General features: G+C 38.1%; 2 protein-coding genes and 1 long non-coding RNA gene across 3 annotated transcripts; 1 reads left to right on the top strand and 2 right to left on the bottom strand.

The window, feature by feature from the left end:
* Positions 1–17,665: 17,665 nt before the first annotated feature.
* On the bottom strand, positions 17,666–19,035 carry LOC129456600 (uncharacterized). The gene is made up of 3 exons (XR_008648861.1): positions 18,847–19,035; positions 17,823–17,882; positions 17,666–17,744 (listed from the first exon to the last, which is right to left on the bottom strand). It is a non-coding gene; the product is annotated as an uncharacterized LOC129456600 (long non-coding RNA).
* A 42,726-nt stretch (positions 19,036–61,761) lies between these two features.
* On the top strand, positions 61,762–94,636 carry neil3 (nei-like DNA glycosylase 3). The gene is made up of 10 exons (XM_055224599.1): positions 61,762–61,995; positions 64,211–64,317; positions 65,550–65,690; positions 68,818–69,031; positions 73,499–73,573; positions 80,016–80,182; positions 85,698–85,861; positions 89,244–89,625; positions 90,977–91,166; positions 93,848–94,636. Exons 1-10 carry the CDS (start codon positions 61,891–61,893, stop codon positions 94,010–94,012), a joined length of 1,710 nt encoding a protein of 569 aa, XP_055080574.1. The 5' UTR covers positions 61,762–61,890; the 3' UTR covers positions 94,013–94,636.
* Positions 94,637–94,670: 34 nt separating this feature from the next.
* aga (aspartylglucosaminidase) lies at positions 94,671–122,637 on the bottom strand. The gene is made up of 9 exons (XM_033974648.2): positions 122,380–122,637; positions 116,942–117,095; positions 112,489–112,601; positions 110,266–110,378; positions 101,496–101,604; positions 100,494–100,569; positions 98,409–98,516; positions 95,715–95,848; positions 94,671–94,783 (listed from the first exon to the last, which is right to left on the bottom strand). The coding sequence occupies exons 1-9, from the start codon at positions 122,504–122,506 to the stop codon at positions 94,683–94,685; spliced, it is 1,035 nt and encodes a 344-aa protein (XP_033830539.1). The 5' UTR covers positions 122,507–122,637; the 3' UTR covers positions 94,671–94,682.
* Positions 122,638–144,179: the final 21,542 nt, after the last annotated feature.

Raw genomic sequence — 144,179 nt, 5'->3', positions numbered from 1 at the left:
AGCATGCTAGTTGTTGTTAGCTTTACCATGACGCCAAAATTCCGCTCTGGTGTTGGAAAATCAGGAAAAGCGGTTATATCCTCATGATCAGCATGCTCTTATAAAGTAAGTGAAGAATAATTGGGAACAGTGCAAAACTGTTTAAAATGAACTAGCTCTGTTTTTCACATGCAGGTACAGTATGTAGAATTGTTAAGAATTGAGGACTCCTAAATATATTTTCAAAGTATTCACCCCAATATAACAAACAAGATTGTAAACCTTCTCACCAAAATAGCTAATATTGGAATAATGGAGATCCTTTTCTGAATGCGGGGCAATCTTTTCTCTAACGTCTGATCATTTAATCACACAACAAAACGGGGTGACATTACTTCAGTTGGTAGAGTGTTTGTCCACTGATCTAAAGGCTGGTGGCATCATTTGAGCAGTTAAATACACTGGGCTACAGGTTGGCAGTGTGATTCCAGCTCCACAGGTGAATACTGTAATTGTGTTCTTGGGCAAAACACTTAACCCACCTCGCCCTCAGTATCTGTGTACACTGGTGTATGAATGTATGTGTGAATGGGTAAGTGGTTCTTTGATGTAAAGTGCTTGGAGTTCAGCGCTGTATAAAAATGACCATTTACCATTTAGAAATAAATGCATTACGATTTGAAAAATTGAGCCATCTAAACAGCATTTCACCTTGGTCCCTGACAAATCTAGAAACGGGCCTGTCCCCAACTATAGCTAAGTTTATTATAAAAACATCAGCTTTGCACACTTTCCCATTCACATTCTACCAAGCAAACCACAACAGATTACCCACATCCTAGTTCATTTAACTCGGCCAAACTTAGCAAGTGCGAACACACCCTTAAGCTCTTGTGTTGGTCTCAATCAGGACTCAAACCACTGCATTTCTTTTGAGAATATCTGGACCATAATCGAAACCAGTCTTTACTTTGAAGACATCCCAAACGCAACAGCAGATGTCAAATGTTTCCCTTAGCTGGCCTGATTCACAAACCACCATTGCTTTTTTAACTTTTTTGTCAGTTCTTCTTGTTTACAGTAATCCCTCTTCAGATCATGTTTTCAGGAGCAGGTTTATCCACAAAAGGGACCAGAAGGAGAAACTCGTCTTTGATCGTGTGTAAGGAGCCATCTGGGGACTCTGACACGGGCTGCAGGTGTTCTGAGGCTAAGCCAGTGGTAATATTTAGGATCTGAGGTTGTAGCAGGCAATCCCCTTAATTTGTCAGAATGATTAGGAAAAAATTCACTTTGAAATTTGGTGTGTAGTGTGCCACAGATACTTAGAGCAGTTCCTCTTTGACGGTTGTGTTTTTGTTTCAGTATTCTGACTATATACAGTTGAAACCAGAAGTTTACATACACGATATAAAAAGACACATATGCTTTTTTTTTCTCACTGTCTGACAAAAAATCAGACTAAACTTTTCCTGTTTTATGTCAATTAGGATTACCAAAATTATTTCTATTTGCTAAATGCCAGATAAATGAGAGAAGAATCTTTTTTAGACAATTTTTTTCTTCAAGGTCAGAAGTTTACACACAGTAAGATCACTGTGCCTTTGAACAATTTGAGAAAACGATGATAAGGTCATGTCTCTGGAAGCTTCTGATAGATTTATTGACAACATTTGAGTTAATTAGAGACATATCTGTGGCATTATTTGAAGGCACACCTGAAACACACTGCTTCTTTGTGTAACATAATGGGAGAGTCAAAAGAAATCAACCAAGATATCAGGAAGAGAATTGGGGACTTGCACAAGTCTTGTTCATCCTTGGATGCAATTTCCATATGCATGAAGGTGCCACGTTCATCTGTTCAAACTATTATATGCAAGTATAAACACCCTGGGAATGTCCAGCCATCATACCATTCAGGAAGGAGGCAGGTTCTGTGTCTCGAAGATGAATGTGCTTCAGTCCAAAAGGTATCAACCTTAGAACAAAAGCAAAAGGCCTTGTGAAGATGCTGGCTGAAGCCCTAAAGAGTATGTCATTATCCACAATGAAACGAGTACTTTACCAACATGGGCTGAAAGGCCACTGCAGGAAGAAGCCATTACTCCAAAAGAAACATAAAAAGCCAGATTACAGTTTGCAAATGCACACAGGGGCAAAGACTTACATTTTTGGACACATGTCCTGTGGTCTGATGAAACTAAAATTCAACTGCTTGGCCATAATGAGAATTGCTATGTTTGGGGGGAAAAGGGGAAGCTTGCAAGTCTGACGACACCAACCCGACTGTGAAATATGGGCGTGGAAGCATCATGTTTTGGGGTTGTTTTGATGAAGGAGGGACTAGTGCACTTCACAAAATAGATGACATCATGAGGAAAAAACATTATGTGGAAATACTGAAGTAACATCTTAAGACATCAGCCAGGAAGTTAAAGCTTGGGGACAAATGGATCTTCCATAAGGGACAATGACCCGAAGGATACTGTTAAACTAGTTACAAAGTGGCTTAAGGATAACAAAGACAATGTCTTGGACTGGCCATCACACAGCCCTGATCTCAATCCTATTAACAATGTATGAAAAGGCAAGTGTGAGTGAGGAGGCCTACAAACTTGGCTCAGTTACACCAGTTCTGTCAGGAGGATTGGGCCAAAATTCCTGCCAACTATTGCGAGAAGCTTGTGGACGGATATCCAAAATGTTTGAACCAAGTCATACAATTTAAAGTCAATGTGACCAAACACTTATAAAATGTATGTAAACTTCTGAGTTTGAATTTAAAAAATCCTTCTCTCATTATTCTGGCATAATTTTTGGAATCCAAATTTACCTAAAACAGGAAAAGTTTAGTCTGATTTCATGTCAGACAGTGAGGAAAAAAAACAAATGTGTCTTTTTATATAGTGTATGTAAACTTCTGGTTTCAACTGTTTACATTAATTGCTAAAACCTCACATATTTAGATCACCTTTGTTTTTAAAATGCTATATTTGCAGAAAATATTGCATTAACGTGTTGTTTTTGTTCTGCCCTCTCTCCCCCCACCCCACTTTGTTCTCCTTGCCCTTCGCCCCCCTTAAGAGCACTATCATAACACAATTGGCATGCTTTTCACTAGTGAAACTACTGCATATGGCATTAGATTTGTAAAGTTGTAGTGTATTGTTAAATATCGTGCTTTTGTATATTTACAGAAAATTGTTGTGCGGTCGAATGAGGATGTTGTGAGGATGAATGATGTAGGCTTATGGGCTCAAATTGTGCCCAGGAGAGATGTTATGACACAGAAAGCTTTAAAAAGTCGATTTTGTATATTTAAGCAAAATTTTTAGTCCATTTCAACTTTTTTAGCTGTTAAACTAACCCATGTTTATTTCTGGTTCTGTCATAATAATGCAATAGGCTTATATATTATCACGCCACCTCGTGTCAATAAAGAGTTATTTTACTGATGGCTGGATGAATCTTTAATTAATACAAGTGCAAACATGATTGTAGATGCCAACAATGCCATCAAACCACCAAACCACCGTCAAACTAAATCATTTACATAAATTACAATTAGAAATATAATAATTAAAGACATAAAATAACAAATTAAACTACAATACACATACCTCGCTGGCTGACCCAAATTTAGGAGGTAGAATGAGCTTTACTTTGATTAACTTTGTGTAACTTTAATATACCTTGCAAACACGCCACACTTTTCAGGTAAAAACCAGGCGTGCGTCCCCTTTCAGCGGTCGAGCGGAACCAAACAAAAAAACAACAGTTCCTACCTCACTACCAAAATAAAACACTAAAATACCATATAACATATTATTAACATTAACATTATTTAAATAAAATATAAATCAAAATTATGGCAGTAAAAGATATAACTATGGCTCTGCAATATGGTAATAAAAATCAAGTAGTGTTCGCATTCCTGTGATGATATGCTATTTTGTTCTATTGGGTATTTGGTTTAACTTACATTGATTTTCCCTTGAATGCAGCTCTATAATCACAAACAGACACCTTCCGCCACCCGCTACTCCTACTGGCCCTAAGTCTAACCCAACTCTTACCCTAACTCTGAGACCAGAAGTAGAAGCTTATCTTTGATTGCATATAAAGAGCCATCTGGGGACTCCAACATGGGCTGCAGGGGTTCTGAGTCTAAGCCAGTGGTAATATTTAGGATCTGAGGTTGTAGCAGGCAATCCCCTTCCTCTGAATGAACAAGAAAATAAACACCACTTGCGTAGCACGGATACTTAGAGCAGTTCCTGTTTGACTCTTCTTGTTTGACTATTTTGTAAGTTTGTATTAGCATTTACCGTCTCTGTTTGCAACTTTTCTATCTATTAACTAGGGCTGAAAGATTATTTGGAACTGAATCAATAGTGAAGTTTGAAAGGATGCAGTTAGCAAATCATAAAGGCTGCAATTTACCATAGTACCATAATTTTCTCCACAAACATCACATTCTCCTGTGTTATTCTGTATAAAAACTGTCAACCCTGTAGCTTAGATCTGTGCAAACATGTTGCACAGAGTCAAGGTTGACTCTTGTAATAGTTAGTAAGTTTATATTTAAAGACCCTATATTATGCATTTTTTTAAAAACTCTATATTATAATGTTGTTTCCTCATCCAAACATAGCTAGAGTCGTGTTTTGTTTCATTCACACGTTTAACGCACAAACCCTAAAACTTTAGGCTGTGTTCTTCTCTCAAACAGAAAACACTCTGTTACACCTTGTGATGTCATGGTAATACAGGAAGTGATCAACAGTGTTTTAAAACTCCATACACCTTCACTAAAATCATTTAGATGATTCTGGCCCTGGAACTGCCCATCTCTACTGAACGAAAGGTAAAAGATAGCTGTTAACTTGAAAACTAAAGCTACACGGCATCACAAGATGGAGCAAAGCATTTTGGGCTTTGGAGATGTAGACAGACTAATAATAAAGGGTTACTCAAAGGTGTGAATGAAACAAAACACAACTCCAGGTATATTTTTGATGAGGTAACAAAGTTCTAACATGGCCTACAGTCAATTTTGTGTAATATGTAATCTTTAAGTTATTTTGTCAATTCAACATGCTTAAAAACCTAACTTTGAATAGAATTTTTGCATTGAAACATAAATCACAAATCTAATCGCAAAAATTGAAATGAGATGTTTTTCACAAATTGTTATATATATATATTGTTCATTGTTCTATATTAAACTAACTCATGTTTATTTCTGGTTCTATGATAATAAAATGATTTAGGCTTATATAATGCTAATCCATACAACCAAATACACATTAATATTATTACAAGTATTCATTGTCCATTGACAAAACAACAGAATGCAGCGGTTTGAGCTTGCGCAATAACTTTTGTACCACTGCTGTATAGACTCATGGAGCGAGAGTAAATTCAGACAGCCAAATGTAACTCATTCAATAAAGTCTACTAGTATGTTTCTGTCACAGTTCTGCCTGTTTTCATGTTTATTCCCAGTCCAGTTCCGTTTCCGAGCCTGCTCCGGTCCTTCTTTTGCTAGCTTCCTGTTTTCCCTGCAGCTGCCATTCATTTACTAATCAGTCTTGGGTAGTCTATATACTCCCTCTGTTCAGTCAGTCCTAGCTAGATTGTTGATCAGTCAAGAGAGATACTCAAGCTCTGTATTTGAACAAATCTGTTGTCTGAATTCTGAATTTGTATTAATCCCTGTCTGAGGGAGCTGTTCCTGAGATTATTTTCCCAGCCTGTTTCCCATGTTAATTCCCCAAAGTGGAAGAGAAGTAGTTGATTGTAGATAAGACATTCATTCCTAAGTTGTCATATTAAAAATTACCTATTTGGAGGACACTTTCTCTTGTATTTACTAAGACTTAATGTTTTGCCTGGTAAAATAAAGGTTAAATAAATAAATAAATAAAAGTTTGACTGTATCCTTTGTGTTGCATGCATTGATTCCATTCGTGTCTTTCCAGATTAAAATATAGTTCAAACCTATAGATCACTTGTTCTTCACTTTTCCTATTTTTAACCATAATTATTCTGAGTTTACAAGCACACTTCAGTTTTACAGTGGAGAAATAGGCTGTGTCTCAATTAGCCAAATGCACTGTTCAAAGGTACCCTTCGAAGTAGTCCTCGAAGTACCCGGTCGAAAATGGGTAGTCCTTAGTATAGCCATCTTGCCGAAATGGGACAGGTCTACACCACGAACTGTACTTCCACCGCTGTCTTTGCGTTATTTTTAGATTGAAAGAAGTAAGTCATTGTTTCCTGTGTAATATCAAATCTAAAGTTCCACATAATTGTTTTCCCAATTGTAGCTACAGTGTTCCCTCGCTATATAGCGGTTCACTTTTCATGGTCTCGCGGATTTTAGTTTTTTTTTTACAGTGTATTAACATGTTGTGTGTCCTGCTTAATGGTCGTGTCATGTCTCCTGTACAGTACAGAATGCGTTCAGCAAAATTTACATAAATGTTCGATGCTAGTAGTGTGACTCTGAAACACCAGAGCATCAAGAACACGTTGGACGTCTTTGCAGCGGGTCATGGACACGCTGAACGTGCATTATCTTGACTCCCGTCTATTGCGGTCGGCAAGTGCCTTTGGATGTTTTGTTTTCCCTGTGTTTTTAAGAATGCTGCAGACCAGGTTGAGTGACTTTAGCGTATTTATTATATAAAACCCATCAATGGAGGTGATCGGCTCTGCGGCGTCTCTGGGTCCGTGACTAGGCTTTATAGTTTGTGGCTGATGTCTTTCTACCTGTTCCGGATAATGACGTCGCTTTGTCACTGGAGAGTAGTCTGATTGGTTGGCGCTGTGCGTCAAACGCCAAAAAGTTCCTGCCAATGCCCCGTCTAGAGCAGGACTGACGGCACGGGCGGGCTACTGAGCATGAGGTCCTGGTCTTCCTCTTCTGGCTGGCAAGTGGGACATCATACCAGGTGGTCTCCAGACTGTCTGGGATACCACACTCCACTGTCCACCGCATCATCCACAGGGTCACTGGGGAGGTGGTGGCCCTGCGTCCCAAAGTTATCCACCTCCCTACCACTGTTCCCTCTAAGCTGCGCGCGTGCGCAATTGCGCAATTGCGCACTGCTGACATGGTCTCCGCGCACAGAAAATCTGTGCTGCACTCAAAAAAATCAAAATAAAATAAACACACAACAATGTGAGTCAGTGAGTATGACCGGGGACGAGCTGCTCCAGCCAATTATGTGATTCACATACATATTTGTGCATCTTATCAACGTCATTGACGGGCGTCCTCATGCGCCGCTACCAGAGTTTTAGCCGATGTGGCCGATGTGGAGTGAAGACTCGCTAATGAAAGTGTTTAAGACCCAAACTCTTGCATGGCATGCTTTATTCATTTTGTTATTTGGTCTGATTGGGACCTGATGAGTGTAAAAAGAGTTATATTTTTACATTATGAAAAAAAATGAAGTCCACGTATGAGGACATTTGTTCTATGTTTTAATAATTTTGATTAAATACTGTGCTGGAGTGTGGGGCATGGTGTGGATCATAAATATTTTAATAGTTCAGTGTCAGATGCACAGAGTAGATTGCTTCTTTCCTGACAAAGACTGCCAATAAATGGATAGAAGTTTGACGAGTTTATCTCTATATATGTATTTATTAATTGAAGTTAATAATGCCCAAGCAGGCTATATTATAACGTTCTAATTAATGTGAATTTCACCAATGAATCCCACTAATTGATTTTAATTTATCAATTGTTTCATCTGTCATACACAATTTGGATCTGTAATCTATATTAAAGTAGTAGTAGATAAGTTTTCCTCTAGACACACTAGATGGGGTTGTAGCTACCAAATCTGTCCGTGTAGCAAAAGGTTTTGTTGTTTGCAATCATTCAATGTATTGCGTATTTTAATGACCTATCACTGCAGAACACTCCCGTGCACACGATTATGTAGCAATTATTTACTTAATTTATTTATGTATTTGTAGCCAGCCCGCAGCCCGGTAGCAGAGTGTTGTGCAAGCGGACGTAGGGCGTGGTCATCTTGCGGCAGGTTGGTTAATGCTGCCAGTAACTTCGTAACTTCCGGCGAGACAAGGGCTGTTCCTGTTCAATGTGCCCTGCGGTTCGTTTCCATGGAGATCGGCCATTACCTGTGCGGAACTCATTCAGTTAAGTGAACAATGAAGCAACAGACTCTCCGGAAAGGACAGAAGAGAGTCCTGAGATGTGACTGTGACAGCTTTTAGAGGGTGCCCCAATGTAGGTATGTGTGGGTGGGCTGCACATCTTCATGAACTAGCACACGGCATAGAAGGAAAACAGCACCCTCTACTTGTGTCAAAGTGGTTTAGTCACAGATCAAATCACTCAAGTTTTTCATGCATGGTATATTCCTCAGAGGTGTACGGTTGTTCACGGGAGACGAGCTACACCGTCTAACGAGAAGCCAACTGGCATCTGCCATGCATCGCTACGCGCAGGATGCAGAGATGGAATTGGTCAATCTCATGAAAGCCGTCGAACGGTACGACTTGGCTGATAAGATCAGAACCAGAGGCTATACTCACGATCCAAATCAGATGGCAGATTTTTCCTATGTTTGCAACACTCCCGATCTGAACGCTAGAATTGCTATAAAGAAAGAGGTGTCGTGTACACTAGAAAAGCTTGATGGTGTATCTCTACAGAGGTTCATTTGGACATTGCACTTGCTGAAAGTGTATCGCCATACACCAAGAACATCTGGCAACTTGAAAGGGTGCTGTTTAGGTGTGCGGGTGAAGATATAAGCAAATATTTGAGCATTATAATTGACACGCTCAACAAGATTGGCAGAATTGACCTAGCAAAAAGGCTGACTGTAGTCACAACTACAACGGGCATCGCCATCACCAGAAATCCCGGAGGAACCTCGGCTTCTCCACGAAGATCCCCCGCCGAGCTGCGTGAAGATCCCCGACCCAAGTTCGCCCTGTGGCCCTCCATTATCTAGTTTTGTGTTTAATTCGTAAGAAGTTTTCCTAAAGTTTTTTCCTGTATATTTTTGTTGGTTTAAGTTAATCCATTAATGAGAATCTTTAACCAGATCATTTTGAGATATTATTTTTGGTATAGATTGATGTGTTTTCCAGGTCTGGGCATTACATTTTACCGCCCCAGAGGCTTTAAATAGCGTGAGCCTGGCATGCTCACTCCACTCTCCGCTCCCCTGCACCAGAGCGTGGACGCACTCCCCGCACTCTGGGTTCGGCTGTGCCCTGCTGACGCCTCTATGCCTGGTCGTATAGCTTTTGGTTAGCTTAGCTTTTTGTTTGGCCTGGTGGGTCCGGACGTCTTGTTTTCGTTGTTTATTTGCTGTAGGGAATGTTTAGGGGGTTGTGTTTTGATAGGGTAGGGACAGCGGTGCGCTGGCAGCTCCTACGGCTCTGTATAGAGTTGGGCTGTCCAGTGCACCGTCCTTATTTTACGTTGGCCGGCTCACCATGGTCCCTTTCTTTTGTTACTTTGTTTCTTTTTGGGTTGGGCATGGGGTTTTGGGCAAGGATTTTTATAAGTCTTTACACTTTGACAAAGAACTGAAACAATTTAAAAATAAACATATGTTTGAAATGTTAACCTTGTTTCCTGTGTCCTTCCACAAATATGTTTGATCCCTTTGGGTTGTAACATATTTACGGGGGCTCGTCAAAAACAGTCAATAAATTAAAAACCCCTTTAACGTAGTCAGATTGGTGCCCTTAGTTGCCTTTTGTTTCGTTTGCGGTAACTTTAGGTTGTGTCACCTTTTTGTTTGTGACATAATTGGGCAATGTGTTGTGACTTTGGCTGTAGTTGAAGTTTTTTTTTTTTTTTTTTTTTATTGTTTTGAGTAGGTAGAGATGGTCTTTCAGGGTAGGGGGCTATTTTGTGCGTGGGGTGTCTAATTGTGCAGTTGCCTTTGTGTTAGTGTAGGCTGCAGAGTACTAGGTGGAGATGGAGTTCCACCTAGATCAGTTTGTTAAGGCACCCACGCCTTTCATAGGTGCACGAAAGACCAGTTGCTCATGTTAGCTGAATATCACAAGGTTTCGGTCACTAAACTGCCTAAAAGCCCACATTTACCCTCCCCTGGTGCAGCAGACGAGGCTGTCCGTTTGAAGGAATTGGAAGTTGAGTTGGGGAGGTTGGCGTTACGAGAAAAGGAGTTGCATCTGGAGCAGCAGAAGCTGGAGAAGGAGAGTGAAATTAGGCTGCGTGAACTGGAGCTGGGTATTGGGTCAGGCGAGGTCAGATTATGATGTAAGTGAAAACATACATTTGGTGCCTCCATTTAATGAGAAGGATGTGGATAAATATTTTACAGTCTTTGAAAGAATTGCAGAAACAGTAAAATGGCCAAAAGAGGTGTGAACCTTATTATTGCAGTGTACTTTGGTGGGAAAAGCACAGGAGGCCTACGCAGCTCAGATTTTTATAAAGTAAAAACTGCTATTCTCCATGCGTATGAATGAGTCCCTGTCGTAACAGTGCGGGTTAGGACCAAGGGATGCAGACTCAGGGCAAGTTTACAGTGTTTATTGTACAGAATAGTGAATAATAGTCTTTATCAGTTCATTCAAACACACACGAGGAACCAGGGAGCGGGAGGCAGACCAGGCGGGCGGAGTGCAGGTCGGGTACGGGAAAGCCAGGACCGGAGTGAAGACAGGAGCGGGACGAGACCGGGGCAGGCAGGGCTGGCGTAGTCCAGAGAGCGGGACCCAAGGCAGGAGGCAAGCAGCAAGCCGGAGACCAAGACAGGACAGGTAGCAAGATGGAGGGATGACTGTACCGGAGCCGGAGCACAGAGGCAGGAGCAGGAACGAGCGAGGACAGGAATCTGGAAGGTGACAAAATCCAGTAAGAGCATGCAGACGGGCAAAAAGATACAAAAACTGAACTGGAGCATTCACGTTTACACGCAGATGGTCTGGCTCCGAGTGTAGTCTGCCGAGCCCTCATATGCTCAGCAGCAGGTGACGGTGATTGCGCTGATGCGCTCCAGGTGCGTGCGGGAGGAGTCACGAACTCCGCCCAGCTCCAGGCAGACAGGTAGGGGAGGGGGAGAGAGCACAGGAGGACAGGAACAAACGGGCATCATGACGGTCCCAGAAGCAAAAGTTTCGTAAACTGAGGAAAAGCTACAATCAGACTTATGTTGACTTTGTTCGAGAGAAAGAAATTTTGTTTTGACAGGTGGTGCTCATCTCAGAATGTAGATAATATGGACAAGCTAAAACAATTAATTCTCATGGAAGATTTTAAAAACTGCCGTCCTGGAAAAGTTACTACGCATCTGAATGAAAACAAAGTTTTAGATGTACGTCAGGCTGCCGTGTTGGCGGATGAGTATGTGTTGACGCACAAGGTGGTGTTTGAGCGTCCCTTTGGTTTTGGGAAATGGGAGAGAAGCAGCTACTGTCAGAGAAGCTGTTAAAAATGTGCCTACTCGTATAGATCCTGTAAGCTCTGTGTCCAATAGTGTCGATAAAACGGACATGAGTAAAGTGAATGAAGTAATATGTTTTTATTGTACGAAGAAAGGACACATCGCTTCTAGTTGTCCAGTGTTAAAGAAGAAAATTTCAAAAGCTGTTGCCTTGGTTAAAACGGTCAACCAGGTGAGTCAGTCACATTTAATCAGGAAAACCCTGTGATTATGCTGATTTTAAGCCTTTTGTAATGGACGGGTTTGTGTCTGTGTCTGCCCATGATGAAAAGGTCCCAGTTAAAATATTACGGGACACAGCCTCTCAGTCTTTTATTCTCGAGGGCGTGTTGCCGCTGTCAAGAGACACTGCTGTTGGATCCAATGTCCCTGTGCGTAGTTTTAATATGCAGGACAGCGGGGTGCCCTTGCACAAGATTGTGATCCAGTCAGATTTGTGGTCCGGGGACGCAGTTGTGCAGGTGCGCCCTGGCTTTCAAATAACGGGTGTTTCGGTCATCATGGGGAATGATCTAGCACAGTGGTCCCCAACCACCGGGCCGTGGACCGGTACCGGTCCGTGGATCAATTGGTACCGGGCCACCAGCCATCCAAGAAATAATTAATTATTTCAGTTGTATTTATCTGAGTCTGAACAATTGTTTACTTTGAAAAATGACCGGATTCTCTCGGTTACATTTCCGTCACTTGAGCGCCGACAACTTAACCACTTAGCGTTCCGATGGCCCGCCCGCGTTACACGTTACAACTTTACAGCAATGTACGTGTATTTCTGCGTCACCCACACAAACAATCTACACATCAAATGAAAGCTATGGCATTCATCTTTCTGAATATGTAAACCATTTACACCTCTAATCACCACAGTGCTGACAGGAAAGCCGTTTTTACAGAGAAGTCAGAAATGTGGATTTGGACTTCACTTACCATTGAGCGCTCTGGTTCTGTCAAACATCAACATATTCACACAAAGTTGGTCTCATTCGTTCCGTAAAGGTCCAGAGAATATAATCCAGTCAAGAAATTATGTCCACAAAGGAAGTTAGAGCCTCCATGTCCAATCTGCTGCAGGAAAGTGAAATCTGTTCCGTCACTTCTCTACATTTCTTTTGTCAGTTTTCCGGCATAATAAACTTCTGACAGCGCCAACTTTGTTCCTCAGCGCAAAACAAACTTGTTAGCTTGTGATTGACACCAAAGTTGGCCAATAAGGTGGGGGCTGTGGGTTACTGGAGCCGCGGACAGTGAATGAGAGCTACAGATGTCTGGAAGAGTACGCCCCACTCTCCCCCTTGTAGAATCAAGCTGTTACATTACACACGTTTAGTGATGTTTTCCTCTTAAAGCCCATAAACTGCGGAACACGCTGATGCGTGACATGCAGTGGTTTACTGTAAACAGACGGAGTTTGCTGCGTGCATAAAAAGACGAGACTGGATATAAAGATTTGCGCGTATTGCATAATTTTACGCAGCAGTTTTGCGTTTTTATGTGTGTTCCAAAGTGTATAAATGCTCAACAGACAAACTTACAGTGATTCTGACACCTGTGGGTAAAACTATAGGGTGTTACCTTTACAAAGACCCCAAACTAGTGCAGTTACTACTGAGGATTCAATAGTGGTGATTATTTTAATCTGGAGAGGTCAGAACAAAGGCAATTTCACCAAAATGACCCGGAATGCTAAGGGGTTACAAATTAGCAAAATGAGTAAAAAAAAAAAAAAACCCGGTCCATGGTAAAATTTTCAAGCGTTGGCCGGTCCGCGGTGATAAAAAGGTTGGGGACCACTGATCTAGCAGGTGGCAGAGTGTTGGTGACACCTGAAGTGACGCCTGTCCCAATTGTAAGCTCTCGCTTTGATGAGCTCGCCCAAAAGTATCCAAATGTTTTTTACATCCTGCGCTGTTACTCGTACAGCGGCAGAGGGTGGAAGGGAACATGATAAAGATGAAGTTGATCTTAGGGAGTTTTTTGAGTGGTTCTGAATTAATTAATGATAACGGTAAGGTAAATTGTGACACTGACTTACCTGATTTGAGCAAGCGGACGTTGTCTAAAGAGCAGTTGAGGGCTGATCAAAAGTCTGATGTGTCGTTGGCCCGTTTGTTTGACGATGCTGTAGCCAGTGACAATGTTGAATCCATGTCCACTGGGTATTTTGTGGAGGACGGGTTGTTGATGCGTAAATGGACGCCTTTTCTCCTGTTGAAGAGTGGAGTGTTTTTACGCAAATTGTTATCCCCGCTCCATATTGCCCAGAGATACTGAAAGTGGCTCATGATAATCCACTGTCTGGACATCTTGGTGTGAAGAAAACGTACAACCGCATCCTATGTCATTTTTTTTGGCTGGGGTTAAAAGGTGATGTTAAACGCCACTGTAAATCGTGAAATTGGTGCCAGGTGTCTGGAAAACCAAACCAAGTCCTTTCTCCAGCGCCACTGTATCCCATCCCAGCTGTGGGTGAAGCGTTTGAACACGTGTTGGTTGACTGTGTAGGTCCGCTCACTCGCACCAAATCTGGAAACAAGTTTTTGATAACTGTCATGTGTGCAGCGACCCGCTTTCCAGAAGTTTTTCCAGTACGTAAAATCACTACTCCTGTTGTCGTGAAAGCACTCAGAAAGTTTTTTTCGCTTTTTGGTTTACCTCGAGTGGTTCAGACTGACCAAGGTTCCAACTTTGTCTAAAATCTTTGCGCAGGTCCTTCACCAGCTGAACATAAAGCACTGTCACTCCAGCGCGTACCACTCTGAGGTCGTTTTCACACCTAATAGTCCAGTAGACTCGGTTCGATTCGGGACCAAAATTGAAACATTGTTAACATTTTCAACTGGAGCGGTTTGCTTTCACACTGCTTTTTGTCAAACGAACCAAACCTTTTGAGAAGCTTGTCTAACCCTTCACATGTGGTGGCGCTGTACCAAAAACCATGGAAGGAAACGAGACAAAAAACCATGAAGAAGAAACGCCGCTCGTCTATTGGTCAATACAATGCAACTTCTTTTCCGCAGGGAAATGTAAACAAAATGGCGTGGCGTCAGGTTTTAGTAATGCTCTATTTTTGGCAACGGTACCAGGAAAACACCATTCAACAATGGGCGCAGCATGAGCGTGAGATGAGACAGAAGGCTACGGAAAATTTTCTTTTCCACACGAAACGGATCTGTACGTGGCGCCGAGCAAAGAGAAGGAGCGCATACAACATCATAGCACTGGTGTCCTGCTTTTACAGACGCCGAGCAAGGTATTCACCACATTTGAATACATTTTCTACTATTACTAAATATTATACCACACTATAGGTATACGATCGTTATGAGGGATCATGATCAATGTTTGTAACAAGCATTAACTGTAAACTTCAAAAACAAATTGTTTCCATAAGATAATTAAATCAGTATTCGGTAGCACTTTAAAATACGGTCCGGGACTTACTGGTAATTATGGTGGTACTTACAGTGGTAGTTACTGTGGTAGTTACTATGGTACTTCTGGTGGTACTTTGTCTGGTAATTATACTGATACGTAGCGGTACCTTAGCTGGTACTTATACTGATACTTACTGTATAACTAATAGTGGTATTTTGTGGTACTTACAGTGGTACTTACAGTGGTACTTACAGTGATACTTATAGTGGTACTTACAGTGGTACTTACAGTGGTACTTACAGTGATACTTATAGTGGTACTTAGTGGTACTTACAGTGGTACTTATAGTGGTACTTACAGTGATACTTATAGTGGTACTTAGTGGTACTTATAGTGGTACTTACAGTGGTACCAGAAGTGATACTTAGACTAATAACTACTGGTACTAGTACTGGTACTTACTGCAAAATCATATGAAGTGAATGATATTAAAGAATATGGTGTTATTAGGCATATGAATCATTGATTTCATTATAAGTTCATAGAAAATACACAAGACAAGACATTGTGAAAACACAAACACTTTATTATGACAAATTTCCCATTAATACAACAATCAGACTGAAAAGAAACTTCCAATAATGACAATAACAAATAAATTATACATTTTAAATGAACATGACAGTGATACATACTGTAAACTATCAATACTTTAACTGCTATTTTAAAGCAAGACATTATGGTACTGGCACTAGTAATTACTGGTACTTACTGTAGTTTATACTGGTAATTACTGGTGCTTTCCGTGGTACTTACTGCTGTATGTACTGGTAATTACAATAAGTTACTACTGTATGTACTGGTAAATACCACAGTAGTTACTACTGTATGTACTGGTAATTACCATAGTAGTTACTACTGTATGTACTGGTAATTACCATAGTAGTTACTACTGTATGTACTGGTAAATACCATAGTAATTACCAGTGAGACCGGACTGTATTTTAAAGCGAGACATTATGGTAGTTACCCTATTAATTACTGGTACTTTCCCTAGTACTTACTGCTGTATGTACTGGTAATTTCCATAGTAGTTACCAGTGACAACGGACTGTATTTTAAAGCGAGATATTGTGATAGTTACACTATTAATTACTGGTACTTTCCCTAGTACTTACTGCTGTGTGTACTGGTAATTAAAGTAGTAGTTACCAGGGACAACGGACTATTTTAAAAGCGAGACATTATGGTAGAAACACTATTAATTACTGGTACTTTCCTTGGTACTTACTGCTGTATGTACTGGTAACTACTGGTACTATCTGAGGTACTTACTGCTGTATGTAGTGGTAATTACTGGTACTTTCCATAGTAGTTACTGCTGCATGTACTGGTAAATACTGGTACTTTCACTAGTACTTACTGCTGTATGTGCTGGTAATTGCTGGTACTTTCCCTAGTACTTACTGCTGTATGTACTAGTAATTACCATAGTAGTTACCAGTGACAACGGATTGTATTTTAAAGCGAGACATTATGGTAGTTACACTGTTAATTACTGGTACTTACTGCTGTATGTACTGGTAATTACTGGTACTTTCCATAGTAGTTACTGCAGTATGTACTGGTAATTACTCGTACTTTCCCTAGTACTTACTGCTGTATGTACTGGTAAGTACTGGTACTTTCCCTAGTACTTACTGCTGTATGTACTGGTAATTACTGGTACTTTCCATAGGAGTTACTGATGTATGTACTGGTAAATACTGGTACTTTCCCTAGTACTTACTGCTGTGTGTACTGGTAATTAAAGTAGTAGTTACCAGGGACAACGGACTATTTTAAAAGCGAGACATTATGGTAGTTACACTATTAATTACTGGTACTTTCCCTAGTACTTACTGCTGTATGTACTAGTAATTACCCTAGTAGTTACCAGTGACAACGGACTGTATTTTAAAGCGAGACATTATGATAGTTACACTATTAATTACTGGTGCTTTCCCTAGTACTTACTGCTGTATGTACTAGTAATTACCCTAGTAGTTACCAGTGACAACGGACTGTATTTTAAAGCGAGACATTATGATAGGAACACTATTAATTACTGGTGCTTTCCCTAGTACTTACTGCTGTATGTACTGGTAATTACTGGTACTTTCCCTAGTACTTACTGCTGTATGTACTGGTAATTACCGTAGTAGTTACCAGTGACAACGGACTGTATTTTAAAGCGAGACATTGTGGTAGTTACACTATTATTTACTGGTACTTTCCCTAGTACTTACTGCTGTATGTACTGGTAATTACTGGTACTTTCACTAGTACTTACTGCTGTATGTACTGGTAATTACCGTAGTAGTTACCAGTGACACCCGACTGTATTTTAAAGTGAGACATTATGGTAGTTGCACTGGTAATTACTGGTACCATCTATACTACTTAGTGCTATTTGTACAGGTAATTACTATAGAAGAATTAGCACAGACAAATACTGCTACCACTCCGTAGTAACTTGTACTGCTAATTACTTAGGTAGTCAAGAACAACACAAGGCTGTACCGCTGATATTTACAATGGTTTGTAGTACTACTTAGGAGAGGGGTAACTAATAAAAATAGTAGTCCACATTTTAAAAGACATACATTGTGCCTAGTGACACGGAGAGTACTCACTGTAGCCTTACATAGAAGTTTGCGCTACTTAATGCAGGAGTTACACTCAATATTCCCCTCTGAGCTTTAAATACTGGGCCAAAACTTGTGAGGGTCATGGTTAGATATGGCTGTACACAGTCACACTGAATACATTTTTCTCTGGAGTTAGTCTGCGTTTCTTCATAGCTCCAACTTCTTCCATCTTCAGTCTCTCACCATGGTGTTTACTGACATAATTAAGTGAAGGTCAAATCTGTAAAAAAGGAAGTTAGTATTATGGTCCAATCTGACTCTACACTTAAGAATCAGCATGTGGATAGTGGATACTTACCCATTACTTGCATTTATTCTGTTGTTGATTTTAGTCATGCAAGTGTGAAACTAACGGGACCTGAGGATTAAAGCAAAAGGTAAAATATTGGCACTCATTTCACATAATGGGGGTTTTTCCTGGATTTACCATAACAATTGTACTGCCAGTCACTTTTCAACTTTTCTGGTAATTTTGTCCTACCGTATAACTTCAGCATCTTTAGCAGCATATCAGAACATTGTACACATGTAAACACCTGTAAGATGTACTTACGTTCATTATACAAGTTTTTCTCCTTGTATGGAACACAGGGCTGCAACTAATGAGCATTTTGGTAGTTGACTTATCTAATGACTATTTATATTGTACTCTGACACTTTCTCAATGCATTATATACAAAATAAAAGTAGAAACATGTTCAATGACGGCAAATATTTCCAAATTAAATGTATTATTGGTGAAAATATTTTTGTTTTGTGTTGATTTTTTTTTGTGTTACATTGTGATTCAACAATTCCACTGTCTTTGTAAAAACATTATAAAAAAGAAATGGGTTTTAGGGTGCACATAATGACTATTAAAACATACTATTATTATTATTGTTATTATATTTTTTATTGTCAACTAGTGATGATTAGTTGATTAATTGTTGCAGCCAACATTCATATAGTATGTGACCAGCTCAAAATTTGCTTAAGCTAAATTTAATGAAATATGTGCATTTCTTCACTTTCTTGCAGTATAGATGTTATTGAATGATTTTGATTTGTTTATTATCCTTCTTACTATTCCTCTGCGATCTGAATCTTTTATCAGTTACGTCGATGATCACTTCTACAATGTCAGTTTATTTACAGTACACATCCCTACTGCTGTAATTAAAAAGTGACCCTAAATTTTAGGGTGGCAGGATTAGAATATTGCATAGATTATGTTCTTGTTGTATGATTTCACAAAGGCTGCAAACGCAGCTCCAGACTCCCCAAAGTCAACCTTTAGGACTATAACAGGGCCATAACCCCTCTGCACTATGCCGACGTACCTGATTATCTACGTTCCTCTATCCTGTCCAAACCAATCTTGTCTGTGGTATGCTCTCGGGTAACACCGCACATCCAGACCTCTACTAGTGACTGCAGAGCATCCCAGCTCATCTTCACTGAAGCATACTGGTACCTTTCCTGCGCCAAGAAAAGAAGAAAATCCTGAGATAACAACAACAGATAAGTTAATTTAGTATTTTTCTCCCTGTCATTTAAAACACCAGGAACTGCAGCTTTCAAAGTGAATATGTGCGGGGCAACACGCCTACTGTAACTGCTAGACGCGCGTTTCAATGGTACCTGTAGTACCCACACACATAAACCCACATTGGAGGACCCTCTAAAAGCTGTCACAGTCAGCTCAGGACTCTCTTCTGGCCTTTCCGGAGAGTCTGTTCACTTTACCTGTGCGCAACTCATTCGGTCACGGCCGATCTCCGTGGAAACGCACGGAGCGCAGGGCACATTTGTCGGGTGCATTGAAAAGGGAGAGCCCTTGTCGCGCCGGAAGTTACGTAACTGCCCTTCGACAGTTACGTAACTTCTGGCGCGACAAGGTGCATCTTCCAATGGTGCATCTAAGAGCATTTTTGCGAATTGGGACACGGCCATGGACAGTCACAGTTTCCTCTTGTACTTCTGTGCGCGTAGTTAAATGTCCGATCTGTAGGACATAAGACTAGTAAAAAAAGCGCCTTTCCTTTTCTATGCAACGCTTCCTATGCTGTAGAGAAAACGTATTCTCAAACACTAACAAACACTAACGCCCTAGTACGCATTGGCACTCGTACGGCAACATTAAATTCCAATTTCCCCCGCATTACCTCCTTTGCTATGTTAACGCCATCTTACGCCTAGCCTACACACTTAGATGGATTTCCCTTACCTTTACATTCACACGTTAGCATCTTGCGTTTAGTATATCAACCCCGCATTGGCGGTATTAACCCGTATTAGCCGCCAGATGACCACGCCCTACATCCGCTTGCGCCACACTCTGCTACCGGGCCGCGGGCTGGCTACATATTAATTGTTTACGTAAATAATTGCCACATAATCGTGTGCAAAGGAGTGTTTTGCAGCGATAGGTCATTAAAATATGCAATAGGTTGAATGATTGCAAACAACAAAACCTTTTGCTCCACGGACAGATTTGGTAGCTACAACGCCATCTAGTGTGTCTAGAGGAAAACCTGTCTACTACTACTACTTTCATAGTATAGATTACGGATCCAAATTGTGTATCACATACATTCGACAGATGAAACAATTGATAAATTAAAATAGTATTAGTGGGATTCATTGGTGAAATTCCCATTAATTGGAACGTTATAATATAGCCTACTTGGGCATTATTAACTTCAATTAATAAATAAATAAATGGATACATATATAGAGATAAACTCGTCAAACTACTCTCCATTTATTGGCAGTCTTTGTCAGGAAAGAAGCAATCTACTCTGCATCTGACACTGAACTATTAAAATCATTTTGTGATCCACACCAAGGCCCACACTCCAGCACAGTATTTGGCGAGAATGCACCTAAATGTTGGTTGACACCCGCCATAAAAGGAAACGAAGAAGAAGTGAATTATAGACAAACCCCGTGGAAGGCCACTCTGTGCAATTGAAGTTAACTTAGCCATCCGCGGCCAACTAGAAAAAAACACGGTGAGTTGTCAAGTACATTATGAAAAAATACCTACTATGTTAATTTTCTTCTGTTGATGTGCAGATGGGCCCAAAGAAGACACTGCGAAAAAGGGGCACCCCCTTACATTCATCGGGTTCAATAGCTGGTAAGACGGCCCTCCGTGTGAGTGTGGTAAATTTCCAGTCCGTGCATTCACCAACTGAACTGCAAAAAATGCAACAAGGCTACATCCTGTAAACCTCCATAGTTTTTCATAGAACTTATTGACCTTTGACTTATTTATCCCCAGGAGCAATCGCAACCTTGGAGGCAGAGGTGGCCCTGCTCAGCGATGAGTGTCATTTTTTGGAGAAACTCATTCAGAAGTTGAAAGCTTCAGGTAAATTACACCACATCCATAAGGTGCCAATCAATAACATAACTAATAACTAATACTTTTCCCTAAACAGAACCATTTCCTAGAAGAGAAGAGGCACAAAAAACTGAAAGGAAAAAAGTGAAAAGGAGAAAAAAAAACTAAGAGCGGCTATAAAAAATTTAAAAAAAAGTTCAACCATTGCCACGTTCAGACGTTTACGTTTCTATTTACTTGTAATTTTTGTACATTTATTTGTAAATTAAAGTTTTAATATTTGTATTTTTGTTAATAAATGTTTATTATATTTAAAGTACTTTAAAACTCTTCCTGATTTTTTTCTCAATCTATCATCTACAGTATATACTACATATGTATTATGTAGGCAGACCCCCCAAAATGCAAATGTATATTTGATTTAACATAAATTCTTCTTCTAATGTTTGTCAGCACTCTTCTCTTTCTCCAAAAGCATCAATCCCATCTTGTGGTCCCTCCAGTAGCCAACACTATATTCAAATTATGAAATCCTTAACACATGGGTAAGTACTGGTATATCAGGGAAATGTCACGGTTTTCAAGTCATGCATATAAAATTTTGGTAAATTTATGAAAAAAGTCATAAATGAATGCATGTTTAACTTTGTATACAGTTAACGTATTGAATCATTAAATGCGTATCTATGACCAGTTGTAGGCTACTGATGTGTTTTTCTGTTGGTTAGTTGTCAGATGATGTGTCATTTTATTGTAATTAAAATAGTGCAACTGTTTGACCAAGTAATTGTCTTATTGCAAGTCGTACATTGTATTTTCCTTGAGGACGGGCTGGAGGTACACGCCAATACTGTTGACTGTGTGGAGTCACATGAAATATCCCTAACTCCACATCAGGTTCAATACTAAGTGTAATCTATCAACCACTACCAAAACATTTTATTTCAGTACTTTTATTTTCAACATGTTGATAGAACAAAAAAAACCCACTTTCAACAGAAACTTTGATAGACAAAAAAAAAAATCAGGCTCAGCTTTAACTCCTGACCTTATTTGTAAGGGGTATCAGCTTTCTCTGTACCTTCATTGTTTTAATTTTTTCTCTTAGAGAATCGTGGTCCTCCACAAAATGCTTAAGTGTTCTGCTGTACGCCTGTAATGTACAACCTGTTGTAAAGGCTGGGACTTGAAGTCCCAGCTTTTTGGACACCAAAATTACCTATGAAAAAAAAGCAAAAAAATTAGTGTATTATTAATATTTTGTCATTCAAATAACATACATTTATTTGTAAATTCAGACATTTCCACTTTGAGGAGTATTACTTTGCATAATTGGGGAACAATTTTGGCTGATTGACTCACTCCAGATTAGAACTTTGATAAGACCTTTGAACTAAATTTAAATACAATGATTGTCCAAATTTTAATAATCCATTTGTGGAAAAATTAAAAAAAGCTCACCTCTGCTATTAAGCTTGTAAGCTTAAATGAGGCTAGATCCACACCGTGGTGACGCAGGGCCTCAGATGCAGAACGTACCTTTGCATATGTTCGTAGAATTTTTTGATATCTTTTTACGACATCTTTTGGACAAGTCACTGTAAAAGAATAAATTGTTACACTAGCTGTGTATATGAATGTCTACCTTACAGTACTGAACATCCTATATTAACAGATATTAAAATTGGTATAATCTGTGCAAGTATCAATAAAAAAAATTTAAAATAAAAAAAGACGTTTCAGTACGATCTTCAGCTTCTTCATAACAAGTATAACAGCAGATGTTAACACAAAGATAGCTATGTAATGTGGTGTTGAAAATTACAATATATTATCTAAAAAAAAAGTGTCTTTTCTTTTCATTGTGTTATCTAAAACGGCATTCCATAGTGTATTCCTTTGTATCTAAGCTGGCCAGGTGTGAAGTATCTTTACTTGAACTTACTTCTTTTACGGAAGACTTCGGTGGTTGTGTGTTTTTTGCTCTTCTGCTTTTTATTTTTTTTGTATTTCTTTTTCGGTTCCTCGTCAGGAAGAAGAGGTGGGTGCGTGAAATGTCCTTTTCGGTCCCTCGTCGGAGGAAGAAGAGGAGGATGAGGGGGACTTGTACATCCTCCTCTTCTTCTTCTTTCTTACTTCCTCATCAGAGGAAGAAGATTGGGGGGGGTTCTTCCTACTCCTTTTCTTGTCTTCATCATCAGATGAGGAGGACGAACTGGAGGGTGACATGGTGGATGGTGGACTGCCGCTTTCACCCTCATAATCTAATTGACACAAAACATCAAAAAAACACTTTTTAAAAAGCATGACAATTTTTTTTAAGTACCCCTGATATTGTGCAAGGTATTATTTGTTCAATAACAAAAATATGTCACTATTGCGTATCAAGTGATGTTTATAAAACAATTTCTAAAACAATTTCTCTGATTTCAAAATATCAAGTAAAAATTTTATATGGTACAGAGTTGTACTTACTTCGTACAGGGTCTTCTTGAGGCCATTGTCTGGCCTCCAGCATCTCCTCCACCTCAGCCCGGAGCTTGGCCTTCTGATCTGTAAGCTCCTTTTTTTTTAAAGTCAAGGCCTGGACTTTGTTTAATGCAGTCGGGGCCAATTCTGTAAGTACAGTATATTAGGAAATAGATGAATTACTTTTTTTTTTACTTAGTAATTCAGTAACAGTGCAGGCTACATACATTTCCCTGTACAAATGACAACATATTCCCCTATCTACTGCTGGTGGTTATGGAATTGATCAAAAACATGGAGAACTGGGACATGGCTTGTGAAAAACTTGGGACAAATCTTTAGTTTTGAATTAATATGATGAGACATGGGGTATAGTGATCAAAAGTGGGACTGTCTCAGGTATATTTTCCAGAAAAAAACAGGTGCTGAATCTCCCCAGTTTCAGATAGCTGTGATTGACAAGTGGATTAGCCAGTCAGAAACACGCAAACAAAACTGATCTACCAAATGATGTAATGCTTTTCTTTTTTTTCCATTAAAAACGCCTAAATAATTCATTTCGCCAATTAGGTCTCAATTTAGTCCTTAGGTGCTATGCTATATCATCATTGGGACTTTTTCCCCTCTTTGTACACGCGTTAGCATAATAAGTCATCACAGTGCACTTTTACTTGGTTTAAGATATTACTTTTGTACCGACATAGTGTTAAACACACGTGACAGCTTACAGACCGTAAACGCAGTGTTTTCAAACACGTATCTACGGCTCCAACTTAAAGGAAAGAAAAACATTTACGCAAAAACGTGCTTCTATAGGCTACCTTCAGTGTCCAACGGAGGCGTGGTTGAAGGCCCACTGGGCCCCGGCTCCACCTCCACCACCTCATCGTCGTGTTGAACGTCCAAATTAACTGGCTGTCTAAGTAAACATATTCAATACAAAAGTTACGCATTTAATAAAGTTATTGTTTAATGCAATTAATTAAAAAAATAATAATAATAATGTTAGCTTACTCGGACACGTCCTCTGAAATCATTTCTGTGACAAAAGGTATGGGAAATGTTAGAAAGTTGATAGTATTACCCTTTTAGCAAATATATATTATAGGTAATTAAACATTGAGCGTAACAAAAGGAGTCACCTTCATTCGACCTGTCCGCCATGATGCTCGTGTGTTATGACCTGGGGGCCTTGTTAGCAAGAGGAAAGATGCAGAAAATAAGCCAATCAGGGCGCCTGCTCAAAAAGGGCGTGGTCACGCATGTGTAACTACAAAACCCATCGTAATAGTCATATTTGTACGTACTCATTGTAAATAATATTACGTTATAGATGATATAGTACAAATATTACATTATTTGGATCATTCAAATGTGATTTTATTTTGTTCTATCAAAATTATTAAAACATAGAAGAATGACCTCACATGTGGACTTAATTTTTCTCATAATGTAAAAATATAGTTCTATATTTTTACAGTCATCAGGTCCTAGAAGATTAAATATAAAGAGGTATTGGAATAGTATTTCGGCGAGCTCATGGGAACATTGGAGAGTCCCCATAGGAGCCCCCCACCCACACGTCCCCCAGGAGGCAGAAGTGACGTACAGGAGTGCATACCGGTGAACGGGTGTAGCCCGCTTAAAAGGCAGACGACTCACCGGTAACCTGCATTTCGGATCGTCATCATGGCGAAACTTGTAGCTGCGTTGAGTCGTGTTGTTGGACGGGGTGGAAAACGACTTTTGCGTTTTATGAGGGAACATGGACTTTTGGCTGACAAGTTAAAATGTCCTAAATGCAAGCATCATATGAAGTTTTGCAAGTTTGTATCCAGTGCGGATGGCTACAAATGGTAAGAACATACACCTATTAAGAATGCAGTTTAAATATAATGTTTTATTTGTAAGACGCATAGTTGATACACATTTAAGGGACTTCCATTTTCTCACGGAACGAACATATAAAGTAGCCGTAATGTTCTAATTGTTGCTTATTATCAGTATATTAGCCAAAAAAGTGGTGGTTCATTCCCATTTTTGTAGGAGACAATAAAAAATATAATAACAATAATAATAATAGTATGTTTTAATAGTCATTATGTGCACCCTAAAACCCATTTCTTTTTTATAATGTTTTTACAAAGACAGTGGAATTGTTGAATCACAATGTAACACAAAAAAAAATCAACACAAAACAAAAATATTTTCACCAATAATACATTTAATTTGGAAATATTTGCCGTCATTGAACATGTTTCTACTTTTATTTTGTATATAATGCATTAAGAAAGTGTCAGAGTACAATATAAATAGTCATTAGACAAGTCAACTACCAAAATGCTCATTAGTTGCAGCCCTGTGTTCCATACAAGGAGAAAAACTTGTATAATGAACGTAAGTACATCTTACAGGTGTTTACATGTGTACAATGTTCTGATATGCTGCTAAAGATGCTGAAGTTATACGGTAGGACAAAATACAGTACAATTGTTATGGTAAATCCAGGAAAAAACCCCATTATGTGAAATGAGTGCCAATATTTTACCTTTTGCTTTAATCCTCAGGTCCCGTTAGTTTCACACTTGCATGACTAAAATCAACAACAGAATAAATGCAAGTAATGGGTAAGTATCCACTATCCACATGCTGATTCTTAAGTGTAGAGTCAGATTGGACCATAATACTAACTTCCTTTTTTACAGATTTGACCTTCACTTAATTATGTCAGTAAACACCATGGTGAGAGACTGAAGATGGAAGAAGTTGGAGCTATGAAGAAACGCAGACTAACTCCAGAGAAAAATGTATTCAGTGTGACTGTGTACAGCCATATCTAACCATGACCCTCACAAGTTTTGGCCCAGTATTTAAAGCTCAGAGGGGAATATTGAGTGTAACTCCTGCATTAAGTAGCGCAAACTTCTATGTAAGGCTACAGTGAGTACTCTCCGTGTCACTAGGCACAATGTATGTCTTTTAAAATGTGGACTACTATTTTTATTAGTTACCCCTCTCCTAAGTAGTACTACAAACCATTGTAAATATCAGCGGTACAGCCTTGTGTTGTTCTTGACTACCTAAGTAATTAGCAATACAAGTTACTACGGAGTGGTAGCAGTATTTGTCTGTGCTAATTCTTCTATAGTAATTACCTGTACAAATAGCACTAAGTAGTATAGATGGTACCAGTAATTACCAGTGCAACTACCATAATGTCTCACTTTAAAATACAGTCGGGTGTCACTGGTAACTACTACGGTAATTACCAGTACATACAGCAGTAAGTACTAGTGAAAGTACCAGTAATTACCAGTACATACAGCAGTAAGTACTAGGGAAAGTACCAGTAATTAATAGTGTAACTATCACAATGTCTCGCTTTAAAATACAGTCAGTTGTCACTGGTAAGTACTACGGTAATTACCAGTACATACAGCAGTAAGTACCAGGGAAAGTACCAGTAATTACCAGTACATACAGCAGTAAGTACTAGGGAAAGTACCAGTAAATAATAGTGTAACTACCACAATGTCTCGCTTTAAAATACAGTCCGTTGTCACTGGTAACTACTATGGTAATTACAAGTAGATACAGCAGTAAGTACTAGGGAAAGTACCAGTACTTACCAGTACATACAGCAGTAACTACTATGGAAAGTACCAGTAATTACCAGTACATACAGCCATAAGTACCAGTAATTACCAGTACATATAGCAGTAAGTACTATGGAAAGTACCACTAATTACCAGTACATACAGCAGTAAGTACTAGGGAAAGTACCAGTAATTACCAGTACATACAGCAGTAAGTACTAGGGAAAGTACCAGTAATTAATAGTGTAACTATCACAATGTCTCGCTTTAAAATACAGTCCGTTGTCACTGGTAAGTACTACGGTAATTACCAGTACATACAGCAGTAAGTACCAGGGAAAGTACCAGTAATTACCAGTACATACAGCAGTAAGTACTAGGGAAAGTACCAGTAATTAATAGTGTAACTATCACAATGTCTCGCTTTAAAATACAGTCCGTTGTCACTGGTAACTACTATGGTAATTACAAGTAGATACAGCAGTAAGTACTAGGGAAAGTACCATTACTTACCAGTACATACAGCAGTAACTACTATGGAAAGTACCAGTAATTACCAGTACATACAGCCGTAAGTACCTCAGAAAGTACCAGTAATTACCAGTACATACAGCAGTAAGTACCAGTAATTACCAGTCCATACAGCAGTAAGTACTACGGAAAGTACCAGTAATTAATAGTGTAACTATCACAATGTCTCGCTTTAAAATACAGTCCGTTGTCACTGGTAACTACTATGGTACTTACCAGTACATACAGCAGTAACTACTATGGAAAGTACCAGTAATTACCACTACATACAGCAGTAAGTACCTCAGAAAGTACCAGTAGTTACCAGTACATACAGCAGTAAGTACTAGGGAAAGTACCAGTATTTACCAGTACATACAGAAGTAAGTACTAGGGAAAGTACCAGTATTTACTAGTACATACAGCAGTAAGTACTAGGGAAAGCACCAGTAATTAATAGTGTTTCTATCATAATGTCTCGCTTTAAAATACAGTCCGTTGTCACTGGTAACTACTCTGGTAATTACTAGTACATACAGCAGTAAGTACTAGGGAAAGTACCAGTTTTTAATAGTGTAACTATCATAATGTCTCGCTTTAAAATACAGTCCGTTGTCACTGGTAACTACTACGGTAATTACCAGTACATACAGCAGTAAGTACTAGGGAAAGTACCAGTACTTACCAGTACATACAGCCGTAAGTACTAGGGAAAGTACAAGTAATTACCAGTACATACAGCAGTAAGTACTAGGGAAAGTACCAGTTTTTAATAGTGTAACTATCATAATGTCTCGCTTTAAAATACAGTCCGTTGTCACTGGTAACTACTATGGTAATTACCAGTACATACAGCAGAAAGTACTAGGGAAGGTATGAGTAATTACCAGTACATACAGCAGTAAGTACTAGTGAAAGTACCAGTAATTACCAGTACATACAGCAGTAAGTACTAGGGAAAGTACCAGTATTTACCAGTACATACAGCAGTAAGTACTAGGGAAAGCACCAGTAATTAATAGTGTAACTACCATAATGTCTCGCTTTTAAAATAGTCCGTTGTCCCTGGTAACTACTACTTTAATTACCAGTACACACAGCAGTAAGTACTAGGGAAAGTACCAGTATTTACCAGTACATACATCAGTAACTCCTATGGAAAGTACCAGTAATTACCAGTACATACAGCAGTAAGTACTAGGGAAAGTACCAGTACTTACCAGTACATACAGCAGTAAGTACTATGTAAAGTACCAGTAATTACCAGTACATACAGCAGTAAGTACTAGGGAAAGTACGAGTAATTACCAGTACATACTGCAGTAACTACTATGGAAAGTACCAGTAATTACCAGTACATACAGCAGTAAGTACCAGTAATTAACAGTGTAACTACCATAATGTCTCGCTTTAAAATACAATCCGTTGTCACTGGTAACTACTATGGTAATTACTAGTACATACAGCAGTAAGTACTAGGGAAAGTACCAGCAATTACCAGCACATACAGCAGTAAGTACTAGTGAAAGTACCAGTATTTACCAGTACATGCAGCAGTAACTACTATGGAAAGTACCAGTAATTACCAGTACATACAGCAGTAAGTACCTCAGATAGTACCAGTAGTTACCAGTACATACAGCAGTAAGTACCAAGGAAAGTACCAGTAATTAATAGTGTTTCTACCATAATGTCTCGCTTTAAAATACAGTCCGTTGTCACTGGTAACTACTAGGGTAATTACTAGTACATACAGCAGTAAGTACTAGGGAAAGTACCAGTAATTAATAGTGTAACTACCATAATGTCTCGCTTTTAAAATAGTCCGTTGTCCCTGGTAACTACTACTTTAATTACCAGTACACACAGCAGTAAGTACTAGGGAAAGTACCAGTATTTACCAGTACATACATCAGTAACTCCTATGGAAAGTACCAGTAATTACCAGTACATACAGCAGTAAGTACTATGTAAAGTACCAGTAATTACCAGTACATACAGCAGTAAGTACTAGGGAAAGTACGAGTAATTACCAGTACATACTGCAGTAACTACTATGGAAAGTACCAGTAATTACCAGTACATACAGCAGTAAGTACCAGTAATTAACAGTGTAACTACCATAATGTCTCGCTTTAAAATACAATCCGTTGTCACTGGTAACTACTATGGTAATTACTAGTACATGCAGCAGTAACTACTATGGAAAGTACCAGTAATTACCAGTACATACAGCAGTAAGTACCTCAGATAGTACCAGTAGTTACCAGTACATACAGCAGTAAGTACCAAGGAAAGTACTAGTAATTAATAGTGTAACTATCATAATGTCTCGCTTTAAAATACAGTCCCTTGTCACTGGTAACTACTACGGTAATTACCAGTACATACAGCAGGAAGTACCAGGGAAAGTACCAGTAATTACCAGTACATACAGCAGTAAGTACCTCAGATAGTACCAGTAGTTACCAGTACATACAGCAGTAAGTACCAAGGAAAGTACCAGTAATTAATAGTTTTTCTACCATAATGTCTCGCTTTAAAATACAGTCCGTTGTCACTGGTAACTACTCTGGTAATTACTAGTACATACAGCAGTAATTAATAGTGTAACTATCACAATGTCTCACTTTAAAATACAGTCCGTTGTCACTGGTAACTACTATGGAAATTACCAGTACATACCGCAGTAAGTACTAGGGAAAGTACCAGTAATTAATAGGGTAACTACCATAATGTCTCGCTTTAAAATACAGTCCGGTCTCACTGGTAATTACTATGGTATTTACCAGTACATACAGTAGTAACTACTATGGTAATTACCAGTACATACAGTAGTAACTACTGTGGTATTTACCAGTACATACAGTAGTAACTATTATTGTAATTACCAGTAACTACCATAATGTCTCGCTTTTAAAATAGTCCGTTGTCCCTGGTAACTACTACTTTAATTACCAGTACACACAGCAGTAAGTACTAGGGAAAGTACCAGTATTTACCAGTACATACATCAGTAACTCCTATGGAAAGTACCAGTAATTACCAGTACATACAGCAGTAAGTACCACGGAAAGTACCAGTAATTACCAGTATAAACTACAGTAAGTACCAGTAATTACTAGTGCCAGTACCATAATGTCTTGCTTTAAAATAGCAGTTAAAGTATTGATAGTTTACAGTATGTATCACTGTCATGTTCATTTAAAATGTATAATTTATTTGTTATTGTCATTATTGGAAGTTTCTTTTCAGTCTGATTGTTGTATTAATGGGAAATCTGTCATAATAAAGTGTTTGTGTTTTCACAATGTCTTGTCTTGTGTATTTTCTATGAACTTATAATGAAATCAATGATTCATATGCCTAATAACACCATATTCTTTAATATCATTCACTTCATATGATTTTGCAGTAAGTACCAGTACTAGTACCAGTAGTTATTAGTCTAAGTATCACTTCTGGTACCACTGTAAGTACCACTATAAGTACCACTAAGTACCACTATAAGTATCACTGTAAGTACCACTATAAGTACCACTGTAAGTACCACTAAGTACCACTATAAGTATCACTGTAAGTACCACTGTAAGTACCACTATAAGTACCACTATAAGTACCACTATAAGTACCACTATAAGTACCACTAAGTACCACTATAAGTATCACTGTAAGTACCACTATAAGTACCACTGTAAGTACCACAAAATACCACTATTAGTTATACAGTAAGTATCAGTATAAGTACCAGCTAAGGTACCGCTACGTATCAGTATAATTACCAGACAAAGTACCACCAGAAGTACCATAGTAACTACCACAGTAACTACCACTGTAAGTACCACCAAAATTACCAGTAAGTCCCGGACCGTATTTTAAAGTGCTACCATAGTCTGTTTTAATAGTCATTATGTGGACCCTAAAACACATTAAAAAAATAAAATGTTTTAACAAAGAATTGTTGAATTACATTGTACCAAAAAATAAATAATAATAATAATACATTTAATTTGGAAATATTTGCTGTCATTGAACATGTTTCTACTTTTATTTTGTATATCATGCATTGAAAAAGTGTCAAAGTACAATATAAATAATGGTTAGACAAGTCGACTACGAAAATGCTCATTAGTTGCAGCCCTGTGTTCCATACAAGAAGAAAAACATGTATAATGAACTTAACCCCTTAGCATTCCAGGTCATTTTGGTGAAATTGCCTTTGTTCTGACCTCTCCAAATTAAAATGATCACCATTATTGAATGCACAAGTTTGGGGTCTTTGTAAAGGTAACACCCTGTAGTTCTACCCACGGGTGTCAGAATCACTGTAAGTTTGTCTGCTGAGCATTTATACACTTTGGAACACACATTAAAAAATAAAAAATTCTCATCCTCGCCTAAATTTTTTTTTGGAGAAAGCTGCAGTAGGTAGCTGGGGGCTAAAATGCACTATATCTCAACTGACAAGACTGTTGACCACTTACATTTAAAATTTGAGGTCAATACCTATAAAAATGAGTTTTAAACTCACTTTATCATGAGTGAGTCCAGGCGTTTTATGGAGGGACTTGTGATGTATCCAAACCTCTCCAAACCAATCCAAATGGAGACGTTTGAAAAAATGAAATAACTTTTGAATGCTTCAACCCACAGACGTCAACGAGGGCTCTACTGAAAGCTTACACTGAGAGGAATCTGTATCTGCACACCCAGCTGCTCTATTACTGTACATTTATATATCATATCAAAACAAAACATAAAATGTATATTTGCATATAAAATATAGTCAAAACAAGTGCTATGGGTCAAAATAAACATTTATTTACAAACCACAAATGGTAAACAAACACTTCAAAATATATAAAAAAAAAAAAACACTGCAAACTGAAAATCACGACATAATTATGGCTGGTCTTCTTTGTGCCAGTCACTATAACACTCTCTGTGTTGCTGGAACAACACAGAGACTGGATATTGCAGGTTGAACATTTCACGACAGTTTTGGCATGGCACTTCTTGCACTTCAACCTGTCGATGATGCTTCTGCCCGCTTTCCTCTTCCTGGTGTGTTTTGGTGTCTCCTGCCTCTGCCAGCTCCAACACAACAGTTTCTCTAAATGCCTTTTGGTTCATAGGGATTTTACCCTTCGCTCCACAGTGTTCTTTATAGAGAATGAAGGCATTTACGATTGCAATGTCCACAAAATGGTTAAAAAAAAAAAAAAGTTTTATACCATTTTGTTGTTTTGTGCAAAATATTGTAATAGCCGATGAGTGCATCTGACTGGTCAACGCCACCCATGTGCCTAAGGAAAAACACAAACACAATGATAACAAAAAAGTACAAAATTGAAGGGGTGAAGTAATATTTTATTGTATACATACTTGTTATAGTCTTTGATGGCTGGTGGAATGCGCATATTTTTCACAGTCCAACAGCCTGTGTCATCCTTCACTCTGTGCTCCAGTGTCTCCTGTCCATGGGCGGTGTGCATGGTGGAGCAGATAAACACATCACGAGTATCTCTCCACTGGACAAAGAGTAGGGGGCCCTCCCGAATCCACCTTATACTGCCACGGGGAGCTCTGGAGTCCAGCATATTTTGTGTAGTTTTGGGGTATCCTTGTCTGTTTGTTCTGATGGTGCCACAGGCGGACACATTTTTCTGCAGGGGATCACGAAATAGCATGGGGCTAGTATGAAAATTGTCCACATAAAGCTTATAGCCTGTGCCCAGTAAGGAAGTGTTCAAAAGGTTCATAACTGAGACATAGCTCAACCCCTTTTTGCTGGCCTGCAAGCTTTTGTCCTCATAAACAAAAAAGTCCCATGTGTAGCCTGATTGTGAGTCTGCCAGAACAAACAACTTGAAGCCCCATCGTACAGGTTTGTTTTTCAAGTATTGTTTGAAGATCGCTCTTGCCTTTGAAGCAACCATCCTCTCGTCAATAGAAATATGCTGACCAGGATGGTAATTCTGGCGGCATGCATCTCTTATCTCCATGTACAGTGGCTTGATCTTCCCCAAACGGTCAAACTCTTCAGTGCCTCTTTTTCCTGCATCATCTTCTGGACTGCTTAGGTGAAGTGCACGGACAATGGAGAGGAATTTCTTTCCACTCATAACTGACTTCGGGAATGGAAGTCAGTTATAAATGGAATTTCTTTCCAAGATACTAGTTTGGTGTAGCGCTGCACTGCTAGAAAATACTTTACAATAATAATTCAATTCATTTTATTTTTGTAATGTCCCAAAATCACAACAACAGTTGTCTCGAAGGGCATTCATGTTTTGGTTGATGGGGGAAACCGGAGTACCCGGAGAAAACCCATCCAGACAGGGGGAGAAACATGCAAAACTCCACACAGAAAGGCCTGGGTGACCCGGGGATCGAACCAAACCTTCTTGCTGTGAGGCATGAGTGTTGCCACTCAGCCACCGTGCTGCCTACACACAAAAAGATGAAATAAGATGAAAAGAACTGGCACAGCATAGAAGGGAAACAGTGCCGTCTACTGTTATTAAAGTGGTGTAGCCACTGGCCAAAATACCCAATCATTAAACTGCAATATCCCACTCTATGTACAACTAATCAGTGTTCTCTGGTTTATAGACTATGAATGTAAAAATTATATTGTTACCTCTGTCTCTGTTATTACGTTTTCACAAGGGATATTTTAAGTTATGAAGTAGCTACGATTGAGAAAAAAATCACCTTGAACGTTATATTTGCCTATTGATATTCAATCTAAACAGAAAGATAACGACGACAACATCTTGATTTTCTTCTATTAAATAATAGATAATTCAAAATAACGTACGTAATGTACGTATCGTAGACTCAAAGTCAGCGGTGGAAGTGCAGTCCGTGGTGTGGGCCTGTCCCATTTCAGCAAGATGGTGGCCACACTGAGGAGGACACATTCTCGTCCGGAAGCTTCAAACTACACTTGAGGAGTACTTCGAAGGGTACTTTCAAAAGGTGCATTTGGCGAATTGAGACACGGCCCATTTGCTTATCTTAGGCATGGTGCATAACGGGATATAGCAGTGCATGAAGTGTGCATGGATGCCGATCTCCATGGAAACGCTGGAAATGCAAGGCACATTTTGGCCAGCACATTCTTCGGATGCATTGAAATGGGACAGCCCTTTTCGCACCGGAAATTACATAACTGCCCTTCAAAACACGCTTTGTATGGTGCATCTAAGGGAATTTTGGTGAATTGAGACACGGCCATAGAGCTTTAGTATCAGTATTGCTATCAACAGCTCAAGCTCTATTTCCAGGTGCTTTTCATCAGTCCCTTATCACAATATAAAAACTGAATATATGATCATCCAGCAGAAGAACCAACTGTGTAAATTTCATATATCTACAGGTTATTTTCAATTTGAGCGATGAAAAAATTCTGCTTTAATCGTCTTTGACCCAATGCCTTTCTCTCCCCATTCACCGCTTTGCCTATTACTGTGCAAGGTATCATCCGTACAACACACACTGCCTTTTGTACACCCATCTTTGAAGTGAGATGGAGATTAGATCAAACATTATATTGTAAATCCCTTGGAGACATGCCGAAGTGATCAAAACATGGCTTTCTCCATGGGCAGCTTCAAAAGGCCGTGTCTGTCTGCTGCTCTGGGGAGGAAGGGAGTGGAGAGGTTAAGGGAGCGTGAAGAATCTCAGCCTTTTTCTGTTTTTTAAGCCATTTCAACTATGTTTAATGAGCTAAACCAAGCTATAACTTTCTAACAAAAACTTGGTACAGTGAATGCTAGATCAAATTCAAGAGTTACCCATTTTACCCATGTGTTTGTAACATTTCAGAAAACAAATGAGTAATGAATAAGCTTTGAGATATGAAAATACCTATGTATGGGGTCAAAACTCTGGTGGTGGTAGTTATGAAGAGGAGGAGATGAACAGGCTGATGGTTCTGCTGCTGTGGTGGAGATTGGGTCTCTCCCTCTTTGTTTTCTACTACCTGTTTTTGGGGTTTTTTTTGTTTTGTTTTTTATCATTGACCTATGTGAAGAACTTTGGGCAGCTGAAGTGAACAATAAATCATCTTTTGAGTGGGGAAAAAGTCCTCATATCACATAAACAAAAGATCCTATTAATATACACAGCTGACGTGAAGTAAAACCCTACCTTTTAATATTGGCATTTTCATTTAATTGGACAAATTAAATGCTCCATCCATCGACTCTTGTGTCCGTAAATGAAGATATGAACATTAATAACAGACAAATCAGGCAGCGCCTTTCCCCGAGGCTGCTCTCACTAGCGTTGGTAACAGATTTGACTGACGGCGTTACTTAGCACCTGATCCCTGCTATTCCAGAGGTGCAGGCGGGAAGAGGCATTACCTTCAACACCTAGCTCCAGGTTGGCTTTTTGGTTGCTATGATACTTGTGGTCAGAATTCAACACTGCTAAATATTTGCCCCTATAACTGCTAGCCTCAATGAGCCTCATTTGACTGGAGCCAAATTCTATAGGTGACATCACACTCCCTTAGTCCATTTCTTTATACAGTCCATGTTCTAGATACTACCTTAACTACACTTTTTTCCTAGTCTATCAGCTCTGTGTTTAGTTTGGAGCCAAGATGGCCGACAGAAGCCCTGTGAATGTATAATTACGGCCGCCACAAAGCATTTATTTACAGCGGGTTTGATTGATTAAAGCTTACCTTAGCGCTCTCACAAACACTTCGTGATGAATTACTGCTGATATGTCACACCACTGTAAACCGAACTGACAGGACTTTTATTTAAGGCGCTACTCAGGCCCAGCTAGCTCATTTAGCGCTTCTGCGGCGTGTAGTCTCTCTGTTTATAAGGATGTAACTCACGGTATTATAGTCGTACGTGTCAGGAGACTTTGAATTAGGCATCTGCATTCATGGAGAGTCTAGTAGCCCAATTTTAGAATAGTATTATATTTCAAACCAGGTACGTGGATGAAACTGTTGGGGTCTGGGGAGAAAAGGCTGACATGGGCCCTCTTTGAAATCATCAGAAGGATGGAATGGAATATAAAAGGATTCTCCAATTCTAGCTTTGGTTCTTCAAAATCAAACTGACACAAGTAAAAATAAAATGCAGCTGTCTAAAGTTATTCCTCACTTTTCTAATGCATTTCTAGCATCCTAAATTATTCACCAACAAGAGCCAGAGTGGAGTTTTGCCACCACAGTAACTTATTTCCTGGTTCTTGGATGAGAAAAACACTTTATAATTAGATGCAGCCAACTTACAGCTGTTTGATTTTTACCCAAGAACTGCTTTAATAATATATCTGAATTTGGGCAAGTTCATAAAAGAACATAAAAATCTGAGTGCAGCCCCACAAAATAGCCTAGTTTGTCATAGTTTATCCATAATGATTTAAGTTTATGGAAAGTAAAGACAAATGGCATTTTACAACAGATTTTAATTTCAAAATTTTTCAATTTTGCCCACATTTTTGTCATATGGATACTCTACACTACAATACAACCAAAATATATATACAGTAAACTGGCAACCATCACTGATCTCACTCATAGTCCCCATTGAGAAGAGTCCCAAGCGGCTTTTTTGTGCACTTTCCCTCAGGCTGCAGCCCCCTTCCTCAGGCTGCAGCATCCCTCCTCGGGCTGTAACCTCCCTCCTCAGGCTCCTCAGGCTCCGGAGCTAGGGCTAAACTCATGATGATGATCAACACTGACTTTGATGGCTGTCTAATCCAGCTCTAAAATCTCATCTGGGACTCAGGGGTTCTCCCGGGCATCGATACAAGCAGCTAATGTTGCTACTAGAATGTCAACACTCTGGCTAATGCAGGTTTAATCAGGTTGAACAATGTTTACAGCCACCTTCAGATGATACTTTACACTTTCTAGTTCCCATGTGTTCTTTGTCTATTCAGGCAATTAGGATGCTTGGAATGCATACGGTGTGTGAGGAATAACTTTGGACCACTGCACACCATTTGAAAGGAACTAGTTGTGTTTCACATTTAAAAAAAAAAAATGTCTGACAGATCCCCCATCTAAAATAGTTAACCTTAAAAGTAATAAAACATCACACATACAAACTAACTAAATTATAGTTTAGAAAGCCAATAATGCCAATGACAATCAACTGCATCCCTGCGAACAGATGCACGTCCTAATATATAAGGCACAGTTAGCTGAGAGCTCAATCAAAACAGCCCATGTTAACCACACATTTCCTATTAGGCACCACACCAGGCTTTTAAAACTTTATCTTCATTTCCTCCAGAGACTATAAATATAACCACAATACCAGAATGCGTCACCAGATGTCACCGGTGGGAAAAGATTGTTGTTTTTTTCCTGCATACCCCTAATAGAGTTATAAGACAGGCTCTAACCTATTGTAGCTAAGTCTTAATAGCATGAAAAACAGAACTAGTTCATTTTATAACGGTTTGCAATGGTCCAAAGTCATTCATCACATTATGCCTTCTGAGCATCCCAGTTTTTCACCGTGATGCTGACTAATTAGATGCAGGCGGCATGCAGCAGATTTATTTTGACCTCAAGAACTGTTGTATTGCGGCAAGACAAAATTTGCTCAAATACATGCAGAACCTTCAAGTGAGCCCAAGTATTAATTTATTTCATTTATCTTTTATTTATACAGGGAGTGCTAATGCGAGTACCACATTCTCCTTTTTCATGAGTTGTCGTAATGGTGCGGGTTAGGACCAAGGGATGCAGACTCGGGGCAGATTTACAGTATTTATTGTGGAAATAGGACAAAGTACGAACAGATGGTGATCCGGAGGTGAGCAGGAACACAGGAACGCAGGAACCGACAGGCACACAGGAACAGGCAGACCAGACGGGCGTAGGGCAGAGAGCGGGCAGGAGAAATCCAGGGCCGGAGCATGACAGGAACACAGGAACGGACAGGAAAGAAGGGACGACAGGAATCAAGTGAACACGACAACGATCTCGCACTGAGGCTGTGTCTCAATTCGCCAAATGCACCCTTCAAGGGTCCTTACGAAGTACTCTTCAAAAGTGTAGTTTCAAGGTTCCGGTCGAGAATCTGCCCTCCTCAGTGTAGCCTCCATCTTGCTGAAGTGGGACAGGCCCACACAACGGACCACACTTCCACCGCTGTCTTTGAACGTACGATACGTACATTACGTACGTTATTTTTAATGATTTATTATTTAATAGAAAAAAGTCAAGATGTCGTCGTCACAGCCGTTTCTTTCTGTTTAGATTGAATATCAATAGGCAAATATAACGTTCGAGGTGATTTTTTTACTCAATTGTAGCTACTTCATAACTTTAACAAAATAAACCTTGTGAAAACGTAATAACAGAGACAGAGGTAACAATATCATTTTGACATTCATAGTCTATAAACCAGAGACACTGATTAGTTGTACATATAGTGGGATATTCCAGTTTAATGGTTCGGTATTTTGGCCAGTGGCTACACCACTTTAATAACAGTAGAGGGCGCTGTTTCCCTTCTATGCCGTGCCAGTTCTTTTCATCTGATTATTATAAGGTATTTTCTAGCAGTGCAGCGCTACATCAAGCTAGTGTCTTGATTTACTAACACGAAGGTAAATGACACGTGCCCACGAGGGGCGCAGACCTATGGAATGTACCGGAACTCAGGAAGATTTTGTGCACGTCTCAGGACTCTGTTCTGCTCTTTCCTCAGAGTCCGTTGCTTTATTGTTCACATTACCTGTGTGGATCATTAAACTCTTCTGACTTTATGTTTCAGTCTCTTGGTCTTTGACACTTACAATAGAAACGAAGATTCTTACATTATTCTTATTGCAGTAATAATTTTTAATGATAATAATGTCTCTTATTGTCTAGCAATAACTCCACATTCCTTTATTCCATGTAACTCTCCTCCTTTTTAATCATCAAACACACTGTACAGATCTTTATTCAGATTTAACAGTTTCATGTTGCTCTGTTGTAGATGAGGTAAACCAGTACGAACATTTGAACGTGTATTGCGCAACGGACTCCATTTTCTTCTCTTTTTTGCGTAGCCGCGGTGCATGACGGGATATAGAAGTGCGTGAAGTGTGCACGGATGCAGGCTTCGGTTACGTCCGATCTCCATGGAAACGGTGCAAAGGGAAGGGCAGGTTTGTCGGGCGCATTCAGTAGGGTGTGTTGAAATGGGACAGCCCTTGTCGCGCCGGAAATCACGTCACTGCCCTTCGAACCGCCCTTCCAATGGTGATTCTAAGGCCAGGTGGGCGAATTGAGACACAGCCTGAGTGTCTTCTCCCATCTCCTCTTATCCATGGCAGGTGTGGTGATTAGCCAGATGGAGAGCAGGTGCGCGCGGGAGGAGCCGAGAGCTCCGCCCAGCTCCAGGTACAGGCAGGTGAGGGAGGGGGAAGAGCACACAGGGAGACAAAACAGGAACAGAAAAGCCCACATCATGACATGAGTGCCCTATTTAAAATACAGAAAAATACAAAGAAGACAATTAAGTCCATTTAAAACATTAAACAAGTGAGTATAAAGATTTGTCAGCACATTGTATTTGTGGCACTAAAGTATTCAGTTTTCCATGTTCTTCAAAATATATTCCATTTTGGGGAAGCAAAATAACCAAAATCTTTTTTTCAGACTACAATCATGAGAACTCATATTAAAAGTTCACACATCAATGTTCAACAAACAAGTGAGATATTCTGCCCACATTTTAGACTGTGTTGTTTTCTTCTAACAGGTAGGAATGGCCAACCTGCTTTTTGTCATGGGTTTTAAATTCTGTAATTCACTGGGATAAAATATTTGTAATAAACTTGCATAACATATATTATACATATATTCCGAGATGTTTTTTTAAAGGATATGTTTTTGTCAAGCCAAACCCAAGAGCTTTATAGGTGGTGAATCTTTCAGTCAATGCAGCATTTAGTGTATAAAGATTTGTAGCTTGCACATTACTTTTTTTTTTCTTTTTTTTTTTAATTAACTTACTTTTATTTGTATTTAATGGTAAAGATTTTTTTTATGGAATTTTGAATTTCCTTAAAATCATCTGCATATTAATGCATATAAAATTGCAACCAAATTATTAAATACAATTTTAAAAAGTAGGGGTCCCACAGTTGAGCCTTGGGGTACTCCTTTGCTTAAATTAAAAAGAAAAAAAAATTAAATCAATAGACAGTGCTACACAATCTTGTCATCATGGGCTGTGAAAATGTCATTTAAATTTGCGGTTGCAGTGAATTAATATGAAGTAGCCGTAACACCTTTTTATTTAGACCACAAAACATAATTTATTTTTTTCTGTTATACTTTGCCACTATTTGTTATGGTACACTGCTCTACATGCACATATTGAGGGCACATGTGCTAAGGAAGTGGGCTGACATTCATTACAACTGCTGAGTTGATTGTTAAGTGCTAAGTGCGAAACAAATAATACCAAAAGTACTTTACATCACAATCCACTGCATTTGATTTTTATTGCAAGGAAATACACAATTGACAATCATAAACATGCGTACATATACATTAGGTAACGCTTGCTAAGTATAACTCAAATTGCAGTTCATAACCAAATTTTTCTCTTATTTATTTACAATGGATTCTGAACACGAATCCAAAAAACACTTCACATTCACGGCTCAGTTGGATCCACTATGTACATGCAATTAAAAGGAGACTTATTGCAATTTAAAATGTCCAAAATATAAAACTATCCATGGATGTCATACAGCAAACAAGCACAATATATCTTCTTTAAATCTATTCAAAGTAGCTAAGAACACTTTGAGGCATGTTTTCGTGCTTTGGTGAATCATACTCTTGTTATTTATAATGAGTTTCAATATGTTTTCATTTCAAACACATGCGCCTGGTAAACAGCGGTTGTGAGGACAGAGTGGGAGGAAGTGTACAGGGTCTGTGGTTGCAGCACTGGCACTTGTTCAAAGGTATATGGTTTCCATAAGAGGTGCCAGAAGACCAGGGCAGCAGTGTTCATAAGCTAGACTATAGAGGTATTTGAATTTGGAGTCATGTAAGATTTGATGTTCTTACTGTATATTGTCCAGATAGTGTCCAGCCAGAGAATAAGTTAAACAGCTGCATTTGTCTTAGTCGCTGTGATCTTAGTAGAAGCTCTAAGACAGATAAGTCAGACTCAGGCCCGCGAGCCAAATTTGGCCCTCAATATAAATATATTTGGCCCGCGAGATCATATCAAATATGTATGTATATGTATATTTGGCCCACGCGCCCCCGTGTCAGTATAGTGCATGCACCTCTAACACTGGCAAATGTGTTGGCAACAGTCTCCACCTCTGTTGACACTCATTAGCATCTGCTACCTGTCGCCTCACTCAAATTTTATCCACCCCTTCTGAAAAACATGCAGATGTTGTTGAATTTTTTCAATAAATATTTAGTTTGGCCTGCCACTTAGTCATAGTTTATAATTTTGGCCCTCTGTGAATTTGAGTTTGACACCCCTGCTCTAAGATATGAAATGCTATGCTAGTGGTGTTGTCATTATACTATAGCATTCTGGTGTAAAAAACACGATGACGAAAAAAGTTTGGGAACCCCTACTCTATAGGATTCAAATGGTTTGCTCCATTTTCATTGAGACCCAATCAAAGAAGCTGCTATGAACATACTTTGAAGACTATATCCCTGTATAAACCAGACTTATCAATAAAAAATAACTAAAATACACCCTGTTTAAATGTTACTGTCAGTTATAGACGGAGCCATTTTTCCAATTACAAGCCCCTCTCTGACCAATCTGCATGTGGGGAGAGGACGCTGCGAAGTGCTCTTGACTGTTGAAAGGCCCTGTGGTGTTACGGAGATAGAGTTGCCATGGGGATGCACAGAACGAAGCCTGGTTTCTCTCTCACTTCAGAGAACAGAGGAGCGCTGATGGGGTAGCTGGGCTGTCATACATGAGCGGATTATTGTCAACCTCTGCAAACATATGCCGTTTCATCTGGAGCAGCACACTGGCTTTACATAGATAATATGCATGTGAAGGCTCGGCAAGAGGACTTTGTAGCTTATACAAACCAAGTGACGCAGATAGTGTAACAGAACAAACATACGAAAATGTAGCCTATACCAGCCTTATGCTTCAAATAAACATACCCTTGCCAGCATAGTTTTGCAATTTGGTATATTTCAAAAACGCCTCCTTGCTGTCACTTGGAAAGGTGGTGATGTTTTGGGAATTAGTTACATTTTAAGTGATTTGTCTTCGGAAACTCCCTCACACTTGGGTACAGTTTCAGGGAAGCCAAGTCCAGTTGTCCTGGTTTACTCTTAACTGTGAGCTAGTTAATTTTAAATGGTTTGTAGCACCGTGTTGCCAAGTCCGTGGTTTTCCATGTTATTGGGTAGCTTTTTAAGAGCTCCTGCAGGTGAAAAGCATTTGTCACGGGTTGAACCTATTTTTTCTGTGAAATGGGTTCATTTCAGAATAATCCCAATAAAAGTTTGTGCGTGAGAGAGAGGAGGCAGGTCTATGCCACTGGAGGAGCGCTGCTTTCCCAATACACTGGAAAATACAGCTATGTCGTTCCTAGCATTCTAATTATTCCGCAATGAGTTTATATTAAGAGACCAGAGTGAAGTTTTTCCTTCACAGTAATGCTAAGAAAAAAAAGCATACTAACTGCGCATTAACCTTACTTCCTGGTTTACAGATTATAAAAACAGTTTGTATACACATCACTGTCTCATTTTGACCCTAAGAGCTGCTTTAACAGTAAATCTGTACTGAGGCAAGACAAAATTTACTTTGGTATAGCACCTTTTTAATTCAATGCTTTAACCTAATCTGTTGTCACGCATTGTCACCCTACCACACAGAGGTTAAAAGAGTTTAAGTTTTGGAGACTTTCTGACCTCAAGACCCAAACATATTCTGAAGTTTTCCACCAGTCATTTGTGGAGACTTTGGAGCCAGTGTAACCATCGCCCTAACAATGGTCAACATAGGTCACTCCTGGGTGGTTCACATTACACCCAATTTATTTATCATTCACACATGTTTCCCTTATTTCTAGTTTAAGTCTAGTCAGCTAAAGTTAAAAAACTTAGTTGATCTTAAGTTTTTATTAGTTGTGTATAGTGATGGGACTTTTATGAGATCCAAATCTTTTGGATCCGTTCATTTCAAAGAGCCATTAAAAAAAAACTCTTTTACCATTTATTTAGGCTTATATGACAGAAGCCAACATGAGAACTCATTTTATTTACAAACTAATCACAGAACTGACCAAGATGTGTTTAAAATGGTTCAAACAGAGAGTGGGAGAGTGTGTACCCTTTCAAATAACGCATCATCTAAATAAAATGTTGCTCTACAATAATAATAATAATAATAATAATAATAAAAAAATGTTATTATAATGCCAAATATGTTTTTTTGTGCACAAAGCTCTCACTCATGTCGCCTGCTCTGCCACTGTGCTGATTAAAAAATGCATAAAAATTAGAAGATTCGGTTCCAACCATTCACATTAAGGAACAGTTCAAAAGAGCCGACTCGCTCAGAAACGTCACATCGCTAGTTATATGGAAAGCCAAACAAAGACAAAAACTCACCAGAAGCTATACAAAATCTTCTTTACGTTTGAGGACTCGGACCATAGGAGATTTTTTTTTTAGAAGTGTATTCTCAAGGACAGCATTAAAAGTCAAATGTCTGTGCGTGAAGCTATGGAACTCATTAAATCATGATTTCAAATGTTGTTGTAGTGATTGTAAATTTTAAAAATGTACAAGGACAAAATGATGTAATATGGATAATGTGACTAAGACAAATATTGAAGTTAATGAAATGTAAACCACAAGAGGGTATTATAAACATGCATGTGGCTCATTGGGGACTTGTTTGGGGTGAGGAACCATTGATTCTTCCTGTTCGCTTTGTTTTTGCCAGTAATGTCAAAGCACATAACAGTTCTATTTATGTTAATTGTCTAATTATATTGTTTTTGCCTCTTAAATTGATGCCAACAAAATGAAATGGCATGAGCAATGAATAAAGACTAAAAATGCCTAATTTTTCCCAAAGACTGATATCAATGCAAAGTTCTATGGATGTTGATTTACAAATCTACTGCCATGGTTTTACTGGCCCAAAAGTAGCACACAACTAGTAGTTCAACTGGGGGGTCCATGGGTGCAGGTAGGTATTGGGCTGGCTAGCAGGCAGCTCCCAAAAATAACAAGCAAAGCATCTGGACATAGAACAAAGCAGTACAAAAAAAAAACCTTGTGAAGTCGAACGCATCTATTAACTGTAGTAGTACCAATGACAAACTGGTGAGGAGTGGATGAAAAAACAAGCTTTTTATACAGCAGGTAATGAGAGAAACTGCATCCAGGTGTGCCAGCTGTCAGAACAGGTAAGCCGACGCCCAGGTGGGAGGAGACGAACAACACAAAAGTGATGGGAGACAACAGGGAAAACATTCTAAAACAGAATAGGCATCTCTACCTGTCATCAGCATGGAATGACATCCAATATACAGGGCCACTTTACAAGCAAGGAAATCTAATTTATTCATTATTTATAAATATTGTGTAATTTAGATTTAAGTTTGGGGCCTTGTTAAGAAGGTAACAGTGACGGAATTACCTCTATGTATGTCATATCTGTATGTAAATGTTTTTGTGAAATAAGCAGTCTAACCATATCTGTGGTGGAATGTAATTAAGTAAAAGTAGTGAAGTACTGTACTTAAGTTTAAAAAAAGATATCTGTAAGTATATTTTGAAGTGGTTACTTTTACTTCACTATATTTGAGAGCAGGTATCTGTACCTTCTACTTCACTATATATACTTTTACTTTTTACTCTTTAAGGACACCTTTTACTAGGTGCTTAAATACATATGATTAACTAGCTTTTTCATGCAATATTTTTTGCTTTCACTTTTAATATTTTTTTGGTCCAGTACCTGCACTTTTAAGTAGCAAGATGGAGTACTTCTTCCACCACTGAACCATATGCACTTTAAGAGCTTATCATTAAGAAAAGTTTGTGGGCACCTATAAATCCGGATGCATAAATAAAGGTGTTTTTCATTGACAGTTTCCATCTCTTTTCCTGACTTTTTGCACCCAAACAACAGCCAATTTATCGGCGGGTTAGCTTTTGAGACACTGCCGAGGAGCTAATGCCTTACATCTGTGATTGCAACACAATTTCAGGTACTTTACCTGACTGACAGACAGAGCACTTCCACCACTTATCTGCAGTCTGCTGCTCCTCTTGAACTCACCCTGAACCGCTGATGCTATCGCTACACAGGGAGAAGGGGGACACAGGCAGACGTAAAGTCAAACACAATTAGCAGTTGATAAAGTGATGAAATAATAGCTAAGATTGTCAATGGAAAGTTTAAGGAAATATTTTGAAGGGTGTAAATTGCAAGAAACTGACAAATAAGGAGAGATTGTTTGTAGAAGAAGTACAAGTACGCAGATAAATAGTTGTCTGGCAAGTCCAAAATTATATCACTCGACTTTCGTCGCGTTTTAGCCAGAATGAACGTGATCGCACAGTCAGTCCGTTTTATTTATTTTGTTCATTAATTCTGCAAAAATCTGTGATGTTTTTCAGTCCCCTTGTGTCGTTATGTTTTCCCTGTACCATATTTGTTTTGATAGAGACAGACCATGTCCAATAATCCACCTGTCAATCATGCTCAGAGATGACATGACCTCGGAGAAAGAAGGCGCCTTATTGGCTTGTTATTAATGTTCATATCTTGATTTACGGACGCAATAGCGAAAATAAAAATACCAGGATCATGTAATTAATTAATACAGATATTTCAAGACAAAAATGACGAGCCTGATAGCAGCAATTACAGAGAGAGGGGCGACAGTTTTTCAATAGAAAGTGAATGAGTTGATGGAGCCAGAAGTGCATCCATGCTAGGTGGCTAGAAAGTTAGCTATGTCCACTTGTATACAGTTTATGGACCTGACTCACATCTTCCTAAAGTAAATAAGAGGTTTAAATACTGTCCGTGTCTGGATTAGTTTTTGTGCCTTTTCTGGTCCAGAAATTTGCTCAGGGCAATTTATAATGGTAAACTATCGCCAAAATGAATTACCAAACTGTGAATTGGTTAACTCAAATTGGAATTTCATGTATAGGCATCTCTGGCAATCCCTCGATCTACAGTAGTGTTTCCCTGCAGACAGGTCGAAAATCAAGGCAATAGAGGATTTTAAGTTTGATTTGCTGATTTTTATCACCGCTACAGGCACTCCATTATGCTTAGTTATTTTTAATTTCTTATTTCAATGCCAACATGTTTCGACATGCATCTTCATCAGGGCACAACAAGTTTATTATTTGTGAGAAGAATGTGAACAGTAGCCAAAGGGTAGAATGTCATTCTTTATTTTTATCCTTAGGTCAGGTTTTTGGATTGGATCGGAGTTGAGTTGCAGATGTGCAGTGGAGAAAGATCATCTTCCAATACAAGATGGCGAGCCCTAGTTCAAAGAGCCAAGCAAACTGGTAGCTTGTAATCTGACTGTTATTGTCTGCTCAATGTTTGTTCAATGTTTAATGTGTTTGTAATCAGACACTGAAAAGGCCTTAAAGGACTGATGACCTCATTCTTCCCCGTCCACTTTTGCCTCTAAATGCGACCTAACCGTATGTTCTTTGTGGTGCCATTCATGTGGATGGAGAATTTGAGAAGTTTTGCTACTAAAATATGATATAAAGTAGGCTGATTTGTGGAAAATGTAAACTGTTCATGTGCAACAACAGGTCAACATTGCACCAATTCTCTGGGAGGCTTTAAAATGGCTCTGTAGTCCATATAGAACGTATTGTCAAGGTCGGCAGCCCCATGCAAAGTAATACAAACCGAATGACGATGGCAGTGCCCACAGCAACTTCTGGAATACCTAGTGAATACCTAGGAAAATAGTAAAATTCTAATCTGACAACTGAACAAAAAGTTGTGGGAGTGAACACAGTTTCAGATAGTTTGTTTGGAAGCTAGGTCTACAGAAACTGAATAATAGGAGCATTTGTTTCAGGATAGTTAGCTCCTCTCTTCAGATAGATCTAAGGCAGTGTCCACCAGTAATCTGACCGGAACTGAAGAAGCGGCTTGGATGAGCAGCAAAACGTCTTCACTCATACAACTTTTTGTCCAGTTGACAGATTTGAATTTTTCTTTTATTATGGATCATACCTGGACGACAGAAATTACAGACATCTTTGGTGTTTTTTGTGTAAAAGCACGTGCTTTATTTTTGTTGAAATTATACTTGAATCCACTCATAATACATCTTTTATAGAAACCATTTTCACTTCAAACCATAGTGTTATCAGTGTCCTCTTTCTTTCCTCCCTCATGCTCCTGCGTACCTAGAGTCTAATCTGGTTTATCCTCCCTTTCACTCTGGTACTAAAGATAAAGGTGAATACATTGCCATAACCAAATACTACAAAAAGGTTACAGAAAGCATTTTAAGTGCTACACAATGGTTTGGCGCGAGAGTGTAGATTTTCTTGTATATTTAGGATTGTTGCTGGCGATCAACTTTTTAACAGCCAATTGGAACAGCTCAACACTGCATTGTGAGATGTCTGATAGCATTTATCTGTGGGAGCTGGAATCGCACCGCCAACCTGTGGGTTAATGGATCCAACCGCTCAACCAATGATGTTTATGTCGAGAGCAGGATACGAACCGCCAGGCTTTGGATGAGTGGACAAACACTCTTCCAACTGAGCTACCATCACCACGATAAGAGCGAATGCAATGGGCTAGTTGATGCCATCTTGTATTCTTGTGTATGGTTTTCACGGTGACACCTTGTTTGGTCATGTGATACTTCCTTAGTCCTCTACTCTTTAAAAGGGCCCATATGCTATTTTCAAATCTATTTTTATAATGTTTTTTCCTCATCAAAAACATACCTGGCGTTGTGTTTTGTTTCATTCATACATGTTCAACACTCAAACACTGCATATTTAGGCTGAGTTCTTCTCTCAAACCGAAGTCACTCTGTTCCACTTTGGGATGTCACGTGTTAATACAGGAAGTGCGTGGCTGTGTTTTTAAACTCCCCACATCTTCACTAAAAGGATTTGGATGATGCTGGCCCGGGAATTGCCAATCTCTGCTGAACTGTAGCCGTTAACTTAAAAACTATTGCTTCTTGACATCACAAGGTGGAACAGAGCATTTTGAGCTTTGGAGATGTAGACAGTAATAATAATAATAAAGGGTTATTCAGACATGTGTGTATGAAACAAAACACAATTCCAAGTATATTTTTGATGAAGTAAGAACATTCTAACATGGCTTAAAGTTCACAAGAATCCATTATGTGTAATATAGGACCTTCAAAATTGTGGAAAGTTTCGCGTGCAGTCGACCTTAGTTGCCACCAAACAAAAACAACCTTACTACCAGCGGAATTACCCAGTTTTATGAGTAAATTTCCTGTTTTCCCGGTCTGTGGGTGTATTAAATGAACAAAGCTGCTGAGTTGCCGGTTCTATTCCTGCGAGATCGTAAGACAGAGTTGCTCCATCTGTGTCGGTGCGGGCTGACGGGCTGAGGGGGCTGAGGGGGCTGAGGGGGCTGAGGGGGCTGGGGAAAAGCACCTGTGTATTCAGCCCATTACAGAGCTGTTAGCAGGCCATTTTCACTGAGAACGGAGAGTACACTGGGACCGCATGGTAATTAGAGCAGCGTTTACCCCACAGCTCCCCCAGGTTCGGTTCTCCTGCCTGGGGAGATTCCACTGCACCTGGGGAAGTATCAGGAGGAAAAATGAAGAGAGAGTTTTGGTCAGATACAGCGTTTTGTCAGTTGTTTGTTTACTCTGAACCTGAGTTATGACACCAAAGAGGCAGGATTTGCTTGAATTTTTACTGTTACATGTGTGTGTGTGTGTGTGATGTGGCTATTGGAACATTACAAAAGCAAAGGTCAATCAGAGGTGGCATCTGTTCAAGATGCCTCTGGATGCCTCCTTTTCCAGGCATGTCCCACCAGGAGGAGTCCCCAGGGAAGACGCAGAACTTGCTGGAGGGAGTATGTCTCTTGGAGTCTCACTTCAGTGGGACTCTAAGGTGGTGGAGGAAGTGTCTGGAGAGAGGGAAGTCTGGGAGTCCCCGCTTAGACTGCTGCCCCAGTGTCTCGGCCCCGGATAAGTAGGAGAAAATTGATGTATGCATGGATATCCTAGTTTGGCATTTAAACTGATGTAATAACACTATGCTGGTCATAACTGCACCCAGAAAGCCTCTTAATGATTAATGAAACTTTGATTTACACAAAGCTGCTCTGTATTTATTTGAGGGATAAATAACAGCTACACAACACATTTGGATCAGTTTTGTTTTATTTAATTTTTGTTTAAAGGAAATAGATGCTGTTTTCTGTCTTTGCACTGGTATTGATTGACATCGGGTATTGTCAGACACTTAAAGCTATCGTATCGGAATTGGTATTGGAACTGAAAAAGCTCAGTGTTGTTCCCCTTTGTTGGGAAACAACATTACAACATGGCTTAAAGTTCACAAGAATCAATTCTGTGAAATAGGACATTTAATGCCCCTGTGGAAAACCTGCTCACATGGTGCGTTAAGGGTCTTATGCCAAATTTGCATTTTTGTGGGTGTTTAAATATTGTCTTGTATGGTCAACACACTGGTGAAAAAGGCAGCTCAAGTACCATATCCATCATGTTACAGTAGCCGGCCTGTTTCACATGCATCCATTTTTAGTGTGAGATTTTGAAAGTACAAGTTCCTTTTACGCAGCTCAGAAACCACTTTTGAGTGAACCATGTTAAGTAGGGATGGAAATCTTAAAATAAAAGTTGATGTTAGTTGGATTTGACAAAGTATAACTGCTCTATGGTTTTCTAAGTCAAATTTTATCCCAAAACATTGACGACAAAATGAAATGCATAAAAGCCAAACAACAACAGTCTTTTCACTCATTCTAGTTTCCAGATGCAATTTTCTAATCCTAATTTTTACTTTATATATTCACAGACACTATCCAAATTTCAGTTTGAAGTTTTGAGATTTTTTTTTTTTTTTACTGGAGCATCCATGTAAAAAAAAAAATCCAATAGAACAATAAAAACACAACCACACAATCATAAGTGAATAGTGTTTCTGTGCGATAGGAGGCTTAGTGTTGGGCTGACAGAAATAGCATCAGGCTTACAGAGCTGGGGCGTGTCAAGGGAGCTCCTCATGCATGTGGTTCATTTTAAACAGGATTTTAACTGCTCTGCAAACAAAACTGAGCCGTCCCCAGATCTCCCTTGGTATAGACCTCATCCTACATCTTAATGAGGGACGGCTCTGTCTGAGTAACTGAATGAGACGACAAACTATGGTGAATGTGATTTGAAGAGTGGTGGAAGGTAGTAAAGTATTGTACTTAAGTAGAATTTTTAGGTATCTGTGCACATTTTACAGTGGACACTTTTTACTTTTAATTCACTACATTTGATCTGTAGTTTTTACTCCACTATATTTTTGAACCAGTGTGAAAGTAAAAAGTACTTTTCATATGATTTGAAGGATTATTTTTACCATGTTGATCGTAACATCCTCGTTAAAGTTTTCGAGCTCAAACTTCTGATTTGAGCAAACAAAAATAAACACACACAATTCATAAGAAAATTACGAAATTGATTTGTTTTTCTACTGTCAACCAAAAAAAGTCACAAAACTTGCGTGAAATACTTTTACTCTTACATTACATTTTTAAATACTTTTACTTAAGTAGATTTTTTTCCTGTCATACTTTTACTTGAGTAACATTTTACCTCTGCAACTGTACTTTTACTTAAGTAACAAAACTGAGTACTTCATCCACCATTGGAACTGGATATACTATATGTTTCATTGCTGGGTTTCAGATGACATCACAACATTAATAGACCAATAATATTTAATACAGATGGGGTACAGCTAAAACGGATGAGGTTAAAATACTAATATAGGAAGTTCCTGGGTCTAGACACTAATAGAAATGATCAGGGTGTTGGATATTTCATGGGAAAGTACTACGTAATCTATTGGGGAAAACTGAGTCCTGCCCCATCTGGGAGTATGGCATCACATTCTAGGATCTGAAAACCATCAACTGACGATTTTTGGTAGATATTTTTGCCTTGTCCATTTGCTCAGTTTGGGTTGTGACAGCGGTCATGTGTGTTTTTATGCCAGATGTCCTTCCAGCCAAAGTATTGTGGCTGCATGAAGTGGGTAAGATGATTAACTATAATATACTGTGTGTGCTGTGGTGACGTTTGAACCAAGTGGCGTCTGGTAAGTGGGCAAACACTGTCTCTTTTCTTGCTTGTTTATTGTTTTTTACTTAGCTGCAGTAATTTGAGCATTTTTTTTACTCATTCAGAACAATTTATGATCATAATCTGGTGATGGATCTTCAGGAAGGGGGAAGCATGGATCAAATACAGAAGACAAAGTATACTGTACCTTACCAAAAAAAAAGGTATACCTTACCTTTTTACCATAATACAAGACTGTATTCCCTCATATTGGAAAAGTTACACATTGCACCTTTTAATAATCCTTAGGAGAGGGAAATATCTTGATGTCAATTCACCAAAATCAATGATAATATCCCAAAACGAGGTCATTTAAACTGATTTAGGTCATATTTTTACAGTACAGTTACTTAAAAAAGGAGTGACAGACTTTGCCCCCTCTTTGCTCAAATGCACTGAAAGAAAACAGTCGCTGGATGTGAGTAAAAATATTGTAGAAAGTGGTTGTGGGCAATAAAATTATGTTCAGGCTTTCAAACTTTATTTATACCCTCTGCACATATTTTTTTTACAACACAAACAACATTTTTTATGGTAAATAGTCACATTTTTATATAGCGCTTTTCCACCTTCCAGGCACTCATAGCACTTTACATCAAGGAACTGCTCACCCGTTCGCACACACACATTTATACACCATTGTACGCAGACACTGGGGGTGAAGCGGGTTAAGTGCCTTGCCCAACAACATGACAACAGCATTCGTCTATCGGAGCTGGAATCGCATCGTGTGATTTTCTTCAGCTTTTACAATAGGCATTCGGTAGCAGATGCTTTAAAATGATTTGAGTTTGTTCATCTGCAGCTTGCGTTTTGGTTGTTCTTTGAAGTCCTGTCTTTTTCTGAAGGGATTTTAACGCCTCACTCTCTTTATTTTAACTGATATACTTATTTGTGCAATGGTTCTGCGCAAAATCACTAACAAACGTCAGTTTTACCCACAGCTACAGCAGTGCTCTGGATATCACCCTTTTGTGTTTCCAAACTGTGGAAGTATCACATTCAAATGTTAATATAATACAATGTTAATACAATTAGCATTTGAATGAGCAACCCCTCTTAGGCCATTTTTTTCAATGCTCCGGCACAGCCAAACCTGCTTCAAAGTCCTATTGGATTTTATGCACAGAGCCGATGCGCGATCACATCAGAAAGCTTACCGAGAATTTTAATCAGAGAGACGTGGGTCAAATATAGACCTTTTTAAAATGCTCTGTGGACGGCTGCACTGTTAACTGCAACTGAATCAAAATCACTATTTGAATGGACACAATTGGCAAGTCATAAAGGTTGCAATTTTAAGCACCACAATTTCCTCCACAAACAAAGCATTCTGCCTTATTCTTCACAAAACTGCTAATTGTTCTTAATGTGATTAAAATGTGAACTTTAATAAAACCCTATTATTAAAACAAATCACAAATCTAATCCCAATTCAATAGTTTTCTATAGTTTTTGTTCAGCCCTAGCTCAGACCTATTTGAGAGAGGATTATTTAACAGTACAAAATCAGATTGTGATAAAACAAAACTCAGATTAAAGTCTAATTTGGAGTAACAGAGCTTCAGACAGAACAGTGCCTCCAGTTAGCCTCATCTCCCAGGGAACATTGATGACATCAGCTGCAAAGTATTAATGTAATACGTGTAATACAATCAGGAGTCATTTCTAGTGCTTTATTTTCAGCAGGTGCAACAACATTTGGGTTAAATGCAAGATTAATGGTGATATTACTGGCTTGTAATTGTCCAGCTGGAGTTCAGGTGTGAAGCTAATTCATAATATAGTTATAGACAGCTAGGCACAACTACTTCACAAGGTAATATATATGTATTATTGGGCAACAGTAACTCATTAGAGCATTTGTCCACTGATTCAATGTTTGGCAGTTTGAATCCCGCTCTCGACATAGAGCCATTCACCCACAGGTTGGTGGTGCAATTCCAGCTCCCATAGATGAATGCTGTCATTAAGTCCTCGGGCAAGCTACCCCTAGTGTCTGCGTACACTGGTGTATGAATGTGTGAATGGTTCCTTGATGCAAAGTGCTCTGAGTGCCTTGAAGGTGGAAAAATGCTATATAAAAATGTGACCATATATATAAAGCTACCCTTTTAAGGTCAGATTTGTGCTCTGCATTTGACCGTAGCTTTAGTGTTATCAGGGTAACCTGTCAGGAGTATTGAGTGACCGCAGTGTAGCAACTGGGGATAAAGTATAATTAGTTGGAGAAAGTATCTCCATGGAGACAAGTATGCGATGTCACAAGGCCAAGTTACAGGTCCAACCTGTGGAGAGATGACCCCCCACTCAGAGATTTTTTTCATTTATTATTGTAGCAAGTTGCAACATGTAGTTGAATACATGCCATTTTAATTCCAAATTGTGGAACATTGAAGGCAAAGCAATAAATCTCCATGAAGACAAACATACCCTCTTACAGAAAAGTTACATAGTGAACCTTTACTAATGTTTACTCTAGTCTGTTTATGGTAAATGGTCATATTTTTATAAAGCTCAAAGTGCTTTACATCGAGGAACCACTCATTCACACACACACACACACACACACACATTCACACACCTGTGTATGCAGACACTGGGGGTGAGGCGGGTTAAGCCCAAGAACACAACGGCAGCATTCATCTGTGGGAGCAGGAATCACACCACCAACATGTGGGTCAGTGGATCTGACCACTCTACCAGACATGTTTTGTTTTTTTTATCTCAGGAGGCGGTTTCTGCCAAACTTCGTATCAGAGGACGAACACACCTCACAGCAATTCCACTCAGGGACAGGTGTCCTAATGGCCTGGTGAAATGTGTTCAAATAAAGGAACTGCAGTGTCTTGGATTTCTGTTTCAGTTGTACATCTTGTATCTGATGAGGACCCTGTGATTACCTGTTTTATCCCATGATCAAGTGAGCGCTTCTAGTAAATATTTCTTCATACTGTACATTCCATTTACTTCTAAAATTGTCCAGCATATCTATATATTTTTTCTGTTATTTTGTAGGCGTAAGTAGAACAGCCAAATATTCAAATTGTAGTATCATTACTTCAAAATTCTATTACTCAATTAGTAAGAATAAAAATGATTGTTTGTGGAAACTAAAGTAATGGTAGGAGTAACTGTATCATAATTTGAATGAATTGGAAGGGCAAAACACGAAATAATCTGGTATTTTCAAAGAATAGAACATAAAAATGTAAATCATATCTGAAGGAGAGGTGCAAGAAACACACATGTTCAAATCATTTAATATTGTCTACATTGAGCTTGTGTTACTTGTCAACAGGAAGAAGTACTCAATTGTGTTACTTAAGTAAAAGTGCAAATACCTGACAACAAAAAGGAAAATGGTAAAGTAAGAGTAAGATATGAAGAAATCAACTTAAGTAAGAGCATTAAACTACCCATTTCAAAATGTACTTAAATAGTAAAAAGCAAAAGTATTTCATGCAGATTTTGAGGTCTTATAAGGCTTCAAATGGAGTGAATGTGCCACAAAAAAAAACAACAAAAAACTCAACAGAAACAATTGAATCAATCGTTTTGTTTGTTTTTTTTCTAGCTGTTTTTCTTTGTATATTTTTGTTTGCTCAAAAGATGGACGTGATAAAAAAAATAAACCCCTCAGCCTTTTCAACAGGTCTCAAACAGTCATATACTTTACTTTTCAGTACAGTTCAAAAATGTAATGGCGTAGAAAGTATTCAGCAGTAGAAGTACAGTACTCTTTACTTTTATTTCGTTACATTCCACGACTGCTTGTAGACTTACTCACAGTGGGAAGAGTGAGACTAATAAGTACAGTTTCTTTAAAAAGTTACTCAAGTAGGCTACATGTAACTGAGTACTACCCACTTTTGGATAGATGCTACTTCCTGATGTCAACGTAAATATTAGTTTGAATGATTTATTATTGTTATTGCATTATATTGTTATACAGACATTTGACAGCGATATACACATCAATTCATACGAAAAACAAAGTAGCCTATGTAATAATTCCTAAACACCAATAACTGCTCGTTGATGTATTACTGTACTCTTCCAACTGCTTCCCATTCGTCACCGTAACCAGCAGCGTTATCATTTATATCTAATTAAAAGCCACATTATCAGATTAACCGTGCACGTTCTAGACTCTATATGGGGCTAATGGAGACTCTAGCAGTTATGTCCGCTCCACTCACCCCGCACTCCCTCCTCCCTGCCTCTGCACGAGCACGAGCCCTGCCACCCCGCTCCCGTGCCCATAACGTGCCCCGTGGAGACCTTCTGTCACCACTTCTCCCATATAAGGAGTTTACGGTGACAGGAAGTGACTCACATGAAGAAGGGAACACTGACACCTACTGATAAGAATTGTTATTTTTATTTATGTTAATTTGAGCAGAGGATGTAATCTCAAAAAATTATTACATAAAGACAAAGGTTTTATGCCATACTGTGGAATATTATAGCCAAAGGAGCAACATTTCCATGGAGACTAGCAGGAGCAGGCCCCCGTCCAGGCCAATGAAGAGTAGGTTTGTGGAGATGCAAGCTCTCTCACAGTAAGAACAAACATTCAACTACCACAACCAAAACATTTTAAAAGATATTGTTTTATTTTATTTTATTATTATCTTTTTTTCTGAATATAAAAGTTACATATGGTGGCTTTAAACTATAAATCTGATTTTATGTACAGACAGTTGCTCTAACAATGATTATGACTTGAGTAATAGTTTTCCCAAATACTTTTTTACTCTTACTTGAGTTATTTCCTGGATCAATACTTTGTACTTCTACTTGAGTAATATTATTTTGTAGTAACATTATTGTGTCCACCTCTCAGAACATGTACGTTCATTGTTGAGACTTAAATTAGAGAAGTAGTAGAATAGAATAGTAGACGCAAAACTTTTTCCTACTTAAGTAATTGTAAGAATAAACTGGAGTTAATATTTAGAATTTGAGATTAATGTAATTGGATTAAAAAAGAAAAACTTAATTAATGCACTAAATTAAGAGGAACCAAAACTTTTACTCAATGAAGACTACTGTTACACTGCACATATTACTCTAGTATGATGTTTGAAATACTTAGTACAATATTCAAAAGTTATTAGAGTAAATGCAACTGTAATCTTGCTGGTAATGTTAATGCAATGTATAGACTATATTATTTAGCCCAAGCCCAACTTTTTTCAGTCCATTTCCTGTTTTTGTGGTGAGACCCGAGTTTCGTCAGTACATGTGTTTATGCACTGTTTTGCTGACCCCTGAACGCCTCATGGGCGCCTGTATGTGAGAGGTGCTGTGTTCAAAGTGTGGTTTGATGTGGGAGACTGCAGTTTCAACAGCTTAAGAAAAACGACTGAACCCAGCAATGTTTTTGTTCCTTTTTATCCATTTTTTCCCCCTACATTTTACTTTTAAAGGCCCTGTAAATGAACTAGTTTAGTTTTTCACATTTTTGAAACAGTAAAAATCAGGTACAGTGCCTTTAATTCTCAAGTGAAAAAATACATAGTTTGTGATCCCAAAATAATACATAAAAATGAAATAAATGAATCAAATTTTAAGCATACATTTTCATGCCAAAAAAAAAAAATACTATTACTTACCACATCTACTATACTGAGAGGCTATACAGTATTACTAGCTACACTGTTTACAATACCCCTATAAGATGATATAACAAGTAAACAATTAGTGTTAACATTTATCCCTCTACATTAATTTGATTCATTAAGTTTTTATTCTTATTTAGTGAAATGAATAACATCATCTCAGCCTTAAGTCTCTGAAAAGCACAGTGTAAAGCCAGTCCCAAACCTGTCAGTGAGAGTTTTGAGTGTGAGCACACAGACAGAGGTGTGTTCGTGTTTGGTCTGACGTTCTGACCACACAGGACCAGGGCAGAGGAGGGAGGGCTGTGTGAGGTTGGGGCTGTGGGATGGCACATGATACTGATGTTACTGATACTCAAACACATGATTACAACTGCAAGGAATTGATAAAACATAATTTTCTCTGTACACTATACTTTTTTGCAGAGAAATGTTCCAGTACAGCAACATAAATGTATTGATCTGTATGGAAACAAGTTAAAGGTCAGATCTATGGAGAGGTGCACCCATTCAACAGATATTTTGATTGCTCAAAACCACCTTGAAAAGGCATATGCATTCTTACTGTGACTGGGTTGCCTCTCCACAGTTCACACCTGTAACTAGTGTCTCCTACTCTCTACATGTAGTGAAGTTTTATCCCATATTGTGGAGAATTCAGGTAAAGCAATAACGTTTCTTTAATAGTGTAAGTTGGAGCTTTGGAAGCAAACTAAAAGAATGAAATTCTGCACACATACATCTATCACAGATTGCATGTGTGCTGTTGTTTTATAACTTTCATACTCTGAAGAGTGCGATATAGTCTGTTCATATGTTAGCACAGAGCTGCTGCTGATGTGAACACTTGTGAAGTGCCTGTTGCATAGCAACACATCTCCATCACCCCTGAGCCTCCACACTGTCTGTGTATCTCTGCATACTCATACACAACATAAACAGGATTGTGTCTCCTGTGAGCAGGAGCGTGTCACTGAGGATACCCAGGAACACAGGTGCTGAAGAAAATCAACATTTCCATAGAGACAAGCAACTAAGAGTTGGCCAACTAAGAGTAAGGTTTGTGGAGATGCAAGCTCTCTCACAACAAGAACCAAAATCAAAAAATATATATATCTGTAGCAGGTCCACATTGCCTCAGGTTGTCTCCAAAGAGTGTGGCGGAGTGCAAAGTTAAAAATCTCCACAAACATGCGTCTTTAATTCTTCCCTGTGCTCCTGTACAAATCTGAAACCTGGGCCTTCAGAATATTATCTGTATCCTCTGGTTCCACCATGTCCCCCATGATGATGTCTATGCACAAACAGGCCATAAAGGATAGGCTGCAGCTCTTCAACCATGCAGCCAGAATGGACAAATCAGTCCCAGCTAAACAAACTCTTTTGGTGTGCATGTGTCAGGCCTGGCACTGTCCACGTGGTCGACACCAGCTAACCTGCACATCTATTCTATGAAACTTACAAGCATCCACACAGGCTCAGATACATCATGCTGCCATACACTGTAGTAGGTTTACTCTGTATCCCAGATGACTGACATGCTCCTGCCTGGACAGAGCAGAGAGTGTTGGGACTTGCTGCTGCTGCTCGATGTTCACACTCTCACCTTTAAAGACATGCCCCCCTACCTCTCTCTCTCACTCACACACACACATCCACCTCTCCAGTCTGTGCCACACCTGCTCCTCCGCACTCTGCTTAACCTCGTCCTCACCCTCACATCACTCACCTGTGTGCTTATGTAACTGTATCTGACAGACAGGCTGCGTGTCCTGCTCTGCTCTTGTGACGGGGGGTGAAGGGCAGTGGAGGAAGAAGAGAAATGACAATTAACCCATGTTTGATAGACTTTAAGTTGAATTCCTACTTTACCCTTTCATCAGTACATGCAGTGTTATTACTGCGTCTAGATGCAGTTCAGATACTGGATCAAAATAATACTCAAGTAAAAGTATCACATGAAAAAAAGTACTTGATTAAGAATGTATTTAAAGAGTAAAAAGAAGTATTTGTATTAATTTTGATAAAGATTTGTTCAACAGAAACAATTGAATCTATCTTTTTTTTTTCTAGGTGATTTTAGTTGTATATTTTCATTTGCTCAAACTACAGATGTGTTAAAAAATAAACCTCTTTCAGCAGGACTTAAACAAAAATACTTTTACTTTTCAGTCCTGTTCAAAATTGTAGTGGAGTAGAAAGTATGATATCTGCTTTCAAATGCAGTGAAATAAACCTGAAAAATGTCCACATTAAAATTTACTTACAGTCACCAAAATTTTGTGCTAGACAGTACAGTATAGTATTTTACTACTTTTACTTTGTTACATTCCAACATCTTGGTTAGTGGAGGAACCATTTAGTTGCTTTTTGTTTTGTTTGGTTATTTTTTGTTTTTACTTTTATATACTGGTTGAACAAGGGCAGCAAATATGACATTTCAAGGAAATTCCCTAACTGTATACCACAACCACAATGTAAACCAGACCCCAAACTTGTCTAAATTGCATAAGAGCTATGATTAGAAAATACAAATAAATGATAACGCCTTAATTTTGTTGAATCAATGTTTAGTCAGCCAGAAAAATGCCGTCCTTGTGTGAAAACTATCTCTGCCTTTGAGATGGAAATTTCTGTTGAGAACATAGGCCTAAAGGTATTCCCTTTTGGAACTCACCTCTATTTCTTGTATTTTTGTTATTTTTTCCTCAACTTTTTTCCACGAACTACTTGATTGATGTAAAACTATGAGAAATATGTACCACAGGCACTCTCCCCACCAAACCAAATGATAATTAGAAAAGCATGAAAACCTGCATATGCACTTTTACGTTGTTTTCTAATCTGTCATAATGTTATTTCCTTTCCTTGTGTTTTGTTTCATTCACACATGTTTAACACATAAGTCCTGCATATTTAGGCCGAGTTCTTCTTCCAAAACTGAAAACACTCTGTTCCACCTTGTGATATCCGATCAATCTCTACTAAATAAAAGGTAAAATGTTAGCTGTTAACTTGAAAATTACCACTATATGACATCACAAGGTGGAACAGAGCACTTTGAACTTTGGAGATGTATATAGACTAAAAATGCAGCATTATTCAAATATGAGTGAATGAAACAAAACACAACTGTGGGTGTGTTTTTGATGAGGTAACATTATAACATGGCTTAAAGCTCACAAGAGTCATTTTTGTGTAATACAGTATAGGACCTTTAAATTACAATTTAAAGACAATGCATTGACTTTCACAGGACTACATTTTTGGTCCATAATTGCTGCCCTCTCCTTGAGCCACTGTTTAATACACGTTTTGCTGAGTGGCTGGCTGTGCAGAGGAGAAGGACACTGCTGCTAGAGAACATCTATTTTTATCTTTACCCACCAAAGTGCCTGCTAACAAGTTGTTGCAATTTCGCAAGGAAGCCATGCAGAAAATCTTACAACCTTATTACAAATGATTATTCCTCATGTGTACCCCAGGCCTCTGCCAGATGGGACAGAGTATATGAGGAGGGATACAGGACAGAAGGATACAGCTGTGACACAACAAGGACATTCTAATACCTGATCAGAACTTGTAATGTAATGTCATCCAGCCTAATTTAACATTTTAATTGCAATTCAACTATCACGTCTTATTAGAGCATTGACATTCAGTGTTTCATATCTGAGAGGATCTGTTTTTACTTTATCTTGCCCAAGGAGGAATATTATATTGTATTGGGTTGTGTGTTACGTTTTATAGTTATTATTATAGAGCTTCTGAGACTTGCTGTCTTAGCTGTGATACGTTGCTTCCCTCTAGCGGATAACTGGTGATACTACAGAGGTTTGTTTAGAAACAATCTCACATTTATGGAGATTCAAGACATATAGACTGAATTTCTCAAGACAAAATCATATTAATTGATTTATCTTTAATGTAATTTACTCTACAATGTTCCTAATAGGCAATACAAGCAGTTTTATCGGTATTTGTATGCGTAGATTGATTAACTATCAAATAATTTCACTGTGAAATAAAATAAATCGCTTATTAACTGTTTTGTTTTGTTTTTTTAAACTAGTGGAAAATTACAATACTAGCTAAGCATTAGACAGATTAATGTAATCACTTTTTCGCAGTAGTGGGGACAACTTATCTAAAAAACATAATATTAAACTTAAAAATATTATAAGGTATGGCAATAAATTATATAAATAAAACACGTTTTTTCTGTTGGAAAAAATAAATCACTGTAACTAAATGTATTGTCACATGGTTTTATTTCGAACCTCTACTTCCGTACACACGTCTGACTGCGCATGCGTTGACTCAAACGTTGTGGCGCGGCGCAGAGCTGTCATACTTTCATAACACACCGCCACATGCGTCGGTTTTGCTGTTATCAAACTGTGATTTTACGGTGATCCGGTGAATAAAACCGGGACTAAACTAAACATGGTGGAGGGTCCGGGCTGTACTTTGAACGGAGAGAAGATTCGCGCCAGAATACGGAAAGGACAGACGATAAAAGAGATCAAAGGAAGCCTGGCTAATTCAACAGTGAGTAGCGTTAAAAGTGCAACCGCCTGTTTAGCACGGGTGATCATGGAAAATACTATCCCCGTTCGTACCACAAATTAGATTCTTGTCTGCATTGCTTCTTGCGTACACTGCATAAAAAGTGCAAATACCGTAGATATAGTTGGATCAGTCCTACTAGAATTGTACTCATAGCTCTCCCAATCTTGGATCTATTCTGCTATGATGATTAAATAAAAAATAGGCCAAATTGTTGATGTGATCCCCGTCCAGACCTGGAATAAATTTCAACGAACTACATTCCTTAAAGCCAGAGGTTTATAACAAATTGTACATAGAACCATTACAGCTATAGTAATAACCAGTGGAACATAAGGCAGTAAAAGTAGTAAAGTCCTGTACTTAAGTTCAAATTTTAGTTACCGTAAATTTCAAACTATCGAGTGCAACTGAATATAACTCACACCAGCTAAATTTTCAAAGAAAATACATTTTGTACATATATAAGTTGCGGGTTTTCATGTTGTAACATGAGATATTTACAAGTTTTTTTGTTTCAGTTGCAAAGACATGCTTTTTTTAAAAACTGTGCCTGAAAATCGCCAGTGCGGCACTAACACACCATCAACACAGGATAAACATGACCTGCATGTTTAGAAAATAAAACGGCACCAACATGACAGTAACACGGAATGAACTACCTGCATGTTTAGAAAATAAAATTGCACCAACACGGGCTATTTCCTCTGAAAGCATTTGTCGTCTTTTTACATTGACTAAGATCTTCTCTCCAACAGTGCACCATCGATTTATTGATGCCAAGCTTACGTGCAGTGGCTCTATTTCCTTCTTTAATGGCCAGATCCATTGCCTTTAACTTAAAAGCTCCATCATATGCATTTCTTTGTGTGTTTTCCATGATAAGAGTGTGTGCATCATGCGCAAAATTACAGTTCAAAATCAAAACTTGTGTATACTTCAGCACATAATCTTTCCCCACATTTGTCTCACTTTTGCATTTACTGGTAGAGAGTGCCCCCGGCGCCTGTTAGCCAGAAAAATCTATAAATTAGCCACACTGTTGTATAAGCCGCAGGGTTTAAAGCATGAGGGAAAAGTAGCGGCTTATAGTCCGAAATTTACAGTATCTGTACTTTACTCAAGTAAATTATACAATGGGCACTTTTTACTTTTGCTTCACTACATTTGAGAGCAGGCATCTGTACTTTCTACTCCACTACATTTTTTTAAGGGTACTGAAAAGTGAAATTATTTTTGTTATTGTCTGAAACCTGCTGAAAAGGCTGAGGGTTCATAATTTGAACAAACCAAAATATACAAATAAAAACAGCTAGAAAAAAAACACACAAAAAAAAACAATAAATTCAATGGTTTCTGTTGAACAAAATTCAGCACAAAACTTTATCCAAATCCCTACATTTGAAACTTTTACCTGTCATTCTAGTACTGCTTTTCAACTCAGCAGCACTTCACCTATTTCTTTTGTCCAATTCCAATGTTAATGTACATGAAAAAAAAGAAATTTTTTCTTGTGTGTGCACAACCTTGTGGCAGTTTTGTGGTACAAGATCTTGTCCCATTGCTCCTAGTTGCAGTATTGATTATCAGATTTCGATACCCTAACTACAAGACTAGTGAGCAAATAAGTTCATGTTAAGCCCTCTGTTCAATATGTATAGGCCCACCTTTTTATATATGAATAATGAATGATATTACACAAGAAAGAGCAAACCTCCTGTCATAAAGGCAAGGCAAGTTTATTTGTATAGCACAATTCGTACACAAGGTAATTCAAAGTGCTTTACAGAATAAGAAAGACATTAAAATCACACAAATCAAAACATAAATAATCACCCAATCTGCAACTCTCTCACCCACTCGTTTGCACCCTTTAAAAACTCTCTCTCGCACTCTTTAAACACTGTCTTGCTTGCTCAGTTTAAGAACTTTCCCATTACCGGTAATTTACAAAAAACTTTCCTGTCACTTCTCAAATACTTTCCTGTCACTTTACTATGTCTAATAAAAGTCCATCAGTCCATGTTTCTTTTGCCATCATAAAATTACCATTAAAAAAGGAGAAGAGTGCAGAATAAAAACCTTTCAGTCGTATGCACAGCTAAACAGAACATAAATACATATATGATGAATCAACTCGCTAACTGTAAGCATATAATACACAATATGCCTGTATTCATACTTGATCTGTCTTCAGACCAAACCAGGGGGAAGTCCATTCCACAGTCTCCATGGAGTCCAGTACAGTGGAGTAGAAACTCTGGGGAAAGAGCTCTTCATGTACTTTGGCCTAAAGGCTTTACGGTATGGAGTCATTATGTTATTACACATAATTTCATGTTCTATGTTTTATACTTGTATAATTGTAACCTGTCTCAATGTACTCCACTTTAAATGAGTGTAATTTGGTCAGAACAAAAAAAGCCTACATATTTTGCAATTATTAAAGGTGCATGTGACTTTTCTGAAGGAGGGTTGCCACCTACTTGTCTACGCGGATATGTTCTTACTTTTCCTGGAATGTTCCACAGTATGGTATTAAAGTAATCTATCTCCATGGAGACAAGCAAGTGACACTATCAGGCCAAGTTGCAGGTCAGATGTCAAGGCAAGTTTATTTATATAGCACAATTTCATCCACAAAGTTATTCGAAGTGCTTTACAGAATAAGAAAGACAATAAATCACAATACCAACAATTAATTGAAAAATAAAATGATCGTTTTACAATTAATATTAAAAGAGAAGAGTGCAGAATAAAAACCTTTCAGATCTGTGGAGACATGACCTGGCTCATTGGAAGAATGCATCATTTCAAACAATAAAAACAACAGTAGGCCTTATTGAACAAATGCAGGAATAGAAATAAGTCTAATGCCATACTTTGGAACATTCCAGGCAACTCACTATCCTCTCTATGCAGATAAGCAGGTGGGAGGACCTTCCATCAGAAATGTAACACAGTGTATCTTTAAGTAGACACTGATATCCAGGATCAGGCGATGTACAAAATTGAATCTGCTTTGTGTAATCTCCTTATTTTATACATTGCAGGGTTGTATGTTTTTAATAGATTTATTTAGCAAATTAAAAAATATATACCGAATGGTCTCATGTAAAAACATTTTTATTTTGATGTATTGACTAGGGTTGGCAGAAGAATCCAAATTAGATATTAATCAATACTAATACTAGTATCAAAACTAGATACTCCTTTGTGCAAGTATCAATACTAAAAAATCACATTCACAGGACAGAAATGAACCTTTCCTCAATAGCTTTGGAATGACAATGAGCTGTATCAGAACAGAATAAGACACATAGACCAGTATACACCCATGGACCACTATGGAACCTGCCTGGACGACTGAGGGATTACACTTACAGATATAAGGCCACATGAAAATATAAAAGAAAGTACTATTATTTAATGTTGAAAATCACACAAAGCTGGTATTTTTACATGACCATATCAATCGATCATATTTTAGCTCGTAAATATGTTTGTAAATGCAATATCATTCTTTTTTTTTTAAGAGTTCATTTTGGCATGAACGGCTCTCTGCGCATCAACCCTACAGTTCTGAAGGAGAGGAGTGGTCAGAGCCAGAAACCAGCTTTGGAGATCCACCTGACTAATGACACCGTGTGCTTTTTCGACACCACTGTGGAAATCAGGTAAACCAGGACAACCTTCTCGCCCTCACCTGGAGCTGACACATGAGGGGGGACATGACAGTTCACCTTGGGCTATGTGTCTCTTTCAGTGTCCTACATTTGTCAGTGTGTGTAGTATTTTCACTGCAGTCAGTCTGTTGATTATTGAATATTGACTGTGAGGTCTGTTAAAGGTGTACTGCGTATGCTACTTGTAGGTTATTGCTTTGTCAGGAATGTGGCTTTATTGAACTTATCTACGGAGACAAGCAGATGGCGCCACCAGGCCAAGTTACAGTTCAGATCTGTGGAGAGATGACACTGCTCACTGTAAGAATGAAAGGGTTTTTTTGTGGAATAAAAACAATTAAATGACAAAAAAATGAAAAGCTTGTATATATTGAATGATAAGTCTAGTATTGTAATGATTGTGACAGGCCTCGTCTGCCCCCTAACCCTACATCACCCTCTACACATTGCCAAATTGTTACCGGTCCTGTCTCTTCCTAACAGCATTTCTTTGTAGTAAGCAGTGGATTTTGATCTGCAGTGTTTTCACTTGTAAGAAATGGCAAGGCATCATTTTTAAACTAGGGCTAGGCAATTCAACGAAAGATCCAGAGATTGTGAATCTGTCATATCTAATTGGCAACGATGTGGTTGGAGTTTTTGAATTGAGAGGTCTACAGTCAATCCTCTGTCAGTAAAAGCATGTGGATTGGAGTTCAGACTTTGGAGGAAGAAATGTGTTGATTTTTGTGTTAAATGGCACAGATTCATGAAATCAATACAAACAGCCATTTTAATTTAGATTTAAATAAAAAATTAAACATGATAATTTTTTCCCATATTGCCCAGCTGTACATTAAACCCTACGTGTGGTCATCCGGACTCTTACGAAACACAGCAAGTACAGGGCCATAGCTGAATACAGGAAAATGCAGGATTACTCAAACAGGAATCACTGAAAATACTACCGTGAGTAAGCCTATAAAGGGGGAGAACTATTGTCACATGAGACTGGAAACTCCAGAAAGTCGATATTATATAAAATGTCTCTTTTAAGGCGATCAGACAAGTGTTTTCTCTGCCACACTTCTCCTGTGCTCCTCCATCTTGTCGGTGACTTCAGCTACATAATATAAAGGAAACAAATGGTAGATACAGGCCCCATGTTGACCTTAGTGCTAGCTCACAGAAGCGGCAGTCATATATTTTCAGTCTAGACTAGATGGGTTTCATGTGTTCAAATATATCAGTACTGTTTGGTAGGGGATCCAAAACTGCCCGTTTCAGAATTGGATTTAATCATGTTATAGAATTTGATGAAAATCTCAGATGGAAAGCACAATGTAACTTTTGTGGTGAAGGGTCCGTTACCTGCTTGTCTCCATGGCATTATACTTATCTATCTTTATGGAGAGCAAGCAGTCCCAGCCACTACACCAAGTTACCAGTTAGATCTGTGTAGCAGCAAGCCTGTTCAACGTAAGAATGCATGTTTTTCAAGCTATTTTTAGGAATTGAACAAATACATACATACAAGAAGATGAGTTAAAATACCATAATGTTTTTGAACTGACAAAACTTTGTGACAGTTTTTAGATTGACTGGATCTCCATTAACAACCTATATATTTTTCAAGCTTTAAATCATATTCCGTCCATTACCACAGATGGTACTCATGTAATTACCTGGCAACTGTCCTGGATGTCACGCCCTGAGCAGCTGGGCCATTAAAAGAGTTGATAGAGCTGCTAGAAAATGAATTGATTTTCCAAACAACTTATCAACGTCTGCATATGAGAATTGCAATGTGAAATATTAATATTGTTTATGAATTTATCACCAACAAATTGCATTATCCCAATAACGGCTCTTCTTAGGTTTGAGTATGTAATCTGTCTCACTGTACCGCCTGCATCTTTAAATATTGTAACTTTTTCCGGATGTACCAAACTTATTACAGTGATTTCCGATTGTAAAATATTCTGAAAAGAGATGATCCACACCTGCTTGTCTCCATGTAGATGTTATTACTTGGCCTGGCATGTTCCACTGCATTAAACTAATACTTGGTTATCTATCTTACATTTATTCCATTACAGGTGTTTTAAATTGCTAAGAAAAAAAAATCTTATTGTGAATAGACTTACCTCTCTAACTTGGCCTGGTGGCGTCATTTCCTTGTTAAATGCCATAATGTGATATAACAATGGAGGCAGGCAAATGACCCTCTACTCCAGGGGTCGGGAACCTTTTTAGCTGAGAGAGCCAAAAAAAGTCACATATTTTAAAATGTATTTCTGTGAGAGCCATACAATATTTTTTTACTCTGAATACAACTAAATGTGTGAATTTTTAAGCAAGACCAACAATTTTAGAGTATAAGAAGTCTCGGAATGTATTGTTAATATTTTTTTTAATAACATCTGTGGGAGCCAAGTTTTGGTTTACGTTTGGTAATGCATGCAAATTCAGTGTTAATATGTTAATGTTAAATTATGTTTTATGTTAATATTTGATTTATATGTATAAGCTACACTTGTTTTATTGCATTAATGTTGATTTTGGAAAATATCTTAGGATTGTCATTATTTAAGTTTTACGTAAATATGTTAGACACTTTAAGAGCGATAACGCGCACGAGGGAAAACAGCGCTGTGAGAACGTGTTAGTTGAGGCAGCGCATAAAGACGGAGCCAAATGGTTTTCTTACCGTAGTATTGTTTATTTTTGAGAATTACTTGATTTGATTACTTCTGTATTTATGTATAATTTATTCATTACTTATTGTGTTAACAAATGTCAGCTAAGATTTATCTGAGAGCCAGATGCAGTCATCAAAAGAGCCATGTCCGGCTCGCGACCCATAGGTTCCCGACCCCTGCTCTACCATAATGTGCCTTTAAAGGAACTGTATTTAGCCTGCACTCTTACATTTAAAAAAATAAAATAAAGTTGCATCCACAACTGAGCCTTGATTGCCAGTGCCTTAACCTGATAAACCTGATAAAGTTTATGAAATTTACAATCAAACCTATGTACTGTTCCTTCTAAGATAATGCACCAATGTATTACATTTTTGATTCAATGGCACTTAACCTAAGCCTTAAATATAACCCTGCTTCTTGACACTATGCTGTAGGTGGACAGAGGACTGTGAGCAGAGGGTGCGTTCCTCCTCCCACCTGGATGTGTGCTCTCCCACGTTCAGCATGCCCCGCTCAGAGGAGGCAGTGAGGGCCCAGGGCGGTCGGATGCTCTGTGACGTGCTCCTGGATCAGAGTGTCATGCCAGGAGTGGGCAACATCATCAAGAACGAAGCTCTGTTTGACTCTGGCCTCCATCCAGCTGTCAAGGTAGGCTGTTAGATGATGGCAGAAATCATTCTCACAAACCCAACATCTTTGGTTTTGGCTTGACGAAAACTTAACCTTTAAAAAAAAATATCTTCGAATTATGTAACAGTCTAAAATCTAAATTATAATTTTATTACAGAAACAAATATTGTATCCCATTAAATTACACAAAAAAGAAATTGCTTTTTTTCCGTATTTGATTATCAGGATGTGGTGTACATGTAGACTTTAGCCTCTGCTTTGAAACCGTTGGATCCATGCTTTCATTTCGTTTCATATCAGGTGATGGATTTGAAACTCATCGCTGTATTCTCCATGGAAAAATGGGTTGGCCATCACTGTCTATTAGAAGAGAGCAGCACTGTATGAAATGTATCTATAAGGGACTATTTCAAAAACTGCCAGAATACCTCACCTGCTTGTTAATCATTGATACCGGAACATTTAATACCAGATCACATGACTGCATAAGACTAAGGACTAGCTGCACACAAAACTGAGACGAGAAAGAGGCTTTTACCAGTTTTGCGTCACAAAAATGGAACACACAGAAAAATTGGATACTTTGGTGGTACAATTGCAATTTAATAATCTGGTAACAAACTTTAATACACACCTGCACCTGTTTTTAATGTTTTATATGGACTTCTGTTTGTATTGTATTTTAAACAGGCACTCATGAAAAAGAGAGCCCATGTGCTCTCATTGGGCTGCCCTGTATAAAAAAGATTTAAAAAAGAAAGAAAGATTGTTTGGCTCTTAATTGAAATCACGATTATCTCAAATAATGGGTCCGTTTCTTGTGACCACCCAAGTAGTTCTGGTTCTCTCAAAAAGTGTGGAGCCGCACTTCCCACTCTATTCATTCTCTATGAGGATTTAGTTGAGCTGCGTTAATGCCACAGACAGCACGTTAAGACCTTTATGACAATGTAAGTACTTAACTCAAGGAAGCTTTTGTGTTCATAAAAGTAAGGATTTCTGTCTCAAAGCTAATGCTAACCTAATCTAAATCTCAAACTAAACCACAAAACAACGTTATGAAAATACATCTAATGACATGTTGATTGTTTTCTGTGAAGACCATTCAGATTATAGCCATATTTTAATTTCAGCATTAGCGTCAGCTTCCTCCGGGGAAGTATTTACATTGCAGTAAAGGTCTTAACATGCTGTCTGTGATCTGTCAGCAACTTTAAAGGAACCATTACGTCTATGGTGTCAAAATAAACCTATAGAGAAAATATTGACCAAATAAATTTATTAGTGGTTTTGTGACACTTAAAAGCATATAGATTAGACAAGTGGTTTTGCTCAAAGTTTTGTGAGCCATTATTAAAATCATTAATACAAATAAAAAATAAATTAATTAATTTAAAAAAAAAAAAAAAATATATATATATATATATATATATATATATATATATATATATATATATATATATATATTTTTTTTTAATTATTATCTTTTTTATATAAAATTGAATGGAGTTATAGTTGAATTAACAATTTAACATTTGAACATTTGAATTTCACAGCCCTACATGAAGGTAAGCATAGATAGTGTTTAGTGATGTCAAGATTAATTGTTATTCATGTCACAATATAATCATGAAATTATGACAATTTTAGAAGAGAAAAACTAATTTCAATTCTGTCTAACTATATCTGTTAGATATTTTGAAAGAAAATGAAGTTAAAATCTCTTTTCGCAGACAACAGGAGCTCATTGTTCAAATCCTGCTCCCTGATGAATACTGTTGTTGTATCCTTGGGCAAGGAGCTTAACCCACCTCGCCCCCACTTTCTGCGTACATGGTGTATGAATGTGTGTGTGATTGGATGACTGGTTTCTTGAAGTAAAGCTCGTTGACTTCTTTGAAGGGAGAAAAGCTGTATACAATTGTGACCATTTATAATTTGGCCTCCCAAGTAGCAACAGATTTAAACCAGGACTAGAACAGACTATTCCAGGTCTAAAAAGGCTAAACCAGGATGAGATCAGATAAGGGGGAAGGAGTTTTTAATAAGAACTAATTTGTAAGATGACAAAATGTAAAACATTTTAAGATAACACTAGAACTTGCAGTGAAGTTTTAGAAGGGCTTATATAGAGCAACAAACTAGATGAATCGTAACAAGTCAACTACTAAAAACTAAATTTATATTGTGAATTTAAAATATTCAAACTTTTGACAGTGTTCAGTGGAGGAACACAAAGCGAATATATTGTAAGGCCTCTCTTAGATGCTACAAAGCAGAGTTCTGGGCTTTGCTTGTATTATTAAGTGGTGCATTACAATGAGGAGGTGAGGTGGGGTAAGAACAGCTACATTTGCAGACATTGTGTTGTTTTGGTCTACTAAAATTTAAATGTTTTTCTTTCATTTCAATAAATATGCAAGCCACAGAAATGCATGAGTTAACAGCGTGTTTCCTTTAATTAATATTGCATCAAAACAGCACAACCCAAAATGTGCAATGAAAATTTAAATAGTCAAAGTGATATTTCTAGTATTTATCAAACTCTACAATAAGGCAAGTAGAATAGAGGGGGACAAAGGCTGCTGTTCAGATAATAAATGTATGTCATTATTTCTGACTGTGAAAAATGCAGCAGTTGATGATGTCTTGACTAACATTTTCCAAACTCCTCATAATTTAATCCCTGTGATTATCTTATTTATGTATTTATTTATTATACATTTTAAAGTTCAAATTATGTTGTTTTTTTTTCACTGAATTGTTGATTTGATAAAACTGATCTTGTAATTGCATTATACTTTTTTTTTTTTTTTTTTTTAAATACAGAGGGATATCAGTCTGGTCCCCACTCTCTGTCACATCCCAAGCCAGAACCAAACATTATTAAGTAATCGGAGGTGTTCGTTTCAGTGACTCATGTGAAGCGAAGGAGCTCATTCATCGATCATTTTGAACAAAATTTAATTTCACTAATTCAGAGTTTAGTGCTTCGCTCACTGATTCTGCAGAAATCTGTCTTGTTTTTCAGCCCCTTGTGATACTTTCTTCCTTTATTTTTATCTTGTAAGCAACTTGTTTTGATATAGATGAAACATGCTCATCCCTGATTGGCTAATCCACCTGTCAATCACGCTCATCTGACCTTTGGGACACGCAGCATTGACCAGACTTGCCAGTGTATTCTCAATCCCAGGCAAATGTATACATGTAATTATGTATGTTGTATTGCAGCGTCTCCTCCACTCTATCAAAATATTGAGATATGCTAAATTAGGATATAGCTCTATAATAAGATGTTTAAGACATTTACATTTTCAGTTTTTTAGTTTTTTATCACAAATGACCTGAAAATTGTTATCAGGTAAATGAAAAAAATCAAAAAAATCAATATTACCCTGCCTTACCTCCAGCATCTCCACTGTTTAGTCTGTACACACCAGAGTTCTGACTTTTTATTTCAATATTTTACTCCCGAATAGCTTTTATTTACTTATTAAACAAACAGTAGTGCGCCCTGACTCGCAACCCTGTCAGTTTGAATACATGTTTTATTCATCGGTCACCTCTGAGGATGTGCAAATCTCCCCTGGTTTAGTCCAGCTCACACACCCGCGCACAAACATCCATCAGGACTGTACATGAGGGAGCAGTGAGTCTGGCCTGCCTCTCCATTACGGCGCCCTTAAGTGTCCGAAAGAGCTGCCGGGGCTGTGAAGACATGTTTATCCTGACTTTGAGAGCAGAGAGGGGACCTTGCTCCTGTTATAGACTGGATAACAAAGATCATTTCTACAAAAGCAAATGTCCACCCATGTCATTGACTCAGGTGTAACATTCAAAGATACTAGTACAGTACTACTAAACTACTAAATGTGACTTTTTTACTTTTGATACCTGTGCATGTGTATTGCAATAGTTTAGCGGAATCCATGCCGATTGTAATGTGATAGTGCTCTGAAGGGGGAGTGACGGGAAGGGAGGGAAGGGAGCTTATAAAAACATGTTAATATGTAATGTAGCATTTTCATATAACAGCTAACACGGTGATCTAAATATGTTATCTGTTAGCAATTCCCAATAGAAGTATAATACCCCTTCTTTAATACCATACTGTGAATCATTCCAGGCAAAGCAATAACATCTCCATGGAGACAAGCAAATGGCGGACCTCCTACTGGAATGCGCACCCGTAAACCTGATCGAATTCTGGTTTAGACTTGACTTTATCTCTCTTTGTTCAGACTTCAGCAACATTTTGATTCTTACTTGAGCCCAGACCTTGCAGCTGTGATAGATTATAACAAAGTCTATGGCAGATGTATGAAGGCAGTTTTCCACTCGCATCCCATTCTTTTATTGTATCTGTTTGTTTACGATTGATTTTCAGCCCGTAAAGCACTTTTCATCTAGATGTGAATTCTGAAGTGAAAGCTTTATAAGTATGGTTATTTACTGTGCGTTTGTATATGTGTGTTTTCAAAGGTGCAACAGCTGACGGACAAGCAGATCCACCATTTGGTCAAGATGACGCGAGACTTCACTCTACTTTTCTATAAGGTTTGTTCTATTTTAAATCTATATCCAGATAATAATTGACTATAAATATATTGTCAAAAATGTGATACTCATTTGAATAGATATTGATACTTTCTTGAGTACTACTATGAATTCAAATATTTTTTTTATTTTTTTTTATTTAGCACCATAATCACAGTTTCCAAAGTGCTGCACAGAAAACAAATTGTAAAAATCGCTAACGAAATAAACAGTAAAAATTGTCAAACTAGATTAAAGTTTAAAAAAAAAAAAAAAAATTACATTAAATATAATCCATAAATTAAAATAAAAGACACAGGACCCCACAACTCTCATGTGTTAAAAGCCAGATGATTAAAGCATGTCTTAAGATCACAAGATAATATTAAATACAAATTCTAAAATTTGTGTTTTTAATTATGTTCGTGGTATCAAAACGAAATCGAATTGCATATGTTTCCCAAAATGTTCAGCTCTAAAAAATTTCAAATTGTGATTTTTCTGACAAGCATTGCGATTCCCATTAGGTTTGTGATTTATGTTTAGATAATAGATTTTGAACTGACAGACTAATACAAGAATCACATTTCAGAACATGTTTGTACAGATATAAACTACTGAGTTAGCAGTTTCTATGCAGACTAAGACAGCAAATTTAGTTGTGTGTGAAGGAAATTGTTATGCTTTTGCTAATTACATCCATTCAAATTGTAAATTTGATTTGATTTTGATTAATCCTGCTGCCCTAGTATCATTAGCTCCTCTATCAAAATTCATTGTTATTTTTATATTCAAAATTGCTTCTAAAGGGGCTATACGCGCTAAAGCTATTTTTGAGTTTTTACCAGGCGTATTAAACCTGTAGCAATCCAGTATGTCTTTGTCACTTCATTTCCCACAAACCTATGCCTAACCTCAAAGCACTGACCAATTTTGCGTGTAGCTCTTTTACCAGTCTCTCACAGCTAATTTCCTGCATTCTAATCAACACAACAGTGCCCTCTGTAGGCCTGTTAAGATTTTGTTTTTATAATGCTTCAGAGAATATGACAACAAACTACAACAGAGGACATAATTAGAGTGAAACTTTTTCTGACTGAACCATGTTATAAATGAAGCATGGGAGGGATAAATGAATAGTTTAAAGACACTTAAGTAGTTTGTTGTCTAATCTCTGTGCACAGTATCACACTTGCTAGCTCACTGTGGCTCAAACCTAACAGGCACTTTTATTAAAATCAGAAAACATAATAAACAATAAACTATTAAAATGATATTAAAATAAAGACTACCCAATTTTTTTTACGGTTTTTTTTTTTTTTTTTTTTTTTTTTTTTTTTTGTGGCGCTGTTTCAATATTTATTATGCATCAAAGTTAGCATTAGCGTTAGCACTGACACACAAACATCTCTCTTTCTAAATACAGAAATGTCCTCTGGTGAAGTATTCATTTTGTTTGTGTAGTTTTTAACATGTCAGTGACATCCACCCATAAACCGTGTAAAGAAGTGTACTAAGTGAGTGTGACATCATCCATAGTGTTCAGCTCGAGTGAAATGAAGCTCATCGAGGCTAGCAGTTATAAGGGCCAGTTTGGAGTATTGTTTCGTATTTGTAATTCTGACCACAAGTATCATAGCAACCAAAGATTCATTCTGGAGGTAATTGAAGGTAATGTCCCTTCCCACCCGCATCACTGGTTTAGCACGTAGCAGGTGCTTAGCAATGCTGTCAATCAAACCTGTTTCTAACGCTAGCAAGAGCAACTTCAGGGAAAGAAGGCACCTGATTTTTCTGTTGTTCATGTTCATGTCTTGATTTACAGACACAATAGCGAGTTAAATACGAACATTTTAAGAGCAGTGAGGCTGACTGCAGCAGTTACAGTTACAATTTTTCAGTGTAAAGTGAATATTGAGTCAATGGAGCTGGAAGCACGCTCATGATCGCTTTCTATTTGGAACGCGCCAGCTAGCATGTAAGCTTTGTCCATTTATATATACAGTCTATGCATCCACCTGCAGCTCCCTGTCCACTGCCTGATCTTTAAATATTTATTCAATATAGTTTGACTTCGCAAAAACTTCAGAGATACATTTGGAATTGGAAGTAGTGCTGTTATGACTTGGTTTGGAGGGATAGTTCCTATTGTAAATATTTATCAGTTTCACATCAGTCAAGAGGCAGTTTTTGAAAAAGATGAAAAGTACAAAAATACCGTAAGTATCTGTGAGTTCTAAAAGGGAATGCGGAATAGTAATTGTAGTAGTTGTTGTTGTCTAACCTGTCATAAGAACTTTAATTACTTAACAAATAACAGTTGAGCCAAAAGAATCATTGTAATCTCTAATTATGTCGATATAGTATTTATTGTGACAGACCTTTTTGAACTGTATAAGGCGTATACAAGGTTAAAAACAACCTTCTAAAAGCAACCAAAATTATGTTAAAATCATATAATCATAGCTTTGCCTTACTTTAATTTCAAAGAAAAACTGATGGCACAAAGTTAAATTGAGGTGCACTTTGAGCGTAGTGCCGCTAATAAGGTCAATTAGAGCAAGCAATCAGTAATTAACACAAAAGTAGTAGTAAAAAGGGAGATATAAGAAATTTGTAGATGTATCACAAACTGGAAAACCACTTCTAAAATGGAGGTAATTTCATGTTTTTGCCTCAAGGGGCCTTTTACATTTTAAAATAGAACAGTGGGAAAAGTGTGTCATTCAATTCATGGCTTTGAGTCACAAGACTGTTTCCTGTTATGCACAGACTTTGAACTGGCGCTGCTGTGGCATTGGTCCTAATTTTGGTCCAAATCAGTGAAACCCATAAATGCATACTGTCATTCCCCAGTTTGACTCATTTACCGAATTTGTGTCAGTCATGCTAGTTGTAAGTTTGACTTATATTTTCATTACTTTACTCGCCAGAAATTGTTAAAAATGTTATTCATCAGTTGAAATTTTAGTCCACCATTACCGGTAATTTAAATTAAATAGAGTTCGCAAAGAAAGTTTTGCAACGTTTATGTTTAGAATTAGATTTCAGCTAAATGTTGTGGCCTCATATTTAACTTTTAAACACATTTAAATAATACAGTTACGTGTAGTTTGTCCGTGTATGTGTTGCCATAATAAATGACAAGCTTTTGTGCTCTTTTGCAAAAGAATCTGGGCATGTCCATATTCCATTTTGACCCCATTTGGGGAATTGGGGAATCACAGATGCATTGAATATTATAATCAGTCACACCATTATGTCCCTGTAAACCCTTTAACCTATGAATTTTCAGTTTTTACATTATTTTCTATTAGAATTTAGCTCTTCTTCAGCTTATGAGATGGATGCCGCATTTGCCACGGCAACAGAACTCATCTTTCTTGCCTGTTGATTGTAGTTATGTATGTGTCTATTATAATACAACTTTTTTGACACAGTAAGTTTATTTTAAGGTGCACTATGTAACCTTTAGGTGTCAGGTTATGTAGATGTTATTGCTTTGTGTATGATGTTCCTCAGTATGGTATTAAACTTGCAACATTAAATATGCATTTGCATTTGAGTACTTGACATGACATGACATTTTTGGTGTTTTCACAATTTTTCTTCCTCCAAAATTCATCTGAACAGTGCACGAAATATGTATTATATAAATTACATATAGTTTCAGAATGAAGTCGTGTTTCATTTTTTTATATTTTAACAAAGAACAGTCAAATGTTCTCGCTATGGCTGGCTGAGTCTGACAGACAGTTCATAAAAATGTTGGCATAAGCATGAACATGTATACATCATTTAATAAAACTACACCTTTAGCTCTACCTTAAATCTATAAAAGATATAAGCAGTTTCATGCAAGTTTTCATGCATCCAAAGGGGTGTCCTGTGGTGTGACATGAAAAATCACGTATTTAAAAAGACAAAACTGAGAAAGTGCTAGACTGACATGTATGCACCAGGAAGAGCTCAGGGGTTATGGGTTTAAGCTACAAATCAAAAGAAATAATAGTCATGTTCTTATTTTTGTAAAATTCTACTGTTCTGAAAATGTTTGAACATTTGTTTGATGTCCGGCGGCTTGACAGCTGCATTTTCTAAGAAAAATACATATTAAGTAATTTATTTGAATTTTTTGACATAGCACATTTGTAGTGAAGCGGGGTGACAGGAGAAGTCACACTGAAGGGCATGTTAAAATGATTTGTTAAGAGTTGCACAAAAATGTTACAATGCTTGTTACAATGCTTCCTTAGAATTGTTGTAAGACTAATTTTTTTTTAATTTTTTTTTTTTTTTTCTTTTGATTGACCAGAGCAGTTTTGCCGTCACAGTAAAGAAATACAGCAGTAAAGTAAAGTATACTTTATTCATGTAGGTTCCACTTTGAGATTAGACATATGGAGGTAACAGAGGAAACATGGGCAGTATTTATAGTCTGTGTGGCTCATGCTGTGGACTGTAGAAAGCAAAACTAGCTGCTAGAGAATCCTGCCCATTTCCACATGGAGTGTCTGCATAGTTACAAACTCCCTAGAGACGCCAACACGGAAATTTGGGTCTGTGCAAATGACACATGGAGGTGTGGAAATTTGGCCATGCAGCCCCTCACAGACCTTGTGGATGCATCAAGCATAAATCGAGCTTAATGCTAACAACAACTAGCATGCTACAGCGCTTCCTGATCATTGGACAATAAAACGCATTATAATTAGATGCAGACAATAAAGAGTAGCCTCATTTTGATCTCAAGAGCTGCTTATACGACATCTGTACTGTATCTGTACTTATCTGTACTGAGGCAAGACAAATTTTGCTCAAATATCTAGAAATAAAAGTTGGGTCTTTAAATGTCATACTGTGCAACATTCCAGGCAAAGTGAAAACATCTCCATGGTGACTAGCAGATTTCAGCCCCTCCACCAAGTTACTCTTTTAAATGGAGACATACTAGTTCAAAATATCTCAGCTTGCAATGCACATAAATCCATGTTTGTATGCTGTCCCATTTTATCCGATGAGAAATGAGCGCTCGGCAAATGGTCACAGGTTAAGAACAAGCGCAGAGCAGGCAGAACTATCAGCAGGTAAGACGTATTCAGCCCCATTTGCCACAAACACAAGCTGCAGTCTGGTGACAAGACAACACTGTAGGCCAGGCACTGAGGAGAGGAAATTAAACACATTTTTCAGAATATTCAATTAGATAAAGTCAAAATAACCTTATGAAATAACTGCTTTTTTTTTTTAGCAATGCCATTTATTTAAAGCGTGTATTACGGGCTGGGTTACTCATTTCACCAAATCATATTTAACATAATTATATTTAAGATTTTACAAAACAATTTTATTGTCTGGTTCTGTCTAATTTTTAAAATTTTGGTGAAGCTTTTAATTTTACTTCCTGGTTGGACATGGGTAGCATGTAGTTTGTCGATCAATACACATGTGTGTGGCATTTTTGTCTTGCAGGATCTTGTCTCGTGAGATGTTTTTCTATCCATATAAAACATAAGAAAGATCTTTGCTTTTCATGACAACAAGTTTATTTGTATAGCATTCATACAGAAAGCAATTCAAAGTGCTTGACGGAATACTAAAGGCATTAAAATCAATACAAACAAATCAAAACATAAATAATCATCGTAAAATGATTGTAAAAAGAGAAGAGTGTAGAATAAAAACTTTTCAGTCATACACACAGCTAAACACTCTGGATTTAAACATTGTCAAAGTAGAGGCCTGTCTCACAACTTCAGGGAGATTGTTCCAGGTTTTAGCTGCATAAAACTGAAATGCTGATTCCCCATGTTTAGTCCTGACTCTGGACACCAGCACGAGGCCGGTCCCTGAAGTCCTCAGAGTGCGAGATGGTTCATACGGCACGTACTAATATATCGCAGATGTACTCTGGTGCTAGGCCATGGAGAGACTTATACACAAGTAGAGCTGCTTTAAACTCTCTCTGAGCCACAAGAAGCCAGTGCAGAGACCTGAGCACAGGACATGTGCTCATACTTCCTGATTCTAGTCAGGACCCGAGCAGCAGTGTTCTGGATGTACTGCAGCTGTCTTAAGTCTCGTTTAGAGAGGTCAGTGAGCAGGCCATCAGTAGTCTAACCTACTGGAGACAAATGTTTGGATAAGTCTCTCCAAGTCTGGTTTAGACAAAATTACTTTGATTTTTGCAATGTTTTAGGTGGTAAAAAGCTGCAGATGCTGTTGATTTGATGTGACTGTTAAAGTTCAAGTCTGAGTCCATTATTACCTCTAGATTTCTAGCCTGATTTGAAGGTTTTAGCGAAAGACTGGAGGTGGCATGCAAAATTGACGTAAAATGTGAAAGGACTACCTCAAGTCAGTGTAAAACATTTCAAAGGTCAAACAAATTTCCTCTCTCCATGTATAATGCATCTGTTGTATAATGTACCAATGCATATGAATGCCTCTCTCTCCTCTGCAGTGTCGTAAGTCTGGCTCGCCCCTGCACAGACATTACAAAGTCTACAAGCGGCCTCAGTGTGGCCAGTGCAGTCATGTGATCACCGCGTGTCGCCTGGGAGACCACGGCCGCATGACGTACTTCTGCGAGCGCTGTCAGAGAGGAGATCCCAGTGGACTGGATGTCAGGTTAGACACATCCAGGCTGAACCAACGCTACCGCTGCAGGCTTTTGTGGCACATCCAAAAATACAACTAATAAATAAAAGAATAAAAAAACATTGGGGTGCTGGATAAGTTCTGAAGTTGCCAGGGGGTTTTAAATTCTGGGCTGCGTACCACTTTTTTCTGCTGTCTGTTGTTCCAGTCTGGAGTCTCGCTGCAAGATTAACTGTAATCTAATCAGAATCACAATTTGAATGGACACATTTAGTAAGGATGGGTGATATATAAGTGCTAGTATCGGTGTGAGCATTTTTGTTTATTGATAGTTGATACCGATATTTTTTCAGGCCCTGCCCCATGCTCTGTGTGCCCATATGTCCCAGTTTGTCTTTAGTGAGTCAGTTTTGACTTTTTGCTTGTGTGTTTACACAAGCATGTAACAAATAATTGTATTTCGCAGATAAGTACATTCTGTTATTATTTTTACAAAAGTGAAAAGTTAATTTGTAAGCTAACCCTATATTGCACTATTTTCTGCTCTGTTATAATATTGTTTTCTCATCAAAGACATACCTGGGTTTGTGTTTTCTTTCATTCACACATGTTTAACACATAAATTCTGCCTGATTTCAGCCCTGAAATTGGTAACCTCTACTGAACTAAAGATAACAGGTTACTATTATTTTGAAAACTGCCGCTACACGATATCACAAGATGGAACAGAGCATTTTGAGCTTTAGAGGATCTAGTCCGACTAATAATAAAGGATTACTCAACAGGTGCGAATGAAACAAATCCCAAATCTAGGTATGTTTTTAAGAAGCAACAGCATTATAACAGCGTGGCTTAAAGCCAAATGCTGAAATGTGGTTCTTGTACTTGTCAGTTCATATTTTAGTCTTTTTGCTATTTATTCTGGATGCGTTTAAAATGTGGACACTGATTAGGGAAACAACTTTTATTAGAGATTTGTTTATTTAGTCCTGGAGATCTCATTATTTGTAGTCTTGAGTTAGACCTAGTATGGTTCTAATTCAGTCCTGGTTTACAAACATTGATTGAGTACTCTCTGATTTATTCAAGGCATATCACACCCACTGTGGCACCGGTGAGCCTAATTTCAGTGATTGCTTTACATCATTTTTGTAGAAAAATGTCCACTTACTACCACTATGTAATTTAGGTAAATATACATACAGTTTATATATACATATATTGCTCATCTTATTTTAGACCTAAAGAGAGGGAGATATTGAAAATGGGACCAACCATTGTCTCACTCATTTAATATTTAGTAACACATTTTGCTTGGTTCTTTGAAATACTTGTGAGGTCTTAATGTAAGTAGTCTGTCTAGTATATAATTACTGAAGTAAAACTGAAATTAATCTGGTCTTAATGAGATGCGCAAAGAAAAGACTTGAATGTACTTTATAGCTCCAATTAAATAATATTGAATTATTCAGTTGTAATTTGCATAATGTATTATATTGTACTAAAAGCGTCAGAAGAATGAACTAACCTTAATGTTAAATATTACACAATAAATAATACATCTGAAGGCATTTTTAAATTAACTACGGAATTAATAACAGTTGTGTCAGCTAAGGCTGTGCAATTAATCAAATCTGAATCAAGATTCAGTCATTACAAATCGTCACTGATCAGCCTGGGTCTACAGCCAATCCTCGGGAAAAAGCATGTGGTTTGGAGCAGAGATCAGTTTTGTGTGAAATGGCAGTGATTAAAAGTTTGTATTGTTTATGTTCAGAAAGTCACTTCGCTATGAAAGAGTGGGGTGGCCATCACTGTCTAATACAAGAGAACATCACTGTATAAAATGTATCTATAAGGGACTGCTTCAAAAACTGCCAGAATACCTCATCTGCTTATTAACTATTGATACCAGAACATTTAATACCAGATGACGACCGCTTAAGGCTAAGGACTAGATGCATCAAAACTGAGACGGGGAAGAGGGCTTTTAGCTGTTTTGCTTCACAAAAATTAAATACACGTCAAGGAAAAGCAAAACTGGATACATTGGTGACACAATCGCAATTTAATAATCTGGTCACAAACTCTTACTCACACCTGCACCTGTTTTTAATGTTTTATATGGACTTTTATACAGTTTTATTTATTTTTTCTGTTTGTATTTTAAACAGGGCACCAGTAAAAAAGGAAACATTTGATTACATTTATTTGTTATATTTCCCATCCCTAGTGTCAGCTCTTTGGATGCTTCAAGGTGGCTGCATATGTGCAAATCAGCTGAAGGAGGTGGCATGTGTAAAATTATTTTTCATGGACCAGTTGGCACCATAACTGGATCACCAAGACTTAGTTAGATGCCAGAAGCTACGTCTGAACAAATACTGAACAACCTGTAATTGTCAGTAGTATTAGTAATATTACATTTAGTGGAAAGAAAGACTATGGATAACCGATATTTGCCGATACCAATTAATTAACCTTTTAAAATCCATAGCAAGGACCAAATTTATGCAAAGTCATAATAAAGTTTACAAATTCACTTGTAAAAAATAATAAAACGTATTTATCTGGGATCTGGAACATATTTTCCATCATTCAATCTGTTGAAAAAGACAAATCTAGTGCAATAAAGTCAAACTGGGAAAAACGCAGGCACACACAGATCGGGGCAGTGCAAAAATATATATAAATATCGGCTACATTTTCAATATGTAACGGAAACCGATATCTGGGAAAACCCTTTGATAATGACAAAGGCATAAATACAAAGTGACTGTTTGCTTCCTGCTTTAGTCTCATGAAACATTGCACATAACCTTAACCATTTTATTTTCTAACACCAAAAGTCCTGATTCTACAATGATTTCATTCAAAGTGGTTAAAATACTGACTCACAAACGCTACCAGCCAGGAGACGACCTCTTAACCACCAGTCTGAGTCATCTTCACACAGGTACACTTTAAAAAGCACATCAAGCCAGTTTCCATGTTTTTGCCTCATACCATTTTTAGAGAAGATGCGTTATAACTGACGTCTTGAACTCGCAGCAGAGAGGAGGTTGTGGGCAGATGGAGCAGGGGTGGGAAGTGTTATGAGGGAAAATGAATGTGCAGAGATGGTCGCGTCCTCCAGGCAGGGCACAGCCTCCACACCTCCTGGGCTGTGTTTGTGCGCGGCTTCGGTGGGGTTAGCGGCTAAAGCTCTGACAGCGCGTTCCACAGCTGATAGAGCAGTCTGCGAGGAAGGTTTGTGAAGTCGCCGCGTGCTCCCTGGCCCCTGCGACTATTGGCACGCACAAGCCACTCTTTTGTTAAACACAGTGTAGCTTGTATGCTCAGGGCGACGCAAGGAGACACTGTTGCTATACTGACTCTAGCCTCGGCTTTAGGCAATTTGTGGTTTGTGTAGAGGAGGGTTGTATCCAACGGGGATGTACGAGAAGAAAGAATACTGCAATACAGGCAAGTTTGCAAAAAGGAGAAATGAAAACGTAAAATCAAAACTGAAAGGAGACATATTGTCCACAACCACATTTCAAAAAGAGCTGCTAAACTGGGCAGTACTAAAGAAGAGAGTGAACAGGTATCCATACTACATAGTCCGCCCCTGCAGCCAGGTGTTTTGCCAGGGCAGTCCTGCGTGATGTCACATACTACTTGAAATGAGTTTTTTTTTTTTTTTTTTTCACAAGCTAAGTGTACCTAGTCTGCTCTAAAATTGCCATATAAAGGATTAGGAACAGTCGACGATACTGTTAAAACACCAAATATACAAGTTAGTAGCAAAAAGAAGTTGATCAAGTGTTTAGTTTCACCTTAAGAGCTTTTAAATTATAATTGTTTTTCCCTTCTTATTTACACACTCCAAGTATTTAGAGTGATTCATGTACGACTGACTAATCTTTATTTTCCTACATTTTCCTGGACGTCATAGCTCTAAAAATTCCTGTTTTCCCCGGACCTCCATGCACGCTCATTGCTCTGTTTGTTCTCCTTTTCTTCTTTATCAGTGATAGGCCTGTCATGATAAGTACTATATCAACTTATCATTCCATATATGAAAGCTGGAACAATATTTTTTGCAGTTCATTTTTTATTGTGTGGACTTTTTCTTTGCACTACTGGCAAATTTTGGCATTATAAGATCGTAAAAGTTTGAATACATCACTTCTATGACTCATTACAGATGCAAACTAAGTATTCAACTGTTTCATTCTGTTATTTATCTATTGCAGCTTTTTTATACATTTAGAATAGTTTTGATTTAAATCTGCTCTTGGGTTATTGTGTCAGTGGCATAAATTTGTTTCAGTCTTATCATTAATCGTCTATATTTACTTCAGCAGTATGTCAGTCTTCAAAATATTTTGTGACAGGCTTAATCAGTGATACACATAGGACTAAGCAGCGTTGCATAGCGTAGCAATTCTGGCTAAATTATTTTTAAATCCATTGCGCTCTACCATGAACTGGAGAAGATATTAAATACAGTATTATAAATAATTCATTTCGTGACCCCTAGCACAGCGTATTATGACCGACACTTTGGGAACCACTGATCTAAACCACAGGATTGAAAATAATAATTTGTATTTGTATCTTTCATTCATTACAATAAAAAAGTGTATTGTGTTGTTTGAAGAGGACATTTTATTACCTAAATAATTTCTGCCTTCGATAAATGCCTACTACTCAGGGGCCACAACCTTGTTAATTCTTAATTTTAATATTAGACTGATGGTTTTCCACAGCCAGCAGGGGGTGAAAAACCATCAGTCCTGGTCAATGGAGAGTGTTTAGAGGTGGTAGAGAAATTTAAGTATCTTTTTTAACTTTAACTTTTAAGGACCATGTAAACAAAATCTCCAATACCATCAAATTTAACTTGTCAAATTTTAAGCATATAAGACCTCATTTAACAGTAGAGGCAGCAAAGATTTATATGCACTCAATGATACTTAGTCATATTAACTACTGTCATACCACATGGTCCCAGACTACTGAGAGTGTTTTAAAGCCCCTAAAGTCTCTGTTTAAGAAAACTCTGAAAGCCTTAGATAAAAAGCCTTTAAACTATCATTATTGTAACATTTTGAGGAAGTACAATATCTTAGATTTTTAAAGTTATCAGATGTTCCTGAATGCTTGTCTCATTTTTATAGTTTTAAATGGGCTTGCTCCTCCACCAAGGATTTTATTTTTCATATTGTTCATATTGAATGTTTCATGTTTGCACCTGCCTTAGGACAACGGATGAAATTTAGCTCCAGTGGTAACTCCGGCATATTTATGTGGAAACGTTTTTGTAGACGCATTGATTAATATCCTGTCTTATTCTGCATAAAATTTGCTAACTCTGTTCTGAAATATGATTCTTGTATTAGGTTCTCAGTTCATATTTCAGTCTTTTTGTAAATTTTTCTGGTTGGTTTTAAAATGTGAACTTTGAACAGAATCCCATTATTAAAACATAAATCACAGGTGCAATGCCCTAACTGCTGTATTATCTTCTAAAATGATGTTTCTCTTGTGTGCTTGTCAGTATGTTGCCAGTGAGGAACAGTCTGATTGGCTGGGTGTACAGGGAGCAGCCAGAGGAGTGTGTGGGGAAGAAGGAGGAGGAGGACTGGATTTGTGAAGTGTGCACCCTCATCAACCCTCCAGAGTGTGCAGCCTGCGACGCCTGCCTCACAGCCAGACCCAAGGGTGAGCAGGGCTATTCAATAAGAGAAGGACTACCTGGCTCTTAAGCTCCTAATTGTTATTCATCAGTGCATAACTTCATTAAGTTAAGAAAGAATTAAGGTAGCCTGGTCAGCCAAGACGCCTTTTCACAGCTTGCACAAAGGAGTTAGTCTGAAATTGTGTCTTATTGATCGTTTGAGTGGGTAGAAGATTGAAAAGGAGAGTAACCAATCAGCTCTGTGCCACTGTTGAGTGAATGAACAAAAATAGCATGTGTATAATTTTTTTTTTTTTTTTTTAAACAACATTCAGAATACATACAAAATTTTATGAAACATCAGTCATACTGATTAATGGATAAGCTACCTTTGACTTGGGTATATTTTCCAATTCTGAATTAGGGGTGCGTCATATGCCAAAAAAAAGCAATATCACAATTTTCTAGTTAGATCACCATTTCAATTTTATCACGGTTTATGTGAATGTAGTACTATAAATGTATTACGTTCACATAAATCATAAATTGCCTTCTTCCTAAAAGTCACACTTTATTGCAGTTGGTCAAATCCACCTGTCACTCACGCAGAGCATTGACCAATAGGAGGTTTAAATGGGAAAAAGTGTCTTTGTTTGAACAGAAAATCTAGTTGATTTTACCAAAATAGCATATTGCCACAGGAATGGGCTCCCAGTTAGATTTTTATCACCATATTGCACAGTCCTATTCTGAATGATGTGCGGCAGATAAACGATTGTGATCTCCAGACTCTTCAGATTTTCAAAAAGAAGTAAGTAATGAGGCCTGACTTGCCAGGCTAGCATTAAGCACAGTCACTCTTGCTTTGTCTTGTTGCAGTGGTAAAGTAGGTTGGTTGATTCAGGAAAAGTAGTAATAATTTTTTTGCCCAAATGCAACTGGCATGTGGAATTTTATTTTTCAATGTTTCATCAAGTCCTCAAACACACCTAAAGTTTTTTTAATAATTGCAATTCTGTGGATTGTTATTTTAGGTTCTCTGAGTCATTACATATTTTCCTTGCATTTCACCAAGATGAAAAAATAAAATAATAGAACTTTTATCTGTCCTGTAATGAGGAAAATTCAGCAGCAGGATAAAAAAATATTATGCAAAAAAAAATAATGAAATAATATGACAAATAACATTCCAAAAAATATTAAATTGAACAATTGTATTTTAATTAAATTTTAAAGGTGCAGTGTATAACTTCCTGGAGGTGGTACGTCACCTGCATGATTTCATAGAAAGAGAAAGAAAAAAAACGTTATATCATACTGTGGAATGTTGTAGCCAAAGGACCAACTTTTTTTGGGGGGGTTAAAACTTAGGCAAGGCAAGTTTATTTGTATAGCACAATTCGTACACAAGGTAATTCAAAGTGCTTTACAGAATAAGAAAGACATTAAAATCACACAAATCAAAACATAAATAGTCACCCAATCTGCAACTCTCTCACCCACTCGTTTGCACCCTTTAAAAACTCTCTCTCTCACTCTTTAAACACTGTCTTGCTCAGTTTAAGAACTTTCCCATTACTTTACAAAAAACTTCTCAAATACTTTCCTGTCACTTTACTATGTCTAATAAAAGTCCATCAGGCCATGTTTCTTTTGTCATCATAAAATTACCATTAAAGGAGAAGAGTGCAGAATAAAAACCTTTCAGTCGTCTGCACAGCTAAACAGAACCGTTTTGAGCCTGGATTTAACTTACATACTGTACCTTTACTGTAACAAAGATACTAAATGGAGGAAAATACTGAATAAGTTGTGTCAAAAGTATCAAAAATCAGATACTAATTGATACTAAAACTATTGTCAAAAAAAGATACTCATTTAGTGGGTGTTGATACTAAAAAAATTACATTCAAAAGAGAGAATTGAGCTGTCTGAGAACTAGTATAAGACACATAGACTAGTATACACCCATGGACCACAATGGAATCTACCTGGACGACTGAAGGATTACACAGATAACACCACATGGTAATATAAAAGAAAATACTATGAATTAATGTTTAAAATGACATTCTATCGTCTAAAGAAAGAGGTTTTTTTTAATTTTTATTATCATCATGGTATCAGAATCAGTATTGAATATCAACTCTATTCCTTAGTATCGAAAATGAGTTCAAAATCTTTGCTATCGTGACACTAGCTATAAATCTATATACAATAAGTGACTATATGACTGCTGCGGTTATGCACAGTACAACATATGACTAAATATTACACCCAATTAAGTTTGATTTATTAATTAGGAAATGATTATCTGTTGCATTTTAAGTTCACGACTCACCCTTAACAAACAAAGCGCTTCTCCTCAGACTATTAGCATTCTTTTGATCCTGCAGTTTCATCATTACAGTATCATTATTATAAGCCTGTATCTCGGCGCGTACAGTGCAGCGTACAGGGAGCTCTCCGCAGAAGGACACTTTCATTTGGCTGCTGATGGAGGGAAGAGTCCTATTTATCCCCAGTCCACTAATGACGGATGTTGTGCATTCAGCGCTGTCATTACAGGAATAATTAACTTTTTATATGGGCACACATTTCCCTGGATTCTGCACAAGGCTTTCATCAGCACAGCAGATTGTACACAGCCGCTGCTCACTTGTTAAATTTTATGCTCCGTTTGTAATTTAAAGCTACCCATATTATTATTTTCTCATTTTTGTCTGCTAGCTGTTAAAAGTAGACAATTGCTTTCACAGTCTTATCCTTAAAATTCAACAAATAAACTGCACCAATGTGTTCATTATTACAGGGCAAACGACTATGCCCTCACCTCTGATGCAATTGTATTTTGCTTTATATTAAAATTTAAAATTAAACCAAAATGTAATAGAGAGTAAATAATAAATATATTAATAGCAAAAAGTAAAACCTTTCGTGCAAGGATATATGCATGTTCAACTTTTACTGGTAGATAATAAAAAGAAATGAGAATATTTTTTTCTTGTAATCTATCAAAAATGTTAAATGTGTGTGTTTAAGGGAGCTTGTGAGATTTTAACCACGTTATAACAGTGTACACTCATCATTATCTTACCTAGAATTGTGTTTTGATTGATTCATGCAGTGAGTAAGCTTGTATTGTCCTGCTTTCAAGGCTTAAGTGCTTAGATTTATTTATTTTTGTTTTGTTTTCAACTACTGCTCATCTCCATCTCATTCTCATTTGCATTCATTTAAAAAATAGTATTAAAAAGTAAAGTTCAACAATGTCCATTTTTTTTAATTTACATACAATGGCCTATTCACTAGTGTAAATATAATCAGGTAAATGGGAAAACACACACACACACTTAAGTGAACGGTAACATATTCTAGAGTGTACAACAAACAACTAAAGTATTTAACCTTTTTTTCTACCTACAGTCCACACAGAAGCCAACAACCCTGGGTCCTCCCCCTACCCCAGCGACCTGATCAAATACCCCTGCACCGCCTTCAAAAAGCCTGACCAAGACCTCAAGCTCAACTGGAGGTCAGCATTCGGCACCTCCACCCTGGTCTTTTCTGACCTTACCCCCAACAATAACAACAACAACCAGCTAAAGCCGCTGAACTCCCCACGCAGTGCTCATCTGAATTCTACCGCGCAAGGTTCACACAAACACAACATCTGCCAAGGGACCAGCAGCCCCAATTATGCCTCTGGTGGCTGGGACAAGCACGATGCGGCAGCAGGGTACTCCGCTGGGGAAAACAGTCACCCATCCAAGAAAATGAGAATTGATAACGGGACCCCCAACTCACGGTGAGAGCCACTACACATGAATAAGTTTATAATACGATTTTTTGTGTGAAACTTCAGGGAGATAAGCTGAAAGGGGGGCGAATGTTGGAAATCTCATAGCGGGATTGTTAAGTTTAGAATGATGGATAGCTGCATATGTATGTTATCATGACCCATATGTGGATCTATGCATTGTTATATTTATGTTGTGGAGGTATAGCGTGGCTGGTACGGTGGACAAAAATCCATTCCCCTTGCCAGATACGGTGTCCCCAGAGGTAAATGGAAAAGATTTTTGGAGAGTTTTCCAATCTGAAAGTGCCATAAAGCAGAAAGACCCTTAGGCATGGCAACTGAGTCCCAGAGGATTTAGTTAATTTGGGATAAAAAGTGTGTTAGGGATAGGGTAACAGTGACTGCTTTTGTATCTGGGGAAACATGGGCTTCTTTAGCCACTTTAGTTTGTCAGACGTTACACACATACACTATAACTCTCTTTTTTATTAAGGCCATGCTTTGTGCAGGCAAGACAAAAATCCTAGATACACACTTTGGGAATGCAGTAGTTCAGTGGTTAGAAAGAATTTGCTCATAAACCCAAAAGTTGATGCTTTGATCCCTGCTCCGATCAATACATACTGTGATCAGTCCTTGGGCAAAACACTTCCCGTTGGAGATGTGGTTGGTGCCCAAGGCAGCTTGGCCAACCTGTATGGGGTACTCCAATAACCTCACTGCTGAAGAGACGAGGGAATAGGAATGATATTTGTCTTGCTGTTGTTGTTGATACCTGATACTTGCCAATATCAATATTTTAAAATGTGTGGTCTGTCAAGTTGAAGTAAGTTCAGTTTCCCCTTTTTGTAAAAAAAAACTAACAAAAAAATATATATACATATTATATATTCTATATACATAAATGAATGTTTATTTTCTCTAATAAAATATAATTTGTTGTATTTTGTAAGATGATTGTGTTGTAGAAAATTATAACGATAATAATTTCCGAAGCCTTGGTGAGTTAAGAACTGTCAGTAGTTAAAAAATAACTTGAAGTTAGCTGTGTCAGACAAGAAGAGGCAACATACAGGGTTAGATGGAGGTAGTTCATTTACTTTGTAAAAGCGACTAGCAAATAGTTTTTTTTGTTCATGCTACAAATCCTCGTAATTGTAAAATTCCAGTGTTTCTTACAATAATTGTTCAAATTTCACATTGTGACATCTCTAAACAGCCTATCATCACAACTGCACACTTTTTAACAGAGTCCATCAAACAACTGCCTCTGTCCTTAGACCTGCCATGGCCGTGAGGAACGATTTGTCTTGTCACTTGATTTCCTTCTAATAGGATGTTTTTCTCTTTCTGTCAGTGTTCCCACGGCGACAGCAGCAGCAGCAGCTAGCCTCAGCTCCTCCGTGCCTCCGTGTCCCAGTGCACCGTGTTGCTCCACCCACAGTCGGCCAGCTGCCCTCCGAGTGGTCCACAAACACGGAGAGAACAAGGGACGCATCTTTTACACCTGCTCACTGCCCCCGGAGACCAAATGCAACTTCTTTGAGGTGAATGGAGCAGGTTTACCATTGTGGCATTAGGGGCAGGAGTGTAAACAAAGCCAAGGTTAGAAAATCTAAAGGGCAGGGGCTGTTTGAAGCAGTAGTTTGGTAAGGATGGTGTGATATGGAATTTTTCTGCTTCCATTCCTCACGTCTTATCGCTTCCATTATTTTAGTTTTTAGCCTCCGCAGAGCCTCCACAGTCAGTGCTTAACCCACACTTTAGAGATAGCAATTAGTTGTGAGCAAAGGCAGATAGAAATCGAGACTGAGAGGAAAATCAGCTGCAGTGAATGCACGATTATATATATGATGTTCAAAATGTTATCATGTATGTGACCATGTAGGGCTGGGCAATATGGAAAGGACTGATTTTTTTTTTTTTTTCTTCCCAATCTTCTTGAAAACATATACAGCTGGACAGGCATAAAGACTAGGGTGTCAGGATCACTACAGTTTTTAGTTTGTGTTGACAGGACCAATCACTCCAGAAATTCACATGTAAAGCTTGGAATTAATTTGTATAAAAGCTGCCAGTGAGTCAGGGAGAGAGCGGAGGAGCTGTGGCACACAGCACCACGCACACAGAGACAGGAGGGAAGGAGACTACGGACTTTTATTAAAATTGGGAACATTTAAGTAAAAACTTGAAACACAAGGAAACACAAGGACACATGAGGAAACATAGAAGAAGAAATGTGCTGTGGCCCTGACTCAGAGCTTTCACCTAAACAAATAAGTGGTGACTCCTCTTCAGCACCATGCACTCTTACTGCCACATGAATGGCTGTAGACCTGTCCATTAAAATACACTTGCCTTATCAAGACTGACCAAAGTTTTGATTGCGATTTTTGGCTCAGCCCTATGACCATATATGTCACAATATAGCACCAGAGATCAGATATGACCCAGCCCTGATTACTCTTATTTTCCATTAACAAGGTCCATAAATTCAAAGTTGTGGTAAAACTATAAAAAAATTATTTTGTAAAATCTAAGTACAAAATGAATTTATCTGTAAATATTGGTATTGTTCTGATCAAAAAATTCACCAATATATGGAGAAAATGTATCACCAATCCTGGTATTACCACATATTGTCCTTGCCTACACATTTTAAATGTTAGTAAAGTGATTTTTTTTCATTATCAAACTCTCCCTGGAGCTAAAATGCAATTGAAAGTCAAAAAGGTAAAATGAGCTACATGACCAAGACCTTTTGTTCTGCTTCAAAGCTGCCAACCTGAAGAAATTACTGTACTTTAATACACTCTCCACTATTAATCTTTTATATGATTGGACTAAAGGCTTTATGGGACCATTTTTATCAAAAATTGTTCCATGATGTTAAAACCATAAACTATTACCCATTTTGCTCAGTAAAAGTCATCAGAACAGTTTCTGTCATAAGACAGAAGACATACTTTTTTCCTGGTTCTTATTCAGGATAAATGTGTGGTTTATAGATGTGAGATGTGCAGGGCATGTTTATGTCTTAATCTCAGTTTTTCAGTTGTCATGCCAATTGGACTTTATTTTTCCACAAATAGCCTTCTAATGCTTTTTCAGCCATAAAAACAAGCTTTGAAAATGTGAATGCAAAAGTGCCCCATAGGAACATCGTAATAAGATTTTTACAAGTAGATCGAAGATGCAAAATTCACTCTGTCTCAAATTTAACCAAAGTAGTTGCCTATAGAGTTGTCAAATGTATGGAAAATCAGATATAGTTGTCCCGTCACTTTTTTGTGCAATTTTACATGCTTTCTTACAGCGTATGAATGCGCATTGTGTTCTGTGTCCTGATTGGCTAAGGGACTGTAGACCATTGTCAATCAATCTCCTCCGTGCCATGTCTCCTGTACAGTACAGAATGCATTCAGTCAAATTTACATAAATGTTCGATTGACACTACATTCACTATTAATTAATCAAGAGAGAAATGTGAGAAAATGTTAATGCCTGTCTGAGAAAAGTGTGTAAAGTGTGTGGTGAGGGGTTTTACAGCCTTAAAACATATATAATAATTGTAAAAAATAAAGCTGACTACTTCGCGGATTTCGTCCATTGCGGGTTATTTTTAGAACGTAAACCCCGTGATAAACAAGGGACCACTGTACTCATCAATACTAAAACTAATATCAAAATTAGATACTCATTTGAGCAAGTATCGATACTGCAAAACATCACATAACACATCACACATTAATATTTGAGCTTTACTGAGTTGATGTTTAGTGTAAGTTTGAGCTTTATCCAAACAAATATAACACTTCATGCTTAGATAAAGAAAGTACTATTATTTTTTATATGAAAATTACATTCTGTTACTATAAATCGAGCATTTTAATCTTTCTTGTGGTATCATCATCGGCATCAAGTATTGACTGAATTTCTTAGTATTGAAATTTGAAATTTTACTACCGTAACAACACTAGTTGCTTATCATTAGTTATATTTATAAAACTGGGAGGTATTAAATTCATTGTTAACTTTATATCAACACAAAACACTGAACAACTCCCTTCCACAGTAATGACTTTGACCTGCCAGCGCTCCAAATAATAATTGTTTAGTTCCTCGCCGCCTGAACAGTTTGCGGTCTGCATCAGATTTAAATCCCTCAAATAAGTTTAAATCCGAGTTAATAATGCGGTGTTCTTTCTCTCCCTCTCCTGTGTTGCAGTGGGCTGACTCGTACTTCCCCTTTTGTCACCATGGGAAACGCTGCCTAATGAGGACAGTTCTCAAACTAGGGCCCAACAACGGCAGGAACTTCTATACCTGCAGTTTGATAAAGGGTAAACAATGTGACTTTTTCCAGTGGGCAGTGAACGCACCAGGCTGTTAGCAGTCCTGGATTGTTAGGGCACGCTAAAGAAAACGACTAGCGACTGTTAAATGTATATACACAACAGATGTATAGTTTTGTCTGACTTTGAAAATGTGTAACTTTGCCTGTGTCTCAGAATGCCAAATAACTTTTGCAACTTTACATACTACGCCCTCTTTAAATTTTGTCTAAAGCTGACTTTTTGGAGCTTTTTACCATATTATATTATTGTTCCCATGCCTGAACAGGATTTAGATGTCACTCATGCATGTTTGAATAATCTTGCGATCTCTCCCGGGTACTATTCGAATACTCCTCACGGTTAGCATGATCTGTGAAAAAAATAAACTGAAACTTATATTTAAATATGTTGTTTTCAGCAAATATAGCATTTCCAGAGAGTTAAAAGGTAACATGTACCCCCTCTTTAAATATGCAACAAATGTACCGTATTATTATCCAACTTTTAAAAAAATTATAACTTTGTGCCTGAAAACACCAAATTTCTATAACTTTTAATGTTTTATATGCGTTTTGAATACATGTCCTCAGAGCATTATAAATTATGCTGTGTTCAATAAAGAATGAAGTGAACCATACAATTTATGTACAATTTAATATTTACACATTAAAATCATATAAAAGATATGAGATTGGTCATTTATTCTTGACTCTAAAAGTACATTTTTCAAAAGCAGTCAACAGACATGAGGTGTGGTGCATCAGTCTCTGAATTTGAAATCATGTAAAAGAATTGGGAGAATCCATCCACACTGTTACAAGCAGCTCCTAAGGAAATGAAATGAAGAACAGAAAATTATAACAATAAAACCTTTTTTCTTTGCTCAGAAACAAACTTGGAAAGGTCCATACTTTTGCATAAAAAAATTTAAATCTTTTAAGTTTTCATTCACTGCTCAACTACTCTATGTTAACAGGTTAACAATAGCCATTTTGCAAATCTCCTAACCCTCTAATTGTGTCAATTTTTGTATGGAAAAAAATGAAAACATAATGAATAAGCAACATCTGATTTCTGTTTATCAAAAAAGAACCTTAATCTAAGCTTTCTTTGTGCTTTCCATAAAGTTACAGCGCCTATTATAGTTAAAATGAGGCTATTATGTGCTGTCTGCATCCAATTATAAAGATGTTTTTGTTAACCAGGAAGTGCACTGTTAGCGTGCCAATTGTTGTTGGTATTACTGTAATGGAAACTCCACTCTGGCCTCTGAAAGTTGTAAAAAAAAATATATATATATATATAAACTCATCGTGGTGAAGGATTAGGATGTTCGTAATGCACAAGGTAATGCATAACAATACGTTTGGAACATTACAATTTGAAATTAACAAGTTCTATATTTCACATTTTTCAGACAAATCAATTATAGAGCCTTTAGATTTAAAAAATGTGTAATACCAAGTAGCATTAACAATATATTAAAGCTTATGTTTCAGTAATGCAAAAATCATGGTAATATCAGCTTTGAATTTCATTTTGCAAAAACCTCATTTTCCAGTTTTTGCCATTTTGGTAACAACTCCTCTTTCCCACTGCTCTGTCTAAAGGCCAGCCTTGTAATGTGCATCTGTGCCCATCACCCTGACATGTGGCTGTGTGTCAGGTGAGCCCCCTATACCCCCATCTCTCTCTCCCCCCTCCTTTCTGTCTCTTTCTCTTTCCATTTGGCTGTGCGTCCGCTGCCCAAACACTCACCATAATGCCCCGTTGTGTTGGCACAGATGATGGCACCGAAGAAGTCCGCGTAATGCCTCTTGATTCGGGAAATGGCCGTCTTGCAGGCTGCGGAGGGATCGGCCCCGGATCTCATCTGCTCCACCGCCAAGTAACTGTTGGCACGGAAATGGGATGCACAGGAAAACATTTGAGCTCAGATAGGGCCAGTAAACCAAGATGTTAATGGCGAATAACTGCATGTCGGAACACAGCTAAACAGGCTAAACTGTGACAGTTATAGTGCATCTGACAGGTTTTTATGGTTTTCTAATTATTATTTGGTTTGGTGGGATAGTATCTGTGGTAAATTTTTATCATAGTTTTACAAGTCAAGTGGCAGTTTGGGGAAGAAAAAGTTGAAAAGAAAAGTATGAAAATACAGGAAGTAGTGTTAAGTTCTAAAACAGAATACCTCTATGTCATCAAGACTTGGCCCACAGCCCTAGTCTAATTTAGACACATTTTGGCCCTGGTTAACATTATGGTTGGTTGGTTAAGTAACACTTATGAAATAACTTCTACATATGTCATATCTGCTGCCTGTGTCCAACCAGGAAGTCAACTTATAAACAAAAATTTAAAAACTAGAAAAAAATAAGCAAGAGTTTTGGTAAAATCTGATATATAAACATGTTTTTTTTAGTGGCATGAGTAGACTAACCTGCCATATGCACTTTAAATATTGCAGAGGTCATGTTGGGGTCTGGTGGGGTACAGGGGTGGTCAGGTGAAAAGGACTTCTAAGTGCCAAGCTAAGCGGTTAGTCTAGATGGGTGTGTAAACAAACATAGTGGGAATACATTTTTACAAGTTGGAAAAAACATCTGAACATCTGGTCTACTTGGCTCTACAGCTCTGAAATATGTTAGATTTGGGGTGTTTGCTTTCCATCTCTTATTATTTTAACTTGTACTTATTTTTTCTTAAAGCAATGAGATAAGGGCCGCCAATATTTACATAAGATTTGAACATAAGGTCATTGTTCGGTGAGTAATATTTAACTGGTGTGAAAAAGTAAAACTGATTTGCGCATATGCCACATCACGTAATTCTGGAGGACAGGGCTGTTTCTAGCTTTGTGGCCCTGTACAAGGTGCTTCATGGGGGGGCTGCAAGTTTTCCAACATTGAGAGACTGCTTATCCTTTATCATCCATGCGGCAATCCATTTCCCAATTCAATAAAATACGGTTTGTACAAAATACTAACAAGTATACAATATGTGGTCAAAGAGGTCATTTATTTATCTTTTTTATTAATTGGTTCTGTGTTAAATAAAGATCAAGCAATCCACAATCAACTTTTACAGGCCCCGCTCGTGGCTGATGGGGTCCTATGCATTTACACACTGCATATACCAAGAAATGCCAGCTCCCATTAAAGCAGAACTAAGTTAAATTTTTACCTTATTAAAAGTCCCTCTGATGATTAAACATGCATTTTCGGGGGATTTGAAGTGTCCATCATCTCCCCTTGCTGTCTCTGGGTGGAAAACTAACCTTGCAAAAATGCTGGACATCAACCTGAAGTGAATTCTCCTGGGAAACCCTGGCTCTTTTTTTTAAAGCCGGGGTATTATGCAAAGTCAACTATTTTGGAGCTTTCTACCATGTTATAACATTCCCTCATCAAAAACATGCCTATAGAGGTTTTAGATGTCATCTATGCAGTTTTGAGTACCGGTAATTTAGCAATCTCTCCTAGGCCCTATTCAAACCCTACTTACAGTTAGCACTAAAACTCCAATGCTCAGCTCACAAGCCTGCATCACCTATGCCCCTGCAATTTTTCATTAAAATACAAAATTAGAATACAAAACAATACACTACAACTTCACAAACCTGTTGCAATGTGCAGTAGTTTCATTAGCACGTGCTGTACTTTAATTTGAAATTAAGTGTAATATTTGGCAACATGTTTTTTCTATGATTATACTGCCTTATTTCAATAAAAGAACAAAAAAATAACTATTTGATTCTGTTCTCTGACAGTGTATTCTCAAAAGGGAGCTGCAGGGGGAGCTCAATCGTTAAAGTTACTTAGTTCTGCTTTAATTACTCCTTTTTGGTTATTACTGGGGTCGCTTTATCTGGATTGTCATCGTGAGGAGATTCGGGATTCAACACCACACTCACTTAGTTTAGAAATTGCCACAAACTTAAAAATATTCTCTATTGCACATTCTTGAAAAACAACCACATTTCATCCGTCTCTCTGGAATCCCACATGTTTACTGTTCCGGAGTAGAGGCCCAAACTAAACTGCACACAGCGTTCTGTCCACATTTGTCCCCTTTTTTCTGAAACACACTCATATCCCCGTAGCTCTGGTGCTCTCTCCTGAGGTTTTCCTGTGCCGGCCAATATAAATAATAACACAACTCCAAACGTATACAGTACGCCACACTTCTAAGAATCTATTCTCTGGGCGCCGATGCAAAATTCATCTTAAGTCAAATGCAGCGGGCTTGACATGACAGTTTTGGGGCATCGCAGTCACGCCCCCGCTCCTCACATCACTATTGTCTGACTGTTATACCGTGTTTTAAATGCGTTTAGTGGTATTATTTTGTCTGGGTAGGTATGATTAAAAAGTAGGTTTGACAGTTACTTTAAAGAAGTGAACGTCATGTGTGTCAGCGTGGAGGAGAGCAGGGATTACAGGGTGTTTGTACCTGGGAAGAAAGCGCATCATCACATCTCCGTCTCCAGTGGCGGCGGCTGCTCCGACCTGGCTGTCTGCGTAAGCACCCGCCCCCACGATAGGAGAGTCCCCCACACGCCTGCAAATGGAAAAATGCTCTATGTATAATTTCTCTGTGACAGTCAAGTAAATAGTATTAGTATTTGTGTATTATCATATTGCACAAATGACATTCTATTTACTGTTACCAATTATTTTGCTTTAATTTTTCGATTAATCTTGATTATTTCTTTTGATTAATAGATTTGTGAATGAGATTTTTACTAAATTTTACACAAAGAAAGCTGAAGTGAAGTCCTAAAACATCTTCTCTCAACTTATGGCATGTATTAATCATTTAGTAATTTCAATAACCGATTAATTCCGATGAATCAATTAACTTGTTGCAGCCCTATTTTGAATAAGTAATAATAATGCATTAGTCAAAAATAGCACTTTTCCAAACGTTCAAAGTAACTTTCAAAGTACAATTTTTGTTTCGTTTTAGTTTATCTTTATGCATGCATTTATGGGCGTCAGCTTGCTGTATAGTAATGTTTTAGAGTGATGAAAACTGTTGCCATGACAAATAAAAATTCAAAACAAAAATATAGTGCTCAAAATGGTGCCTATCAACAGAAAGCTGATGAATGGGTGATATTTTGAGCACCCATTCAAAAGATATAATATTCTGTTCTGAATTGCTAACTGCTACACCAACAGTGCAAGATTTTCATCACTCAGAAACCCACAGATATAATACAAATAAAAATGACTCTGAAACCCCTCTGCTCTGACCCTTCCTAACTTATTAAAAATATAAAAAAAACTACAAAACCACTACTGTAGTTTGCCATTTTAACCCATTGCACTATCAAGTTATATTTAGACAGAAGAAGTCAGAAAGGTTAGATTGAGATGGTTTTGACAGGTCTGAGAATAGTCATACTCAACACATCAGTGAAAGATGAGCGCACTACAAAATAAATATTTGTCTTAAGAGAACATCAGAGAACTGGATATCTTGTTCCCTGAAGGAAAACTCTTGGCGACATTGCCACTGTTGACCCACACTAAAAAGGCTCTTTGGTTAGACTATTTGGTTATAATATCATACACATGTGTTCTTGTTTTAATAGTGCACCAATGTGGAGTCACAATAAAGTCAATAATGTTCTAGTCTTGAAGCTAAAACCAATAAAAGCACATACGGCGCTATCTCGCTAAAATGTACTAAACATAATTATATTCAATATTTTGCTAAAACTTTTTCCCAGTTTTCCATAGTTTGACAATCTTTAAGAGGCATTTCCATAACTGTTACCTAGCAACCACAATGTACACAAGGGCCAGCAATCTTTACCTTGTTAAAAAATTGTGTAAATTCCTCCAGCTAAGGTAGTCCTGACCAAACCTAGCAACAAGATCATGTCCTCACTGCTCCTGAGGTCAAATGCAGTGGACAAATTTCCCTATGGGGACAATAAAGTGTAAATTGTACCTTCCTTGTGTGTAACTTGTCATCAATATGTAAAGTTCCATCCAAAATGCAGGGACATTTTTTTTTTTAGAAACTCAGCGCTAGGTCTTGTAAATTTCAATTTCAGTACTAAAGAATAGACTCAATGCTCAATATTGACTTTGATACCCAAATGATCATTTTAAAAGCTCTTTTTTAGTTAATATTGTAATTTTTAACACAAAATGGGATGAAACAGTCCAGGAAAGGTAATTTTTAATCCAATTATGTGATTTTTATTTTTATTTTTTGTGTGTATCAATACTTTTTTAGTTTTAGTATTGATTAGTATCTGATTCATAATACTTTGACAACCCTAACATCTTGTAATTTTCTACTTTTTTCACAAACTGCCACTTGACTGAAGTTAAATTTCAATAAATATTTAGTCTTATCCCATCAGTTGAAGTAATAATTAGAAACACACCCATCATATGCACTTTAAGCTGTGTGGACAGGTAGCTCATTAAAACGCTTGACAAAACAGCAGGTTACTAAAGAGACATGTTAGCAGCACATTTCATATGTCTAGTAGAGATTTCAGCATGGTGTACAGACCCGGGCACTTTGTGTGTCAGTCCATTGGTGGAGGTGCCAGCAGCAACATGGCCGCCTTGATCCACAGCGATCATCCCTGCGGCCAAAATAAAAGTTTCATGTGAGAGGCAACACAATAATACAACTGCAGCTATTTCCTCTACATTCACAATGGCAGAAATAATGTCAGGGCTCTAATATTCAAAGATGGGTAGAAGAACGGGCCTAAGTCGGTAAAAACTGTGCAAACTTATGACAGCAATGAAAAATGTAAGATTATTTATACGTATTTTATAAGCATCACCAATGATTATCCAATCAGAAAGCAGAATGAGCTCTTCACTTTAAGTTGCCAGATAACTACTGGAACTAAAACCAGGTTGTAATGAATGTGTGTATTTTCTTAGCAATGATATCACTTATAATTTAATCGATAATAGATAAGTTAATGTTATACTCTGTAACACGTTCAGCAAAGCTTCAACTTCAGCATGCAGGTGACAGACCCCAGTGAAAAGTTACATAGTACACCTTTAAACCAACAGGGGCACATTTTACCGCCACTACCTTCAATCTAAAAGTAGCACAAACATTCAAATATTTTTATACTTATGACATTTTTACAAATACTCATTTTGGGCAAAGTAGTCAAAACATCTATCAGTGAAAAATTTACTAGAATGCCATTGTGTACCATTATTGTGTAATGAAAAAGCTAATTTATTCACAGTTGAGTAACTTATCACTACTGTATCTTTAATAATCGTTCATCCCCCTTCCTCCTCTGAGCCTGTTCAGCAGTGATGAGCGTAATGAAACAGGCATTTCAGCAATGTTTGAAGTCAGCTGAAGCAGTAGTTCAAAACACCATTCTAAGCGTTTGACACGTGACTTAGATGTTTCATGAAGCCTGTTATTTCAGTAGTTTCTGAAACACTTCTCAGTGTAAAGCCTGTATACTGTCCTGGCCTCAGATGCAGGGAAAACAGTGGTCACGTGGGGTGCTAGTCTGATAATCCTTACCAATGGTGTCATGGGAGTGCACATTAGCATGTCCTCTCAGCTGCTTATCTGTCACCAAGGCCTGGGGCTGGTACGGTCCGCACTGCTTGGAAGGATCCGGTAACACATTCTATAGAGGAAAAATGATATTAAGGTTACTAAAGAGACAACCTGCATGGACCTAGATAAAACTGCTAAATCTGAACTATGAACTGCTATGTATTGGTCTAAAAATGTTATTATTTTATATGCATAATACTAGAAATGGGCTGCATTCTTTGGGTTCTACCAATGACAATATTCCACCAGAAATGTTCTCAAATGCAGACACGTTTTGTGGTTGAATTTCAAGTAGGAGACAAATACTGAGTAGACTATCAAATTAACCACATTTTTTAACTTTCTGTTGTGTCAGCTGTTGTGATTTGGGGTTATACAAAAATACACTGAACGGAATTAGACTTACAATTTTTTATTTTTTTTTAAACAAAGATATTACAAGACTACAATTCAATGTATTTTTATCATCTTTATCTGCAGCCTTTTGAATATTATCTTCTGTTAGACAATATACTCAAAAAGTTGGTAGGAGTGAAGATGTTTTGCTGCTCATCCAAGCCGCTTCTTCCATTCTGGTCAGATTACTGGTGGGCACTGCCTTATATCTGTTAGTTTTTGTTTGTAGGCTAGGTCTAGCCTACAGACACAAACAGAAACTGTAAACAATAGGTATTTGTTTCAGTGTTTTAGCTCCTGCCTTCAGACAGATATAAGGTAGTGTCCAACAGCAATCTGACCAGAACTGAAGCGGCTTGGATGAGCAGCGAAACGTCTTCACTCCTACAACCTTTTTGTCTAGTTGACAGATTTCTTTTACTATTTTTCAATATATATGTAATAGGTAGTACTAGCACTATTTCTTGAGTGTCCAGACAGCACATAAGTCCGTAATATGTGGAATGAAAGATTAACTAAAATGCCTAATGTCAAGTTTAAATGTAGTTTTCAACATATAAAGAAAATATAAGGGATATTCAATGTACACTATGCTCTTCTTTTTACAGTACTAAACTAAAATTCCTCCATTTGACGCTTTTAGCAATATCCTTTTGACCTGTCCAAACAAACTAATTAAATAGAAAAGCCATTGACCAAAATTATTTAAAAGAGAAATGATTAATTCTGCCTGCATGCCTCTAGTTTTAGTTGCCAATTGTCTGTTGAGTTGCATTCAAAAGAGTTTAATCTGTATTTATTTGTTCTGCCCCCTGGAAGTTCAATTTGAGTCAACAGGGAGCATGCCAATTAGTATATGTATAGAACAGAAATAAATCACTGCTATGGAAAAGAAACAAGAAGCTATGCTAATTGCTCAGTAAAATAAGTACACTCTTGTTGGAGGCAACCTTTGTATGTCTATAGACTAACACTGTCCCATACATACCACATTAACGATAATAGAATACATAATTTCACAACAGCCCACACAAACAACTTTGTTATAGTAATGCAGGATTTTGGCAACTGTTTGCAACAACTACGGTATATGTTCTATATCAGAAGTATTCCCCAAGTACAAAACAGTGGTTACTGGAGAAAAGGAAAGTTTTTAAAGTGGCACTAAACACCTCTGCTCAGCCCACAACCACATTGCACAATGGAGCTGCTAAACTGGGAAGTACCTGAAGTATACTAAAGAATAGAGTGAGTGGGGTGGAGGGGTGTTGTCAGGGGGTGTCTGTGTAATCCCTCAGTGGTCCAGGTCTGATCCATAGCAAAAGCTTAAGTTAACTCTGTCAACTGGACAAAATGTTGTTGGAGTAAAGATGTTTCGCTGCTCATCTAAGCTGCTTCTTCAGTTCATGTCATTGTCAGGAGGTATAAGGAATAGATGTTAGATTGGTCTAACAGGTATCCACACTGTTTGTAATCAGCAACACCTGGCTTTAATCAAGACAACCCTCCGTGATGTTACATAGTACTTGAAATCACAGTGGCCACTGGAGGCAACATACACTCAGGTTTTCACTGTTCACTTGACTGGAACCCTCCAGTTTACACTAAAATAGCCAGGAAAGGGACAGTACAAATTAGTATTAAAACACCATATACAGAGTTTAGTAGCAAAGAAAAGGTTTAGTGTTTAGTCCCACTTTAAATTGTAGACTGTTTGTGTCCAGCCACATACTGGGATGTACAGCAATAATAGAGTTTGAAAGTGGTCCTCTCTGCTTTATAATATGTTTTTCGTGCATGCAAATATGCCATCAGCATGTTTTAATCGTACAAGTGTCCTTTGTTGCAGTTTCCAGCTTTGACCCATTGCTTTGTATTCTAACTTGGTCTTTTTGCCTTCCTTATTTAACCTCTTCAACCATTCTTGTAACTTGGCTTGGCTTGTTATCCACACGTTTTGCCAGTTTCGATGCTGAAATCCAGTTGGTTAAAACCTAAAAGACCTCTCTCTGAGCTAAATCCTCACTGCCTAAACCCCAGCACCTGCAGTCGATCATTAATCAGTGCTAGGGCAGCCTCTGCAGCTCAGTGAGTGAATTCTGGAGGTTTTGACCTTTCAAATGAGGCATGGTCTGTCAATATACTAAGAATGAGAAAATCTTGTGTCCTTTATATGCAAGTTTAGGCATTGGCAACCCATGTTCAACTTTTTTTAAAAACAGTAAGAGACAAGGCTACATACAGTTACTGTGAGCCAAATCCCCTATTCTATCTATATACACTCCACCTGCCATGCCCTCCAATATGACAGCTTTGTAACCTAACAGACAACGGCTGGAATCCTTGTACAGTTTGAACTACCCGTGTATCCACAAGCGGAGGTCGTATGAATAAAACATTGGCTCCTTACTGGCTGCCTTATATCCTTTAGCTGTCAGGCGTGCTCCTTATTGTGATATAGACATTGGCTTGTACCTGGTGGTTGAGAGTGCTGTGAGTAGTGTCAGTACTACATGATGGGGGGTGCCTGCCTGGTGCTCCTTATGAAATGCAGACTGACTGAGAGAAACTGACCTATGGTGAGGTGTGAAAGCTGCGCGTGGAGCTGGCCTATTGATGTGGAAAAGAAAAGAAACAGCGGGAGAAATCTGTCAAGTTTTAATGGTGACTTTGTCTAAAATGCAAAGTGTAAGAGCGGCCGTAAGTGTTCTATCATTTGGGTTTTAGTCCTGCATAGGAGAAAAGGTGGATATAGTAGTAAGTATAGTAGTTGGTATAGCATCAGCTCTCCAAAAGTTTCACGGTATGGCATTAAGGGGAGGGTATTATGCAGCATCGAGTTTTTGGAGCTTTCTACCATGTTATAAAGTTGCTCCCACACCATAAATATGCCTGAAGTGGTTTTATATGTCATACGTGTTTGAGTGATATTGCGATCTCTCCCTGGCACTATTCAAACCCTTCCTACGGTTAGCAGTACGAGCCCACGCTCACCCCACAAGCCTACGTAACAAGGATGCTCTTTTTCAATGTATTTTTGAGCAATAAAAACATCTGCAATTAAATGAAAGATTAATCAATTTAATGCTATACTGTGAAACATCCCAGCAATAACATCTCCAAGGAGACAAGCAGAAAAGTTAGTGCATCTTTAAAATAGGGCAATGCAATAAAATCATCAAAGTTGCGCTGCATAACTTTTTTGGTGGGGATTGTACCGCACTCTCTTATTGCATCGCTTTGAATGTTTGACAGTATGGCATCAAACTAAAACCACCAGGTCAACTTATAGGTCAGATCTGTGAAGAAGCAAGACTACACCATCATGAAAACAAGTTGTTTATGTTTAAGTTGTTTTTTAAAGAGGTAGAGATAGTTTACTTTTATGGGGTAACATAACATAACTGCTAACATAACATTTAAACCGTCATGTTACCTTGAAAATGCTATATTCTTACAAAACAACATATTGACACATAGGGTACGAACATGGCACGTGAAAGAATGCTAAAATTGCTAAAAGAAATGTTGTTTACCAATAGCCCACATTTCACAAAAAATAATAGTTGTAAAGATTAAAAAGGCGATACAGGGGACAAGTGTTTTGGTGCTTTTGGGTGAATACAATTCCATTCACGATTTGAGTTGTTTACATATAAAGTTTAAAAGCAGTAAGCTAAAGACCCAAGGCCAGACCAGTGCTGTTACTGGCTCACCTGCAGAGTGCTTCTATAGTTGTTATTCAGTGTCCAGCCGCTGCACTCACAGGTGAGGCTGGGTCAGAGAATGTGGAGCTCTGTGTGAGAGTTTCAACAGTGCACACAGGTGGAAAAAATAAGTGGAATGTTACATTTTATTTATATTTAAAGGCATCCTGTATCTTATTTTTTCTTGTTCATTTGAGCAAAATTTGTCTTGTCACTTGGTCAAAGTCACAATAAGTCCACTGTGTACTGTCAGTAATTATAAAGCGTTTTCGTGTCTGAAAATCAGGAAGTGTTCTGTTAACATGTTAGTTGCTGTTAGTATCACCGTTACAGCAAACTCTCACCTCTGAAGGTCCTGAAAATTGCTTCTAAACTCATCGCAGTGAATAATTGGAGTATTAATGTGTAGGCTAAGTGAGGAATAACTTTGGACCACTGCAAACCATTTGAAACTAGTTCTGATTTCTGTGTTTTAAGACAATAAAGAGCAGGTACAGTGGCTAAATCAATGTGTTCTACTAATATAAGGTAAGTCAAACAATAAATAGAGGTGGTGGTTATCCAGAGGTTTAATTTCTAGGATAGTGTTGGTGGAGTGCAGCATTGGATCAGATGCAGTAATTTACAAAAGGCACTAAACTCGAAAGACAGAAAAGAAAAATAGATTGGTGGAGGTATTGAAGATTTTAAGTGGTAGACTTCCATCCTTGTTTTCTTTCCACATGCAATTGAATTGTTTAGATGCTGTCATGACTTTGAGTTGTTTTCACAGATATTTTAGGTTAGCAAGATTAATTGCAAATGAATCAAAATGTAATGTAATGTATTTTGATTTTTGAGGTGGCGCTATTGAGTCATTTTGATACGTTAATTTTTTTGCACATCAAAATCAACCTTGAATTTTGGGTCTAATAAAACTGACTTTTCGTTAACGTTCAGGGGGTCAAAAATGGCCTCAATCCAAGTTTTTTTCCCACCCATTATTTTTCTCCTAAACAATAAACAGTACAGTCATGTGACTTTCTCACATTATGCCCCATCACAAATAAGGCCACTGTAATTTTTTTCACATGTCCACGAACAATCGTTTGTCTTATATGAATTTTTGAAAATTAAATTTGAAGAATGCGCTAGAGAGTCATTTTGTGAGATATTGCTATGATTTGCACATCATTGCAATCAGCAAGTTTGCATAAACGCTTTATTAGCTTTTTCCCAACAAAAAATGTGTGAAAAAGAAATTTTTATTTTTAGTATTCCAAAACTTGCAATTTTGTTGAAAATTCACCATGACCACAGCCAAAGTCATATTCAAAATGGGCCAAATTTGAAGTGGTTGTAATGAAAACTGTGCGAGGGTGTGCGCTTTTGTCATTCCCGGGTTTGATCCAATATGGCCGACTTCCTGTACAGTTTAGAGCGGGGCCATAATATTATTTTTGTCATGGCCTGACATGTTCTATTTTTCGGTGTGAGATTCAAATTTTTACGTTGACTTTTTTATGGGTCAGGCTCCCATTGGCCCCATGATTAAAGTTTGAAGGGGCACTACCAAGTCATCTTTCGTTATTTTTTCTCAGGGTCTTTGGTGATATTAGAGCTCATCGAGTTCTAATTTTTGATACCACTCACTGGCATGCCGAAGCGTGTTCACTACTTGATTTCTGCCATTTTTTGGGCTCCGGAGACGGTTTTAATGAGTCTCTCGCCGCGATGTTGTCCCAGGCTCGGGCATAATAATAATGCCTTCTGTAATGTGCTTTACAGGCTTGTTAAAGCCTCTCAAAGTGCTAGACTATAGTCATTATTCATTCACTTCCACACTTGATGATGGTAAGCTACTATTGTAGTTACAGCTACCCTGGGGCAGACTAGGGCAGACTGACGGAAGCGAGGCTGCCAATCTGCGCCATCGGCCCCTCCGACCATCAATCATTCAAGCACACATTACTTTCATACTAGGCAATGTGGGTGAAGTGTCTTGCCTAAGGACACAACGACAGAACTTCGGGTTGAGGGACCAAAGCTCTAACCACTGAGCCACTGTCGCCCTACTAAGTATTCATTTTTGTTTCGTTTGTTAATTTATTTTGACGAGTAGATTTTAAAACATGAATTGCAATCAGAAAGCTATTATTTGTCACAAAAAATAATTTTTAAAAAAAAAAAAAAAAAAAAAAAAAAGAGAAGATAAAAAACATTTTGAGTTTTTTTCAAAATAGTTTCATCCTAGTTTTGTTCTCACTTCTAATTCTATCAAAGATTATTTTGTGAACTCAGATTGGTCTGTGTGGATTCTTGGGTGCAAAGCATTTGAAATTCCTTACACTACCTACTGTGTTCTTTAACCCTATCTCACAATGAGAAGTTCCAATCAAAAAACATCTTGGTTTAGTTCTTGTATTTTCTTAACATAACATATTTTTCAACACCAACACAAAACCTAACCTTCCTGATCAAGGTTTTATTTGAAGTAGTTAGACTTTACAGTATTCAGTTATCCTTTTATGAGAAATAACTTTTTCATCTTGGAACACATTTCCGAGCATCTAAAGCCACTCTGAAACACTATCAGCCATTGAGCGCAGCAGAGTCCTTGACAGCTTTTGTCACTATTGTCATCACCTCTTTTTAACTTCTCATCGATTTATGAAACGGTTGACAGTATTGAATGAATATAAATATTAAAACAATACCACGTTTTCTCCGCACCAGCTCTTGTCATGAATCATCTGTCAGGACTAACAGTTCAAGGTACGACTTCTATTAGCGTTAAATAGAATGATTTATTAGCACGGAGAGTTGAGATTGTAAAGTTTGGAAACTCAAAAGCGGAGTGAGCGATGTCCTTGACTGACACAGTGCAGTTGGAGTTGGGCTCGATAACTATTAGGGGCTGTCCTTGTTAAGAAGTAATATGGTAAATATGATCAATAGGACGGCCCATATGGACTTTTGGCAGATAAACAGGAAGAGGTAAGATGAGACGTTTGCAGGGTAGAAATGGGAGCTAAAATTGTGAGCGCATTATAAAGAAACCGGTCATTTGAAATTAGAGGTAATACATTGTTGTCTACATGAGATACAGAGATATTGAGAACAGTCTGTAATAATAAAAAAAGTCAACAATCTGTAAAAAAAATCCATTTAAAAAGCATAAAGTGCAATCTTCAAAACCAGGCCGTAGGTGATGTTTCTGCACCTTGGATAAATGTACAATCCTTTCACGTTTCCAAGGTTTCGGCACATGTAAGATGGGCTGAAAAATAAATGATCCCAAAATCTCACTACCATTTGATAATTTTTGCCTTATTATACTGTGTCACTGGTCTTAACTATACAAAATGTTCACCTAATGCTAGTTGACAAAACCACATTAGCTCCAGAATCCACCGCTACATGCCTATTATTTCTACTAATAACCAATGATGGCTGTGTGCAATTTATCCAACTATCCAACTGTCATTTAGAGAATTTACTTGGTGCTTTATTTCTAAAAAAAAACATATCCAAGTTGGTGTGTTGTCTTGGATGAGTCTCAAGTACTCGAGTAATAATGTGTAAAACTAAACATTGTGTTTTTAAAAATTGTCTTTCCCCAGTACATATATATTGCATAAGCTGCTCTTGAGGTCAAAATATGTCCATTGTGTGCCGTCTACATGTGATTAGAAAGCATTTTTTGTCTAATAATCAGAAAGTGCACATTTGCTTGCTAGTTACTGTTAGCTTTACCGGCGTGGCAATTGGAGCATTGTGAAAAGCACTTATAAACTCATCGTGGTGAATTCTAATGCCATAATCTGGAACATTCTAGGCAAAGCAATAACATTTCTGTGAATACAAGCAGGTAGCAGACCCCTGACCTGAAACGTTTTGCACCTTTCTTGTGTTCTTGTACATTAGAGCAACCACACAATCATTTGATTCGCCTGTTGCGTTTCGCCATCTTAAAATAATCTCGCCAAGTCTAATATGTCTTGCCTTTGTACATATATATTGCATAAGCAGCTCTCGAGGTCAAAATAAGTCCTCTGTGTACTGTCAGCAATTATAAGCCAGTTTCTTGTCTGAAAATCATGAACTGCGCTGTTAGCATACTATTTGCTGTTAGTCTCACCATGATGGCAAACTCTGGCCTCTGAAGGTTCTGAAAATCGCTTCTAAACTCATCGCAGTGAATTATTAGGGTACTCGCAATGCGTAAGGTAAGTGAGGAATAACTTTTGCAAACTGTTTAAAGCTAGTTCTGTTTTTTTCGTTTTTAAGACAGTAAAAAAACAGGTACAGTGCCTATATCAATGTGTTCTACTGATATAAGCTAAGTCGAGCAATAAATAATGGTGGTGGTTATCCATAAGTTTCATTTTTAGGAGAGTGATATAATATAGTAATGTCATATCCTTATAAAAACCTTGCTTCAACATCTTAGAATAATTTTGTAAAGTCTTATAGATTTACTTGTATTCTTTTATTTACTACTAAATACCAATATATAATCTGCAGAATCTCTCAGAAGTCCATCTGTCTGCAGTGCTATGTCAAACCCCCCTCCCTCCAGTACTCACTTCTGCCTGTCAATTTCCTGTGCCTGTATCAATCTTTCAGAGGGAGCCGAAAACACACACCTTTCGATAATTAGGCTGGCAGTTGCCCTTCAGCCACTCGGAGAAGATATTCAGAGATTTGTTGGTGGTCAGGTCTTCTGCGGCGAAGCCCATATTTTCAGCAAACACAGAAGCTAGGGGAGACAAGAACAGCAATTTCAGGTCAAGTCACTCAGCGTGGACCACTCTGACCTTGGACATGTTTATTGCTGGTGGAATAGCAGAGTTTACATTGGCAGTGCAGTGAAAGCCTTACTACATAATATCTGTGGAGTTTGATAAAGAAAATTCACAGCTGGAATCCTTGGCCTCTTTCACCGACTTGCAGGTTACTCAAGAGTTATTTCTTTTTCCCATAACAAAAGTTCTTTTATATAACATTAAGAGGAACATGGTATGCTATGTAACCTTTTTTAACATTTGAACTGTGATAGTACAGGCTGTTGAGGCACACAAAAGTTAAAGTTATTTTCTTGTAAGATACTACATTTAGTTTTTCCACTTTACACTGCACTCTGTAGAGCTGTGCTCAAAATATTGATACAGCAACTGATACATATTGCCGATGTATATTACCAAGAGGTAATGCATGTATTGATATAGAGATACATATTGTGGTACTTCTATACGCTTAACTACCTCCTCTCTACTGAATTAATCCGGAATCTGTTAGGCTGAGAAGGTGATTTATTCAAAGGACAATAGTATTCTGATATTAAGGACATTGTGAACATGAAATTCAAATGTCTTTTGTTATTCTACATAATCAGAACATTGATTTAGTAAGCATTTAACACTAGTTTAAAGGGATCTCCATGTATCAGGACAGATATCATATGAAGGTCCAAGTATTGGGATACACATTGTATCATGGAATCTGTATCAGGATATGTATTATTACATAGTGAATGTTTCTCAAACTGATTTTTCATTGGAACATCAGTGTTCACATTTTTATTGAACACAGCAGCAATTTGCACTTGTTGTTTGCTCCTGGCTTGAAATCAGTTTAGGCCTGATTGGTCATTTTAGTCAGGATTAGTCTCAATTTTGATGCAGTGTTTGTATAAGTGTAAGTTTGTATAAGCCTGATATTTGTTGCAATGTGACATTTTGGGATGAGAACAGGTTAGCTATGATGTGCTTTGCCATCAGAAAATGTTGTTCTAAAGCTGAGCACATGTTTGAACACTAGCGATGTGCCAAAACAGGTTGGTGAGAGCTAAGAACAGGTTTGGTCACAGGTAACTGTTGAAATACTACTCATCTCATCTCTTTCTTTCACAGTTTACAAAACATATATACAGTATTTTTTTGTTTAAAGGTGTCATCTCTATCTTTTTGGGAGGTAGCGCCTCACTTGCCTGATTCCATGAAAATAGTAAGTGAAATCTTCCCTGGGATCCAAAATACACACTTCTTCAGTACTTTACAAAGATGTGAGTCTGGTCACCAGCGAATCTCACCATTTTAAAATTGCCGTGATTGACAGGTGGAGACACACAAGGTCTGTTGATGTCAGAAAAAATAAAAGAAAAAAAATTTCACATTGGGCTGAAAAACATTGCTGATTGCTGCAGAATCAATGGGCAAAGCATTCAACTCGGATTTCTGAGGTGAGATAAAATTGATTTTATTTGTAAATCATAAGTGACCAATGACCAATCACGTTTGACCGGGTTTGAGAGGCAACGGAGGGATCAGACTGATATCAATCTGTATAAAAAAGAGATATCATTCTGGATTTGCCAGGCAAAGTTAAAACCATACTTTGGAACATTCTCCATGGAGATAGAGAGGTTGTATGCCATACTGTGGACAATTATAGCCAAAAAACAACATTTCCAAACGGAGGAGACGAAATAAGAGTGAAGTTTGTGGGGATAAGGACGCATGTTTTTCAGTGCAATAAACACAACCAAAATGAGAACATATGCTTTTATTTTAGTTTATTTTTTAGCTAAAAGAGTACATACCATGGCTTTCAGTAATTATTATTATAGATTAGGTCTTTTTGAAGATATGGGACACTCTATAGCAACTCTCTACTTTATACTGAAGTGAACAATGCATCTGTGTTTTTAAGTTCATTAACCCTGACTTGACTTTGTTATTAAAATGTAATTATGAGTCATCAACAGCCTAGCACTAAATTGTTTTCTGTGAAAAGTCCCTTGCATTTTTATTACAATATGTGAAAAACAGGTTCATAACATGTCCCTTCTTAATGCTGCATACACGTACCTGACTCCCCCACCAGCAGTGTGTGGGAGGTGCGCTCCATCACTGCTCGGGCCACTCCAATAGCATTCTTGACTCTCCTCAGGTCAGCCACAGCGCCCACCTCCATGGTGTCCCTGCAGACACAATATAGAGACTGTTTAGAATGCACAGGCTGACTCACTCATGTTATATATAGCTCTGTGAACTTAACAGCTTACATTATGGTGCAGGCATCAGTGACCTCAGCATGATGCAGCTGAGATAGAAATACACAGGATCAAATGCTCTCTTCACTCAGAATGATAGGATAGAGTATTTGGTTTACAATGAATAATTACACATATTTTACATTTTTGACAAACATTTGTGAGCCCATGAGTGAGACTTTTAGGGATGTAGTCGACTAAAGACCTGCAGATTGATTAGACTAAAAGGGGGTGTGGCAAAAGCTCTCTATCCATCTGACCCAAACTGCACTCGTAGGACTGCAACTGCAGGGGAGTTCATGCAAAAACTATTATTTATGCAGGAAAAAGTACAAGGTATTTATATAATCTGCCTTTTATACATGCAAAAAATACCTAATCTTCTGCTAAATCACTCACTAACTTCTCCTTTCAGCTGTTGTCCTGTAGAAATCCTAATCTAAGAAAACGAGACACCACTGACTGAAAGACTATGGCCCTACATTTTTCTCAGGATAATATAGTGGCATATTTGGTTTACAATAAGAAATTACAAATATGACATTTATTGAGCCTGATAAAAAATTGCTGTATTTTGATCATGGTAAGTTTTATCTGAACATTACACTCTCTAAACCACATACAAAATTATCCTTTTATAACAAATGCAGCGAAAAAAACAATTTCTGATTTCCATTAATAATACAATTTTCTCTATTTAGAAGCTAAATAAAGGCTGAACCAATTTTTCAACCTTTATTTGGTTGTCTTAAAGTACAATAGAAGTAATTGCTGTCTAGTCGACTACTATAATGGTGGTTAGTTGCAGCTCTAGTGGACAGAATGGCTCTGACCTCACAGTCCCACTAAAGGGGATGCTATTGTATGTATGATAATCTAAGGGAGAGAACACTGACCTAACATGACAAAGGTCAGATTGATGTGTGGCTCTCTGAGTGGGGTTTTACATTTTATCAATCTGTGATCGCTCTCACCTAAAGCCATCAGGGAAAGGTGGAATGTTCAGGCGAATACTTCAAGCCGATTGGACGAGACAAGCTGATAAATCAAATTGTCATTGGTCCAATCCGCCAGCGGATTCAAGCGCAAAAGTATGCAAGGTTTACACCCACCATGTTAGTAGTAAATAATATCTTACCACAACATATTACATGATCTTTCATTGCTAACACAGAACATATTTAGATCACCATGTTACCTTTTGTTGGTTTGAAAATACTATATTCACTGAAAACAACATATTAACTTGTTTAATACATTTCAGTTTTGTTTTTGATGCTCTGAGTCTCCCCTCCCTTTGCTCCCTCCCTAAGTCTCCCCTTTCAGAGCATCCCGCTAATGAAACCACTGCAAATCGCATCAGGTTTGTGAAGTTGCAGTGTATTGTTTTGTATCATGCTTATGTACATTTATGGAAAATGGCGGGAGCATGGGTTACATTGCGGGCTGAGCTTTGGCTAGGATCATACCGCTAACTGTAAAGAAGGCTCGAATAGGGCCTGAGGGAGATCAAGTATGGATTACATATAAAACCACTTCAGGCATGTTTTTGATGAGCGAACAACATTATAACATGGCAGAAAGTTTCAAAGAAGTTGATTCTGCATACTACCCCTACTTAAAGTGTAATTTTTCAAGCTTTATAAAAGGTATTCTTTCATCACAAAACACAGAAGTATTTGTTACAATGTTAGAATTCACGCATTTTTAATCTCTGCTGCTTTCTCTCTGTGAACTAAAAACGCTAGTACTCTTCTTTCATTCACGTATATTACTTTACCAATAGTGAATGCAATAATACTTTATCAACTTTACATCAATTCCATTTGAAGCCGCCGTAATGACACACCAAAACACTCCACTTTTCTAAAACTTGTCGACTGAAGTGACCATTGTGTTACAGAAATGCACCCTGGGATTTCATCACTGCAATGGCGCAAAAGTCTATCTGTTAAATGATGCAACTAAAAGACACTAAACACATAATACGGGGAGCCAAAGCTGTTCCTCCTCCTCTCCGCGCCGCCTGTCTCTTCACTGTGACGCCTAATTAGGAAACTCAAAGAAGATGTCGTATGGAGCCGCGTTAAAAATACATGACTTATAGAATGTGTGTGTAGGTGCCTAATTAGAGTGAGCAGGGACTGGGTCTTTAAAGTCGTTAGATAATATTGTTCACTAATCATTTCACTACACTTTTCAAACGGTTTCGTACTATATAAGGATGTCATCATGTCACTGTCATATTATAGTGTTGCTGTTATTGTGAAAAGAAGCATATTTTCGGTTGTCAAAATAATTTTCCCCTTCAACTAGTGCAATTGAGTGAAACCATATTCACCTACATAAGTAATACCATATAATGTGACTTTCATTATATATGTTTTAGTTCAATATGAAACATCTTGCACTCTGAGGACCTCAGGGACTGGCCACCTACTGGTGCCCAGAGTCAGAACTAAACATGGGGAATCAGTGTTTCAGTTTTATGCAGCTAAAACTTGGAACAGTTTTCCTGAAGATGTGAGACAGGCCTCTACTTTGACAAAGTTTAATTCCAGGTTCAAAACTGTTTTGTTTAACTGTGCGTATAACTGAAAGGTTATTATTCTGCACTCTTCTCTTTTAATGTTAATGTTAAAATGATTATTTATGTTTTGATCTGCTTGTATTGTGATTTTAATGCCTTGTTCTTTAAAGCATTACTTTGTGTACAAATTGTGCAATACAACTAAACTTGCCATGCCTTTTTTTATTCAATATAACTTGAAAAATTCTCATTTTCTAGTGTCAAAAGGTTATGTGCACTTACAAATAACTACCATACAGTTCTCAAAAACAGTCTGAAAAAATAGTGAAGGAGTTCAAATTACATTATAATTGTTTTTTTATTTATTTATTTATTTATTTATTTTAACTATCAATCAATCAAATAGCCCCTAGAGACAATTTAAACACACGGAGTAGTCTTGATGTAGAATTGAACAGGAGACAGGGTCACGATGAGGGCGAAGAACCAGGTGGTTCCATGTCAGTGCAGTCTGATTGAGGGGGTAAACAGCCTTAAGGACAAAGGTCCTCTTCCTTCTCTGTGACCTGGAGCCTGGACAGTCCAGACAGGAGCCAAATGAATTCTGGGGTGTGATGGGTCCTGGAGGATCTTGGTGCCTATCCTCACAATGTGTTGCTCACCCAAGGAAGATATAGATCTTATAGGGAGTCAAATCACTTTGGAAGAGACCTTTACAATAATCAGCAGCCTGCTTTTATTTTGTACAGACTTGTAGCAGCAGATGCAGGAGAAGGTGAGAGAGCTGAGTTGTAAAAAGTGGACATGACGTGTTGGCTGACATTGAAGGATTTCAGCCTCCTTAATTTGTTGAAATTTTCACAGCAAATTTCAGTTGATGATAAAAAACTATTCCAGGGTACTTGTACTCCTCTACCATTGCCACAGAGTCACTGTGGATAGTTGTAATGTTGTCTTCAGCCAGACGTCTTTGCACATTGGAAAAAGTAATTATCATCTCTTTCTGACATTCAGCTGGAGATGGGTTTTCAATATATGCTGAAATTGAAAATTCGGCTTTCAAGACAAATTTCTAAAGGAAAAAAAAAAGCTAAATTACCAGTTTTTTTGGATGCAATTAGCAAATCGCAAAACAGCAGTTATTTAAAGTAATATCCTTTCCTCTGCAGATGACAAAAAACAGGTCATATTGTAGTTTAGACATTTCATGTTCTGATGTTTGTTTAACAGATCACATTTCAATCTTCTATCAAATGTTATGCTCCTAGATGTCATCCATGCATGTTTGAGTAAATTTGCGATCTCTCCTGGGCTCTATTCAAACCCTTCTTACAGTTAGCTGTAAGATTCTGTGCAGTGCTCAACCCACAAGCCTATGTTGCCCATGCTCCCACACAGCAATTTTCCATAAATATACAAAAGCAAGATAAAAAACTGGACACAAAAAAACTTGACAAAACCTGATGCGATACGCAGTAGCTTCATTGGTGGGATGCACACTAATTGTGTTGTGATAGCGCTGTGAAGGGGGAATGACTTTTTGAAGAGAGTAAAGGGAGGGGAAACTCTCTGTCAAAAACAAAAGTGAAACTTACAAAATGGGTTAATATGTTGTTTTTGCTAATAAAGCATTTTCAAAACAATAAAAAGGTAACATGGTGATCTAAATATGTTACGTGGTAGCGGTTAATACCCCATAGAGGTAAAATACCCCCCAGTTAATGCCATTGTTATATACCCGTTCATAATCATGGCGTCCAGGGTGGTCTCTCCTCTCTCGTCTGGACTGCCTCCGTAGCCCACACTGCCATCACACTGGGACACCTCACACTGAGTGCAGCCCTTCTCCACTGCGTCCAGCACTGAACCTCCAGACTGCAGGCTCCTCCATGCTGTAAGGGCAAAACAAGATCAAGGATGTATCATTTTAGTATAAAGCTAACGGCACTGTACCTGATTTTTACTGATTTTTTACCAATTCATTTTAAAAGGTTTGCATTATTCCTCACTTACCTTATTGCAATCTCAGCATCCTAATTATTCACTGTGATGAGTTTATGAGCACTTTTACCAACTCTCAGAGGACAGGGCGGAGTTTTGCCGTGACAGTAATGCTAACAACAACTAACATGCTAACACACACTTCCTGAGGTCAGACTCATTTTGCCCTCAAGAACTGCTTATACAATATGTCTGTTCTGGGGCAAGCCAAATCTTGCTCAAATACATGAGAAGAAATCGGGTACAGCGCCTTTAAACAACGAGTGCATATTTTGACAACTAAATACTCGTCAAACTTGATTTCAATGCCGTTTCATTTTGTTTGCAATTTTTTTTGTATTGTGACAGCATTATCTCCCTGCTCAAAATCTGTAATATAATCTTCATACAATCTTCAATTCTGTACACTTGATAGGTCAATTCAATTCATTTTATTTTTGTAACACCCAAAATCACAACAACAGTTGTCTCGAAGGGCGTTCGGGTTTTGGTTGATGGGGGAAAACCAGAGTACCCGGAGGAAACCCATCCAGACACGGGGAGAAACATGCAAAACACCACACAGAAAGGCCTGGGCGATCCGGGGATCGAACCAAACCTTCTTGCTGTGAGGCATGAGTGTTGCCACTCAGCCACCGTGCTGCCTACACACAAAAACAAACAGGAAAATCAAACAACAGGAAAATCAGACAAAACAAAAAAAATCGGCCAGGCGAGGAGGAGGGAGGGGGGCGGAGGAGGGCCAGGCGAGGAGGAGGAAGACCAGGCGAGGAGGAGGAGAGCCGGGCGAGGAGGAGGAGAGCCGGGCGAGGAGGATGAGAGCCGGGCGAGGAGGAGAGGGAGGCGGGGAGGAGGAGAGGGTCCAGCTGTCATCGGGGCATCTGAAAGAGTTACACTCCACAGGGGGAGTGGGACAGGGGACAACATGTGAATAGCATTGCTGATGAGAAAATAGGAGGAAGCAGAGGATAGTGCTCAGGTTGCCATACTTCCCCCAGCTAATTATCTCCTACTGCAGCCTATCTTATCCTGGGTTTTAATGTCACTCCCTAACTCCCTCACTAAGTAACCTGGTCATAAGCTATACCGAAGAAGAAGGTTTTAAGCCTGGTCTTAAATACAGAGACTGTGGGGGCCTGTTTAACATCAGCAGGGAGTTGATTCCATAGCACAGGAGCTTGGTAACTGAATGCTCTCCCTCCCACTGTACTTTTGGACACTCTAGGAACCACTAATAGTCCTGCATTCTGAGAGCGGAGTGCTCTGTTTGGCTGGTACAGGACAATAGCATCTTGCAGATAGGATGGGGCCATAGCGTTTAGGGTTTTGTATGTCAGGAGGAGGACTTTGAATTTGATTCTAAGCTCGACAGGAAGCCAGTGCAGATATTTTAGTACAGGACTGATGTGGTCTCTTCTTTTAGTTCCTGTTAGGACTCTGGCCGCTGCATTTTGGACCAACTGGAGGCTCCTTATAGTACTTTTGGGGCAGGCGGCAAGCAGGGAATTACAGTAATCAAGTCTGGAAATAACAAATGCATGGATGACTTTTTCAGCATCGTTTTTAGGGTTAAATATTTCTAATTTTAGTTATATTTCGCAGGTGAAAGTATGCGGTTTTACAAGCTAGGTTTATATGGGCTGTGAATGAGAGATTTTGATCAAATAGGACTCCAAGATTACAGTAGGGCTAGAAGCTATACTCACATTGTCGAGTGAGATTATCTGGTCCGACAGAGAATCTCTTTGACCTTTGGGACCAACGACAATGACCTCTGTTTTCTCAGGATTTAAGAGCAGGTAATTCAAGGTCATCCAGGTTTTGATGTCCTTCACACTGGCACTGAGCTTATCTATTTGATCAGTCTGATTTGGTTTCATTGATAAGTACAGGTGAGTGTCATCAGCATAGCAGTGAAAATTAATGCCATGTTTTCTGATGTTACCCAATGGCAACATATACAGAGTAAATAACATATACAGAGTAAATAGATATAGATAGTTAAGCAAAAGGTTTGATACCAATTTTAATATCACAATCTAGGGCTGCTCAATTATGGCAACAATAATATCATGATTGTAATAATCATAATTGAAATTGATCATAATTGATTGAAATTATTACTTTTATATATGTCAAAATTTACATTTGAATTGAAATATTTTATTTTCATAAACCGCTGCAGATTAGAAAGGTGGCTTTGCTCCAGATTTTGATGGGCAGAGTAAGTGCTCATAAACGCCATCAATCTGAACAGAAATCTATAAATCTGATTAATTGCACAGCACACATCACAATCATTATAAAAAAAATATTTTTAATGCAATAGATAATAGATCCAACTTTAGGTGATTTTTTCAGACTCAATCAATACCTGTTTAAATGAGTATTTAGTTCCAAACTCTTTTAGCATCAATTAGAGTCTGGGTATTGATTTTTTGACAACCCCAACAGAAGGCTGCATTATTTAGGTAATATAATGTTCTCTACAGCATTCCTTTCACAAAGCAATCTGACCAAGTTAAAAGCTGCTAAAACTATAGTTTAGATCTCTACAAACATATTCTGAAATGCATGGGGTTCTTGTATTTGTTTATTTGTTTAATGTTCAACTGTTAGAGGCCCTGTAGCTTATTTTTTTTCTCATGTATTTGAGCAAAATATGTCTTGCCCTAGCACGGATATATTTTCTAAGTAGCTCTTGAAAATGGGACCATGTGTACTCTCTGCGTCTAATTATCAAGCGTTATATTGTCTGAGTATCAAGAAGTGCTCTGTAGCATGCTAGTTGGTATTGTTAGCCTTATCATGACAAAATTTCTGATCTCAGAAAGTTGTGAAAAATGCTCACAAACTGATTGCGGCAAATAATTTAGATGCTCCAAATGTACAAGGTAAATGAGGAATAACTTCAGACCTTAGACCACTGCAACCCATCAGCTCTACTTGGATCATTTTTTATGTTCTGCGTGTAATTTTGAGTCTATTGTCTGTGAATTGAAATCTAGCTACCAATTCAGCCCAAAGAGCAAATCATTAACAATTCAAGTCCTTGCATTTCTATTGTCCCAAACTTTTCCCTCCATTCTCCCAGCACTTCAAATCCCAGGATCATTGTAATATGGCCAGAATTAATATTGCAGTTACATAAGATGACCGTTCGGAGGGATACTAAACAAACATGGAGCTGCCTAACATTTGGTCACTGATCCCTCAAAGCAGCAGACGGATCAGGATGCCAACTGCTAGCAAAGCCCTCCTGATAGCAGCTCGCTAGTGCAATCTCAGGCCACTACAGCATGTTCGCTAACCGCCGCAAACTACTTTATCCAGACCACTTACTTTCACCATATATTTTGTTGTTTGTTTTTCTTGTCAAAAATTGTATTATTTATGCACATTTATGTTCTAGTTCTGCATGGGTTTCCACCGCAAGACTTTTATGGATGTCATTTTGAGGACTTTTGACTGCAATAGTGAGAACTTTCCATCATCTAAATCCCATTATCATAATAATCAGAATAATCAACTATTTGGTTAATTGTTCATCGTTATTTTGGTTATACATGCATTTTCAGAATGATTAAGACCGTTGTCGTAGCGATTAACCTTTAAAACTAAATCTATCTTTTGAAAGGGAAAAAGTCCTCAAAATGTTGTAGGAAGCTGAAACCCATGAATGCAAACTTTAAAATACATGCAAACAGTATTTTTAGAACAAAAATAGTGGCATTATCAAATCAAAATGTCAAACAGAAAACAATGGATGTTATAAAACAGGAACTATAGCTACCTAGCTAAAGTTGATTTTAAAAACTAGGGAAAAGCAGTGTCTCTCAGTTGATTTGATATCACAATGGCATCATCAAACACTATTTTTGTAAGAATGGGGAAAGATGAAGGCATCAGGTCCTATTGTCACCAACCACTGGAACTCACCGGAAGAAGAGTGTTATGTGTATCATTTACTGTGGAAAAGAAGAGGTCACTGATGTACAGCTAATGAAGCACATGCTATGTTCAGTACATGGTGAGATTTTAAAGTAGTTGGTCTAGGCAATAGGCAAAAGGTGTTGGATAGTATGGGATCTGTTTTAAAGAAGGCAGATCTACTCCTGTGACTTAAAAGCAGTGGTGGAAGTGGTTGTTTCGGCGACAGTAGCTCAGTGGTTAGAGTGTTGGTCCCCCAACCCGAAGGTCGGAGGATCGAGTCCCGCTTGCAGCTGTGGCTACAATAGTAGCTTACCATCACCAAGTGTGGAAATGAATGAATAATGACTATAGTGTAGCGCTTTGAGAGGCTGAAGTGCATTACAAGTGTAAGCCATTATTATTAAGGGAATGAAGTACAAGTAGTAAAGTACTGTACTTAGGTAATGTACAGATACCAAAAAATTCTACCTAAGTACATTTTACAGTGGATCATTTTTACTTTTCACTACATTTGAGAGCATTATCTGGATTAAAAAGTAAAAAGTGCTTTTTGAGGGGTTACTTTTGACCATGTTCGTGGTAACATCCTGACTAAAGTTTGATTTTTCAAGCTTCGACTTTGAGTAAACAAAAATAAATAAGAAAAATTAAGTAATTGATTCGTATTGCTACTGTGGAGCAAATTATATGTTTTTTTGTTTGTTTGTTATCAAAATCACTACATTTAATACTTTACAAATGAACAACACTTGCGGGAAATACTTTTACTTTTTACTCATAAAGTACATTTTTAAATGGGTACTTAAATACTTTTACTTAAGTAGATTATTCCATGTGATACTTTTACTTGAGTAACGTTTTACCTCCATATCTGTACTTTTATTTCTGTAACAAAATTTAGTACTTCTTCCACCCCTGCTTGAAAGTGATTATTGAAAACGTTTTTTAAAAGGGCATTTGTTCAAGCAGAGTTTTTGTTTTTTCTTTAGTTTCTTTTTTGTAAATTTGCAATCCTAAAATGTAAGGTGGACCTAACTGTTGTAACATGGAAGTCATAAAAGACTAAAGTCTAAATGACTAAAGTCTATGCTACTGACAAACATTTATGACATTACATGGGCAAACCAGTTCCAGAAAAGAGTTCCTTCCTTTTGTGTTTTGGTCACGAGGTCACATGACAGAATCTTGCTTTAAACATATTTTTCTGCAGCTTTTGTATTGAATAAAGTGAACAAGTCTCACCTGCATCCGTGGCGATCTTGAACGGCCATGTGTTGATAACGAGCGGTAACGCTGCCTGTCCGGACGCAGGTGAAATTAAAAAGTTTACCACAAAGAGTAGAAACATCACGACTGTTTCTCCTTTCATGACGGCGGAGAATTACACGTGCTTAGACTGCAATGTGAAAAAGTCCTTACAGATCACCACACGAACCACGAGCCTTTAAAACGCGTTGTCTCTGCTGAAAAATGCAATAATTTGACAAAGTTCATCCTGAATTAAAACCGCTACGCGCGGAACTTCCCTGTTGTGTCACGTGGGAGCCGGTAAGTGGGCGGGGTTTTAGTTAAAGGTACAGTGAGTTTGTTTTGGTTTTGGTTTTTGTAAGAATAAATTAGCTAACATATAAATAATATAAGAAATAAACTAAAGATAATGGGAGTAAGTAGGCATATATTAATAATACTGCTCTAATAAAACGCATTTTTGGTTAAAAAAAACAACAATACACCATACCTCAAAAGTACGTTATGGAAGTTTGGCATGGATCTATTAAAATAACAAGTCACAAGGTGCAACAATCAGATAATATCGAGGTAATGTCATATATAAATATATAATAAACTATAAAATATTTTAAGAGAGTTAGTCACCTGCTCGCTTAAATTATTTAAGTATAATTAAATTCAACTGATTCCACTATAAGAGCCTAAAAATTAAGTAAGATGTTTTATTTATATATATTTTTTTATTTTAATAGTTTTATTTGTTGTAATTATGTTATTTTTTATTTTATGTATTTTAATTATTTTATTTATTGATATATTTATTGTACTATAATTTTACTAGTCTATAAAAAATTCTACATACTACTACGCTATCTTATTCACTGACAGCTCTTTTATTTAGTAGCCTTGCTGAGACATTGCTTCAGAATAAAGTGAAAATTAAATATAGCTGACAACTTGTGGCATTCCCTCCTCTTGTCCTACTACAGGTACATAGCCTTTAAACATGGTACATCTGTCAGGCCTATAGAGGAGCATGCAGTGATGGAAAGTAACCTGACAGTAAACTGAACAGGATTGTCCTGTTCTGTACCAGTGCAGACAAACTGACAGTGCTACTATACTATAACCTTGAGACGTGGACTCCCTCAGCACAGCCTCTTTTACATTATTCATATGAAAAATACAATTTTACCTTATATTTTATTCATTGCTTTTTCCTTAAAGAATGGGAGGAGCTGGTGCAGTTTTGACAGAGATATCAGACAGGGAGGAAATGACCTGAAGGAGGGGCAGTAGTGTTTCTATACCTGATTTATGATCAAATGTAACTAAATAAATACAACGTTGGCAGTTTGAACTTTATCAATCATTATGTCAGTCATTGTCTGCTCGCTATCTCACTTGGCTGCATGGCTAGGACTCGCGCTTCTCAGTAAGTTTCCAGATTTGATTCTTGGTTCTGTGTGGAGTTTGCATGTTTCTCTCTATGTCTTTGTGCACAATATAAAATCTTCAGGCTAATGTAGTCTTTCTCACTGCTCTTGACAGGTTGCTCCAGAGGCATTTTCTCACAAGGGGAGATCTTTTTTCCTAAATGTACAGATCTAGCCACGTTTACTTTTATTGTTAGTAACTTCTAATTCTTTTTGTAGTGTGATTTATAGTGTAACTTTTGGTGTGAAACAAGAACCAAAACAGACCTAGAACTATTATTGGACTTACAGGGAAACTTGTGAGTCAATTGGAGCTAGCTGTGCGATGTTATGCAAAGACCCTAGAACATATCAGACAAGCAGGTGGCGAACCTGCGAGACAAATTCCATATTGCACTTTTAATTACAGTATACCATTATGAGTGGACCAATCAGGAAAAAACAAGCCAGCCAAAGTGCGCAAGTGTATGTTTCAGCTCCAGAAAATATAGTTCCATGTTTGTGAAATCATGTGAATATTGCTATAAATATTAATATGGTACAGTAGCGGATATATATTGCCGACAGCGTATGACCTTATTGAACGGTGCTGCCAGGGCAAACTATAGATTATGTGTAACTCATCAGAACTTTATCTCATATGGTATCTGTCGACCTTGCACTTTCTACAAACAATTTTAAAATACTTATTATTGCTGATATTTGATTGGAAAATAACAAGTTGAGTTGATGCTTTCAGCAACTTTGAGTATTATGCACCAAAACTACAATACAAAAGTACACAAAATGATAAAAAATATTGTTGGCTGTGTTGTGACATTGGTTAATACATATTTACCAAAACTTTAAATGTCCTATATTATGCAAAATTGATTATTGTGAGCTTTAATCCATATTATAATGTTGTTACCTCATCAAAAACATACCCGGAGTTGTGTTTTGTTTCTTTCACACATATTTAAGTAACCTTTTATTATCATGCTCTATACAGCTACCTTTTTGTTCAGTAGAGACAGGAAATTATCCAAATCTAGTGAAGATGTGTGGAGTTTAAAAACACAGTGTAGCACTTCCTGTATAACCACATGACATCACAAGGTGGAAGAGAGTGTCTGCGAGAAGAAAACAGCTTAAATATGCAGGGTTAAATATAGAGTAATATGGGCCCTTTAAGGAAAACAATGGACAGATGTAATTGTGAATATACAAGTGATTTGTTCCAGAATGGCTAGATGATGCTGCCAAATCCTATGTGTATCATTGATTAACAAAAAAAAAAAAATTGGAGAGCGAAGTAAGTACAGAGCAGTGGTTGCGTAAGGGTTGTGTGTAAAAGCATAATATGTTTAAAAGCTCTAAAAAGTCCGTTTTGGATAACAGCTCTCCAATAAAGCTGGGATACTTGATTTTCAAACCATTGTAAATTAAGTATGTATTTAAATCTAACTAGTCCGTACCTCTCACAAAACTCGTGCAACATCACTAGTATTCACATGCATGGGTTTTTTAGCCACTTTAGCCATTCTGCAACTTAATTTACTTACTTAAGATAAAGTTTTGTACTTCAGGTTTAACTAACTTGTATACATCCACACATAGAAAATCTAAACACACAGGCAAACTATAGAAAATGTTGTATGAATACATCTCCTGTCTGCAAAAGTTATTATCTTTACTTGTGTGCTGTTATTACCTTAAGAAAATATATTAGGCAGTGTGCTCCCTCATCCATGCTCAGGGCTTTGGTGTTCAGAGAGCAAGATAATCCCTTGTCAGAGTTATTAGCATAAATATTCTTGCACAATCTAACACATTTTATTTATGCAACTTGTATTTCTTTCACAACCATATGTTGGACTATAATTTCCTGCGATTCATATGAGGCATGTTATTTTATCAATCACAAACCCAGAAGATAGAGCTGCATGTGTCGCTGTTCTTTGGAATGACAAGTGTGAGAACGGTTCACTTCCTCTTTTCCAAATTCGAACAGCTCATGTCAGCTCATTCAGCCTGGGAAAATAACTTTGAAAATCATTTTGAAAAGGTTCCACACGTTACCTTTTTGTTTTATTATTTAATTTTTATTTTTTTTTTACCCATCAGCTTTTGCTAAGTCTTCAGAGATGTCCAGCCAAGTCCATTGGGCCCTCTTCACTGGTGCTTTCCTGGCAGATGGCTGTGCTCTGTTCATGCCCTATCTCTGCACCGGGCCTCATAGAGCAGTTCCTCATCTAGGTTCAAAGAGAAGTATACTTTAAAGTAAGACCTGCTGAGTCAGCACAAACACCAGCTGTCCCAAAGTACTGTCAGTCTGAAAGGGACTTTGGACAATACTGTATTCTTCTTAAAAAGTTTTATTCTACTTACAAATTGCTAAGAAGAAGGAACTCTTAGAAGTAGGCCTAATGTAATACACTTTTGGCTGTTTATGTGTATACTGTTTGTGTATACTTTAGTTTAAAAACATGTTAGAACATAAGAGTAAGTACATTGTTCAAATACTTATTTTAAAGCTACATTATGTATCTTTTGAGCCAAATATGATAAATAGTAAATGGTCATATTTTTACATAGCGCTTTTCAAGGCTCTTAAAGCGCTTAACTTCAGCCATTCACATACAGATTTATACACCAGTGTATGCAGACACTGGGAGCAAGGTGGGTTAAGTGTCTTGCCCAGTGACACAACGACGGATCTGATCGCTGAATCAATGATGTTCATGTTTATGAGATTCAAACTGCCAATTTTCAGATCTGTCGACAGACACTCTACCAACTCAGCTACTGTCGCCCCAAATATAAGTATGTTTGTTTCCTTTTGGTTGTTTTTATTGCACAGAAAAAAAAAAAAAATCTTACTCAGAGTGAGCAAACCTGACTCTTCTTTGGCCTGGAGGAAGGCTTGTTTCCATAGAAATGTTATTACTTTGGCTATAATATTCCACAGCATGGCATAAAACATAAAATATCTCCATGGAGTATTTTCTGAAGCAACATTCTCCACCTTTTTCTTTCCATTGAATAGTGACATGCCACCTCCAGAAAGTTATATCCTGTCCCTTAATTGGTTAGTTCTCCTTTCCTTTTTACTAAATCTATGGTTTCAAAAATAGTAAATGTTTTTTTCATCAAATCTTGGAAATTTTCATTTTAAATATTTCCTTGTCACTCATAATCCTTGTCTAAACTAGGCCAAACTAGGCTATGTGCTAATTGCTTTAAATTGCCATCCATCCAAACGGAGTTCTAAGCAGGGACTCCCAGACTTCCCTCACCCCAAAGACTTCCAGCTCCTCTTGTGGGATCCCAAGGTGTTCACAGGCCAGCCGAGAGACATAGTCCCTCCAACGTGTCCTAGGTCTTCCCCGGGGCCTCCTCCAGGTGCCATTTCAATTCAGTTGCAGTTATAAGCAATCCTGGTGGCTGGGTGTGAAAACTGACATTGATAAACATCTTTAAATTGCTCTGTAGTTCTTGCCTGGGATCCTGAAAACAAACTTCTTTAATACTTTACAAAGATGTGAGTCTGGTCACCCAAAATTTCAAATGGGCATGATAGACAGAAAGATAGCAAGTTGGGGACACACATGGTCTGTCTGCATCAGAAAAAATACTGTGGATTTCTGCAGAATCAAAGGGTGAAATACTAAACTCTGCTAATCTGAGGTGAGATAAATTAGATTTTATTTGTAAATCATAGGTGACCAATGATCTCTTTCGTTTCACATGTGTCACAGAAAAAAATGTATCTGATGCACGATCATGTTTGACTGGGGTTGAGACACAACGGAGCGTGTGGAGACCAGGCAGCTGTAGTCCATAAAATAAACTAGACCTCACCAAAAACAACCAATTATTGATTTGTCTTTTTTACATCCACCCACATTGCAGCTCCACATTATATTCTTACTCCATAACTTTAAATATTAGCTACTGTGCATAATTTGGTGTTAGTTTAAAACTGTGTATTCACTGGGTTCTCTTTCCTGCACCAAATCCTTCACCCTCCAACTCCTCTGGGAAATATTAGCTCTGCTCTCCTCCATAAATCTGCCAGGTCACTGTGGCTCGCACTGCTTTAGCCTCAGACTCTGAATGTGACCAGGAAAATGGTACAGCTTTCACACATTTACATATTGTTACAGATGGAAGAGTAGCCAAAAATATGCTTAAAGGAGCTGTACCTGATTATTATGTATCTCCAACATGTGGAAAACCTAACCAGACCATTTTAGACTGTTTGCAGACGTCAAAGTTAATCCTCACTTACCTTATGCATTCTAGGAGCATCCTAATTTTTTTACCGCAATGAGTTTATACTCTCAGAGACCAGAGAGTGGAGTTTTGCTCTCACAGTAATGCTAACAGCAACTAGCATGCTAACCACACACTTTCTGATTATCGAAGAACAAAAGACTTTCTAATCAGATTGCAGGCACTATACCGTGGCTTTATTTTGACCTCAAGAGCTTCTTATATGATATATTTGTGCTGGGGCAAGAGAGTTTTCCGCAAATACGTGGAAAAAAACAGATACAGGACCTTTAAAGCTGTACTGTGTAACTTTTCTGATGGACTTTCTGTTCTGTTTCTGATTCTTGTCTCCATGGAGATGCTATTACTTGTTGTTATTGCGATATAACACCAAGATGAAACACATGCATTCTTATTGTCTTATTGTTGGGGGATTGCCACGCCACAGACCTGCTGACATGTAACTTAGCCTAGTGACATCACCTCATTGCTTTTGTGGAGATAAACATTGTGGAACATTTCAAGCAAAACAAAAACATCTACATAGAGACATGTAGGTGGCAGACCCTCCATTAGAAGCACGTTTAAAGGAGCTGTACCTAATATTTTTCCTGCAATAAAGAAAAGATTTACAGTAAAGTGAGGATCATATATACAATTTTGAAAAAAAATACTTGAATTGTTGACAAAAAAGTATAATTAAATCAGTGCAATAAAATAGAAATAAAACAAACCAAAAACCAGGTAATGGTGTCTTGATTCCTCACACATGCTGAAATCATTTTAAATACAACTTTGAGCGGCTCGATCAGATGAAAAATAACAATTAAACTCTTTTTTTAATTTATTTCTTTGAAGGACAGTGTGCAGATGCATTAAAAAGATGGCTGCTTAGATTTAGCTAAGTTTCTTCATTTAAATAAATATCCTTATAGTGAGCCTTTATGTTCTAATTCCAACACTCAATGGGCGCACACAGTCAGGTAGAGAACATTAAGTCCACAGACAGCCCAGATGACCTGAACTGTTGACCTGAGGATAATCTTGTTAAACAGACAAAGGATGTGCCAGCTGTATTTTATTTTACTTAAAAGTGTTGTTTTTCCTCCAATCACCTGAAATGGGTTTGAACAAATAGGCCTCAGGCGCATCAATAAACTCCACGTAAGCTGGGAATTGAGTTGGGAGAAAGAGGGGGAGAAAGAGGGCGGGATAGAGAGAGTGGGAAAAATAGCGAGAGTAATTACAAGAAATTGTTTGTTTTTATTGTTTTCCTGCTTAAAGGGCATTATAGAAAGATTTTAGGTGGAAAGTCCAAAATCTGCCATTCTCAGTGGAGATGTTGTTTGGCTTGTAATGTTCCTCAAAATGGCATAAAACTTAACAATATCCATGGAGACAAGCAGATAACATCACTATTTCTTTGGACAGTAAAAGACATGTATTTGAAAATGTGAAAGATAGATAGGTGTAAAGCATATTCTGGTGCATTTCAGGAAAAATAATGCCTATTGTGAGTAGGCTTGCATCTCCACAAACCTCAAGGACTGAAGCAGAGGTCCTGCTTGTTTCCATGGAAATTTGATTCCTTTGGGTATAGCAAAAGAAAAAGAAAATCTGTTAGCTGGACAAAACGTTGTAAGAGTGAAGACATTTCGCTGCTAATCCAAGTCGCTTCTTCAGTTCTGGTCAGATCACTGGTGAACACTGCCTTATATCTGTCTCAAGGGAGGAGCTAACTACACTGAAACTCAAAACGCCTTGTTTACAGTTTACAGTTTTGATTTGTAGGCTGGGTCTACTTTGCTACACAGTGTGCACTTTGCCTGACTACTTCGTTTGGAGAGTCCTTCAAGCCCCCAAATGAGTGATTTACACCTATTAGCTTCCTGGCTAGTCCTGTTATTTTATTTGCTTTGATTTGGGTCTGAGGATGGAGTTATAGATGGGGGATGGATGATCTCTAAGGCCCCTCTCAAACCATTTGTTTTCTGTGACTAAGATCTCTACCTCACTATCTTCAAAGGAGAGGTCAGTGGCTTTGAGATGGAGATGTATGGTGGACTAGGGTCCTGGGGAGCTCTTGCAACAGTGTTGGTACATTCTCTTATGTCTGTTTAGTTTCTCCAGTATAATGCTCACTGCAGTCTTCACTACACTGAATGGAGTAGACCACATTACTTTGTCTATAGCCCGGGGTTAGGGTGATCCAGTTTCTTTCTTAAAGTGTTTGTAGGTTGGAAATAGACCGGAATTTCATACTGTCTGAAAATTCTCTGAAGCTGACATACCAGCTGTGTAAGGAATGGTTACACCTTTCATTCTGTGTTCACATTCCCTGTTGTTCTGTTTTTTTAGCTCTCTTAGATCTATTGAAGGCCCACTTTTTATCCACAAGGGCTTTCTCCACGTGTTGTTCCTCCTTCACTTTACCCTCTGTGTTTGTGGGCACTTCTTCAGCTCTGTTGTAGAGTACATATAACTTTGTTGAGTTTGTGCTGCAGTGGATGGTGTGAATCAAACAGCAGGTATTGGTCAGTATGTGTGTGGGTTTCCTGAAGACTTCTACCTGGAGACATCAGTCCTCTCCTATGAATATTGTACACGCTAAAAAGGCCAATTTGTTCTCCTTGGCCTCTTCCCGTGTGAACTTGATGTTTGGATTCACAGCGTTAATATGTGCAGTAAAGAGTTCCAGATCTTGAATACCTTAACCTGTGGAAAAACAAGGCGGCATGGTGGCTGAGTGGCTAGTAGTCCCACCTCACAGCAAGATGATTCCATGGGTGTCGGGTGCTTTCTGTTTGGAGTTTGTATGTGGTCTGCTAGCTTCTATCTTGTAGCTATTCCTGACAAACCTAAGCTCAACATCTGTAAGTTAATGCCTGAGAGCTGTACAGTGGTCGTCTGCTGCTGCAAAAAAGCGATAGTATTTGTCTGCTAGAAGCTATTTGTTCGATTGTTACACAAGTTAGAGTCAGACGCTACGCTTTTCTATGAACTTAAATACATGTGTTTGCATACATTTAATTTAACTTTATCTTTCTATGCCATAAAAATTGTAGCTAATACTAACTCATCAATGCAGAAAACCGCCACGACTTTCTCCTTTGAATCCAGCTCAGAGTGAGTGGGGTCCAGTAGATGACAGGTCCCTCATGTGTGCTGATTGACACTGTATTCGACAGCCAATCCCATAAGAGACACACGGCGCGGCTAAAAAGTCTAAAAATACCATGCAGCCCCTTCCATTATCTGCCTCGGTCACACATACAACTCCTTTAAAAGACAGTCCAAAAATGATGGTCTGGATGATTGTGTATTTGTATTGGTCTGCACTTTCCAATCCTTTATTACATCTGAATGACTAATTGAAATCAAATCAAGATTGCAATTTGGTTTAATAAGGGAAGACAAGTTTATTTGTTGACAATGCACAAAGTAATTCAAAATGGTTTACAGAAGAAGAAAGACATCAAAGGGCCTATACTTGATTTTTTATTTTTTTTGGCAAATAATAAAAATGTACCACTAGGTTGTATCTGCATCTAATTAGATAACATTTTACTGTCTGTTAGTCAGGAAGTGCACATTAGCATGTTAGTAGTTGCTAGCATTACCATGGCAACAAAACTCTGATCTGGTTTGGGGAAGAGAAGTACTAGAACTTTGGTCCACTGCAAACCATTTAAAATGAACAAATTCTGTTTTTCACATTTCTAAGACAGTAAAAACGGTGCAGCACTTTTAATATCACAAATAAACAAATAAAAATGTAAATAATCACAATAAAAGTAAGTGGATTTGAACACTGTCCAATTAGAGGTCTGTCTCACATTTTCAGGGAGACTGTTCCAGATTGTAAGTAATTAGCAAGTCACAAAAGCCTTTTCCACTGGCAAGGTTTGCTTGGGACCACATTGGAGCGGGGCTGTTTGGTGCAGCTCCCTGCAGTCCAGTTGCGCTTTCATGCTCTGGGAACGCGCCGGGTCCAGGGGCAGAGCTCTGTTATGAAAAACACTGACGTCACCCAAACATTACAAATGCTTTCTTAATTAAATCAAAATTACATTCTTAATCATAAGGTCGATTTCGGCTATTCACAAAAAAACGTTTAGTTGCTGTGAGATGTGGCTAAAGCTAGCATAAACACTACGCTACTTCTGGTTTATTGCCACCTTGATCTGCATTTATTTCACTTCTCCGCAGCTCTACGCTGTGTTTTAACCCCCCTTTATGTAATGCAGTGGGTTTGGCTCATGCTAGATGCATTATGGAATAGAAATATATGCAAGTAAAGACAGCGGTTACTTGTTTACTAGTTTTTTGTTAAGAACCAAATATTTGTTTCCATAGTCTTATAAAATATGCTAACAATGTAGATTAGACCTCTACAAGCATGTTCTGAAATGCATGGGGTTTTTGTATAGATATTTTAAGCAAACAGTGATAAAGGGCCCTCACAACTCTGGCGTTCATGGAGAAAGGTGCTCTTTGTAACCTTTCTGGGGGAGGGTCTACTAGATGGTTGACTCATCTCCATGGAGATGATATTGCTTTGCCAGGAATGCTCCACCGTATGGCATTAATCTTTTTAGATCTCTATGGAGCCAAGTAGGCAATGTCACCACTACATTACTGATCAGATCAGAAGAGGCAACCCCATTGATAAGAATGCATGATTATAAGGTATTATAGCAGCACCTGTAATGGAATGATGTAAAATAATTTTAATTATTGTGAAACATAGAGCAAAGCAAAAACATGTCAAAGAATACAAGTTCCTATGAGACTCCCTCACCAAGTTATATAGTACTTTTATTTAAAGAGGGACTATTATGCTAAATTGAGTTTTTGGAGCTTTCTATGTTATAATGTTGTTCCCTCATCAACAACATGTCTGAAGAAGTTTTATATGTCATCCATGCATGTTTTGAGCACTATTCAAACCCTCCTCACAGTTAGCAGTCCTGTACAAGCCTTAAGCTATGCCTAATATGTGATGTGTTAGTAGTTAATGCCCCATAGAAGTGTAATACCCCCTTTTTAAGTTGCAGGGAAGTTGAAACACTTTCCTTTATCAGTCTTTTCTTTGGTTCCGGAGAGCTTCTGATGAGGTGTACGAGTATCTGAGAAAGGCTAAGTGTGGGACTATTCTCATAGTTTGAGATTCATTGTCTTGTTTTTCTTCAGGTTGTTGCCCAGAGACATTTTGGCACAGACATGTTTTGGTCCTCTCAATGTGCCGGGTTTTGCCGATCTTAAGATAAATTGGTTTAGATATTAAAATTCCACAAAGCTGAGAGAACAAGTAATTGGCAACAGAAGAAATTAAGAAACTGTTACCAGACTAGAGCTGTTGCTCCTCAACACAGTAATAATAAAGATAATGTTACATTAGATTAGCCACTTAATGCAAATACATATATATCCAAATCAAAATAACTTTTATTCATGCTGTTACGACCCAGCTCTGCAAGGGTAGGGGGAGCAAAAAAACAAGATGAAAAATTATATAATAAAGTTGTTATTTAATTACCAGTAACAGGAATGTCAAACAGAAGTTACTAAAAGTGAGCTAAAAATAACCAACTAAACTACAAAACCACAAAAGTATGAGTGTCTTAGTAATAACGAATCACACAGGCCTATAAATATCGAGTAACAAATGAAAACGAGAGACAGATAAAGCACAAACAGTAAACTAGCATCTAAAAATGCACAAAGTCAGACATATATATATAAAAGGGCCTGACTCACAAGCAACACAAACCAACATAATGGCTACAATGGCCAGCAGCCTTGAGCAGGTGTGGAGAATCTTCTTAAATAGGGAAGGTGGCTTCAGGTGGCACACAGCATTGGCCAGGCGGGAGCTCGATGTACCAATCAGGGGCCAGAAAACAGCAGCCAACCTGGAGCAAGTGGGAAAAAAGTCTTCCAATCCACAATGAGGACTTGCACAGTCAGGATTCCATGAGGAAAGAGGGCTGGATTCAGTCACAAACAAAACAAAATAGAGAGGAAGAAGAAATTATTATTATTGACATACAGCCAACCAGCACAAGAGTTATCAAAAAAAGAAAACTAAATATTAGTATTAGAGTAAAAATATAATAAAAGTCTTTGTATCAGCTGAACCCCAGGTGACAGTGAAATAAATGCACATCATAACTTAACATAAAAACATATTAACATTTTTATGTTTGAGTTAATGATTATCTTATAGGCCCTTACAGAGAGCTGCACTCACCTCATAAGAAGAAGGCTCCAGGTTTTGTGTGGAAGGCACATGTTCCCCCTGCTCTGTCTGGTGGATTTCCTACTGTTTCCCTTTTCACACATGCACAATAGGCTAGATCCAGCTAGATACTCTTGACAAAGCTTAGCTCAAAATCTGGACATGGGTGTCTGACCATGTACTACGGTCACTCACTGCTCCTGACAGGATGCCTCAGTGGCTGTGAAGGGTGGTTCGAACTCAGAGGACACATTTCCGTTTAAGAACCAGAGGAGACCAGAGAAAAACAATGTCCCACTCACTAACACTCTTGTTATTTTTATAGGTTCCATTGACCCAGCTCCATGTTTCCCTCTGCACTGTGTGGATGCATTCGGGGTCAAGGGCCTGTAGAGGTTGACTTTGCACCAGTGTTTTTGTGTTAAAAGAGCCTCGGGTCCCACTGGGATACAGCGCACCTCCTCATATTAATTAGCCTGAGCCGCTTTAGGCCAACCTGCTAACCCATTTAATGAGTAAATAATTGCTTCGCAGGTCTTATGTCACCGTGTCTTTTATTAATATGGCAAGCTATCTCAAAATTACTCTTGAACCCTCCGAGTGCCAAGGCAAATTTGGAGCAGACGGAATTTGGCCCAAAGATTTGTCCAAGAGCCACAAATCTGTAAGGATTGCTTCCAAAATAAGATAAACTCCAGCTGGATTCCTTAAGGATCAGTTGAATTGTCAGAAGGCTTCATGACAAGGGATGGTTATCAAATAATTGGAAAAGTACATCCAAATTAAAAATCTTTCTGGAAGTTTGGCCGTCAGACAAATGCTCACTTTCAGTCCTACTTTTGTTTCATTATTCCTAGGTGTATTTTTTAAAAATTATTAACTTGTACTGATAATATCCACGTGAAACAATTCAAAGATTTTTAAAGTTGCACATGAAATTTAAAACTCAAAACCGTTTTAATCAGTAATATTTTCCCCTCATATTGATCAATCACAATTGTTTTATTTTATTTAAAAACAAATTAGTGATGTTCCTTATTATGAAAAGCATGAACTGGATCTCATTTTTAAAAGAACTCTATCTTTTTCTTTTAAATTGTATGCATTTTTATCCTGATTAACACTGAACCAACACAAGAATCAGCACAGAAGCAGAGCGGGCGACACAAGTGAGAGATTTGTACAGAAAAAAAAACATATTTGGTATCATTTTAAAAATATTATTATTATTGTAGTTGCATAATTAATGAGTAAACACGCTCTCACTCTCAGTTTGAACCATTTCAAATAAATCTGAGCCTTGGTCATTTCTCTCAGTGATTAGTTTGCTGTCGAAATGAGTTCTCACATTCTGTCATATAAATAGATAATAAAAGAGCCAGTCTTTTGAGCCATCAAGTAATTAAAAAATTATTATTGCTTTCAATATTAATTTCATTACAAATAAACCGTTTTCAGTGCAACTAAAAATGTAATGTATATATTGTAACTTTTCTGGTGGAGGGTCAGTCCAATCTGTTTTTCTCATTGATGTTGTAATGGGCAATGTTATTGTTTTGTCTGGAATGTTCCAGAGTATGGCATTAAACCTGTTCATCTTGTGTTTATTCAGTTACAAGTGTTTTTATTAAAGAAAAAACATGCATTCTTACAGCGTCCCCTCGCCACTGATCTGACTTGTAACTTGGCCTGGTGGCGTCACCTGCGTACTTTAACTGAGTGCAAAGCAAAGTGCACATTTTCAAGTGGCCAGGAACTATTATAAAATGTATTGGTTGAGTGTTTTTCACAATTTTCAGAGGCCAGAGTGTAGTTTTTTCATGGGAGTGCTTACAACAGCTGGCATGCTAACAAGACAGCATTACTTCCTGGTTCACAGGCAATAAAAACTCTTACTCTTAAATATATTTTTGATTATATTAATAAAGAGACAACACATATTAAATAACAATAACTATTATTATTATTTCACATTGCATAACTTTTATATATATATATATATATATATATATATATATATATATATATATATATATATATATATATATATATATATATATATATATATATAAACCTACCTATCCACTATTTTACAGAAAAATAAAGTCTTCTAAATCAACTAGAAAACTTTGGAAGGACTTTGTTTGTCTTATCCAATTTCTGACAAAATCTGACAAAAACAAAACAAATGTAAAAATGTTCAAAGAAAGGCCAATTGGAAAAAGGAACAGAATGTTTTTTGACAGAAATGGCTTGACGGTGATCTGTGCTCTGTGAGAGGTGACATTTGCATTCTTAAGCCAAGCTTTGAAGATAAACAAGTTAGTTTCTAGTACCTATTATTAACACCACTTTTCCAATGTTCAAGGTTTTAAAAATGTTTTTCAGCCCCCTGTGATATTTCTTTCCTTATTTTTTCTGATGCATGTCCCCAATTGGATAATCCACCTGTCAATCACACCCATTTGAAAAAAAAAGAAAAGAAAAGTGTGAATTCTGGATCCCAGGCATTTTATTATAATAACACAATCCTGCAAATGAAACTACTGCACATTGCATCAGGTTTGTTGGGTTGCTATGTACAGTTTTGTATCACGCTTTTGTATATTTATGGAGAATTGTGTGGGAACAAGGGTGACATAGGAAGGGCTCGAATAGAGAGATCGCTAAATTACTCAAATGTGGATGGATGATATCTAAAACCTGTTCAGGCATGTTTTTGATGAGGGAACAACATCATAACATGGTAGAAAGCTCAAAAAAATTTATTTAGCATAATACCCCCTTAAAAGTACACATACATACAAAATTGAGTACCTCATGTCTCTCTGAACATAGATCTCCTTTTGCTTCAAGCTTTTTTTCAGCCAAACTGTTTTTTTCCAATGTCAAGTAGTATTTTGCTCAAAAACTTAATGCAGAAAGTCCTGTATGAATCATTTTAGAATTTATGCATGCTAAATGAGACTTCTGATCTGTGCCTAATACAATTTCTGGTGTACTTATTTCTGTTGACTATGTAGGCATATAACTCAAATAGAGCAGGTTATTGCAGGTTATAAAATAAAAATGTTCGTTTGCACTGCCTAAGTTCCTTTCTGAACATGCTCAACTTCTTCTGATGACTCAACTAAAAACAATACTGAAACCCACACATTTCCCCATTTAGTGCTGTCAGTTTTTCATTCTACATTCGTAAAATAAAAACCTCAAACTCTCCAACTGTTTTACAAAGATACCATCATTTCCAACCTGCAAGACGAGTCAAAATTCCTGAACATAAATCTTGCAAAATTGACAAAGGTCTTCCTCAAGTGTTGATATCCAAAGTCGTGAATGACAGAACATGTGATGATAATTCCGCAGGAGCGCCGTGGGCATGGTTCAGCGTTGAATGGAGGGAAAGGTGTTCTCTGGTGCCATGACAACAGCTGCTTTTGACTGCACAGTTATGAAGCAATTTGTCAAGAGTCCTGACAAGCTTCGCTGGATACTACGAGCACCTAAATGTCAAAGGAGCTTAGGAAAACAGACGGTTAGCAGCAAATTGAGATTAGCCCAAGTGTTATTTCCATTGCAAATCTGTTGTTGTTACATGCAGTTAAATAAAACTAAGTATATGATTAAAAAAAAGAAAAGAACAACAACATTGAAACACATTGAAAAACACTATCAATATCTTGGGTTTTTGCTTGATGAAAACAATCCTTTAAAAAACATATTTCACAATTATGTAACAGTCTAAAATCTAAATGATCATTTTATTACAGAAACAAACATTGTATCTAAAATAAATTATAGAAAAGAAATGCAAGCAACCTTTCTTCCCATACTGGATTATGGGATGTGGTGTACATGCAGACTTCAGCCTCTGCTTTGAAACTATTGGATCCATGCTTTTACTTCGTTTCATAACAGGAGAGGGATTTGAAACTCATCGCTGTATCCTCCATGGAAAAATGGGTTGGCCATCACTGTCTATTAGAAGAGAGCAGCACTGTATGAAATGTATCTATAAGGGACTACTTCAAAAACTGCCAGAATACCTCACCTGCTTGTTAATGATTGATACCGGAACATTTAATACCAGAAAGAAAGTTTTTGGCTATTTAATAATCTGGTAACAAACTTTTATACACACCTGCACCTGTTTTTAATATTTTATATGGACTGTCGGTTTCTGCTCTGTCGCATGAAGAACAGGTGCAGAGGCATGGGAATCGTTCTGTAAACCTTTATTGTTGTTTACAGCAATACAGTAGGTTAAATACAGAGTCCTGCAAAAAAAAGAGTCTAAAGCACAGTCAAGTGAGTAGTGTCCTAAGCGGAGTCTGAAGCACAGTCTAAACAAGGTGAGATTGCACCAATGTTTTATACTACTCCCAGAGTGGGGGTTACATATTCTACAGATAAGAAATTTAAAGCAAAGTCGAACAATGTGATTGCATTGTTCGACTTTGCTTTAATTTGCAGTGTCCCCCAGATTGGGCCGTCACATATTCCTGAGAATCGTTCATCACCCTGGCTGAAGTCACCGAGGTGGTTGGCAAGCTCCTTGGTGGCAAGGCTCCGGGGGTGGACGAGATCCGTCCTGAGTAGCTCAAGTCTCTGGATGTTGTGTCGCTGTCTTGGCTGACACATCTCTGCAGCATCACGTGGCGGTCGGGGACAGTACCTGTGGAATGGCAGACCGGGGTGGTGGTCCATCTGTATAAGAAGGGGGACCGGAGGGTGTGTTCCAATTACAGGGGACTCACACTCCTCAGCCTTCCCTGTAAGGTCTATTCCAGGGTACTGGAGAGGAGAATCCGACCGATAGTCGAACCTCGGATTCAGGAGGAGCAGTGTGGTTTTCGTCCTGGTCGTGGAACACTGGACCAGTTTTATACTCTCCATCGGGTCCTCGATTCGGTTCATGGGAGTTTGCCCAACCAGTCCACATGTGTTTTGTGGATCTGGAGAAGGCATTCGACCGTGTCCCTGTGGTGTCCTTTGGGGGGTGCTCTGGGAGTATGGGGTCCAGGGCTCTTTGCTAAGGGCTGTCCAGTCCCTGTATGACCGGAGCAGGAGCTGTGTTCGCATTGCCGGCAGTAAGTCAGACCTGTTCCTGGTGCATGTTGGACTCCGCCAGGGCTGCCCTTTGTCATCGGTTCTGTTCATTATATTTATGGACAGAATTTCTAGGTGCAGCCAGGGGCCGGAGGGGGCCTGGTTTGGGAACCACAGAATCTCATCTCTGCTGTTTGTGGATGATGTTGTCCTGATGGCTTCTTCGAGCCAGGACTTGCAGCAGGCACTGGGGCGGTTTGCAGCCGAGTGTGAAGCGGCTGGGATGAGAATCAGCTCCTCCAAATCCGAGGCCATGGTTCTCGACCGGAAAAAGGTGGTTTGCCCTCTCCAGGTGGGTGGTGAGTCTCTGCCTCAAGTGGAGGAGTTCAAGTATCTCGGGGTCTTGTTGACGAGTGAGGGAAGGATGGAGCGTGAGATTGACAGGCGGATTGGTGCAGCATCTGCAGTGATGGGGTCGCTGTATCGGTCCGTTGTGGTAAAGAAGGAGCTGAGTCCAAAGGCAAAGCTCTTGATTTACCGGTCAATCTATGTTCCTACCCTCACCTATGGTCATGAGCTCTGGGTAATGACCGAAAGGACAAGCGGCTGAAATGGGCTTCCTCCGCAGAGTGGCAGGGTGCACCCTTAGGGATAGGGTGAGGAGCTCGGTCACACGGGAGGAGAGAGAGAGGAACCAGCTGAGGTGGCTCGGGCATCTGCTCAGGATGTCTCCTGGACACCTCCCTAGGGAGGTGTTCTGGGCATGTCCCACCGGGAAGAGGCCCCGGGGAAGACCCAGGACACGCTGGAGGGACTATGTCTCTCGGCTGGCCTGGGAACGCCTTGGGGTCCCACCGGAGGAGCTGGAGGAAGTGTCCGGAATGAGGGAAGTCTGGGAGTCCCTGCTTAGACTGCTGCCCCCGCGATCCGGCCCCGGATAAGCGGAAGAAAATGGATGGATGGATATTCCTGAGATGAAAGGGGCTACAGATAAGAAATGTGGCCTTAACCAAAATGACCAGAACATAGCTGTTATCTTTCCTTAAGCAATATATTACATTTGTATATTGTCCATAGGACTTATGTATTTATTCCGTGTGTTTCTTTGTTTTTTTGTTTGTATTGTATTTTAAACAGGGCACCCATGAAAAAGAGAGCTCAAGTGCTCTTATTGGGTTCCCCTGTATAAATAAAGATAAAGAAAGGGTTTGAAACTCAAATGATCCTGGGAGCTATGTTGTAAGGGATTCACACTCCTGGTAGGGTCACCCATGGCAAACAGGCTCTGAGGTACAGGCCACTGAGAGTGGTTCAGAAGCCCTTTATGATGAATTCTACAACAAGGCCAATCACGTCGCCCGGGTTGGGATTTCCGGAGCCCAACCCTGGAGGGTTGAGCATTACCGAATAGATATAGTCGGCCTCACCTCCACGCAAGGCTTGGGCTCTGGAGCCCAACTCCTTGAGCGGGTTTTGACTCTCCACTTCTCTGGCATTACCCACAGAGAGAAGGCAGCTGGTGTGGGTTCCTTATTGTCCCACAACTCATCTCCCATGTGTTGGAGTTCACCCCAATGAACGAGAAAGTCACGTCTCTGTGCCTTCAGGTCGGGGACAGGTCTCTCACTGTTGTGTCGGTCTACAAGCTGAACAGCAGTGCAGAGAATTTGGCCTTCTTCTGGGAGGGGTACTAGACAGTGCAATGACTGGTGACTCCATTGTTCTACTGGGGGACTTCAACGCCCACGTGGACAACAATACACCTGGAGAGAGGTGATGGTGAAGAACAGATCTGAACTTGATCTGAACTCGAGCGGTGTTCTCTTATTGGACTTTTGTTCTAGTCACAGTTTGTCCATCACAAATACAATGTTCAAGCACAAAGATATTTATTCACATGGCACCAGGGCAACCTAGGCCAGAGGTCGATGATGCTGTCATGTCATCTGACCTTCGTGCTCATTCCTTGGACACTCCAGTGAATAGAGGGGCAGAGCTGTCAACCAATCACCACCCAGGCTCTGTTGGGAACATCTGACAGAGCCCTCTGTCTGCGGGGTTTCCAACTCGCACCTCCTGGAAAGGAGTGGGGCACCTCTTAGTGGGGCACCTTGTCCACTTCTATTGTGTGGATCACCTCAATTCCATTGTCATGTCTTCCGACTGAGGACTTGGACTCGTCCATCACCCTGGCTGAAGTCACTGAGGTGGTTGGTAAGCTCTTTGGTGGCAAGGCTCCAGGGAAGGATGGTATCCACTGTGAGTATCATAAGTCTCTAGATATTGTGGGGCTGTCTTGGCTGTCTCTGCAACCTTAGAGATAGGGAAAAGAGCTCAGTCGCACGGGAGGACCTCAGAGCCACGGCTCCTCCACATCGAATGGAGTCAGCTGAGATGGCTCAGGCATCTGTTTCATATGCCTCCTGAACACCTTCTTGGGGAGGTGTTCAGCGGCAAAGTAGATAGCATCTAATGGTGTAATGTGAGAATACAAAAGGGTAGTGTGGCATAACTTATTATATTACAAATAATTAATTTAAACTGTGTGTCAAGAAGTGATAAATGATGTGCTGTTGTATATATTTTCTCCCTTTAAGTATTTCATTTGATTTTTTTAAGCATATCTTTTTAACTTTGTGCATGCCCTTATTTGTATTTGTATTTATTCAGTGTGTTTATGTTGCACTTTTTCACCAAAGCAAGTTCCTAGTTTGTGAACTGTGTTCACAGACTATGGCAATAAAAGTCTTCTGATTCTGATTCTGATTCTAAATCATAGCGTACTATCGAAGTAGAGGGCAGCAGAGTGCTACCCTGTAAGAGATACTGAAGAAAGAACTGGTTTAATGTAGACATATGTTAGCAGCCTGTGCCCTTATTTATGGGTTTAAGGCAAGAGGATTCCTTCTTGATTTGAAGGATTTGGCATGGCAATCCTGCTCCATTGTTATAGCAATTTAAATCTAAATGTTCTTCTGAATGGGTAACTGTTTCCAATGGAGGCCCGGGAACCAAAACGAAAAACATGAACAACATCCCGGTTAACCCAACAATTAGCTAAATTTAGTTCTGAAATGTTTGTATAGCCTGTGTCTGTAGTATGTCTGCAATTTCCAGAAGTGTTTTTGTGATAAAGATCAACCATAAGATTGCCTCTTCAGTGTGCTCATATAATTAGACTGTATCCTGATTTATGCTATTTTTAAGCTTGCATTCATTTAGTTACGGCCATGCCAATAAATCAATATATAATGTTGTATCAATTTTTAATTGTGCCATTAAATATTAATCCTGAAGTAATTTTATGTATGTCAAAAAATCAATTTGAATAACCAGTACAGAAGTCAATAACAATGATCCTCCCAGACATTACAGTCAGTCTATATACACACATATCCAAAATGCATGCTGTTTACTGCCAAAGCCAGACTTAGAGAGACTTATCCATGCATTTGTCTCCAGTAGGTTAGACTACTGTAACGGCCTAGTCACTGGCCTCTCCAAACAAGCCTTAACACAGCTGCAGTACATCCAGAATGCTGCTGCTCGGGTCCTGACTAGAACCAGGAAGTATGAGCACATAAGTCCTGTGCTCAGGTCTCTGCACTGGCTTCCTGTAGCTCAAAGAATAGACTTTAAAGCAGCTCTGCTTGTGTATAAGTCTCTCCATGGCCTAAGTCCAAAGTATATCTCCGACATGTTAGTGCCATATGAACCATCTCGCAATTTGAGGACTTCAGGGATCGGCCTCCTGCTGGTGCCCAGAGTCAGGACTAAACATGGGGAATCAGCGTTTAAATTTTATGCAGCTAAAACTTGGAACAGTCTTCCTGAAGATGTGAGACAGGCCTCTACTTTGACAATGTTTAAATCCAGACTCAAAACAGTTCTGTTTAGCTGTGCATATGACTGACAGGTTTTTATTCTGCACTCTTCTCTTTTAATGTTGATTTTATGATGATTATTTGTGATTATTTATGTTTGATTTGTGTGATTTTAATGTCTTTCTTATTCTGTAAAGCACTTTGAATTACCTTGTGTACGAATTGTGCTATACAAATAAACTTGCCTTGCCTTGCCTTTATGTGCAGAATCCACACTTTTAATCTTGTAGGACTTGGGTGGGAACAAAGCATATAATTCTAAAAGTAAAATATAGTGGCTGGACAAAACTTGTGCATTTTTTATATTATTTGACTTTCATTTTGATTAGGAAATAGTAATAAAATAATGGGAAGGATTTAAAATGTCTGAAGTGAAAATAGGGCCTTATTTTAAATAGCAATTTTCCAAACAGTCAGTTACTTTACAATTTCATATTTGGTGGTGGTAAGCTCCCTCTGAAGCCGCAGCTGCCTGGGGTGGACTGACTGAAGCAAGGCTGCCAATCTGTGCCATATGGGCAAGGTGGGTGGGTGCAGTGTTCTTGCCTTAGGACACAACAACACCTTTAACCTTTAGGTGGGCGAATGCTCAAATCACTAAGTCACTCCCGCCCCACTGGTAGTTTTCAGATTCTTGAATGTGATAATATCATACTCCTAGATACAGGTCACATTTCCTTTCTTTGCCGTGAAAATATCCAAAAGGTAAATCCACAAACTGGTCATTTAGGCTATATTTGTGACTAGACCCTAGAATTTACTGTATTAAGACCCTTGTCTGAGATCCAGAATACACACTGTTTCAATATTTTACGAAGATGTGAGTTTGGTCACCTGTGAATCACCCCAAATTGACACGTAGATTAGCCAGTCAGGGACATGCATGGTCCATAATAGAAAAAAAATATCACAGGTGGCTGAAAGATATTGCGGATGTCTACAGAA

Source organism: Periophthalmus magnuspinnatus, chromosome 10, assembly GCF_009829125.3.
Source record: "Periophthalmus magnuspinnatus isolate fPerMag1 chromosome 10, fPerMag1.2.pri, whole genome shotgun sequence".
Lineage (NCBI taxonomy): Eukaryota > Metazoa > Chordata > Actinopteri > Gobiiformes > Gobiidae > Periophthalmus > Periophthalmus magnuspinnatus.
This window is presented reverse-complemented; position numbering and strand designations above follow the sequence as displayed.

Coding starts and splice junctions, on each gene's coding strand:
- neil3 (XM_055224599.1), top strand. CDS start 61,891: ATGGTGGAGGGTCCGGGCTGTACTTTGAACGGAGAGAAGATTCGCGCC. Junction 64,318..65,549: donor TTTGGCCTAAAGGCTTTACG/GTATGGAGTCAT, acceptor TTTTTTTTTAAG/AGTTCATTTTGGCATGAACG. Junction 65,691..68,817: donor GACACCACTGTGGAAATCAG/GTAAACCAGGAC, acceptor ACTATGCTGTAG/GTGGACAGAGGACTGTGAGC.
- aga (XM_033974648.2), bottom strand. CDS start 122,506: ATGAAAGGAGAAACAGTCGTGATGTTTCTACTCTTTGTGGTAAACTTT. Junction 100,570..101,495: donor GCACTCCCATGACACCATTG/GTAAGGATTATC, acceptor TTTTGGCCGCAG/GGATGATCGCTGTGGATCAA. Junction 98,517..100,493: donor CTGACACACAAAGTGCCCGG/GTCTGTACACCA, acceptor TTCCATTTGCAG/GCGTGTGGGGGACTCTCCTA.